Raw genomic sequence first — 121,896 nt, forward strand, 5'->3', positions numbered from 1 at the left:
GCGTTGGAAGGCAGAGACCAAGACAAGCCGTGTCTGGGTGAGGAGGCCCAGTCGGTACACAGTACATTCGGGGGGAATGCAGGCTCCCCACTTTCATCCTGCCGCCTTTCACAGGTTCCAGGGCTTTCTGAGGCTTATTTCTTTTGATCCTCTTGGCCCCAGCTGAGGTGAATGGTACCTAGCCTCCCTACCTCCATCCCCCAGGGAGGTAACAGTTTGGGGCAGAACCAGGCTTGAACCTAGATCTTTGGTCGCTAGGTGGCACCATAGTGCATAATGTCCCTCTGAAGAAGACGGTGACATCAGGCAGGGGATGTCATGACAAGCACATGGATTGGATTTGAGTGAGGGGGTGTGGGGCTAAGCGACTGGTCTCACTTTCTCCTCCAGGGTCATCTGGGTCCAGTGGTCAAATCAGGATGACTGGAGGTGGTCCTGGATGTGAGGTGATCAGGTCAAGTGACTTGTCCAAGGTCACACAGCTCATAAGTCACATTTGAACTCCTGTCTTTCCGCCTCCAAGGGAAGTGCTCTATCCCCTTCACCCCCTAGCTGCCCAGAGTGTCAGGCTTGACATCAGAAAGCCTCAACTTCCTGAGTTCAAATGTGAACTCAGATCCTTTTTAGCTGTATGACCCTGGGCAAGTCACTTAACCCTGCTTGGCTCAGTTCAGCAAATAGTGCATGGGACCCACTGCTCTAGAATTCCTCCGTTATTCCTTGCTTTTTAGTGAATCTACCCTACTCTCAGTAACTCCCTGTTCCATGTTCTGGCGGATACCTGCTTCTAGACCCCTGTGGTTGGAAGGGGAAAGCACTAGTGCACTCTTGGTGTCAGGGACTCCCTTCCCTACGGTGACCCACTGACTATGAGCAGTGCCCGCTGTGACCTCTGGCTTGTACTGGTGCCATCCAACTGCTGGACACTACCATCCCTCAAGTCTAGAAAATTCTGCCTGTATTTACTTGCTGTGTTTACTTGTCTCTTTTTAGTTTTCAACCCTGTTTGCAGTCAGGCTCCTGAGCTCCCCCTTGGATACTCTTTTCTTGGTGTTTTTGAAACACCGTTCTCTATTCCTCCTCCAGGTCTGACCATCCCTTCTCAGCCTTCTTTGGGGGATCTTCACTGTCCTGCCCCTAACTATTCATTCAGCTTTAAAAGCTTAAAACTACACTACGACTTGGGTCTATCCAGTCCCAGTCTCCGTCCCACACTAACAACTCTCTAGTGGACATTTTGTCTGGCTGTTCTGACACCATCACAAATTCAACACGTCTAACATAGAAACCACTGACCTTCTCCCCTGCTTCTCTCCTATTGTCAAGGGGATCACCATTCATCCCAGCTTCCTAAGAGCAACAACTCAGTGCTGTCGTCCATTTTACACTCTCTCAGTTCATATATCCAATCTGCTCTTCACCATTGCCATTTCTATCATTCCTGCTGTGGGAGTGGAAGGCACAGCACTAAAACTGACCCTCATCCCCTCTCACCTCGACTACTGAAATAGATTCATTGGTGGTCTCCCTGCCTCCTCTCTCTGACCCATCCATTTGAGTACCAAAGGCATTAGTTTCTGGAGAACACACCTGACTATGCCAACCTTCTATTCATTAAACTTGTGGGATCAAAAGTAAAATATTTAAGGGGTGGCTAGGTGGTGCAGTAGATAAAGCACCAGCCCTGGAGTCAGGAGTACCTGGGTTCAAATCCGGTCTCAGACACTTAATAATGACCTAGCTGTGTGGCCTTGGGCAAGCCACTTAACCCCATTGCCTTGGAAAAAAAAAAAACCTAAAAAAAAAGTAAAATATTTGGTTTGGATTTTAAATGCCTTTAAAGCCTGAGTCCAATCTTATTTTTGTTCTAGATCTGTTGCTCCCCTTATTGTATTCTATATCCTGGTTCTCCACGTGTAATAGTATATCTACCATCTTTGTGCCTTTGCATGACCTCTGCTCTCTTCTTCTCACCATTCTTTCCCTCACCAAATTCCAGAATTCATTTCCTTTTCATCTCCATCCCTTAGAATCCCCAGCTTCCTTCAAATCTTAGTGAAATCATTGCCTTCTATATGAAGGCTTTCATGATTTCAGTCCCTCAGCCTTCTTCCTCCTAAAAAAAAATGCTCTCTTTTTTGCAATTCTTTTTTCCCCAGAAACAGTGTTACCTCCTTTAGGGGATGAAAAATATAATCATTGTCTTTGATGGTAGTATAATGTCTGACATACAGTAAATGTCTGTGGATTTGCCAGTCCAAGCGTTGGCAAAAGCAACCAAGGAAGACAAAAGAGAGACTTTCAGGACCTTGGGCAGATCCTCAGGCAGATCCTCAATGGAGGTTTCATTAGAAGCAAGAACTAAGAATCACATGGAATTAGAGAATATGAAAGGATTATACTCTGAATCGGTAGAGGGAATGAGAGAATGAATGAATGATGAATGAGGCTTTTATTTAGTGCTTTGCTGGCACAAAGCATTGTGCAGAGGGCTGGGAATGCAAACAGAAAAGTCAGACAATCTCTTCTCTGGGGGGGGACCAATACTATGGAAAGTTTCAGTTACAAGTCAGATGGGAAAGGTCCTATGGGCAACATGCAAAGCAGATGATGCCTCTTGTTTGATGGCATCAACATTGATAAAATCATATCAGTTTCTGATCCCAAGACGATAGCACCAAGGACTCTGGTGGCAAAGAGTTTCTGTTCTGCTAGGAGGACACTGTGCACATTAACATTGTATAATAATAGAAATACAGTGATCCAAGATAATTCGAGAAGGTGGAAAATGCCATCTATATCTAGAGAAAAAACTGTGGAGTCTGAATGCGGACCAAAGCAGACTATTTCCCCCCTGTTAAAATTTGTGTTTTTTCTTATGGTTTTTCCTTTTTTGTTCTGATTCTTCTTTCACAACATGACTAATATGGAGAAATATATTGGAACAACTAGATGACCCAGTGGCTCTGAAGTCAGGAGGACCTGAGTTCAAATTCAGCCTCAAACCCTTACTAGCTGTGTGACTTTAGGCAAGTCACTTAACCCTGACTGCCTCACATCCAGGGCTATCTCCAGTCATCCTGATTCATATCTGATCACTGGACCCAGATGGCTCTGGAGGAGAAAGTGAGACTGGTGACTTAGCACAGTCCCCCCAACCCAAATTCAATTCACATGTAAGTCATGACATCACCTCCCTGATGTCATGGTCTTCAGAATGAAGGACAAACATCATCATCAATATAGAACTATGTTGGGGCAGGTAGGTAGTGCAGTGGATAGAGCACCAACCCTGGAGTCAGGAGTACCGGAGTACAAATCTGGCCTCAGACACTTAATAATTGCCTAGCTGTGTAACCTTGGGCAAGTCACTTAACCCCATTGCCTTAAATAATTTTTTTAAAATATGGAATTAAAGCCTGATTGATTGTACATGAGGAGGGGGGAGGTAGAAAATGTGGAGCTCAGAATCTTATAAAATCATTGTTGAAAACTATCCTTACATATAAATGGAGGATAAAATTAAATTTTAAAGAAGTTGCTGTTCTGGGTCTTTAGTGATTGTGGCTCCTGTGGGAGCAGGTCTAGGCTGCATCTCCACAAGAATTATTTTCTAGGATGATGGTTGAGGTTAATGGGCTGGAAGCCTGGCTATTCCCAAGATTCTTGGCTTTGGGGGTCTGAGGTGCTTCCATCAGGGTCTGAGGAGAGATGTGATGATGGTTCAACTTGTCTGCATCTCCTTCAGGGTGCCCCACGAATGTCGCTAGGCTGGTTCATCAGTCTCATGGGAGCAGTTGTGAGGCTAGCTCCCTTTCCTCAGGCATTGCTTCCCTGGATGAAGACAATGCCGGCTGGGCTGGAAGTTGTTGCCCCTCTTTGCTTGTTGGTAGCTGCTGGCAGCAGTTGGTACTGGTGGAGAGGAAGACGGACTCCATGTCTACATTTATTTCTTCTCTCAGTGATGGCTGGACTTGGGGGCTGATCTGGAAGCAGATTTGAGGCTATTCCCAAGGCTCTTAGCTCAGTCCTGGGCTGTTTGCATCGAGATCTGAAGGGAAAATGGCCAAGATGGTGGCCGTGGTTTGTCAGATGCCACCTCTTCCCTCAAGATGAAGTGCAAGGAGCAGTTGGAAGGGTCATCGAGCAGCTCAAGCATCATTCACCTCATCACAACAATGGCGAATACTCGGACAGTGTCAGTGTTTGCCAAACTCTACCTTCCAGGGAGGTGGGCGCTATTATTATTCTCATTTCACAGCTGAGGAATTGAGACCCAATAAGATAAAGTCTCTTGGCCTAAGGTCACTCGGCTAATAAATGTTTGAGACTGGATTTGGACTTCTCTCTTCCTGTTTTGTTTCAGCTTCTGCCCTTCTGGAGGAGGCCAGAAGTAGCATCAGGAAGACCCAAGTTTAAATTCTATTTCAGAGCTCACTAGCTTTGTGACCCTGAGCAAGTCACTTCACCCTTGAATCCTCAAATAACTTGAAGGAACTTTAGAGGCTGGCTAGTGCAATCCTTCCCTTTCATAAATGAGGAAATTGAGACCCAGGTTGGGGAAATGACTTCATCAACATTATATAAAAAAGGATGCCACAGAGTTGTGATCTGAACATGGATCCTCTAGCTCTAAATCTATTGCTCTTTCCATTATACTTTTCTGCCTCAGTTTCCTCATCTGTAAAATGAAGTTTGCCCTTCATAGGGTAAAGGCTAGTTTCATTAAGGTGAGTGGTATGGTGTAAATGAGATAGTGCCTATAGGTCCTGAAAGAGAAAACTTTACGACGTGCCAATCTTTGTCATGGGGAGGTGGGAAAGAATGAACTTATTAAACACTGGATGTTTGCTAAGTACCAGAAAGGGTTGAGTGGTAGAACATCATTGGAAAGGACCTTGGGGGTCAGCTAGTGGGAGTTCTTCTTCAACTGGGCCCTTGCAGGGACAGCACTCTTAGAGCTGGAGGGAGTTCTAGTGATCATTTAATTTAGCCATCTAAGTTTCCAGATGATTTAAAGTGGTCACTCCAGGGAGGACAGATAACAGGAAGTCAATGGCAGAACACAGGTTCGAACCTACAGCTTTTGGCTTCAAAGCTAGTGAATGTTCTGTCTTGCTATCTGCACCATGCTAGCCCCAGAAGGCTTTCTCGGGTTTCTCTCCCATCCCTCCTTTCTGGTGCACCTTGGAAAGGGAGCTGTTGTCATCTGGGCCCCACCAGGACAATGAAACATTGTGGTTCACTGTGCCACTGGAATGAGGAGGTGGTGCAGCTTGTGACACAAGATGGCACATGGTGGCACATCTTTCCAGAGACAGCAGGGGCTATTTTCATTGGGCAGGACCTCCCAGTGACTCCTCTTTACCTTAGCGCTGATTTGGAATTAGGGGTGGAAGGTCATGGTGATGTCCTGGACTCTTGAGAGTGAAAAACCAACCCATCTGTTGAGAGAGACTGGCAACAATAAATGGAGATGGAGGAGCAGCTAGGTGGTGCAGTGGATAAAGCACCATCCCTGGAGTCAGGAGGACCTGAGTTCAAATTTTGACATTTAATAATTATGTAGCTGTGTGACCTTGGGCAAGCCACTTAACCTCATTGCCTTGCAAAAAATAAAAAATGAAAATAAATTGAGATGGGAAGAAGCTCAGCAAGGCTGCTGAACACTCTATGACTTCGAATTACTTTTCTCTAGAGTTCAATCATCTCTTTGGTAATATGAATATTAGCACTTCAGGGGTCCCTTCTACCTCTGAAGGTCTCAATCTGGTTCCATGAGGATGAGCTAGAAAATATAGAGCTTCAAAATGAGGGGGAGCTTTCTTGTTACCTATGAACCCTCTGGTTTCATACTTCATGAAGTTGTTGTCCTGGTATTGGAAGAAGGGGGTATGGAGTCCTTTCTGTGGTCAGTGTTTCCAGGGGTCCATTGCCTGTTGGTTGACAACTTGAAGCCAGAAGGCAATGGGACTGGTTTGGTGAGTTCTTTCTCTGAGATCTTCCAGCTGGCTTGGTTCCGATAGCCTTCCAGTGAGGCTAGAAACCTGGATCAAGGGGAACATAGAGCCTTGACTTCTCTCCAGCTTTCTCTAGAGAGCCTCCAACTAGCCTGGAAGTAGACAGAATATCACAGCTCTTCTTCCCTTATCCCTTCTTCCTTGCAGACTCAGCAAGTGTAGCTCTAGGGGGCTGAGAACCGAGCTCATCTCCTTCCACTGGGGCTAGTTCAGTACATGATTTTTCCTTGGGCTCTCTGCTTCTATCGTCCTGCCCCTCTCTTGCATGGGATGGGAATGGGGCAAGATGGAGAGAAGGCCCAACTTAGTCTGCTAGAGATAGAGATTAGCGGCTAGGTTTTTTGATCCAGGGCAAAAGGGTCCTGAATCCACATGGTTTAGAAAGTTTAAAAAAAAGTGACATTTCTAAAAATGCAGAGCCTCTTGGTGGTCTTCAGTCACCAGGCTGGAAATGAGGCTTCCCAGTCAGCTAAATTTTGTATAAATAGTCACTGGTTTTCCCATTTAGTTATATTCTCAATAGATAAGACATTGATAAGGTGGCTAGGTGGTGCAGTGGATAGAGCACCAGCCTTGGAGTCAAGAGGACCTGGGTTCAAATACGGCCTCAGACACTTCATAATGACATAGCTGTGTGGCCTTGGGCAAGCCACGTAACCCCATTGCCTTGCAAAAACCTAAAAAAAAGAAAAGAAAAGGAAAAAAAAAGCTAAGACATTGACTCAGGATAAAGCAAAAATTCCTGTCTTTATTCAGAAAAATCATTATACAAATAACTAATAATTCAATTCTTTTTTTGTTTTTTAGGTTTTTGCAAGGTAATGGGGTTACGTGGTTTGCCCAAGGCCACACAGCTAGGTAGTTATTAAGTGTCTGAGATTGGATTTGAACCCAGGTACTCCTGACTCCAAGGCTGGTGCTCTATCCACTGCGCCACCTAGCTGCCTCTAATTCAATTCTTAATAATAAACAGTTCTTGCCCCATTCATAAAAGGAAGGAACAGAGAATGGGACAGATTCTCCTTCATTCCAATGGTTTCTCCAAATAGGCATAGGTCAATCATGCTATGCGGAATGTTTTTTAATAAACAGAGGGTAGAACCCACAAAAGGAAATGGCTCTGGTTGCCATAATCCTCAGGATAGGTTTCCCTGAAAAGCATCCTCTATTTTCTACTGCTAAGGGAACTGCTGTCTGTCTCTCTCTTCCTTGCAGACCAAACTTCCCCAACCTGATATAATTCTGCCATTTTGATTTGGTTTTTTTTGGGAGGGGTTAGGTTTTTGCAAGGCAAAGGGGGTTAAGTGGCTTGCCCAAGGCCACACAGCTAGGTAATTATGAAGTGTCTGAGGCTGGATTTGAACTCAGGTCCTCCTGACTCCAGGGCCAGTGCTCTATCCACTGTGCCACCTAGTCACCCCTTAATTCTACCATTTTGAACCTGAGGGATAATATCATAGGGTGTGCTTGGAAATGTTTAACAACCAGTTGTGAAGAAAATATTATTTACAAAATTATTCATGAATGAGTAAGTATTAATTACCTACTCTGTGTGAGAGAGAGACACTGTGCTAAATTCTGGTTATACAAAAAGGCACAAAAGACATTCCCTGCCCTCAAGGAGTTTCCAATTCAGTATGGGAGAGAATAGACACATATATGTAAAGCGAACTAAATTCAGGATAAATAGGGAATAATCAACAGAGGGAAGGACTGGAATTTAGAGGGATTGAGGAAACTGAGGCAAACAAGGTGAAGTGATTTGCCCAGGGTCACATAGCTAGTGTCTAAGGTCAGATTTTTTTGTTCTATTTATTTATTTATTTTCATCCATTTGTACATGCCTATTTCCAAGTCAAAAATGTCCCTCCACCCTCCCATCCCACCCTCCCCCTCCTCCCTCAGTAAGGAATAGACAGGTTAGCATTTGACATCCATATTTTGTTAAACATATTTACAAATTAGTCATTTTGGGTATAAGAAATTAGGATTAAGGGAAAGAGATACATGAGATCATTTCTATAAAGTGTTCATCAGATTTGGAAGGGTTGTTTTTTCCTGTGTGGTTTGTTTTGTTTTGTTTTTCTTCCTCTGGTTGGGGATAATATAGTCCATAACCAGTCAAATACAGCTGTCCTAACTCTCTGGACTGTTGAGAGGAGCTGCTTCCATCAAGGTTGCTCATCTCACAATGTTGTTGATGTGGACGTTGTTCTCTTGGCTCTACTCCTTTCACTTAGCATCAGATCCCTTAAGTTATTCTATGTTTCTCTAGAGTCTGACCATTTATGGTTTCTCTTTTTTCCTTCTAAGGCCAGATCTGAACCCAAGAAAATGAGTCTTCTTGCTTCCAAGTATAGTGTTCTATTCACAGGGTCATTTGCTGTGACCAATGTATTTACCATTAGCAGTTAGTATTTGATGATGATGTTTGTCCTTCATTCTCAAAGACCATGACATCAGGGAGGGGATGTCATGACAAGCAAGTGAATTGGATCTGAGTGGGGGGAGAGGCTGTACTAAGCCACCAGCCTCATTTTCTCCTCCAGAGTCATCTGGGTCCAGTGGCCAGATACGGATCAGGATGCTGGTGATGTCCCTGGAGGTGAGGTCATCAGGGTTAAGTGACTTGTCCAGGGTCACACAGTTAGTGATTGTCCAAGGTCAAATTTGAATTTAGATCCTGACTTCAGAGCCAGTGCTCTATCCACTGTGTCATATAGCTACCCAGCAGTTAGTATTTATTTTATTTTATTTTTTTAGGTTTTTTTGCAAGGCAGTGGGGTTAAATGGCTTGCCCAAGGCCACACAGCTAGGTAATTATTAAGTGTCTGAGGTCAGATTTGAACTCAGGTCCTCCTGAGTCCAGGGCCGGTGCTCTATCCACTGTGCCACATAGCTGCCCCTCAGCAGTTAGTATTTAAAGACTAGTGGAATCTCTTTTATAAAGACTCTCTCAGCTCTGATTTCCTTTGACGAGATACTTTGGATGCTTCTGGAAATCTTGGGATCTCATCCTGAATGAACAGATCCTTCATTAGCCTGGGTACTCTCTGACTCATTAAATATCTCCCTAAAATATGGCATCCAGAATGGATTGTTTTATTCTGGTTGTGTTCTGATCGGGACATGGCTCATGCCCCAAGACCTGGTCATGATTCGCTCTGTGTTTGTTTTTTTGTTTTGTTTTGTTTTGTTGTTGGGTTTTTTTTTAGGTTTTTGCAAGGCAATGGAGTTAAGTGGCTTGCCCAAGGCCACACAGCTAGGTAATTATTAAGTGTCTGAGACTGGATTTGAACCCAGGTACTCCTGACTCCAAGGCCAGTGCTTTATCCACTACTCCACCTAGCTGCTCCCTGTGTTTGTTTTTTTTAACAAGCTAGTGGGGTTAAAGTGACTTGCCCAGGGTCACATAGCTAAGTAATTATTTAGTGTCTGAGTCCAGATTTGAATTCAGGTCCTCCTGACTCCAAGGTCAGTGCTCTATCCACTGTGCCACCTAGCTGCCCTAATTAAAAAAAAATTTAAAGCAATTTATTTAAGGCAATGGGGTTAAGTGACTTGCCCAAGGTCACCCAGCTAGGCAATTATTAAGCATCTGAGGCTGAATTTGAACTCTGGTCCTCCTGACTCCAGGCCAGTGCTCTACCTACTATGCCACCTAGTTGCCCCATGACAGGCTCTTAACAAAGGTCTGATGTACACACATAACCATATTACAAAATTGAATGTGAGAAGTCAATCAAGAGACAGAATGAAGGGTAATTAAAAACTCATGATGAAGGGATCCCTCTTGGTTAAGGATTTGGGGAAAATGGGGCAGAATCGAGGGAGACCTCTGGAAGAGGTGGCTTTTGAGCTAGTTCTAGAAGGTACTGGTGACTGAGAAGATTAGCAGGAAAACAGGATGTGTTTAGGAAATGGTGATTTGATGGGCAGAATAGATAGAGAACTGATGTGGGGGGAACACATGGGTTTAGGTCCCATCTTTGCTCTGTGACCCTGGGAATTATCAAACTTAGTTGGCACCTTGGGTAACTCTCTGACTTTAAAGTACAGAGCAGGTACTGATCTATATTGGAAGAGGGGATTCTCGATGAAATAAACAGTCTAGGCCAAAGAAGTCTAGTGAGAATGGAGCAAAGAATCCAGTGAGAAGCAAGTTTAGAAGGGAGAATAGCACTGGAAAAGGAGGGTATCAGGTGTCAGGCAGAAATGTTTTGGTCTCTGTTGGGTCCCTTTGTGACTTGAAGACTCTTGCCACCCAAAGTCATATGATGACTCTCATAGGAACTTATATGGCTTTAAAAGAATGTCCTAAATGAGAGAGATGGTATTTGCTTTGTTCTTTGGCCTGGTTAGATCCCATTTTGAATTTTGTATTCAGTTCTGGGCACTATGTTTTTGGAGGACTTTGATAGGTCTAAAGGCATTGACAATGGCATAGAATCTTTTTTTTAAGGTTTGTTTTTGCAAGGCAATGGGCTTGCCAAGGCAAAGTGGCTTGCCCAAGGCCACACAGCTAGGTCATTATTAAGTGTCTGAGGTCGGATTTGAACTCAGGGACTCCTGACTCCAGGGCTGGTGCTCTATCCACTGCTCCACCTAGCCGCCCCCGAGAAGGAAACTTCTTGACAAGGGAAGTTGTCACACAATGGAATGAGCTGCCTCAAGAGCAAAGGTCCCAGCTCATGAGGGTCTTTAAGCAGTAATTGTATAACCATCTACTGGGTATCTTATAGAGGGGATTCTTGTTGGGTATCAGCTGGATGAGAGGATGCTGAGCAAGGTTTCCTCCAACTCTAAGAATCTGTGCTTGAGAGTTGATGGGGAGCTATTGGAGGTTGGGGAGCAGAGGATGAACATAGTCATCCATTGAGTACAAACCCCACATAAATGTGAATCCCAATCATGGCATCCTCAACGAATGGTCAGTTGCTTTCTTCTTGAAACCCTCCTGTGATGACAAACCTCCTCAAATGGCCCTTAGACTTTGGGGACAGTTCTCATGAGCAAATTTCTTCCTCCCCACAATTATCCTCCTTCACTCCAACCTCCTAGTGGCTGTCAGATCCTCCTGGAATTTTTTCTTCTCAAGACTAAACATCAGGCAGCTTTGCCATGGTGCTGATCATCAAATGGGGACAGTAGTGACCAGTCAGAAGACTGGTTTGCTGCTAGCCCCAGAGGCAAAGCTGAAGCTGAGAGAGAGAGCCCTCTTCAAAAAGAGTTAGCTGCTTTTGTGGAGGGCCTGGTCAGCTGGCACCAGGAGGAAGAAGTGGGCATGACCCTGTCCCCAAGGAGGAGGGGAGAGCAGTGCTAGTGTATGGGCACACAATCAAGTGACTTTCCTGCCACTTTGATCTATCCTCTTATGGGTTCAAGACTCTTTGATATGCTGGTGTTGCTTCTAGGGACCTTTCTAAACTGTGATGCCCATGCTTGACCTTGAAATTCCAGATTGGGCTGACCAGGGGGAGGACAGGAGGAATCCCACCTTCTTATTCTTGGAGACTTTTCCTCTTAATGTAGCTGAATATATAATCAGTTCTTTTGGCTGTACCATTATGTTGTTGCCTCATATTGAACTTGCAGTCCACTAACACTCCCAGATCTTCCTCAGTTAAACTAATATGTAACCAAACCTTCACCGCCTTGTACTTGTGAAGGTGACTCCATCCCTCCCCAGACCCTTCTCATCTCTCTTACGCGATTCAATGCCAAACAAAGTGTCTACATATTGGGGATGGGGAAGAGGGAAGAGTCGTTTGAGAACTTGGTTTATATTTTTGGTGGGTGTGAAGGCATCTGGACCTGTAGAAGAGGAAGCTGGAAATGACTGGAGAGGGAATGGAGGCATCTGTTGCCCATTACTCTCTTAAGTCAAGAGACCCATAAACAAGGCCCCGATTTTAAAGTAAATATACGCATGCTAAAAATTGAACAATCATCTCTCCCAAGCCTATTCAGCTGGCCCTCATATGAAGCTAATCTCTATTGGGTGGCTCACTAGCTGGACATTCTCTGAATTTCCTCTTTGAACCTCAGTTTTCTCATTTATTAAGTGGACATGACATAAGTCTATGAATGATCGTTGGGCCTCATTCTCCTGGGGGGCCTGAGTTGGTTGGTTCTGCTCTTTTTCCTCCCTCCATTCAATGTATATCCCTGAATCAGTTGACAATACTAGTAGATGGCTACACAACTGTGACTTAAGTGCCCCTGAAATAAAACCCTGTTTTAGAATTCTACACCAAGAGACTTAGTATCTGTAGCTGCTTCCTCCTCTTTGGTCTCCAAGATTAGGGCATGGCTTTAGCTGGACACCACCTCTAACAACTTTTTCCTGCTCTCTTTGGTTCTCTTTCCTCTCAACGCCCCACCTTGCAGCTCAGAAGCATAGTTCTGCCTATCTCTCCCTTGCTCAAAAGCCCGCTGTGGTTCCCTACTGCTCTGAGATAGAAGTTCCTTCACTTGATCGTCAAGCCCTTTTGCTATCTCACTTCATCTCTGGCATCCCCCTTTCACTGCTCCCCTTCTGCTGTTTTCCATCCCATCACTATGAGACTATTAGCTGTCCTCTCCTGTCCTGCCCTCTCCTGTTATCTTTGCATCAGAGGGCAGAGCATGAGACCTGATGCTTGGAAGACCTGGGTTCAGATCCCACTTCTCATACTCACTAGGTGAGTGATTTTGGTTAATTCACTTAATCTCTCTGAGCTTCAGTTTTCTCATCTATGAATTAATGCCTATCAGTTTTCAGCTCTTCTGTAAAATGGGAGTGAGATCAGCAGCAGTTTCCCAGACTGGTTTTGAGGTTCAGTGATTCATGTGGAACACAAGACAAGTGTGAACTGTTATGATCATTATAATGGACCTTGGTCTGAGTCAATGGAACCTAAAACTTTTCTTGGCCTTAACAGTTTATGGCTTGGAGAAACAATGGTTCCATCAGTCTGGGTTTGAATCTTGCCACTTCTCTGATCTTTGATGAACCAAAGGGAAGTCCCTTTTGACTCTGAGTTTATGGCCCTATGTCAATGTGACCTTGAGCAAGTCATTTCCCTTTGCCAGGGACCTCTCTTGTAAAATGAGATGGCCTCCAAGGGTCCTTCCAGCTCTAGACATAGAGTTTTTAGACTCTTTGGCTAAGGATAGTCTGAAGAAGTAGATCGACCCCAGTCACTTGGGGTGGGTCACTGAGGAAAGTCACAAGCCTTTTCTTCCTGGCAGAATTTGGGGAAAGCACAATCTCCCCAAAGACTGCTTGTAAGACATGGCGGTCAGAGCCTGAAGAAGGTGTGAAACTGGGGAGGGGCCTGAAAGGAAACACTCACAGAGTCTCCCACACATAGTGTACTTTATTGGTCCACACCCCCCTGCCGCAAGGGCTCATCAACCCAGCCCCTGGCTCAAGGGTCTTCCCTTCCTCTTCCTTCCCTCCTCCTCTCTTCTCTCACCCCACTTCCTTCTCAAACTTGCTTCACTTTTTTAAATCAAAATCCTTTACCACATTAAACATCCCTCCATTGCATGACCCAAATGGCTAACCCTTTCTGATCGCATATAGAAAAAGGGGCCTGGGACCTGGAGCAAGTCTCTCCCCATCTCCTGGCCTCAGTTTCTTCTCTAAAAAAAAAAAGAAGTTGAAGGAGAGTTCTTTGAGGTCTCTCCCTGCTCCAAATCTAGTTTCTGAAGACTCCTCCCACCTCTCACGTTCCTAGTTCTACCCCAGCCCCTCAGCTCTGATGTACTGTCTAAAGTTCCTACCAGCTCTAATGATCTATGAGGTTATGTTTCTACAAAGCTCCAGGCCATTGATCTTCCTTGGTATTGCTAAGTCACTAGAGGGTGAGGACTGACAGGCAAAGGATGGGGGAAGGTGGCAAAATGAAGGCTGGGCTGCCCAAGAATCTCTTTTCCCACCACTGTATAACCAATCGGCAATATTATTTCATCAGTTTAAACCATGCTGACTAGGGTGCTAAGCTTTGCGCAGGGTGACTTGGGTACTTTGGGGAAGACTTCATCCTAGGTCCTTCTAGGGTGGTTTTCCATGGGGCTGTCTTGAGTATTCACTTTCATAACAAGATTAGCCCCTGCTCTACCCAGTTTTCCTACAAGAGCTCCCTCCACCCACTCAGAGAGGGTTTCAGTGGAGAGGAGAGTATATTAAGGACAGGGGAAGCCATTTAAGTCGAAGGAAGTTTGAAGAATCAAATGTCTATTGGAGAGGACTTTCAAAGGGGGAGAGAAGGAGTCCTGGAGTGAGTGGGCATTTGATCTGTCCAGTTTAACCTCCAGAGACATCCCACAAAGTGGCGATACCCAGTATTAGATAAAAGGATAGATAGGGCATAGAATAACCCACAGTGTGGCTTAACTGATTGATATGGCCTACAGGGCACAGATAACTCAGGGAGGCAATCCAGGAAAAGTGCTTAGCCAACCAAGCTGCCAGGTTAATGGTCAGCCCACAAGGTGACTGACACTGGTATTAGCCTCTAGAGATAGCCAAGAAAACTGAGGGGAACTGGAGGGGATGATCAAGGGGAATGGCAGATGGCAATTAATTAAGGCAAATTAAAGTTGCTGAGCTGACCTATAAGAGCCTACCTCCTCCTTCTTCCAGACCAAGTATACTAATTAGAGTTGCCCCACAAAGTGAGATTAATCCGCAGATCTAATGAATAGAGTCCAAAAAGGGAAAGGATTTATGGAAATACCCCCAAAGATGAAGTTACCTCGTGACCTAGCTAAGAACGTCTATAGAGATCATCGGCAGATGATGGTTCGCCTAGAGAGCTACTCAATGGCGTCATCACCTTCTAGAGATAACCAAGAGAGTCTCTGGCAAAACTGACAGCAAGGTTTACTTGTTTCCACCCCCACCCCCCAGTCCAGTGAACCCACAGGGCTACCCAGTGCACTTCCATGGGCAGTGACTGTTTATAATTAAACAGAAGAGGTAATTGAGAGTATAATTAACTGATAGACCCCTCTCCCCCGACAAATTTAGTTAACTTATAGAGATAAATAATAGAATGTAGTGAATATGGGGGTCCTGTGAGTCATCCATTCCTCACCACTCACTTCCCTTGTTTTGACTGACCCTCCTGCCCCCCAACTCTTTATGTTTCGATGATTAGATGGGTGTGTACTCCTTGTCATACTTCTGCATTCCCTCGTCTGGGAGCAGCACCTCCACTGTGAAGCTGACCTTCTTGGTGTGAACAAAGCTGTAGGTATTGTCAAACCTCAGGACATCTATAGGGACAGAGACAGACAGGTGGGCTGACATAAACAGTTACATTCGCTCAGTGTAGAGAGTTGGGTTCTCCTCATGACTATCTTTATTGGTTTCAGTTGGACCAACATCCTCCTACCTGTGTTCTCTTCTCCTTGGAAACTGCCCTACTTTTTTTTGAGTCTGTCACCCAGCACTGATTCCCACCTGGCTTCTGCCCCAGTCTGGCTTAAGCTACCCCAATGGGAAAAGGCCACCCATGCTTGAGTCCATGTCATTGTCTTGGCACTAGGCAGCTATGTTGTAGTGTGAATTCCCACAAAAGAAATGTAACAGAAAGGACATTGAGTTGGCATCCTGCCTCTCACTAATTAGCTTTGTGTCTCTAGGTAAGTTCCCTTCCCCTCTTTGCTCCTCAGTTTCCTTCTCTGTTAAATGGAGATAAGACTCCCTTTCCTGACTTTCTCATAGAGTTATTGGGAGGGTGGAATGAGATAATGATAGTGCAAGCTTTAGAAAACTAAAAACTCAAGCTGATATTGCTAATCGCAAGGGAAAGAGCAAGGTCAGAGAATCATGGCAGTTAGAACTAGTGGAGATGCTCTGGGTCACTAATTCAACTCCACTCATAATGTAGATGAGGAAAATGAATCCCAGAGAAGTTAATGACTTCTCAAGGTTACACAGGGAGTATTTAACAGAGTTGGGATTTGAACTGAGAGAGAGATCGATCCTGAGAAGGTGGAGAAAGGAGGTAGAAAAACAGACTTACACACGCCAGGTTCAGTGCAGGTGAGACTCCCATCTTCAGGGACCATGTGTGCATTGTATCTCTGGCTGGGAACCACCTCCGTCATCTCCCCAGCTCTTTGCCGCTCCCCCATCTTGGTCTTTAGGAATACCCCAAAGCCTATATCTGCCCCATCTGACATGAACTGCCACCTGTCATGGAGCCAAGAGTCTAGTTATACAGCCAAGTCTGTGAAGTGTGCCAGGAGTCTTGGGCTGGGAGAGGCAGGCGCCTTACCTGAGAACACAGCCAGGGAAGAGGATCTCATACTCCACTTGATGAGAGGAGCCCCTGCTGATCTGCACTGAGTGCTCATATTGGGTCTTTACCTGGTCCCGCACATACATGGATTTGGGAATCTCACCTCCATAGTTGATCTGGAAGGAGAGTTTAGAGTGAACAAGGACATCGGGGCTACCCTCCTCCATTTTTCTCTGTTCTTTTCTGCCCCGGCCTAGCCCAGGGCACTCTACCTTGGTTACACACTTGGGGTTCCCATCAGGGTCTGTCAGTGTTCCTCCAAATTGTGCAGGCAGTTCCTCGGGGCTGATGAGTTTCAGCAAACCTTCCTTCCAGTTGGCTGGGGAAGGCAGAGAAGGAAAGTATAGCAGGTTATCAGGTATGAGTGAGAAGCTGTTCACACTTTGTGGGCAGTCCTGTTAGCTCTGTAGGCAAACCACTCTTTGGAGAATCTGGATAGGCTTTCTATCCTGTTTGATTGCTCCTTAGGCTGATGGTCCTGTTAGTCAACTGTAAAGGTCACTCCACCAGGTTGGGCTGCTATCCATACTCTGCTGTGTAGCTCTGTTTCTCACTCTTTGTTGGCTCCCACTAGGGAGGGTTCTGGCCATATGTACAGAAGCAGTGATCATAATATGTCACATTTACATGACATTTCCACTTAGCAACTTTGTAATGAATGGAGGAAGAAACAGAGGCTCAGATGATTGTGTGCCATGTTCACAATAAATGCCACAGCCAGAAGCAGAGGAGGAAAGATAGTCTCCTCTTTTAAAAAATTATCCTTGACTATGTGCATCCATCACTCACCAGCTGTGTGATCAGCTGTGTGTTACTTAACCTTTCTGGAATGAGAAAGTTGGACTAGACTGAGAATCTCTAGTTCTGGATCCTGGGATGCTCTGAACACTTTCTCCGCCTCTCCTTCTTCAGCCTAGTTTGTTTTTGGAAGCAGTAGGCGGCTGTTTGAGCCAGATGCATCATGGAGCTGCCTAGCAACCAAATGAAATGAGGTCAGGCCACTGAAGTAGCAGGCAGAAGGGATGGGAACTTTGTTATAAAAGGGGAAAGCCAGAGGGGAGGAATGAAGAGCTGATTTTCTCTAGATTCTCTGTGCTTAGTTCTATGGGATTAACTTTATCCTGGTGGATATTATTATTATTATTATTTTTGCAAAGCAAACGGGGTTAAGTGACTTGCCCAAGGCCACACAGCTAGGTAATTATTAAGTGTCTGAGGCTGGATTTGAACTCAAGTACTCCTGACTCCAGGGCCGGTGCACTATCCACTGTACCACCTAGTTGCCCCCCTGTTGGATATTATTAACTACTTTCTATCAATTAGCTTTATGACTGCTCTGCCTACTCAAGTGAAATTTAAAAGGGATAAAGGGGTTCCAAAAATCATTTTCATAAGAACAAGATGGGAGAGGAATGGCTAGACAGGTGTCCATTTGAAAAAGATCTGGGGGTTTCAGAGGACCACAAGTACCACACAAAATAGCACAATATGGCAGTCATAAAAGCTAAAGTACAGGAGGATATGTACCCTTCGAGTGCATGAAGGGAGTTTCAGAGGACTCAAAAGAGAGAAGAAACTAGGAAAGCGATGGTTCTTCTGTACTGTTTTGGGTAGAACCCATTTGGAATGCTAGGTTCAGTTCTGGATGCAAAATATTTAGGAGGGTCATTGACAAATTGGAGAATTCCAGAAGAGGGTAGCCAGGATGGGCCTGTGCCTTGAATCCTTGACCTTGGAATGTAGGGTGAAGGGACTGGGGAGGGCTAGCATGTGGAAGAGGGATGTCCCTTGTTCTTTTTGACCCCAGAAGACAGACCAAGGAGCCACAGATGAAATTACTCTGGGAGAAATACAGGCCTGTTGTCAGGACAAGCTTTCGAACAATGAGTGTGATCCAGAACGGGACCAGGTTTCCTTCATTGATGTTCCCCTCATGGTGGGGAGGGACATCCTCATATACCACTGGAAGGGATATTCAGGTGTGTGACTTGGATTCATTAGTCTCTAGAACCCCTTTCCACTCTGAATTCTGGGATGCTGGGATAGGGACACTTCTGCAGGGTCACTCAACCTCAAACTCTGTTGAGTCTCTCACTAGGATCACTACTCTTTTCAGGGTTTCTCTGCCTGTTCGTTGTGCCCTCTCAAGTGCTACTTAGGTTAACTCTTGGTGGGTCCATTGTAGGTTAACTATAACCTTATTTGTGTGTGTGTGTGTGTGTGTGTGTGTGTGTGTGTGTGTGTGTGTGTGTGTTTCCAGGGAATTCAACTTCTCCAACCTGACTTGTGGGCTTATAAAGGGGCTGAGATGGTGGAGATTTGCTATGGGACGTGACTGCCTCTTATGGCACCCAAAACTTAGTCCAGTTCTGACGACAGGACTTGGGGGAGGAGAAGAAGGAAGTGAAGGAATAGGAGGAAAATGAAGGAGAGGAAGAGAAGAAGGAGAATGAAAAGAGGAAAGGATAAGATTGAAGAAGGAAACAAAGGAGGAAGAAAAAAGGAGGAAGAGAAAATATAAGAGGAAAATGAGGGAGAAAGAGGAGAATAAAGAGAGGAAGGAAAAAGGGTGAAGAAGAAAAAAGGAGGAGCAAGAGAAAGAAGAGAAGGAGGAGGAGGAAGAAGATGCAGATTGATGGAAGGTAGAGCTACTCACTTCCTAGGACAACAATCTTCCTGCGAGTGTCTTCACTCAGGAAGGGTTTCATGAGATTGTAGCCCACAGGGAATAGTTTGGTGGCTAGGAAGAGAAACGTGGAGAGATTGGTTGAGAAGTTCTGTAGCTACAATCCTGAAGAAAGCTCTATGCTGATGAAAAAAGAGCAAGCTGAACAGCTCCAATCTATCAAAATGAATTAAAATGAATTTTGTGTGACCCCTGGGCTGGGCCCTGAAAGAGATACAAAGTTTTTATAAGACACCATCCATGCCCTCATGGAGCTTACAGTTCAATAGAGTTATACTCATCTTTATTGGAGCTAGTCATGAGCTAGATATTGTGGGGATTGAAGAGGAGATGACAATGCTCTCCTTCAAGTTGCTGACCTTCTGGTTGTCATGTATATTCCATGACATATGGAAAACAGGAGGAAAAAGATACAATATGGTACTAAAGAGAGTGATAGTAACCTGGAGGCAGACTGACATGGTGTAGCAAGCACAGGATTTGGAGTCAGGAAAGAATGGCCTCATACCCTTGCTCTGATACCTGCTATTTGTGTGACCCTGGATGACCCACATAACCACTCTCATTCTCAGTTACTTCATCTTTAAAAAGTTGAAAATATTAGCTCCTAATTATGTCTCAGGATTGTTGTGGGGATAAAATGAAGAATATTTGTAAAACACTTTGCAACTTTAAAATGCTATATAAATGCTACTTCGGCTATGATGAGGATGAGGATGAGGATGATGTCATACTAGCCACCTTCATATACTGGACTTCTCGATCCCCCCTGTTCTGGTCCTAATCTCTCTCTCTCTCTTTTTTAGGTTTTTGCAAGGCAAATGGGGTTAAGTGATTCACCCAAGGCCACACAGCTAGGTAATTATTAAGGCCAGATTTGAACTCAGGTCTTCCCAACTTCAGGTCCGGTGCTCTATCCACTGCATCACCTAGTCACTCCGGGTCCTAATCTCCTTCACCTTCTGGAGGTTTGTCTAGGTCATTCTGCAATAGACTTCTCCCATGTTTTCATCTTTTTTAAATGCTTCCCTTCTTTCAAGGTCTAATTTAAGTGCCACCTCCTCCACAAAGCCTTCCTTAAGACACCTGGATGACTTTTCCCTTTCCTAATATCTCATAATTTTGAGTCTTTCCTGATTCCCCTTTTGCCCAGTTCCTGGCACCTCCTTCACTAAAATTACCCTATTTGTATTTCGTGTATGCTTTTATTTATGTGTGCTATTTCTCTTAATAAACTGTAAATATTCCTATTGCAGGAATTTGCTCATTTTTGTCAGATACCCCAGTGCCTCACATAGAATCTGGACAAAGTAGGTGCTCAATTGACAAGAATTACAGAATCAGACTTTGAGAGATGGAAGGGTTCATTTTTTGATCCAATCCATCAATGAAAGGAAACCTCAATCTAGCATACCCAGTGGGTATGTGGCCTTGCCTGAGGACCTCCGAGGAAGGAGAGCTCAGCACTCTCAGGGAAGACCTTTCTCCTTTGTCATAGCTAGCAATGTTTGTAACTTTTCCTAACAAAGAGCCTAATTGTGCCTCTCTGTTGTTCCCACTCCTTGCTCCTGGTTCTGTCCTCTTGGACCAAACAGAACAAAGAATAAAGCAGAGCAGGCATGACCTAGTGTTTTTCAGAGGAGAAACTCTGTAGTAAAAGTGACTTGCCCAAGATCATCACACTAGTAACTGATGGATGCTAGACTTAAACCCCGTCTTTTGGTTCCCAGGTCCACCACGGAGAGAGTTGGTAACTGACTTGTCTGTGGTCCATGAAGTCTATCAACAAATAAATGTTTATCTAGTACTTAATTCTGTGTTGAGGCTAGAAAGACAAAAATGAAAAGATTCTTGCCAGTGACTCTTGGGCAGTAGTGTTGACCCTCAGCTCAGGACAGAGATTGGTGTGGGCACAGCTAGTGGCGTTGCCAGTCCTATGCTGTGGGCCTGTAGGGTGGAGCTCTCCAGGGCTCTGGTCCCTTGGGGTTAGGGGGTCATCAGACTTACCCTTTATAATGAGCATGAACTTGAGTCTCTCAGGATAGTTCTCTTCCAGAAGACTGAAAAACTGTGGAGTCAAGGAAGTGCTCATTAGACCCACAGAGCTGTCTTCCCTGGACTCCTGCTCATTCCATCCCTCCCAGGGCATCCTAGATGGCAAGACCTTCCTTCCCTATAATCAACCCTTTTTGGGTACAGCCCGGGGGACCCCCCTTTCAAAACCTTCTCTATCCCAGACTCATGGAGAAATCTCTCAGCCTTGTGAGATGCAGATAAGAGGTAAAATGTACTGGATTTAAACTAGAGACCCAGGACTCAAATTCTGTTCCTGCTAATAGTACTAGCTAATATTTATATAGTACCTACTTTGTGCCAGACACTGGATTATTTTCCAATTATTATGTCATTGAATCTTCACAAGAAGCCTGGGAGGTAGGTGCTCTTATTATTATCCCCATTTGACAGATGAGGAAACTGAGGCAGATAGGAGTTAAATGATTTGCCCAGGGTCACACAGCTACTATATGGCTAAGATCTGAACTTTGATCTTTCTGACCAGGTTTAAGGCTCTGGAAGCTGTGGTATCCCTCTAGCTACCTAGCAAAGACAACCTAAGTAAGTGTGGGGGTGGCGGGGATGATGCAATCACCATTAGAGGCAAAGCGATTTGAGTTTAGCGGAGGTCTTCCTACCTCCAAGGCCAATTTTTCATGTATGGTGACTCTTTCAATCTCATTTTAGGGCTAATGGAAGGACTGGTCTTGTGACTTCATTGGTCGGTCAGCACTATGATGAACTGGACAGGACATTGCACTGAAGTTGAGCTGTCCTTGGTTCAAATCTCACTTCAGATACTCATGGGACTATGAGTCTCAGTTTCTTCATTTGCAAATAAGGGTGTTTAAACTAATGCCATGACCTCTATGTTTTCTTCTGTCTTTAAATCTGTGATCACAGGACTCTTGCAGTAGCTGATAATCTTGGGGAATTGTTTACATAATGAAAAGTGAAATGATTTGTTTAGGGTTTCATGCCCAGGTGGGTTTTCCGGGTTCTGAAGTCTTCTCTCTAGTCATTCTCTTGATCTGATTTTATAAATGAGAACACTGAAGCCCAGCGAAATGAAGCGACTTCTCCAAAGTCACAGGATAAAAGATGTCAGAGGTGGGATTTGAACCCAGCTTCTCATTCAGAGCCCAGCTCTCCTACCTGACCAAACCATCTCTCCATGTAAAAAGAAAAGGGGGATATTTTTGACCCTACTATAGGTCAAACTTCACTCTCTAAAGGAAATAGCTCCCAGGGACCATGTAGTTGGTGGGTCTCACTGTTGATCTCGATGGCCACCCCAGTGCAGCCTCAGCAACCTTACCCACCTCCTGGTATGTTTCCACCAAGGGCTTCCAAAAGTGCTTCAGGCCTAGCCCCTCACAGTCAAAGATCATCACAATGGTCTCAACCTTCTTTCCAAGCTGCAGGGAGAGGAGGGAGGACCTGATGAGCTTGTACCCACCAAGGAGGGTAGGGTGGGGAAGAGAGGCAGATGAAAGGGTGTCAGTTCTTGGGAGGGCTTTTGGAAGGTAGGTTGGCAAAGCTGGGAGGAGTCTTAGAACAAGGGATGTCAGAACTGGGAGAAACTTTAAAGACAATTTAGTCTAATTCTCTTAACTTTATGGATTGAAGAAATAGGTTGATTTGTGTGTGTGTGTGTGTGTGTGTGTGTGTGTGTGTGTGTGTGTATGTGGCTGAGTCCATGCCCCAGGCTTCTTCAGCCATCACCCAGGGCCTGAGCCACTGTCCGTGTTCTTCCTCTCCCCTGCCCCCTGGCCCTCACATTCCTTTCTTTGCCTGGACAGTGTTGACCGCCATGGCCATCCCTCCCAGGTTCTGCTCCCTGGCCTCCAGCCTCCGGCCTCACCTTCTCAGTCTGCAGATCACACTCACGTAGGATGCGTTCACAGTCCCGCATTTTGGCCTTGAGAAAGTCCTGCTTGGTCACTGAGAAGAGGAGCCCCTTGGGATCCAGAGGGCCGATGATGTCATACCAGATAGGGCAGCCGTCCCGGTCGTAGCCACAGAGACCCCCAGGCATGTACTGCTGTATCACCTGGGCAAGGAGAGACACCGATTGGGGGAGGGTCCCAGTTTAGATGTGGGGGTGCTCATCAAGGGACTGCTGAGTTCTAACCCTGACCTTTCTGTGTGACCCTGATCAAATTGCTTCCCCTCTCTGAGTTTCAGTTTTCCTTTCTGTAAAATAAGGGAATGGGAATGATCTCCAAGGTCCCTTCTGTCTCTGAATCTATCCTTCTCCAGATCTGTTTCCTCCTCTGTAGAATGAGAGGATTGGCCTCAGAGACCTCTAAGGGCCTTTCCAGCCCACCTGCAGCAGACAGTGGTATGTGGCATAGATTAGGTATCACAGGGTGCTCTCCTTCACGTGGATATTCTCCCCAAGGATACAGAGCATACAACTCTGCCATGCATACAGTCAGTGCTCCATAAAAGCACCTCACATTTCTTTAGTCTGTCCAGGACTCAAAGGGTTTTCCTCAACAGGGTAAGTAGCACCAACATCCCAGTAGAGGAAAGAGGCCCAGAGATATGGAGAACTTTGCCTATTCTAACCGTGGTAGAATTCGAGCCCTGGACTTCTGCCTTTGAGCCCAAGATGCTTTTAACCCCCATTCTCTTTTTTAAGAAATACATATTTTATTTTTCCCCAAGTACATGTCAAAATAATTTTTAATTTTTTTTAAAGTTTTGAGTTCCAAATTCTATTCCTCCCTCCTTCCTTCCTTTTTCCTCTCCCTGAGATGGTAAACAATCTGATATAATTTATATACATGTGTGATCATAGAAAACATACCATTATTCTTCAGTTGACTAACAGACATTTGAGTGGATGAATGAATGCATGAATAAATTTTGCCTGATTTGGTGGTCCTGCCCCCTCCTTCCATGGGCACCTTGGGATTCAGGGGCTGCTTGGGCAGTATTGCTTGAGCCTCACCTCTGGGGGTTGCCAGTCGAGGATGTGATCAATGTCCATGTTCTTCCGGAACTCCATATACTAAATAGAGATGAGTGTCTGTGAGACAGGGTCAGGCTTAGAGGAGCTTGGGAAGGGGAAGCAGGGATTCCCCATCTATTAGTCTGAGATGCCAAGAAGGGGAAGGGCATGGGCAGGAGGGGACAGTCCAGTCTCGAAGTGAGCATGAACCAGTTGGGGAGAGGGGCAACTCACTTTGCGGACCATGGCCTCTGATTTCTGCAAGTCGAAGTTTCGAGCTGAAAGGGGGATAAGGAAAGACCAGAATGATTATAAAAAGGGAAGAAGAAAAGTCATCATCATGGTAGACAGCAGAGACAGTGTTGGTGGAGAACCAGCTTCAGGTCCAAGCAAGCTGTATTCTATCCAGGTTGTGTGACCCTGGACAAGTCACAACCTCTCACACAAGCCTCCAAGACTAAAAGACGCAGAGAAGGTCCATTGATAAAAAGGAATATCTTCACCAGGAAGATATTGAAATGATGCTAATGAAATCCTGGATCTTCCATTCCTGTCTTCTTATCCTCAAAGACGGCAACGCTATGGAGCACTTAACAATTTACTAAGCATTTTGACCATGATGTCTGGCATTTCTAGACCCTTGTAAGGGTGAGAAATCCCTTTCCTCACAACTCTGAAATCAGGGTCCAGGAATTTGATCTCATCTTTTACAGATAGGGAAATAGTCTCAGAGAAGCACAGTGACTTATTCAAGGTCACTCTAAAAAAAACTCCATGAAAACAGGGAGAACCTGTAGGGTTTTTTTAATCATTTATTTATGGCAGTGGGGGTTAAGAGACTTGCCCAAGGTCACACAGCTAGGCAATTATTAAATGCCTGAGGCTGTATTTGAATTCAGGTCCTCCTAACTCCAGGGCCAGTGCACTATTCACTGCACCACCTAGCTGCCCCTGAGAACCTGTAGTTTTAAAGGCAATAAGACATAACGGAAAGAGTCACCTATACAGAGTCAGAAGTTCTGGGTTTAAATACTGATTTTGCTGCATGCTACCTATGTGATCTGGGGCAAGACTCTTTCCCTCTCTGGGCCTCAGTTTCCCCAACTATAAAAGAAGATTGGATGAAATTCTCTCTAAAATCTCTTCTAGCTCTTAATCTATGATTCTGCTATTTCGAAGGAGCTAGAGAAACATCTAGGAGATTAGGAAAGATAATAACTTTTCTAAAAATATGATCCCTCTCCCCTAACCCCTTGTTCTTGGCCCCTTTCATCATCATCCTCATCCACATAATTGTTGTCATTGTTTTCATCCTTATCGGCATGTTGGGTCCAGGACAGGCAATGAGCACATGGTGGTAGGTGTGTTAATGTTGCCAAAGCACTGGGCTCCAGGATGCCAATATTACTCTACAGCCCGCCTGGTGGATGCACGGTAAATCCACTACTGCCTTACTGCCTTAACTTCTCACCTCGGAGCCAGCGCAGGAAAAAGTAGTCATCTGGGTTGGGGACATTGGGCAGTATGTCCTGGATGTTCTCCCGGAACTGGAGAGAGAGAGAGAGAGAGAGAGAGAGAGAGAGAGAGAGAGAGAGAGAGAGAGGAGAGAGAGATGGGTCAGGCTGTTTCCCCAAGAGCCTGGCCCTACTTGGTCCGGTCACCTCCAGTCCTGAGGCATGAAGCCCTCTCATGATGCACTGGTGGCTCTTCCCTCCTAGTCAATGATACTCCCATTGGCTGGGAAGCATTCAGAGTCCCATATGCTGGTCCCTCAAGGATGAGGGAAGTGACAGTCATGAGAGATGAGGCAGGGGCTGTGGCTGGTCTTCTGACTCCACTTCTGGTTTGCATTCTACAAAGGTCGAAGCTCTGGAGTCTTGACATGTGATTCAAGTCTTCATTTCTGCTGACATCCCCCTCCTTCCCCCAGCCCCTGGCTTCCACCAACTTATGTCTTTCTCCTCAGTGAGAAAGAGTGAGTAGGGTTGGAAGGGCAGGTAGGAATGGGTGGATCACATGAACTTTCCCCCAAATCCCACCCCTAAACTTCCCTATTCCAGTGAGGGCACCCTGTCCCAATTCTCAGCTGTTTTGTCTCCTTCTCATCCTCGACTCCTAAGTCAACTGAAGCTGCCTCCTCCAAAGGGACCTTTGGTTTCTTTTTGTTGTTCTTTTTAAAATTTTATTTTTTATTTAAGGCAATAGGGTTAAGTGACTTGCCCAAGGTCACACAGCTGGGCAATTATTAAGCCATTGGTTTCTTAATTGCCACATTCCTCATCCTTCTTGGCCTCTCTGTGGCTGTTGACACGATCTGTCGCTCACCCTCTCTCCTCTTACCTTCTCTTTCCTCTCTGAATGACTGAAAGGGATGTAGGTGAATCTCCTATTAAGAATTGTCAGATCCACACTTGGAAACATAATTTTCTAACCTGTTAAAAAAAATCTCCCAGATGAGGAATTTATTAGAAATATTAAAAAGCCAGGGCGGCTAGGTGATGCAGTGGATAGAGCACCGGCCCTGGAGTCAGGAGGACCTGAGTTCAAATCCGGGCTCAGACACTTAATAATGACCTAGCTGTGTGGCCTTGGACAAGCCACTTAACCCCATTGCCTGGCAAAAAAACCTAAAAAGCAAACCAAACCAAGACAAAACAGAAATATTAAAAAGTCTACTGCATGTCAGACATCATGCTAGGACCTTTACAAATATATTCTCTTTTAATAAAAGTATTAAGCCAAGATTTTCAAAGTAGTAGGTGGTTCAGTGGATAGAGCACCATGCTGGAATCAGGAGGATTTGAATTTAATTCTGGTCTCAGACACTTGATACTGGCTGTGTGACTTTGGGCAAGTCACTTAACCCCAACTGCCTCACAAACAAACGAGATTAAAAACCAATACTTTTCAATATATATATATATATATATATATATATATATATATACATATATATGTATTTGTATGTATATAAGACTGGGTCTCCCTATCTGGTTCCAGTTGGAAGAGCAGGGGATATCCATAAGTCTAGTACACTGTTGATCTTATTTGTATGGGAACTGACCTAAGGTTTTCTGCCCCTCTTTAGGCAGCCTGGTAGCCCTTGAGGCTGGTTCCTTACCAAATTGATGATGGATTTAGTATAGACACCCAATCAACTCAACCCACTGAAATTCAGAACTCTGGACTTCAAGAAACCCTCCTTAACCTTCCTGGCCTGTATCACCTCTTCCAATTAGTTAGTGAGAATTAATTGATTGATATCCAGGAAGAAGGGAGTGGATGGGGGTGCATTTCACCAAAAACTTTACATGATCGTGGATAGGAACTGCAAAATGAGTAACAGGATGTAGCAGACCTGGTCAACGAGACAATATTTCCATTTGGTCTACTTAGCTTTACTTATTAGTTGTTTAATAAATGTTTATTTATTTATTTAACTCAGCATCAATCAATCAATTAATTAATTATTATTTATCTATTATTAATTTATTTAATTTTGTCAATTTATTAAATTTATGTATTTAAATAAATGTTTATTAATTGACTGATTGACCTAGGCTTTGAGAAAGATTCACATCGATGATGATAGCCATTCAAACCAGATTTTGGAAGAAACAATTTAAAACCAAATGATCCTGGAATCACTGATCACAATGTGAGAATGGGGGAAGAGAACGAGCATTTATTAAATGCTGACTGTTTGTTAGACTTTATGCTAAGTGCTTTTACAAATAGCCTCTCATTAATAAAAGTATTAAGCCTATATTTTTAAAATATTGAAGGCATAGGCAATTACACTGCCGAACTAAAATTATCATTACTAATGATGATGTTTTGGGGAGAAAAAAGGGTTTTGTACCATTAGTAAATAAAATATTTCCAAAATATTGTTTCATCTTTACCTCATTCTTTTTAATTCCATTTTTTAAATTATGTTTCTTTGTCTCACTATTGTACATGACTATATATTGGAGTATAAAAAAGTTGGGGGCTTTTGTGCTATCAAAAAAGTTTGGAATCCACTGGTCCTTTGGAGGAAGTATCTGCTTCCCATCTGGAAGGTCTGTGATCAAATCTCACTCCTGATACTTCCAAGGCAAATAATTTAATGTCTCTGAGCTTCAATTGACTAATCTGGAAAATGGGATAATTCTTGAATCCTGGGGTTGTTTCCAGGCTTAGATGAGATCCTATAGGTAGGGTGCTTTGCACAGTTGTGTTTATAAGGGAAATCTCATTCAGCTCCCTTCTCAGAATGTTCCTCAGGTTTTTCTTCTGCATTAACCTCATCCATCTTATTTCTGGAGAAGAGAACTTTAGAGGTGCCCCCGGGTTACACAACCTAAAGACTCCACTCACACTATTTCTGTTTTATCTGCCCAACTAAACTGGAAGCATCCTGAGGACAGGCTCTCTGTGGTCACTATCTGTATCACTCTCCGGACATTCCCCAACATGGCCTACTCATAGCAGAGAGCTAACATCTATTGAGTGAATGTCAACTCAACTCAACTCAACACAGTTGCCCCAGGGATGGACCAGAGCCTAAACTTGGAATTACTTCTTGGTTCATTTTTCTGGGGTCTCCTACCCAGGGTGCCCAGGTGCCATCTCCTCCCCAAGACTTTTTTCCCTTCAGTCTAACTGCCTTCCCCATATTCTGTTTCCTGTGGAGTAGGAGGATGCAAAGATTACTCATTGGGTCTGGACCAGGACGGTCAAAAGTGATGGGCAAGATCAGTCACCTGCAGGGACTTTTTCATTTAAAAAAAGAGAGACCTTTTGTTTTTAGTCAGAAAACACACAAAGTTCCCAAAACACATACGACCCCCCCTCTTCTAAGATCAAGTAAAATAGTTGAAAAGCAGTTGCTATATTTATAAACTCTTACATGGCCCTGATTAGAATGTGAGCTTCCTGAGGGCAGACACTCTATTCCCTTCCTACCCCCAACAATTTTTTAAAATAATCCCAATTCTTAGCACAGTGTCTAACAAATGATGCTTCATGCGTCAGGATCCCTAGGTCTTTGTTCTGCTGAGAAGATAAACCAAGGCCTCCTCCCTGAGTTCTATCCAGCCTGAGATAATTCCTAGCCTAGTCACTTCACCTCTGCTGTCTCATTTTCCTTCTCTGTAAAATGGGGATAATAATGGCACCTACCTACCAGCATTGCTGTGAGGATAAAGTGTGCATTGTAGATGCTTAAAGAGCTAACGATCTGTTTATTATATGATTATAGAATAAATATATGCTGATTGTAATATAATTTATTATAATATATACCATATATTTTATATACCTTTAAATATGTTTAAAAATAAATACAATTCTTAAGGAGATTATATTCCAGTAGGGAAACTTTTTTCTCTGTTGGAGCCCCCATCTTTTCATCACTATGATAATAATGATGTTTCTGACCTGCTGGGATAGGAATGTGGATCCCCCTCCCCAAGTGATCTTTTTCCCATGAGGCTCTAGTGTTTTCCTTCCCCTTCTTGGGCATCTATTTCCTCAAACACAAAGTAGGATGTTTGATTTGGTGGTTATTCTAGGCCTAGAAAGTGGTCTGAGGAACTTCCAATGTAGAAAGTCCCTCCAATAAGGAACATAGAATTTGAAATTTAGAGCAGGTGGGGACCTCAGAGATTATGGAATCCAACCTCTTCATTTTAGGAACAAGGAAATGAATCCAGGGAAATGAAGTAATGGTTTCAGGACATTAGACTTCTCTAGGATGTTGAGGAGATTATGACTTGCCCAAGGGGGTAGCTGCCAAGCAGAAGGAGGATTTGAATCCAGATCTTCCCAACTCCAAGGCCAGCCCCTCCATCCCTGGGCTACCTTGCTGCTTTGGTATGGAAATCCCAAGTGGTCCTAAAGAGTCCCTTCTGTTTCCTTTTTGTTCTTCTAGTGTCATCAAAATAACCTTTTTCTCCTGGGAAGTGGTGTGTGTGTGTGTGTGTGTGTGTGTGTGTGTGTGTGTGTGTGTGTGTTGGGGAGGGTGTCAGGGCAAGGAACGGCAGCTCCAGCATGCTAGGCGGGTTCTGAATGGGGGGAGCATCCATCATGTGGGACGAGCCCATCCTAGGGTAGAAGGGGAGGGGAGGCCCATCCCATGAGGCACTTGTTGACACCCTCTCAGTTTCCTACCATGGGACAAAGCTCTGTTTGACTGCTTAGTTATGGATCTGGATGGATGCACCAAAGACCCATTTCAGTCTCTTTGAGCGGATTGTGAATATGACCCTGGGAATGAGCAACCATGGTCTGAGCCCTGCCTGCTTCTCCTGCTAATTCCTAATTCCAGAAAGACCTCCGGGGCAGTGGTTTGCGGGGTCCAAGGGACCTGGCGCAAATCCCTCTTCTGTTTCTGCTTGGGCAAGCCCTTTCTCTCTGGGCCTCATTTTCTTCACCTGTAAAATGAGGGAATTGGACTAGATCTGGGGTTCTTCACCATTTTTGTGCACTAGATCCCTGCAGCAGTAATTTGACAGAGCTTAAATTCCAACCTCTCCTAATTCAGCGGCCTTCCCTCTATCCATCATTTCCTACTCACCCTACCTAAAGCTGTCTAATGCACAATTGCTCCCTTTATTGTCTTGCCCATTAGAGTGGATGCTCCTTGAGGCCAGGAACTGGAAGACAGTAGGTGCTTCAGGAATATTTGTTGACTTTAAGGAATGGAGTAGGTTGCCTACAGTCACAAATGAAAGATTTGCTACATTTTTCTATCCAGGTCCATGGATCCTCTGAAACTTATCTATGAACTCATTGGGGATCAATAGATTTTGTGAAGAATCCCTAGGCTAGGTGCTTTTGGGGGCCCATTCTAGTTTGAAATCAGAGGGTGAGGCAGGGGTTATTGTTCCCATCTTACCGATGGGAAAACTGAGGTCTCAAGGTGGGAGATGGCCTGGCCAAGGTCACAGAGCTTTGGACATCATCCATAGATCTGGAATATTCCCCTCACCCCTACCACTGGGATCTCCTACCACTCTTCTCAGGTGGCTTTTTCAGGGAAGAGAACAGGGCCCCTGAGTAGGGAGGAGGTCTCTCTCACCTTGGCCAGGGCCTCTGCCTGCTTGGGGCTCAGGTCCCCGACTCGCCCACTCATGATGATCGGCTTTCTGTTCTCCTGTGCCTTCCAGGAGGATTCCGGGGCCCGACTTGGGCCAAGGCAGGGCAACCGACCTTTTTGCCGGGCACTTCTGGGCTAGCCTCCAAGCCCGGCCCCTCCTTGGCTCAACGCCCCCACTGCATCTTACATAATGGAGATTAAGTGTGGATCCTCCTCCCCCTCCCCCAAACCTCCCTACCACCTCCTGACTGGATCCTCAAACCAATGTGAGTCAGGAAGCTGGGGGTCAAGGCCATAGCCCAGCTGGCTGGTGCAGGAGGGCCCGGCATGGCCATCCTCTGAATGGAAAGGTGCCTGGGGAACAGGGACGCCCAAGTACCATGGGTTGGCTGAAGCCTGCCTTCTGAGCCTGGGGGAGGGAGGGGGAATCGTGCCAGCCTAGGGTCCTGGGCCAGGTCTGACTTAGGGCTGTCGGAACCATTTAGGTTCAGGCCTGAATGAAACCAGACACTAGCCTGTTAACAAAAGGAGATTTACCGAACAATACTCTGGGAAGGATACAGCCGGGTCTGAGGCTCAAAGGGAGCCAGGCCAGTTTTTAAGGGACAATAGCCAGGCCCAGGGGTCAGGGACCTTAGTTGGATTGTTCCTGCCTGATGACACTTGATCATCAGGAGGGCTGCGTGGGGATGAGACCTGGGTCTGCCACTGATTCACTCACAGGACCTTGGACAAGTCCCCTTCCCTGGGCCTCCGCTGCCTCCTCTCTGCAGGGCTGGCTTGCAGGAAGTTGTTTTTAAAGTTCTTAGCAATTCTAGAATTCTGTACTCTATCTTCTTAGGACCCTGAAGTTTGGGCTCTGACATTCTATGTTCCGAGTTATGGGCTCTTCTCACTAAAAATTCATCCATAGGTCCCTTCTAGCACATCTCCCAGCCCTGATATACCTTCTTCTCAGACCCCTCCTAGCCCTGGCAGTCTCTGTTGTAAGACCCCTCCCAGCACTAACATTCTGTGTTCTCAGATCCCTTGACATCCCCTGTTCTAAGGCCCCTCCTAGATCTGACATCCCTGGTCTAAGCACCTCTCAGTTCTGACATCCCCCGTTCTAAGACCCCTCCTACCTTTGACATTCTCTGTTCTCAGGACCCTCCCAGCTCTGACATCCCCTATTCTAAGCACCTCCTAGTTCTGACATCCCATTCTAAGCCCTTTCCTGTTTTCCCATTCCATTTCCCTATACTATCCTTTCTTATAGCTGTGCATGGTGCACTGAATAGACATCTCCCCTTGAACCCAGAAAGTCCTGGGGTCAAGTCTCCCTGGCAGGGGATCCTGGGAAGTTTCCTTAGGCAACTCTCAGGACAATAAATGAGGATGAACTCTGTGATGAGAATTTCCATACCTTTACTGATGAAATTATATACATTCCCACAAGAGAACCCCCCTACACACACACACACACACACACACACACAATCACATCCTCTCTTTTCCCAGACAGAGGGGCTGCAGTGACTGGTCCAGTGGTCCCAGGGCTCTTTGCTTTCTTCCTCTGATGCCCACCCTCATTGTGATCAATGTGAAGGGGCCGTCTGTGTGGGCATCAATCCCCTTTTCTCAGAAACTTCCTGAGAGCAGGGGCCACCACTGAGCTCTGAGAACAGCAGACTTCATAAAAGGATGCGGGAGGCCTCTGGACCTGCAGCTTTCAACCCAGGGGCAGATACCCAGCAAAAGGGAAATGCTTGATGATCACTTTGGATTGGATTGCCTTGTGTCTCATTGCAACATAATCTGTATCATGGTCTATTGGATGGCATCCTGTCCTATCCTTTCTTCTCCTTTCTGAGCTGCCCTCTCTTTCTTTTCTTCCCTTCCCTGTCCTGTTGTATTCTGTACCCCAGGCTGCCCCCAGCCCCTAAATAGCCTTAATTCTAGCCCCTTGACTTACTGCTCTCAAAAGGTTCTGGGCACCTGTCTCCCTGACCTGGTCTCCTCCATGCCCCTTGGCACCCCCTCCTCCATTTCACATTCCGACCTTCCTCCTTCCCACCCACTTCCCTGTGAAGCCTGAGCTTAGGCAATATATTGGGTTCCTTCCTTCCCTCTCCAACCCTCCTCTAATCCCCAACTGTTTTCTCACCAGTCTCTTTTCCTCTCCCTAATCCCTTTATTTGGAGGCCCCAAGTTACTTGGGGAGAAGCCAAGAAGCCAGGGGTGGCTTTTGGGTGGGGGTAGGGTGAGAAAGGGCTAAGACAATAGGGATGGACTTCTCTGAGTAGGGTAGAGGCGGGATGCTTTGAGTTGGGGTTAAGAGGCTGGAGTAAAGGGTTAAGCCAGAATCCTGGCTTTGCCTCCCACTAGTTGTATGACCTTGAACAAATAACTTCTGGACCTCTCTCTAGGTAAGTGGGGGCAGGAGGGAGGGCAGAACTAAAGACTTCAGAACCCAAGAATCTCTGGCATAGAAGAGACCTGGGAGGACCCCCAGTCCAACTCACATCTGGTCAAGAATCCTCTCCAGAACATCTCTGACAAGAGCTCATCCAACTACATTATGTGAATTTGAGTTAGTCTACAAAGACAAGTCCAAAGCTGCCCAGCCCTCAAGGAATTTACATTCTACTGAGGGGTAGTGGGAATACAGAGAAATAAGTCTGATTACTCAACCAAAAGTACCAATTAAATGCTTACTATATGACCCATCTCTTCTCAAAAGACCCCCAACCCACTCAAGTCCATTTTTTTTTTCACTCCCAGAACTCTCTGGGATAGAGAACTGAGATTTCTTCTATTTCTCATATTCAATGGGACAGGTTCCACAGAAGGGCTACTCCCTTGGGTTGTGAGACTGGAGACCCTTCCTATAAGGATGGAAAGAACTGGAAATAGCATGAAGAAGAGAAAACTTAGGAGGATGAAGAGCTACCAAATTCTCCCTTGTACCCAGAGGACAGTCCCAAGAGTCATGGGTGAAATTTTTGAGGTTACAGATTTAGACTTAGGGAAAGGAAAAGCATCCTAACAAAGTGGGACTGCCTCAGGAGCTGGGGGGGGTCCCTCACTGGAGAGACCAGTCCTGGGGGTGGGCTATGGAGGACACTTCTGGGCTGATCTCCAAGAGGACTCTAATGACTCTCATTCCTGAGCAACACTCACTGGTTTTGTAAGGTTCATAGATTTAGATCTGGGAGGGATTTTAGAAAATCATGAAGTTTAATTTCTTTATTTTACAAATGAGAAAATGGAGTTTTTTGAGTTAAGTGATTTTCTCATGGTCATACAGGAGGTAAATGACAGAGTAAGGATTAAACCTCTCTCTGTCTCTTTGTCTCTGTCTCTCTTCCCCCCCCCATCTCTCTCTGCCTCTCTGTCTCTCTCTGTCTCTCTCTGTCTGTCTCTCTGTCTCTCTGTCTCTCTCAACAATCCAGTTAAATGACTTACCCAAGGTTACACGGCTAATAAGCAGCTAGCTGCTAGCTGTGTAATTTGATTTGAATTCAGGTCCTCCTGACTCCTAGGCAGGGGCCACCTAGCTGGCCCCAACACTAGACACTCTAATCTCAGTATTCTTGGCAACACCACACTTTATCGGCCTGGCCCTTCATCCAAAGCTTTGTGGAAGACACACAACCCGGTGCCCTAAAGCTGAGTCTGCTAGAAGGGATAAAGACAAGGACACCAACAACTTAGGGCAAGGCAGAACTAGAGAAGAGCTCCTAAGTTGTATAAAACCATCAGTGGGGAAGGCACCCATGTCGGGGATTGTGTGGGTCCATGAGAACAAAGATGAGGAGCAGAAGAGCACAGAGCACATCTGGGGGATTGTGAAGAGATGCACCCGCCACCAAAGGTTCCTAAGGAGGGGAACTGAGGGGAACAGCAAATAAGCAGAGGATGGACTTGTCAGGACTCCCTGGGACCAGTCTCCAAATTAGGAAGCTGAGGCTTTGATGTAAACTGGATGATGACAGTGAATGAAACATTAGAGCTGGGAGGGTGCGTAGAACAGGGAAGGTCAGAGCTAGGAAACCTTAGAACAAAGAATATCAAAACTGGAGAGTCTTTAGAATAGAGAATGTCAAAGCTAGGAGCAAGCTTAGAACCTAGAATTTAGAATACTCTTGCTAGAAGGAACTGCAGATACCTCCTAATCCAATCCCCTATTTGTTGATGAAGAAACAAAGGGCCAAAAAGCTGGGGAAATGACTTGCCCAAGGTCACTCAGCAAGCTTGAGGCAGAGCTGGGCTTAGAACTCTAGATCCTTAAATTGGTCTCTCTCTTCATCCTGTTAAATTTTCCTTTTCTTTGAAAAAACTTAACACATTGGGGCAGCTAGGTGGTGCAGTGGATAGAGCACCAGCGGCCCTGGAGTCAGGAGGACCTGAATTCAAATACGGCCTCAGACAATAATTACCTAGCTGTGTGACCTTGGGCAAGTCATTTAACCCCACTGCCTTGAAAAAACATAAAAAATTTTTTAAAAAACCCAACACATTGCCTAGCACATAAGCATTTACCAAGCCCTTCTCCCCTGCCTTCTTCTCCCCTTGTGTCCCTGCCCAGAAAGGTGAAAATGCCACAGGTGCCTAGGAAACGACGTCAATTTTTGATAACTAGGTCCTCCTTGAGATTCTATTTTCTCCAATGAGTTTTATAAAAACACTGACTTCTTTTATGTTCCCAAGGCCTGGCTCTTACAATGCTGCCATTCCCCACCCAGTTTGAAGTGTTTATTCCCTCTTTGTTGATTCAGTACTTAGGAACTATGGCAACACCTATGACAAAAGAACCAACCCATTGGATGGAATGGCCAGTGTGTGGCCCAAATTCTGGGACCTTGTTTGGGGTTGTTACTAAGAGAGCCGGCAAAGACTGGGCCAAAGTCCTGGACAAAATCTTCCTCTACCCTGGTCATAGTTGACTCTTTCTGGGTCTTATGCCCAAGGTCAGCATGAGTCAACAGTGAGATGTGGCAATGACTAACTCTTACCTAATCTCAGGTTGCCTTAGGAGAAGTAAAAAAAGAAAAAAGGGATGGCTAGGTGGTACAGTGGATAGAGCAACAGCCCTGGAGTCAGAAGTTCAAATTTGACCTCACACATTTTATAATTACCTGTGTGTGAGACCTTGGGCAAGTCACTTAACCCCGTTGCCTTGCAAAAAAAGAGAGAGAGAGAGAGAGAGGCTTAGGGATCTCCAGAGCAGGAGAGGTGAGGGAGAGTCTAGTTAGTTGGACTTTCCTCTCCTCATGGGTCAACCTAAGGCAGAAAAAACTGCTCTGGTTTCTTGGGTTTTCTTGAAACCCTTTGGGCATCCTGAGGGCAACTTGCTTCTTTTCTTGGTATTGTTAGGGTTCTATACTCTTACCCTTTTTCTAGAAGTTTCTATACCATATTCTTGGGCCTCACTGGTCAATTCACAGTATCTTCCTACCTTTGATGTTAGGGATGGGAGGTCCATCTGACATGAGCAAAACTCTGGCCCCTCTCATTACAACCAATGTAATGGAGCTGTGCTGCAGAGAAGGTGATGGCACCTCAGCGTCCTCGGAGTTAATTAAGCACTTACTGTGTCCAAAGCATTGTGGTATGGGCTGGAGAGACATGGAGATAATGAGACAGTTCCTGCTCCCATTCCAGGAGCTCCCATGCGAATGAGGGACAGCATATGAAAGACTTCAGCTTGCACGTCAGGGGAAAGGTCCTGTGGTCCGAGAGGGCAGGGTTAAAGCAGATGGTCCTGCTTCTTCTTTCATGTCATTTCTACTGATTTCTATCTGGCAGTTGGGTGGCTAAACGGTTAGAGCACTAACCCTAGAGTCAGGAGGACCTGAATTCAAATATGCCCTCAGACACTTGACACCGACTAGCTGTGTGACCTTGGACAAGTCACTTCACCCTGATTGCCTCACATCTGGGGCCATCTCCATAGCTGGCCACTGAAGCCAGATGACTCCAAAGGAGAAAGTGAGGCTGGTGACTTAGCACAACCCCTCTCCCCCCACTCAAATCCAATTTATGTGCTTATCATGGCATCATCTCTTTGATATCAAGATCTTCTTTGAGGATGAAGGACAAAGGGCAGCTAGGTGGCACAGTGGACAGAGCACTAGCCCTGGAGTCAGGAGGACTTGAGTTCAAATTTGGCTTCAGACACTTAATATTTTCTTAGTTGTGTGACCTTGGATAAGTCACCTAACCCTATTGCTTTGCAAAAAAATGAGAGAGAGAGAGAGAGAGAGAGAGAGAGAGAGAGAGAGAGAGAGAGAGAGAGAGAGGACAAAAAACAACAGGTGATAAAATCCTGCAGCCTCTACAGGATTTCCTGTCAGGCTTTCTCTCCATGAGGGAAGAGTGAGGAATGGGCTACTTCCCAATATAGGGGTATCAGGCACTGGGCTAGAAACATGGCTTTTTCTAAGGTTCTTAGGTTTGGGGTCCTGGGATGTCTCCATTGACATCTGAGGAGAGATGGCGGTGGTTTAACTCTCCTGGCATGCCTACCTCCCATCTCTCCATCAGGGTGCTTTACTTAGGCTGGTTTGCTTGCCCGCTGGGTGGCAAATGGTTGGCAGTTGGTGGCTTGCCAGGGTCCAGGACAGTCTCTCCCCAGAGCCATTACAGGGTTTCTTCCTCTCCCTTGTTAAGGCTTGAAGTTCGGTTGTACCTGAGGTGTAGATCCTCTCCCCTCCCTATACTTATCCCTCCCCCTCCCAGGTGTCTCTTAAGCTTTCCTTTCTGGGGAGAAAACACACACACATGCGTGTGCGCGCACACACACACACACTACATTAAACACACATATGTTGTGTTATCACATAAATTTTGTTCATGTCCTCCAAATGAGACTCCTGGAGAGGCAGGAATTCTCTGAATCTTACCCCCCCCCCAAAGGGAAGCCTCAATTCTTTTTTTTTAATTTTACAATTTTTCCCCTAATCTTGCCCCCCCCCGCCAAGAAGGCCGTCTGATGGTCTTGACATTGTTTCCATGCTAAACATTGATCCACATTGAATGTGTCGAGAGAGAAATCCTAAAGGAAGGCTCAGTTCTTGCTTGGAGGGGAGTAGGAAAGTGGGGTGAGAGGCTAGACCCCGATGTTCTCTTTTCAGGGGAGGCATCAGAGTCCAGGAGCCTCTTAAGTATCACTGGCCTGGGGGAAGTGAGTTTTGGGTTTGTCCCTCTCAGGTTGCTATCCCTTGAGGCAAAAGAGAGCCCCAAGCTTAGATCTAGAGGCTCCACTCTTTCCACTAAATATTAGTTACACAAAATACCAGTACAGAGTGTAAACACATTTATCCAGAGAGCAAACAGAAATCAGAGAAGTTAGAGAGACAGACCAGAGAAAGGGAGAGGCGGGAGAGATAGGAAGAGAGAAACAGTGAGAAAGAAATTGAGAGAGGAAGGAGAGGGAGACAGAGAGACAGAGATAAGCCAAAAAAGGGAAGGAGGAGAAAGGAAGAGAAATGGAGAGAGACAGAATGAGAAAGAGAGAGAGGGAGAAGGAGGGATAGACAGACAAAGACAGAGAGAGACACACAGAAAGACAGACAGAAAAAGGGAAGGGGAAGGGGAAGAGAAATGGAGAGAATGAAAAAGAGAGAAAGAGAGAGGGAGATGGAGAAAGGGGAGGGGAGGGAGGCAGAGACACACACACACACACACACACACACAGAGAGAGAGAGAGAGAGAGAGAGAGAGAGAGAGAGAGAGAGAGAGAGAAAGAGAGGGTTGGAGGGAGGGAAAGAGAGACACAGAAAGACCTACAGAGATAAACAGAGACAAAGACAAAGACACAGAGCCAGAGCCAGACAGAGAGAGCAGCATATGAATAAGTGAAGGCATAGGATTGTGGGGGTGATCCCTTGGATCACCCCCATAAGCAATAGGATCAGCAGAGAAAGGCCTCCAGAAAAGGGGATGATATAGAGTTGAATTTAGTCTCCAGGTGGAATGAGCTGCATAGTGAGATGGTGGGGCCCCCCTTGCTGGAGGTCTCCATGAAGAGGTTGTGTGACCATTTGTCACCCACATAGATAACCATATACCATTTGTCAGTAGTCATGGAAAGTAGGAAGCAGAATGGTAGAAAGGAATGAAGGTTTTGGTTAAATTCTGCCTCTGCCTTGTGTGACCCAGAGCAAGTCACTTAATCTCTCTATACCTCAGTTTCCTCATTTGTAAAAGAGGACTCAACAATCAGACCTAAGGATTTTATTTGGGGAGGGGGATTCAGAGGAAAAGGTTGTGGAAGAAAAGTGAGGGAGCAGTGATAAAAATGTAAAAAGAAAGGGAAAAGAAAGGAGCATCAATGAAGCCGAACAGAAGGGAACTCAGAAAGGAATGCTTTGTTACTATTGCTTAAATTTAAGGCCCACTCTAAAAGTTTCAAACTGTCCATAATAGAGACCTAAGGTGTCACCTACAATCTTCTCTTTCTGTTCTTTGTAGAAGGAAATGTTCATATTTAGTAATGTCTACAAAGTTCATAGCAAAAAAGAAATTTTTGAAAATGAGATGTTTGGGGGCAGCTCGGTGGCACAGTGGATAGAGCACCAGCCCTGGAGTCAGGAGAACCTGAGTTCAAATCCAGCCTCAGACACAATAATTACCTAGCTGTGTGGCCTTGGGCAAGCCACTTAACCCCATTGCCTGGAAAAAAACTAAAAAAAATTGAGGTGGTTGGTTCTATAGATGGAATCTGAATATAGATTGAAACATTTTTAAAATTTTTTTTCTTAGTTTTTTTTGGGGGGCAACTAATGTGGAAATATGTTTTACATGATTGAACATGTGTGACCTTTACCAAACTGGATACTTTCTCAGGGAAGGAAGTGAGGAGGGAAGGAGAAAGAAATTTAAATGAAATTTTTTTTCAATATGTGTTAAAATTGTTTTTGCATATAATTAGGAAAAAAATTATTCATGACCCAAATATGAGCTGAGTAGATACTGTAATTAAAGGATCTGAGTTCAAATTTGTCCTCTGCCACTTATCACATTTGGAATATTGGGCAAGTCACGTCATCTCCTCCAGTCTCATTTTCCTCAAAGAATGGGTTGGATAAGATGGCCTCTTTTACTAGGCCCAGATCTCTGTTACCATGACCTTATCTTATAGAAGGAATTCCTTTCATGTTGGAGTTGGCTTAGAGAAGATCTTCAACAATTATATCTGGAAAATCAATCTATTCCTGCCCTTCCCATTCCCGCCACGGTCAATCTGCTCAGATCATCTCAGAATTTAACCAGGCCGGTCCTCTGATGGCAGATGCACAGTCCATCTCTGGACCTGCATTTGAAGTGGGACCTGCCCGAATTCCTGGTCCACTGGGGCAGTCCTCGAAGACCCTGAGAGCTGGAGCTAAGACAACAGAGGAAGACTCGAAAAGAGAAAGTAATCCAATGATACTAGTAGCCTATCGATGACTATTACTTGACCTAATGACCAACACCACCCCCTAGTGGAACATTCACTTCAGCACCGACGCCACCATCATAGCAACGTTTTCTGTTTTTCAAGAACTAGAGAATTTCTGTGAAGAGACAGAGGACAAGAGCTTGAGGGAGTGTCCAGATCAAGTGAAAGATGTTTTAAAAATTTATTTATTCATTTTGACTTTTACAATTTTCTCCCATTCTTGCTTCCCTCCCCCCACCCCTACAGAAGGTATTCTGTTAGTCTTTTCATTATTTCCATGGTATACATTGATCTCCATCTTAAAATCTTGAGGGGGAGATTGACTATACATTGATCTCATTTGAATGTGATGAGAGAGAAATCCTATCCTTAAGTAAAAAAAAATAAAGTATAGAGATAGCAAAATTACATAATAAGATAATGTTTTTTTTTAATTAAAGGGAATAGTCCTTGGTCTTTGTTCAAACTCCACAGTTCTTTCTCTGGATACAGATGGAATTTTCCATCACAGACAGCCCCAAATTGTCCCTGATTGTTGCCCTGATGAGATGAGCAAGTCCATCAAGGTTGATCATCATCCCCATGCTGCTGTTAGGATGTACAATGTTTGGAAGATTTTTTAAGTATGGAAAGAAGGCAGTGGATAAGCAGAGACTAGAGATTAGGAAAAGAGGAGGGGCGGCTAGGTGGTGCGGTGGATAGAGCACTGGCTTTGGAGTCAGGAGGACCTGAATTCAAATCCGACCTCAGACACTTAATAATGACCTAGCTGTGTGGCCTTGGGTAAGCCACTTAACCCCATTTGCCTTGCAAAAACTTAAAAAAAGAGAGAGAGAGAGAGAAAATGATTGAAAGACTGAGCCCACAGAAGGGAGGGATGGGCTCAAGGACACAAGAGGATTCAGAGTTGGTAAGGGGAAGGATCACCTTTCCTCTGGGACTGATGCAAGGGAGTTGAGAAAAGGGGAGATAATGTTAGTGAAGAGTAGCATCAGGGAAGAGAAGGAGCTCTCAGTGGAGGGTTGCAATTTTTTTTTCAATGAAGTATGAGGCCAGATCCTCTACTAAGAGGAAAGACAGAGGGGATAATTTGGAATAGACATTAAGAGGAGTGAGATAGAGAATTGGTCAGGAAGGAATAAGCAATGAGGACCTAACTGAGAACATGATCTAGAGACCAGTGGGTGATGACACCAATGACTTGATAGGGTGATACATTTTGAGAGTGTGACCTCAAAAGAGGAAAGGTTGTTGAAAAATAGTGGCAGAGGGAGGGTCTGAAAGTATCACTGAGGAAGGCAAGGCATATCTTTTCTTTCTTTTGGACCACTGAGTGGGGCCATTTTCTAAGATTCTCCTAATACCAACAAGGATGGTCATGGATTCAGTGTCATAGGGACAAATTCCCATGAAAGGAAGAAGATGGAGGGAGAGTAAGAGAAAAAGTTGAACATAAAAAGAAGTTTATTTTTGAAAGAATTGGATTTCCAGAAGGCACCGTGGTAAAGGAAGAAGAATAGGTTACGATCTCCTCCTTATAGAGACCTGAAGAACAGTTAGAAGGGTATTTGACATACTCACCACTGAAAGGACATGTTCAGCTTGTGAGGAAGTGCCCCAGTCCAGAAGACTGGCAGGGAGGGAGGTTGCTGATTATATTCATTACACTTTCCTCTCAGATTAATATTTTCTGTCCTTAGCAAATTAACAGGGTGCTTTTGGCATATTTGTCCATATCCCCAATTCTGGAGAGTTCTTTGGGGACTTAGGGAGGATCAAGCATCATCTTTTTGAGTATCCTTCCCAGTCCCTGTTATGAAAGGATCTCAACAAAGTCCGCATAACAAAATTATCTTTAAAAATTAGATTTTTATTAATATTTTAAAATTTTCATCAGCTAGATTTATCCCTCCCTTCTTCCCAGAGAGCCATCCCTTATAACAAAGAATTATTAAGAGAAAAAAAGAAGAGAAAAATTCCCAGCAAATGATCACTACTTTGAAGAAATTCAATTTAAATATAAGTTCCTACTTCTGCAAGTGCGTTCGTGTGTGTGTGTGTCTTTTTTTTGTCTTTTCTGTGGGACTTTTCCCTTCTCTTGTTATTTATAATTTCACAACATTCTTCTTTCATTGTCTTGTGCCTGTTATTTCCATTTTCATTGTTATTAGTGTCGTTGTTTTTCTGGCCCTGTTTAATCATACAAATAATTTCTTACAACATGGTGATATTCCAATATATTCATGTGCCACAATTGTTTAGCTTTCCCCCAATCAATGGAAATTTATTTTGTTTCCTGTCCTTCACATCAGTAGTAAAAAAAATGTTATCAATATTTTGGTGTATATGTAGTATTTCTTTTTGTTAATGATATTTTGGGGGTATATGCCTATTGGTGGAATGTTTGGGTCAAAGGATATGGTCATTTTTGCCATCTTATTTAAATAAATACAGTTTGCTTTCCATAGTGTTTGTTCTAATTCACAGCTTCACCCATTATGCATTAGAGTGTCTGTCTTTCCATACCCTTCCAACATAGTCAATGAGAGATAACTCATATTATTTTTGCCTTTATACAAGATATGAGGTGAAATCTCAAAGTTGCCCTTCTCTTTTTATTAGTGATTTGGAATATTCTTTTATGTGGTTGCTAATACTTTAAAACTTATTTTGAAGACTGCTTGTTTTTTACCCTGTGATCACTTATTTATTAAAGAATGGCTTTTTTGGTCATATATGCTTATTTTTCTATATTTCCATCTTTTTATTTCTTTAGTTGTTTATATATCTTGGATACAAACCCTTAGCAGAGATATGTTATACAAAGAATTTTTTTCCCCATTCTGCATTATCTTCTTATTGTAGATGCATTGATTTTGTTGGTGTAAAAGTTTTTCAATTTCATGGTATTTAATGTTGCTACTATCACACTAGATCAATTATGGTAAATTCTATACATTTATATAATTCTATATTTAATTATATTAAAAGGAATATTCTTTATGTAATAAGTTCTTGGATTTACTCATAGTCCCCACTTTCTGGGTTTTCTAATATAACATCATGTGTCATAATTGCTTGTGATTTTCTAGTTAGTAATAAAATAAAAAAAATTGCCTCTACCTCCTGCTCATGAATTCATGTCATTGCAATAGTTGTGAAGTACAAATGATCCTCTCTTCTACTTTAGCTCCAGTCACTGTTTTAAGACTTTAGATATATATTTCTAACTCAATTATCCTAATATTCTCCCTCAACCAAAGCTCATTTAATAAATCAGTCAATCAATAAACATTTATTAAATATCTATTAACTTGATAGGGAGCTAGATGGTACAGTGGATAGAGTGCCAGAACTGAAGTCAGGAAGATTCATCTTCCTGAGTTTAAATCTGGTCTCAAATACTTACTAGCTAGGTGACCTTGGGTGAGTCATTTCAACTGTTTGTCTCAGTTTGTTCATCTGTAAAATAAGCTGGGGAAGAAAATGGCAAAGTATTCTAGTACCTTTACCAAGAAAATCCCACATGGGGTCCCAAAGACAGCTGAAATGACTGAACAACTAATAAGGTAATAATTATAAAGTGCTTAGCATGGTGTTGATAAATATGTTAAATAATATTTGTTAGCTACTCTCACTACTACTACTACTACTACTACTACTACTACTACTACTACTACTGATGCAGGGAAGATGGACTCCATTCCAGGATGGAAGTGACCTTGGATTGTTCAACTTTCCTCCAGCTTCCCCCTTCCCGTACTCTCTAGCTACCTGTCCTTGCCCATTGACACTGGTGTAACAAGAAATGACATATTGGATTTAGAGGTTATGCTCCAGGGGAGAGAAAAGATCAATACATAGCTTGCCTACTGGAGAATACCTGAGCAAGGTGCTAGATCACTCCCCAAGTGATACCACTACAGAAGTGCATTTAGGAAGAGCTGCCCCTCCTTGGGTTCTCTCTTTTGGTGCTCTCCCACCTTCCTAGGCCACATATACCCAACTTCGGCCCTGCTGGAGCACCATGGGCCCCCATACCATGTGGCCGGACTAAGCCAGCCTTTATGGCTGTCTGTCCTTTCTCTCCTCTTTTTCTCTCTCTCTCACTCAAACTTCACCTAGCCTGTTCTCAAAGTGCTTACTGCTTTTCTAGGAGTTTTAATCTGTATACTTTGTAAGCCTTCTATAATAACTCCTGAGCAGTTGAAAATCCCAGGGCTTATGGGAATTTTTCACTATTCAAAGAAACTGTCAATCTTCATCCCTCTGTCTCTATTGGAGACCCTAATTCTCATCCACAACACTACATCCACTACTACTACTACTACTACTGTTATTACTACTACTACTACTGTTACTACTACTACTACTACTACTACTACTACTACTACTACTACTAGATACCAGAAACTGTGTGAAGTTTTGTTAATACAAAGACAGAAATACAATAGTCCTACCCTCAAGGAGCCAACATTTCAAAGGAGAAACAATACATACATACATAAGTAGGCACATACAAATCTATATTAGGCAGATCTAGGGTCATCTTTGGAGGAAAGGATCTGGCAGATGGTGGCTAGGGAGGAATAGTTTGTTTGGAAAGTTCCAAATTGAAAAGTGTGTGTATGTGTGTGTGTGTGTGTGTGATGATGGCAGAGGACACACCAGCAAGGTGGCCAGTGAGATGATAATGGGAGTAAATGGAAGCATGGCTTCAGCTGGTGGGTCAGATATAGGGGCCTCACAATGTGAGATACTTGCCTCTCAGGACCTAGATCTAAATTGTATTTTTGTCTTGTAAGGTAAAGCAAAACAAATGTTATCCCTTTTCTAATGAACAGCTGGCTCTTCAAATACTTGAAGTCAGCTTCCATGTCCCTGCTGATTTTTCCCTTCTCCGTTTGGAATATCCCCAGAACCTTTAAGTCATCTTCACATGGTATGATCTCCTAGGTTCCCAGAGATAGACTGTAAGCTCCTCGAGGGCAGACTGCTTTTGTAAATGCAAATCCATGAAAGCAAAGCATAATCTGAAAAAAACCCCGAAGTAATCATATTAAAAGAAAACATCATCTCCATGAAAGCAAAATGTATTGATCTAGAAGACAGTATGCGCAGAAGTGGCTTTAGCATTCTAGGTCTCCCAGAAGGACATAACAGACCAACACATCTGAGGGCCAAAATACAAGAAATAACACAAGGAAACTGCTCAGAACTTTTGAACACAGAAAACAAAGTGCTAATTAAAAAATCCCTAATTCCCAGATCAACTACAGAAAAAAACACACAAACTATGTGATATATTGTGATTAAATTGGACAATTCCATAGCTAAATAACAAATTCTATGAATCACCAGGAGAAAACAATGATGATGACAATCAACATTTATATGGCATCTGAGAGGCAGTAGGCACTGTACTAAGTGCCATTCTATTTGATCCTCATGAAAACTCTAGGAGAGCTGTTTCCCTCTTTTCCAATTCCTCCCTTTAACTTCTCACCCATTCTCCCAATGTTATTTTTTGTGTGGGTCTTATTACAGAATGGAAGGGCACATAAAAGGGGGAAGGGGTGGAAGAAGAAAGAGGGATCAATTCAAAGTTAATCATGATGGGAAAATAGCTCCTTTAGGCTCCCAAGGAGAAGAAGAAACCATGGGAGAATGGGTGAGAAGGTAAAGGGAGGATTTGGAAAAGGGGGAAAGAAAGAGGGAAAGCCTTGTTCCAGTTGTGGGAGAGAGTGGCACTGAGAAACTTTCCTATGGGAGAAGAAAGCTATTACATTTAGGCAGATAAGAACAGATATGATCTTGTGTTTGGAGTTCACCCACTCATCCTGCCTCAGAAGAAAGGGGAATCAGGGCTCCTGGGAACAATTGAAATCATTAGTCCAGCCTTCTCACTTTACAAACTCCACAGTTGTTTCTTTGGATACAGATGGGATTCTCCATTGCAGAAAGCCCCAGATTGTCCCTGATTGCTGCACTGATGGGATGAGCGAGTCCATCAAGGTTGATCATCGCCCCCATGTTGCTGTTAGGGTGTCCAGTGTTTTTCTGGTTCTGCTCATCTCACTCAGCAACAGTTCATGCAAATCCCTCCAGGCTTCCCTGAATTCCCGTCCCTACTTGGTTTCTAATAGAACAATAGTGTTCCATGACATACATGTACCACAGTTTGCTAAGCCATTCCCCAAATGATGTTCATTCACTTGATTTCCAATTCTTTGCTGCCACAAACAGAGCTGCTATGAATACTTTTTTGTACAAGTGATGTTTTTACCTCTTTTCATGATCTCTTCAGGGTATAGACCCAGTATAGATATTGCTAGATCAAATTGCTAGATGCACATTTTTATTGCCCTTTGGGTTATGAATTATGCATTCTTAATAGTAATGATTTCTCTTACAACTTCATTTTTATATTGAGTTTGTATTAAATCTTCCTACATGTTTCTTAGAACCTGATGAGCAGATCTAGAAGGAGGCAGATCCTTTAGAGCTGACCTAAGAACATGACTTGCTTTCAAAATATAAAATTACAGACCTTAAACTCTTTTCACATAAATCAGCAATATGAAATCCTTAATAACTGAATCCATCTAAATCTACTGATGCAGAGAATCATGGACATGGGGAATATTGAAATTCATTGGAAACAAGTTTTGTAAATCTTTTCTTTGCATTGTTAAAATTGTCTCTCTTCCTCTCTCACTCTGTTAGAACACTCTACCTTGATCTTCAGTCTGACCTTGGCCATGTTCCCATTGCTAAGGCAAGCTGATTTACTCAGGTGCTGAAATATCATCTTGAGACCATTCAGACCAGAATCAAATTTCTAGGACCTTTGACCCCTCCCCAAGGGGCAACCTCTCTAATGAGGGACTTGGACAACTCCTAAGACATCTTCTCTTCCCATGGACCCTGAGGGGGAATTTAAGGAGACTCTGGCAGATGCTGAACTCTTTTTTTTGGGGGGGGGACTTCTGCATTAATCTAGCTGCTGGAGTGGGATTAATTAGCAAAGCCACATGGTCCTTTAAATTCTCTTATTAACTCCTCTATCACTTTCTTTGTTGTATAAAAATTTCTTAATAAATCTCTATTTTCTTTGTTACACTGCATTCCTGGGTCAATTAGTGATTCATTACAAGGAACACTGAACCCCTGCAACACTACAAAGCTAAGTTTATTGAAACTTGCTGTTAGACTATATGGGACTATAATTGATACTCTTCTGAATCTGATTATAGGTATGATCCTCAAGGGATTCCAGTAGGCGAATGATCCATGATGCCAGCAATGCTACGGGGTTGACATGCATGAACTACAGGTAGAGTTCTCATGGGGAGGGCTGAGAGAATAACTTTTGGAATGGGCCAAGGTAGAATTCTCCTAATTCAATTTCCCCAGGACAAGATTTATCTATTTTTTAATCCTGGCTCAATGTAGTTCCTCATATATAAGATGAACCCCTTTTCAAAAAAATTTGGGGTCTAAAAACTGGGAACATCTTATACAGTGTTTATAGATTTTTTTACTTGCATTTCCTGCTTTTGCACGCATTGTTTCACATTTGTTACTGGTATATTAGGTGACATTTTGCCCAGAAATGGCTCAGAAAATATTTTCATCCAGTACTGAGTTCAAGTTCAAGGTGATCCAGTCTGCAAAAGTGAAGGAAATCATGCTGCTGAATGTCAGTCTGATCCTTTTCCAGCTGAGAAAACAATTCCAGCCTGGCTCCAGGAAGAAGAAAGCTACTGAAGAAGACGGCCATGAAAGGCAAAGCAGCCAAGTGGCCTGAGTTTGAGAGAGAATTGAAGAAATGGATTGAAGAGCAGAGAGTCATTGGAGTTCCCCTGTCCAAGATGGTTCAACAAGAGGCCAGAAGACCTGCTGATGAAAAATAAATGACTGATTTCTAAGGAGGATACAACTTGGTGCTTCAGGGTCATAAAATGGAATGGACTAAGCATGTGTCCATACCCCAGACTTGCCCAAAAGATGCCTGAGAGTTAGGAGCAAAAGGTTCTTGAATTTATGATGATAAAATTTGAGTTCAATAACTTGATGTAATATATTTTTTTTCAAATTTCAGACCCCAAATTAAGGTGCATCTTATTCATGGGGAAATACGGTAATTATTTATTTATATGACTCTGGCATGAGATTGACATGAAGTTGGTAAACATTTTTCTCTTACTGTATGAGAGGGATGAAGAAATTACTGAGTGAAGACTTCTCAGGGTCTTGGGGAAGTGACCTGTACTATCTCAACAAATATTGTAAAACCATCCCCTTCCAGAGGCTATTGTAAAGGTCTTATCTTCACAGAAGCAGACCCCTGTAAAAATAACCTTACTTGGTCTTGCCAAAAAAAAAACAGCTCAGATTGTCAAGAAATAATTATGTCTTGCCTTACCAACAGACATGATTTCTTGGGCAGAAAGACCCTGATGGGTGATCACAAGATTGTGAGCCCCTGACAATAGAGGGGAACAGAATGGGGGAATCAAAACTTGTTTATAGTGTATAAAAATTTGTCTTGCTTCTTTCATTTTGCCTCACTCTACCAGACCTGCTGGTGGAAGTGATGCCCTATTTCTGCAAAAATGGAATAAAACTGCTTTCTGTTTCTACCTTGAGAAGCCTCTCATTTAATTAATTAGGTTGGTAGTCATCTGTCCCACATACTGTATAATTCCTTCTATGACAAATTTCTATAATCATGGCAGATTATCACTATAATTACAATAGTAAATCCTGAAGCTATTATAATAAGATATAGGTATAAGATTTGAGTTATTTAGCCTAAAATTTTATTCCTTCCTAAAAATTAACATGAGAACAATTGGGTACTGATGGGACAGTTTATGGGACCAAACTGTTTTCTATTAATTATTAAATCTAAAACAAACATCTTCAGTTTTGGTTTGAAGAAAAGAATGACCAAAATCAGAAAAACCAATTTTCTTTGGGTTTCCCAAAGGGAAGCATGTTTTATTATAAATAACTTATTTGATATGCATTGTTCTAAAACTGACTGCTCAAATGTATTTATATATCCCATTCCTAACCTTTTTCTGATGATTACAATTATTCTGTCAACTTTTAGATTCAGTTGTGGATGAGAAGTCATCATCTTAAATCATATAAAAAAAGTGTTCTGTCAGTCGTTCCCTAGCAGAATCTCATCTTCTTAAGGGTACAGGGGAGGGAGCAGTTAAAAGAAAAGAGCTAGGAATGAAAATAATTACAATGAAAATTTTTCAATTGGTTTAAAAAAGTTATGAGATTAGATTAGGTAAATATATATGCCAAATGTAAAATTTTGGCTCAGATTTTTAAAAATGTTTCAGTTCTTATTTGAGTTTACCAACCTAAAAATATAAATTCTCTGGTCTAGTGATGTTCATAGTAGAGCTATTACTATTTGAACTAGCTCTCACTATGTGACCTGGTTATTATCATATCAAGCTGGAATTGTATTAAGATCTATTTTGTTAAATATTTTTAATGGAGAAGGAGATCTTTTTAAGTAATATGAACTGGAGAAGCAAATCCATTAGAAGCTGCTCTGAAGCCCCACTCATTCTAGTATTCCTAAGAAGAGAGATATTTAGAAGACCACAGGACTACATGAGAGGACAATTGTATGAAATGGGATGAGGCAAATTGTTTCACAACATTGATCTCCTTTGTGTAATTTGTGGTGGGTTTCCTATAGGTTATTGCTATGGGGCTCTGTTGTGATAGTTGCAGAGCTGGATGGAGAAAGCCCATTGATCACTGAGTTCAGTCTTGAAACCCTTGGACCTGCCACTTTTGGGTAAGTTCTATAAAGGTCTCATCTGAGAAAGAGACTTTTGGAAGTCCACCCCTTTGGAGAGGATGCTCTGCTGAAGGGACTTTCCTAATTAAGACCTTTAAGGCTGTGTTGTGACATCGTAGGATTTCCCCAGCCAGATTTTTAGGATTGTTGTGTAGCCGCTGGCTACTTGAGTTTGGATCTGCCCATGAGGAATCATTATTCAGACTCAGGAAAGCAAGGGTGGAAATAAAACAAAAAATTATTAAAAAGGTTACAAGATATAGGAAGGGAGAGAGAGAGAGAGAGAGGTCCATAAGAGGCAAGAATTGTACTTTATGATCCTAAGCCAGTATCAAAATATCTTTTTATAAGAACATGTGTTCCAATACAACACAGATTTGTTGATGAATGCCACATAAGTTGTAAACAAAAGCTCAAAAGTAGTATAAACAAATTACTGAAAAGGTATTTTTATTTTTTTATATATATTTTATACTTAAAGATTTTATTTTTTTTAGTTCCACAATTTTCCCCCCAATCTTACTTCCCTCCCCCATCTCCCACAGAAGGTAATCTGCCAGTCCCTACATTGTTTCCATGGTATATATTGATCCAAATTGAATGTGATGAGAGAGAAATCATATCCTTAAGGAAGAAACAAAGTATAAGAGAGAGCAAGATCAGACAATAAGATAGCAGGTTTATTTTGAAAGGATATTTTTAAAACTGAACATGTCCAAAAAGGAATTTGCAACAAAATTTTCTATTTTGCTTTGTGTTTAAAATGAACAAAAATTCCAGTTGAAGAATGGATATCTCTTCAAAGCAGTTAAAAAATATACCAATAGGCATGATCCTGATCCACTGGCTCACTCAGTATATTATGATGCGCCTGGAATGATCATGGCCATTTGCTATTACGGAGCAGAGAGGAACAGAAGGACATGTTCCTTTATGAAGTCATACAGACAATCCTTTTCAATGAGCCAGGTGAGGGGTTCCTTTAAGAGAATCCTGCTTCATTTGAGGCTAGGGTCATTCTTTTTTTTTTTTTTTTAGGTTTTTGCTAGGCAATGGAGCTAAGTGGCTTGCTCAAGGACACACAGCTAGGTCATTATTAAATGTCTGAGGTTGGATTTGTACCTGGCACTCCTGATTCCAGGGCTGGTGCTTTATCCACTGCACCACCTAGCCACCCTCTAGGGTCATTCTTTCAAAGGTCACTTACTCCATCTGCAGCATTTAACATCAAACCCCATGCTTCATTGCCATATTGTCTTTCTATTTTATCACACTGATGTCAGGCAGATCAATTATCAATATGTTGTAATATAGCAATTACCTATAACCAGAGTTTGAACACTAAGGAGGACCAAGAGTGTGCCAGGTTATAATTAGATATAAGAGATCCAGGGGAAAAATCATAATTCAATTGTTACTCATAACTAAGGACAGTGCTATAAATGAAGTAGATTGAGATGTAAGAACACAATAGTCCTAATTCATATTTTTTTTATAAAATCAACTTTTTGCAATGAACCCATTTAGTTATTGTATTTAAAATAACTAAACATTTCCTTCTGACTAGGAGGTTGCCCATCATCTCCATACTTCTCATATAACAATTGACTAGAAATTGCCACAGAGAAATCTCAAGTCATCATCATTATTTAATCTTCCTCATGTTACATAGGTGCTTTTCCCTCAAAGCAAATGCCATAGTTTAGTCCCAGTTTCCATATATATCTAGAAACTTCTATACATAAATTTAACTAGTAGCCATCTTCTCTTTGAAATACTCTCTCTCATTCTCTGGGGCCCCCACCCTCTGCAGGGGGAGAGAGAAGGAAAATCTTCCTTTTTTAGAATTTTGAAATTTAAACCTATGTCTCAGATGAAATGTATGCTTTGCTGCAGGAAGGGTAAGAACCCCCCCCCCCCCCAACTTGTTTTATAAAACAGAGGACCCCCCCATGCCTTCTTCCTGGTTTGTGGGGGGAGTTGGGCAATAACCATGTTTTCAATTGCAAGCCCCATTCCCTAAAGACTTTTTAGCTGGGCTGAGAAAGCCTCACCCTTGGGAGGGGACAGGGAAATGGGCACATTGATTGGGAAACCTCGTGGTAAATTAGTTAAGAAAAATAAGGGGAAAATTCAGATTTCATCTTTTAATTAAACCCATGCTAATAACTCATATTTCTGAAATAGAGTAACTGGATTTGAATTTTATAGTTACTTTAGAATGCATTCAATTTTAACTGTTGGTTGGCTATTTCAAAATCTTAATGAATATATGAGCTTCCTCAAGAAATTCTGTTTGATTCTAAAAAAAATTATTTTTTGACTGGTCTTAATTGGTACATTAAAAAATAATATAAATATATGTGTGTGCATGTGTATTTAAACATCAATGGGACATTTTCACATCTCTCTACTGGCCTAGAGAGGTGGGAAAATGTTTCTATATTCTGAGATCTGGTTCTAGCCAATGGTTCTATCAATGTCACCTTGGTAAATGTGATACAAAAGAATTGTGTCTATGTTTGTAAGTGGCAAAGTTTGTGAAATGATCTCAGCTGTGAGCTTTTTTGTTAACCTATTATTGATTGAAGGCTGTATTCAATTTAGGTTAATTGTAGACTGCCTGCCCTCAAGAGGCTTTGAAAAGAGGGTGGGAAGGCCTTTGACAGGAAAAAGTCACCTCCTTGTGTTTAAAGAAAAAAAGAAACTATCTGAGAACTAAATGAGAGTAATTTAGTCACCTTTGAAAGTTTTGTAATGAGTCTTGAGATTTTATATGTGGTATTAAGAAGGAAAATATAATTGGGATAAATTGTGTGTCAAGGAATTTGGAAATATTGAATCATATAATTTACTGATTTCTTTTGGGAAAGAGAAATATTGCACTAAATTTTGTAATCTGATTTGTTTTAATGCCAAATCAATATTGATAATTGTCAATAATCTCACAAGATCTTTTGTTGGTAAAGGAAGAAAGTTTGTAATCTTTGTCTCATCTATCATCACATGTTTATGGAAAAGAATATATGTATTTATCAGTTATGTGATATTCTTTTGTAGCTTCAAAGAAATTATATTGACAGTGTTTGGTTCTCTAGTAGTGAACATGTAAACTATTTGAATACTGTAATGGCAAAGCCTTGAATTAACACGTGATTGCTTTGAAGGTGGGGTAAGGGAACTGCCTTTTCTCTGATCAGTCTGTACAACAGGGCAGGCCCACACCAGCGCTACTGTAAAACACCACATGGGATCATCTTAACTAACTCTCCCAAAACTCAACCTTTTTCCATTTTCTAGAAAAAGGGAAACACAGAAGGAAGGCTAGAGGTCCAATAATTTTCCTACTTTTCTAAAAATCTAAGATCTAAAAAAAGGGGGTGAGCTTCTCACCTATGGAGCTGGATCCAATTCCCCAGGTCTGGGCAGAGAGGCTCATACCTGGCTCACCATTATGTAGCCACTTGCTGCTTGAGTTCAGTTCTACCTATGAGGAATCATTATTCAGACTCAGGAAAGCAAGGGTGGAAATAAAACAAAAAATTATTTAAAAAAAGTTACAAGACATAGGGAGGGATGGGGAGAGAGAGAGAAGAGAGAGAAGAGAAGAGAAGAGAAGAGAGGGGAGAGAGAGAGAGAGAGAGAGAGAGAGAGAGAGAGAGAAATAACAGGCAAACAACTTTGCCTAGGCCATGGTCAGAGAAGACTTTGTGGCCCTGAGCTGGAGTCCAACTCAGGTTTTTGTCTTACCTCTCATCCAGAAGGCAAAAGGTGAACTCCCTTTCTCTCACTGGACCAGGAATTAGATAGAGGGTGAAGCCAAATTTTATATTAATCAATCAATGGTACATCAAGAATGGAGATCTCCACCTAAGCAGCCTTTAAGATTACAAATTGCTTCTGTTACAGTCATAAGGTTCTACTTTTAGTCAATTCACATCTGAAGAGTAGGTGGAAGTCAATTTACATCTCCACCCAATTTCTACATTCACAGTTCTCATGTTTCCCCTGCATCAGTTGGAGCCTTCTTTATATCTTCTTTCCTTTTCTTTATCTATTTTGATGTTTTCTTTTATATATATATATATATACATATATATATGCATATAAATAATCATGTATCTCATGGGTTATAAGTATAATCTTGGGTTATAAGTATATTATCATTAATTTCTCATTTAAGATGGAGTGAGCATGTCATTGTGGGAACAGATCCAAACTGATCACTGATCAAACAAAAAAGTCTGTGCAGCCCATAACCCTTTTTGTTACCATTGTCATCAGAAACAGGGTATGTGCCACAATGCTGTTCTTTAAGAAGTCAAAGGTAGGAAAAAAGTCAGTTAAGAGAAAAGAACAAGAGATTCCCAAGGGGGGAATCTCCCCTATTTCTCATTAACAAAAGAATGGGCTAGACATACCTGCCCTTGTAAGCCTCTGTATTAAATACCCATTGAAAAAGGGAAAGAGATAAGATTAGAAGAAGCTGAGTTATTAGAGAAAATTTCAGTTAGGAGACCTGGGAGAGTGGGAAGTCTTTATCCTCCTTTGGGATAAGACAATTCATTGGGAAAGAAAAATAAATGGAGAAGAGTTCTGAGACAGGAAGGGAAAGACTTGTTTACTGCAATGCTTAGGACTGGGGTGTAGTGAATTAAGACAAAGAAAAGAATTTAGGGAATTCTCAAGTGAGGAAGCAGAGGCAAACTCCCTCTGAACCACCTCCTGGAGAGCTTTATCCTAAGTTTAAACACCTGAAGAAAGACAGGAAAAAGGCCAAGCTCCATTGCAAAAGAAAGAAATAAAGTGAAGTGATTGCAGACTACATCACTATTATTTTTTTTAGGGTTTTTTTTTTTTTTTGCAAGGCAATGGGGTTAAGTAACTTGCCCAAGGCCACATCGCTAGGTAATTATTAAGTGTCTGAGGCTGCATTTGAGCTCAGATCCTCCTGACTCCAGGGCCAGTGCTCTATCTACTGCACCACCTAGCTGCCCCTAATATTACTTTTTATTGGAAAAATGGTTCTACTACCACAGCTAAAGCATTAATTGACACTGGAGCAGAGACTCTTTTATCTATGAAACCCTAAATTTAAACAAGGGAGATCTCTGATAATCACAGGATTAGGAGGAAAAGGAAAAGGAATACTTGCTAGACAAGTAATGCTGCCAATTAAGATAGGACAGTTACTCCATAGGGGAATATACAGAAGTGATTGTACCCATCTAACAAGCTGGTTTTTTCCATGCTCTTTCTTAGGTCGTGTAGAGCAGTGAACCTTTCACCATGTGGCCAGATGAAGCCAAGCCTCATGGCTGCCTTCCCTTTTCTCTCTCCTTTTCTCTTTCTCTGTCTGTCTGTCTCTTTCTCTGTCTCTCTGTCTCTCTGTCTTTCTCTGTCTCTTTCTGTCTCTCTCTCACTCTCTCACTCAAACTTGACCCAATTGTTCCTCTCTCTCTGGCCCAGTCAGTTCTCTGACTCTTTACCCCGCACTTCTCCTTACCTCCCTCTCTCAGTCTCTGTGTACCAAACAGCTGTGCCTAGCCTTTTGTTTTTCACCCTGTCCCAAAGTGCTTGTTAACTCTTTGGGAGGAAAAGTTTTTTTTAACCAGTTTACTTTGCTATATTTTATAATAAAATCCTGAGCAGTTTTAAAATCCCAAAGAGAGCACACAAATTGCATCATTGAATGGAATAATCCTGTGTAGCCTGTAAGAAAATCTGATGGAACTTGGAGGATGACTATAGGTTACAGGCAATCAAAATAAGGTAACTGCCTTTATTTGCTGCAGTTCCTGATTCCATTAATCTGATTGAATGTATACAAAATTATTCAGGACCTTAGTATGCAGTAATAGATTTAGCAAATGCTTTCTTTACAATCCCTATAGACCCCTCCCAATGGAACCAATTTACTTTGATGTGGCAAGGAAGACAATATACACTCACCAGACTGTCACAGGGCTATATACATACAGTTTGCCATAGGATAGTGGCTGAACCTTTAGGTGAATTAAAAGTTGTTGCAGCACAAATAACTCATTACATTGATGATATTTTAAAGGAATGAATCAAGACACAATAGAAGAGCAATAACAAAGGTTAAGACACCAAATGAAAGATAAAGGATGGGGAATTAATCCAAACGAGATACAAGGCCCTGCCCAAGCAGTAAAATTTTTAGGAATATACTGGAATAAGGGATACAGAGAAATACTCCCCAAAGCCAAACAGAAAATCTTAGATTTCCTACCCCTCATTAACAAGACTGAGGCAAAAAAAAATGTATAGAGTTATTTGAGTCCTGGAGATCTCATATCCCCATTTAGGACAAATATTAAGCCCATTTTATTGAGTTACTAGAAAGAAATATGAGTTTAGTTGGGGGTAAGAGGAAGAAAAGACTTTTGAAGAATCAAAAACAGTTATGCAAACTGTCCTTGATTTATGGCCTATGTGGGGGGGGGGGGGTCCTATAGAATTGCAGGTCTCTACTCAGGAAGGTTATGAAGAATGGAGTTTGTGGCAAAAACAACAAGGGAAAAATGTGCCAAGGAAATTACCAAAGGCAGGGAAAAATTATTCTCCCTTTGAACAACCTCTCTTAGTTGCCTATTGGGCACTGGATGAAACAGGACAACGGATCATAGCACATGAACTGATCTTGTGGCCAAAAATTCCCACTATGCACTGGGTAATGAGTATACCTGCTTCATATAAAATTAAGTGTGCTCAATTAAGTGGAAGTGTTATAGTCAAAACTGGTAAGTCTGGAATTTCTACATTACATGAAAAGATTTCAGAAATGAGAATGACCCAATGAGACACCACTAATCAAAACAACTGCCAATTCATTAGTAAAATGGGGAGAAGGATATAACTGCTTGAGTAAAAAAGAAAAGAAACATGCTTGGTTTACTGATGGGTCAGCTAAGTATATAGGTCAGGTGAGGCATTGGAAACTGGTAGTGTATAAAAACCTACCACTTTAATGACTTTGGAAAATGCTGGACAGAGAAGAAGCAGTCAATTAGCAGAATTAATAATGGTCCATGAAGCTATTAAGACTGAAGAAGGGGGGGACAGCTAGGTGGCACCATGGATAGAGCACAGGCCCTAGAGTCAGGGGGACCTGAGTTCAAATCCTACCTCAGACACTTAATAATTACCTATCTGTGTGGCCTTGGGCAAGCCACTTAACCCCATTTGCCTTGCAAAAACCTAAGGGAAAAAAAAAGACTGAAGAAGGAAAAGAATGCCATATCTTTAAAGATTCATGGGCAACAGCTAATAGCTTCATTATGTGCATGTCTATATGGAAGGGAAATAATTGCAGATTCATGGGAAATATGTATGGGGAAATGAATGGTGGTAAGATATATGAAAATGGTCACATACTACTAACATCTCAGTTTTTCATGTAGATGCTCACACTACAGCAGACATACTGGAGCATGATTATAATGGCCACGTGAACCAACTTACAAAAATAGCTATACTTTAACAACAAAAGGACAGTGAAGATTATTCACTAACATAATGTGTACACAAGCAAGTGGGACACCTTGGAATCCAAGTCTGATACAGGTGGGCAGTAGTAGATCAGGGAATTTCTTTTCTGTTCTCTCTTTTGAAACAAATACAAACTGAATGCTCTATTTGTCAGATGGAAAAGAAGCCATCAATTCCCTGCATCATTAAAGGTGAACTGGCCTGAGGAACTTTCCTGCTCAGATTTGACAAATAGATTATGTACCCCTCTGATAGAGGATGCAGATATGTGTGCACCTGTGTGGACACTTACTCTGAAGTGCTAGTGGCTTGTCCCAGAAGCTCTCCCTCAGACCACTCCAAATGCCTTAAAATTATGACTCTAACCAAATGCTAGAGTGGTGGAACCTGCAGAAAGACTGAGTGAAACAATTTTCTGACCCTAGACAACTTGGAAGATCCATGGGAAGGGTCATGGGAAGAGTCTGTTTCATTGGGATTGGAAAGGGCCACAGCGCAGCCTGGGCTCAGCAGCAGGAGCAAATCAGCTCCAGCCTTCTGGGAACAGCCCTCAGGGTGCTTGCATCCCTGGGGGTGCTTGGGTCTCTGGCGTCAGGGTGGTTTCCAGACCTCTCAGCCCAGGGATTACCAAGGACAACTTGGAAGGGGTCAATGGGAACCATGCTGCACTAGAGTGAGCACAGAGCCCAGGCCAGCGTGGGCTGCAGCACAGCCCCAGTCCCAGGTACCTGCATCGCCACCCAGCAGCTGCTTCCAGAGCTCTCAGCCCATGGATGGTAAGGGGGTTGGGGGAAACTGTAGAGGTCTCTCTGCTATCCAGGTCGCAGTCTGGGTTCCATACTGTTGTAGTAGAACAGGGACCCTCCTCAAAGTTCCAGGGCAGAAGGAAGTGTTTGTCGTCATCAACAGACCAGAGCACAGACCAGGAGAGCAGTCAGAGCCTCACATAAGACTTTGAAGGAATTGAGGTCCCTGGGGAGGTGTCCCAAAAACCCTCAAAAGCTTGAGAAAGTGCATCTTCCTCCCTGAAAGTAGAGCCCTTCCTTAAAAAAAAGAGTTAAAATCACACCATAGGCTGGGGAAATAAGCAAACAACAGGAAAAAAGAATCTGACCATCAATAATTACTTTGGTCCCATGGAGGATCAAAATACACACTCAGAAGTTGACAAAATCAAAGCTTTTGTATCCAAAAACTCCAAGAAGATTAGGAATTGGTCTCAGTCTATGGAAGAGTTCAAAAAACATTTTGAAAATCAAGTAAGGAAGGTAGAGGAAAAATTGGAAAGGGAAATGACAGCAATGCAGGAAAATCATGAAAACCATGATAAAGAATGCAGTCCATCCCAGAGACAGAATTGATGGTATTTGGGCACTGAAGTACTCTTTTTTTCTCTCACTTTATTTTTCTTGAGGTTTCTCTATCTTTGTGGGGTGGAGGGGAAATTATTTTTACTTTTGCAACAAGACTATTGTAGAATTGTGAAAATAAATAAAAGTCAGCAGCTTAGTAAAGGAAATACAAAAAATACTGAAAAAAAATAGCACCTTAAAACTAGTTTAGGTCAAATGGAAAAAAGCAGTCCAAAAGGTTAAAAAGGAGAAGAATACCTTAAAAAGAAAAATTGGCCACATGGAAAAGGAGATAAAAAAGCTCCCTGGAGGGGCGGCTAGGTGGCGTTTGGGGCGGCTAGGCGGCGCAGTGGATAAAGCACCGGCCCTGGAGTTGGGAGTACCTGGGTTCAAATCCGGTCTCAGACACTTAATAATTACCTAGCTGTGTGGCCTTGGGCAAGTCACTTAACCCCGTTTGCCTTACAAAAAAACCTAAAAAACAAACAAACTAACAAAAAAAAGCTCCCTGGAGAAAATAATTCCTTTAAATGTGGAATGGAGGTAAGGGAAGCTGATGACTTTGTGAGAAATCAAGAAACACTAAAAGCAAAAACCTAGAAGAAAATGTGAAATATCTCATTGGAAAAACAACTGACCTGGAAAACAGATCTAGCAGTGATAATTTAAAAATTATTGGGCTATCTGAAAGTCATGACCAGGACAAGAGTCTAGATTTCATTTTTCAAGAAATTCTCCAGGAAAATTGCCCTGTTATCCTGGAAATAGAAGGTAAAATAGAAATTGAGGGAATCTACTTATCACCTCCTGAAAGAGATCCCCCCCAAAACCTCCCAGGAATATTATAGCCAAATTTTAGAACTCCTAAGTCAAAGAGAAAATATTACAAGCAGCCAGAAACAATTCAAATATTGTGGAGCTACAGGCAAGACTACTCAGAAAAAAAAAAGAAAAAAGACTACTCAGGATTTAGCAGCTTTTACATTAAGGACTTATTGGGCTTAGAATATGATATTCTGGAAGGCAAAGGAGCTTAAGTTACAACTGAGAATCAACTACCCAACACACTCTTTCAGGGGAAAAAATGGGCATTCAATGAAATAGGGGACTTTCAAACTTTCCTGTTGAAACACCCAGAGTTGAATAGAAAGGTTGATCTTCGAGTACAGGATTCAGATGAAGGAAAGAGAGGGTGGAGGGGAAGGGCAAATTATGAGGGATTTAATGATATTGAACTGCTTGTAATATTCCATGGGAAGATGATTCTGATAACTCCTATGAACCTTCTCATTTATTAGGGCAGTTAAAAAGAGCATATATAGACAAGGCACAAGAGGGAGCTGAAATAGAAGGTATAATTTATTATAAAGATGGAGTTAATGGACTAGAAAGGAATGTAATGGGAGAAAGAGAAAGGATAGGTAGATTGAGCTAAGATATTTCACATAAAAGAGTCAATAAAAAGTTTTTGCAATGGAGAAGAAGGTGGGAAGGTTGGGGGGAGGGGAAAATGAGTGTGCCTTCATTCTCATCAGAAGTGTCTCAGAGAGGAAATAGACACTCAATAGGGTATAGAAATCTATCTTACCTTAGAGGGGGAAAAAAAGGGAAGCAAAGGGATGAGAGAAAGGGGACTTGGGGATGGGGTGTAGGTGACAGAAGAGAGGGAAGATAGTGGGAGAAGGTAGATATAACATACTTTTGAGGAGGGATAGGGTCGAAAGGAGAGAGAAAAATTGAAACAACTTCTCTGATGGATTTATTTATTTTTTATTTTTTTGGTTTTTTGCAAGGCAATGTGGTTAAGTGACTTGCCCAAGGTCACATAGCTAGGTAATTATTTAGTGTCTAAAGCTGGATTTGAACTCAGGTTGACTCTAGGGTCAGTGCTCTACCCACTGCATCACTTAGCTGCTGTATCTCTAATGGACTTATGATAAAGAATGCAATTCATCCCAAGGACAGAATTGATGGTATCTCGATACAGACTGAAGTAAACTTCTTTTTCTCTCACTTTATTTTTCTTGGGATTTCTCTATCTTTGTGGGTGTTGAGGGCCAGCCCCTAAGGTCGCCAGAGATATGCATATCATAAATTTAACCAGGGTAGCTATGCAACTGGGTTCCATCTAATTTGTAATGTCTGAGATAAATTTTGTTATAAAAGTCTGAATAGTCAACAATAAAATTAAGAGATGGTTTTCACAACATTAAGTATTGGTGGCTTTCATGACATTTAAGTGTTGGTGGCCCCTCTTCAACCGGGCTCTCAATCAATGTTCAGACACACACCTGCATTGTGGCAGGTGATAACTGGTGCCCAAACAGGGTATGACTTGGAGGGGAATTAGTCTTGAAAGGAAAGACATGTCTGTATATCCTGTGGGTCAGAGTGTGCAGCAAGACAGCAGATATAGGGAATATATATATATATATTTTAAAATTTTTTCACCAGGTTTAAAACAGAAAGCATTAATACGAGACAGGGACAATCTAAGGATAGAGGACATTATTTTAGACTGTTAAAGCAGATAGTCAAAGAAAGAAGCTTTTTAATAATAACAAAACAACTGGAAGAATTTATTGAATGTGTACAAAAATGTTGTCCAAGGTTTCCAGAAGAAGTGGTAAATGTTGAAAAATGGGAGACTGTGGGAAGACAGATCAGTGAACATTTTAGACAGGAAGATGGGATTAAAAAGGAAAAGGAGGAATAAGAATGGTGGCCTTTACCTCCAATGCCACCTCCTCCTAACCATAACAATCTACCTTCTGCAGAAGAAAACACTAATAAAGATAAGGGGCATATGAATGTTGTTCAAAAGGCTGCTCAAAAAGCAGTGGATAAAGGAGAGAAGAATCCATAGGACATGAAAGAGTAATTGTTCTCCTTTCCCATATTTGAGAGGCCTGATCCAAAGAATCCAGGGAATGTTTTGAGAGATACCATAATCTAGATTTTAAAACATTTAAGGAATTAAAATCATCAACAGGTACATATGGCAATATTAGCCCATATCCTTTAACTATGATAGAAACATTAGCCAGACAAATATTAGCCCCAGAAAATTGAACTATAATAGGAAAAACAGGCATGGCTGAAATTGCCTGAAAAAGAAGGAAACAATAATTCATTTACAAAAATAAAACAAGGAACTAATGAAAATTTTGCTCAATTTTTCATTTTTCATTAGGTTGCAAAAGGCAGTTCAAAGGAGTGTGAGAGACCAGACAGCTTGCTTGTTCATGGCTCATTTATCTCGACCTTGAAGTTAGCAGAAAGAGAATTGTTTCAGAAAGATTTGATAAAAAAATAAATAAAATAAAATAAAAACAAACGTTAAAAAGGGAATTTATTTGAAGTTACAGAAACAGAGAAAGTGACAGTGAGTATTTGCAGATGAGAAAGGTATGTGTTAAATAAATAATCACAAAAGAAATGCTATTTGACATTGAGAAAGCTATGAGGAAGTAAATTCCAGAAATACGAGATTCAGATCCATTCTAAAGTACATAATTTGATTATTACAGAAAATAATGGGACAATTGAGCATTTAAAAACAGAAGATCCCTCCCCCAGAAAGGATTTAGGACTGTCTTCTTAAAAAGAAGTTATTTGGGTATAACAAAACTTTACAAATGTGATGAATGACACTCAAGTCACTCATTGTTTGTTATTGTAACACAAGGGGACAGAGGATATTCCATTTAGGCTGAGGGATCTTTGAGTGATTGCCTTCTCAAAAGTTTACTAGTTAAAATCAAGAAGTGTTAAATATTAAAACCTTTGAATGGAAAAATGTATTGTGAAAAATGGAATGTTTTCTGTATTTTTCCTCTGATTTGTTGGAGATTTGTCACCTTTGGTGGTGTTTGTTTTGGTTTTCCAAGTTGGGGTGAGTGCTGAAGATTTGTCTATCTGGCACCCTGTTGTCTTTGTGTAGTATTTAGAAGACCCTCTAGTGTGAGAGAAAAGTGGGATTTCCTTGGAGTTCCGAGCCCTCTGTTTCAAAGTGTTCTGACTCCATTTGTGTTTGTTTTAAATTACAGGCAGAGGGAAACTCTCAGCTGTCTCTGCACAGTCAGGTCTGCTGTCATGTCTCTGTGTTCTATTTGACCAATCTTCTTTCCATTCTCTCCTTTCAAAATTAGATCGTTTTCTTTTCCAAAAACTCATGATTTGGCGTCACGGGAGACTTTCCTGAAAATTATGCTGTTTTGGGGGAGAAGGGGTTCTATTATTTTCTCTTATTTTCTATTGTTTCTTTTCTGGTCTGATTGAATACTAACCTGGCAAATTATACTTATAAGGGACCTAGAAGAAATTGAAATTTTCTCTAAAATTATTTTTTGACTGGTCTTAATTAGCATTTTAAAAAAGAGGGGTTTTTTTATTATAATGTTTTACAGCTCCTCCGGAGTCATAGGAAGAAAAAGAATTAATGGATATGCTAAAATAGATAGGCACAGAATGGCCTTGATAGAGGCTGGGAGTCTGCCAAAACCATTGTCAGCACAGACTTCTAAGTTAAGTGCTCTTAATCAGGCTTTAAAATTACTAAGAAGGGGAGGAGATAATATTTACACAGATTCAAAATATGCTTGGGGTGTAGTTCATGTATTTAGAAAAATTAGGGGTGAGTGAGGAATGTTAAACAATAAAGATAAAGAATTAGTACATACTATCTTGATATCTCAAAATGTGGGGAATCTTCAATTCCCAAATAAAATTTTGTCAGTGAGGATATAAGTTAGAGCACTGAGAAGTTAGAATTGCACTGATACAGATAAGAAGAATTTGCAAAATTTTATATTTTGAAAAGGAAAACAATTTAAGGTTATTCTGAATATGAGTTTTAGAATTTATATGATTAATAAGAGAACTATAAAAATCTTATAATCATAAAAAGAAATTTTTAGAAACATCTGATCTTAAGAATTTTTTTGGTATTGCAAAGTTCTAGGGAGTAAAGGGAATATACATTAGATAGAAATGTGTTGTGTATAATTAGTAAACTTTGTATCAGAACAGATTCAAACAATTTTTTCTGACAATTTAAAATTGTGTTACAATAACAAACAATGAGTGAATTGAATGTCATCCATCACATTTGTAAAAATTTGTTTTAAGAAAATTAGAGAATACCTTGCTTTGTTTTGTTTTTTTAGGTTTTTGCAAGGCAAATGGGGTTAAGTGGCTTGCCCAAGGCCACACAGCTAGGTAATTATTATTAAGTGTCTGAGGCTGGATTTGAACCCAGGTACTCCTGACTCCAGGGCCGGTGCTCTATCCACTGTGCCACTTCCCGGCCCCATACAATGAGTTTTTTAAGTTATTATATACATAAATCTAAATTCTTGGAAAATCTTCTTTTCTTTTTGAAAATAGAGGTGTATTTGAATAAGAGAAAATAAGCTTATAAAACATAGATGTGAAAGGAATGTGTGTAACAGATATTCAGTTATAAGGTTAACTTTAAGAGAATGAGATGTCAGCATGGAAATCTCATGTTTCATGTGGGTCAAGAATTTAATGTTCAATTTTAAAAAGGCAAAATGATAAACTCAGAAGAGTGTATAAGAGATTGGGAAGTATTTCTTAACTGCAATTATTTCCAATAATGGTGAATAAATGTGAGAGGCTTTGAAAAACAATTGGGAAATTGAAAATTATGTAACCCATAGTTAGGTAACTTACTGATGATGAGTAAGATGTTGAAAAGTTATGTGATCTAGTTTTGTCTATATAAGCTATTTTACTGCAATGATTCAAAGCCTGGAATTAATGATCGACTGATTGCTTTATAGAGGTAATGAGGGAAAATATCAGAAGTTATGATCCTCTGCATTCCCTGAAATTTAAAAAAAATGTGAGAGACCTTATTCTAGACCTATAGGTCCAAGCATAAATGCAATAATAGGAAAGAAATTACAAACTCCTTTCACATCAACACAAAAGAATGAAGTATATGCTATATCAATAGTATTAAAAGAATAGCCACAACCCTTAACATTTTTACAAATGGCAAGTATAGTTATCATGTGGTCAGACACATAGAAACAGCCTTTATTAAACATAGCACTGATGAAGAATTATATCAACTTTTTTTAAAAGAATTATAAGAAGTTATAAGAAATGGATACAATCCCTTTTTTATTGGTCATATAAATTCCCACACTGGATTGCCTGGGCCTATATCTGAAGGTAATCATAGGGCTGATCAATTAACCCTGCCACTCCTTATAAACATAGTAGAAGAGCAAGCCAGGCTGTCTCACAAAAAATTTCACCTGAATGCCTCTTTACTGAGGAAAGAATTTAACATCACCAGGGAGCCAGCAAAGAATATAGTAAAATCCTGTCAACAATGCATTCCATATTTATCTACCCCTCCAATTTGTTCTAAGAGTCCTAGAGGCCAAGCTCCTAATGAGTTGGGGCAGATCATGTGATACATTAGGCACCTTTTGGAAAAATGAAATTTATTCATGTTACTGTAGATACATTTAATTCATATACAATGGCGGCAGCATAAAGCTCAGAGGCTACTCAAGGTGTGATTGATCATTTACTCCCTTGTTTTGCTATTGCAGGAATACCAAAATCCATAAAAACATAATGACCCTGGATATACTTCTATGGAATTTAAATTCTGCCTATATTACAATATAAAACATATTACAGGCATTCCCTATAACCCCATTGGTCAAGATTTAATAGAAAGGAAACATAAAGATCTTAAGAGGTTTCTGGAAGTGCAAAAGAAGGGGGAATATATAGGGACAAAAGGGAAACAAAAGAGAATGAATCTTGCCTTATATACCATGAATTTAACATTGAATGATAAACAATTAACACCTGCAGAAAGATTTTTTAATAAGGATATGCAACATGAAGAGAAGGGCATGGTCATGTGGAAGGACCCTAAGGATGGACAATGGAAAGGACTTGATCAATTACTAACATGGGGTCAAGGGTAAGCTTCTGTTTTGTCCGCAGACGGAGTAACTGTCTGGATGCCAGAAAGGAACATCAGACTGTGCAAACCAGATGAATCAAGTAATACAGAAAATGAATAATTTACTCTTAGGAAATAGAAGAAGATGCAGTGGCTAGGTGGCATAGTGGATAAAGCACCAGCCCTGGAGTCAGGAGTTACCTGGGTTCAAATCCGTTCTCAGACACTTAATAATTACCTAGCTGTGTGGCCCTGGGCAAGCCACTTAATCCCATTTGCCTTGCAAAAAAAAAAAACCTAAAAAAAAAGAAATAGAAGAAGAAAGGATAAGAGAAGGAAGGACAGACCATGCAAAAGGAGAGCACATCATGGACTTATAGGATAATTTGTGATGATGCTTATGTTAATCATGAACAATTTAGGGACAGTAAAAAGAACTGAATATTGGACTTATGTTCAAACCCCTCCATGGGTAACTACTCTACAATGGAGAAAGTATGGTTGAAGTTGTATTGATAGAGGAAGCTGCAAATTATTTGGGATATAACAAAGTTACTATTGGAAATATCAAAGAAGAGATGTTGAGAAGAGAAGTTAGGTATAATTTTTTTGGCTTAAATAGTATGACACCTGTATGTTTTTGTAAAAAGTATACTGTTGAACCATGTATTAAATTAAGTAAAGCATTTATTAAACTCATCCAAATATATATAGCTTGGGAGAATTTAGGACCTTAGAAATGTTAGGAGTTCCTTTTGTAGAAAGTACTGAAAATAGAAAAAGATTTCCTACAGAATTTACATGCTTGGGATTTTAAACATGAATATTTTCCACCCTAAGTCGCCTGTCACACCCCATATAGAGGAATTTATGATCATTCTATTTTGTTACAAGTGTGGAAATTTCATAATAGAATTATTTCATGGGGTATTTCAGGCTATATTAAACCAATTATATATCCAGAAATAGGGTTAGCCAATTCAGAGATATGGAAGGCTATGGCAGCAATAGATGAGATAAGATTTATACAGTGGAATCTGAGGTTGGGCAAAATATCTTATGAAGAAAAAAAATTGTCTATGACTGCATGCACAGGACCAAATATTGCTTTCATGATAGGATCTTCCAAAAATGACAATATTACTAGAGAAAAAGAGGGGTATAATACTGACTGTTACAATTGCATTATTCGATCATGTGTAGGTAAAGAAGTGCTGAATGATGAAAGTGATTTTATAAGACAAACAAAATTTGCCATAATACCCACTAAAGTAGAAGGCTGGTATATGTTTCCTGCTGATGAGTTTTTAGAAAAGGTATTAAAAAGAATTAGGCAAAAGAGATGTGTGAGTTGCATTGTGTTTGGAATATTAAGTGTTATAGCAGCAAGTGCAGCTGCTGCATCCACAACTATATCCATACAAGTGATGAATGAGGAAAAAATAGAAGCAAAATATATTCAAAAATTGTCAGAAAAATGTTACTAGAGTATTAAAGACTCAGGAGAGAATTAATGAAGATCTTTGTCATTTGATTAATGCTTTACAAACATCTGTAATCAACATAGGGGAATCATGTGGATGCAATAGAGACGAGATTACAATTGCAATATAATTATACTCTGCTATTTGTGAAACTCCTTTAAAATATAATACTTCACTTATTTCTTGGGACAATATAAAAATCATTTGAATGGAAAATGGTAAAATGATTCTGTAACTATGGATATGAATCAATTGCATAAAATTGTTAATGACATTGCATTGGCACCTAGAATGGAAATGGACTCAGATATTGATAATTTGTTTAATTATGTTAATAGGTTTAATCCTTTTCAGTTAGTGAGAATGCTTCCTGGTATTTTTGCATTATTATTGATATTATATTTTATTCCCATTTGTTTCAAAAGTCTTTTTTCTCTGAGACAATATTTGGGTACCCAAATAACCTCTTAAAGCTTCAGCATAAGGGGGAGAAGGGGGAGCTGTTGAGGACCAGCCCCTAGGAGTAATTTACAGATGTCTCTGGTGACCTTTGTCACCAGAGATATGCATGTATTCTTGATCATTAAATGGATTGGTTGGCTCACCAGTGAACCCTGACCATGCAGCTGGATTCCGTTTGACTTGTCATGTCTGAGATAAATTTTGTTATAAAAGTCTGGATGTTCAACAAAAAATTAAGTGATGGTTTTCACAACATTAAGTGTTGGTGGCTTCTCTTCAACCTGGTTTTCAATCAATGTTCAGACTCACACCTGAGTTGTTTTAGATGCTATGTGGGGGGAATGGGATTATGTTTACTTTTACAAAAAGACTATTGTAGTAATGTGAAAATAAATCAATTAAATGTAAAAAATGTTCAAGAATATGAAAGAAAAGTTATTTACAATTTGTGTTGGGCAATGTCGGATGTTATGAAATAAAAAATAGAATACTAGTAGATCTATAAATATTATTATCTTGTACTTTTGATCCCCTTCATAGATTTAAAGTGATAATGGTACACATTTTAAGGGTCAAGAGATTGAGCAATATTGTACTTACCATAATATAGAATAGATTATATCATATAACTTACTACCCTCAGGCAGCAGGTTTAATAGAAAGAATGAATGGGTTATTGAAGGAAAAGCTTAGAAATTCATGTGCTGTTTTGTTTTGTTTTTTTAGTTTTTGCAAGGCAATGGGGTTAAGTGGCTTGCCCAAGTCTACACAGCTAGGTAATTATTAAGTGTCTGAGGCCAGATTTGAATTCAGGGATTCCTGACTCCAGGGCTGGTGCTCTATTCGCTGCACCACCTAGCCACCCCATTCATGTGCTTTTTGACAATTTTTTGGTGACAATTTATTTGAGACCCTTCAACAAATCAATAACTGACCTCTCAAAGGATTGACCCCCTTAGGGGTCACCCATTTGGAGAGAATGCTCTACGGAAAGGACTTTCTCAATTGAGAAACTGAAAGCTGTGTTTTGACATCATGGGACTTCCCCAGTCAGATTTTTAGGATTGTTAGAGTCTCCTCAGATGGGTAACTCTTTCTCTTCTTTATCTCTTCTCCTTTTTTTAAAATCTATTTTGAGGTTTTCCTTTATTTATATGCATATAAGTAATCGTGTATCTCATGGTTTCTAAGTATATAATCTTGGGTTATGCTTGGGTTATAAGTGTATTATTTAATTCTCATTTAAAGATTTAAGAGAGTGAGCATGTCATTGTGGGGCCAGATCCTAACCAATCAAACAAAAAGTCTCCACAGCTTGTAATCCTTCCCGCTATAGTTACCTATAGAGATCTGCTCTCCATGCATTTAGATGGTAAAGATCCAAAGAAAGACTAAGGTCTTTTTCTGGATTGAAAGGGCAGAAGGGGGAATGTGAGAAATAATTCAAGGGATCCCTACTCTATGTTAATCAATATCAATCAATTTGGGATGATTACATAGAGATAGTGATTATAAATTCTGTATATTAGGCCTTAAAGCTATGAGCTACAGATTGAAAGTTCACTCATCTAATCATAAGAGAAGCTAGAGGCCCTTCATTCATAGTTTTCCTTGTCATGGTCCAGTGTGGCAGAGGTGACTCAATTACATGGAAAATCTCCCAATTTATTTTTGTGCCTCTGAATCTCTCTCTTGTCTAACATGAGCAAGTGATCATCTTGTGACCATTTAGTTAGTGGAGCTGACCCATGTTTTTACCAACCTTTGACCACCCTGCTGATATGTCATTTTTGGCCTCAAGAACAGAATCAATGAGATTCTAAATTTCTTCACACCTCTTTTGCATGTTTGGGAATCAAACCCCATAAAAACAAGGTTCTGGAAGAAGGGAGCGTCTCAAATGGTGATGAAGCTCATTAGAGGAGACCATGGCCTCTTTAATAAAGTGCCATTGACTCAAAGCTCTGTCTCAGTCTCTTTTACTGTAAGATCAGACAATTTTAATCCCCACAGTAAATATAATTAATTAAAAAAATTTCTTTGGAATACAGATCTATGAGTAATATGGGACTGTTGGGTCAAAGGATATGTATGCACAATTTTATAGCTCTCTGTAAATAGCTCCAAATTGCATTCTAGGAGATAATTGAATAGCAAAGCAATGTCCAGAATAGGAATTTCTTTGTCTGAGGAGTCACAGGGATAATGAGTATAGCTGTAAGGCAGTGGATTATCACAATCTTCCTAGAAAATAAAGGCAATATTGATTTGTTTATTATTTTCAGGGCAAAATGGCAAAATTTTCACGGGGAAAGTAGAGGCAGAGGAAAACTAATAATATGCCTCAATATGTCCAAGAAGGTCAGAAGTTGGGTCAAATTCTTCTTCTGACACTTACTCGTTACATGATTTTAAATAAGACACTTTGCTCCTCTGACCTCAGTTTTTGCATTATTCCAATGTAATATTGGCATAAGAATACCTGTAGTACCTACCTCAGAAGGGCTGTTGTGAGCCTCAAGTAAAAGAATGCATATAAAGCACAACCCCAAAACATTTCAATAATGACTTTAGTTGATAGTGTTCATTTTTACATCAGTAAAAAGTATTTTTCTTTCATTCCAGAAAGTAAAATATTTTTAAAGAAAAAAAGAAAAGAATAAAAAGAGAATCTACCCTACCCTACCCTTCAGCAAAACTGTTCACCACATTGAAGAAATCTGAAAATACTCTCAATGTCCCACACATGTGGACAAGAATATGCAGGAACCAGCTCTCATCAACTTGCAAGAGCAATTTATTATATTTTCAGAGTGACCATTTTGTACCACAGAAATCAGCAGATGCTATCAGTTGAGGCCTGATTATAGTTTCATTGATTACCCAAGCTTAAGAACAAGTTAATAATGCAGATTAAACTTGTGTGTGTAGATTTTTTTTTTAGGGTTTTTTTTTTTGGCAAGGCAATGGGGTTAAGTGGCTTGCCCAAGGCCATGCAGCTAGGTAAAGTGTCTGAGGTCAGATTTGAACTCAGGTACTCCTGACTCCAGGGCCGCTGCTCTATCTACTGCGCCACCTAGCCGCCCCTGTATATATTTTTTAATAGTCTAATTGTTAAATATATATCTGTATATTATTCTAGATAGATAGATGATAGACAGACAGACAGATAGATGATAGATGATAGATGATAGATGATAGATGATAGATAGATGATAGATAGGTAGATAGATAGATGGATAGACAGATGTAAATCTATAAATATATTTTAATAGTGATGTTTATTATAAAGAAGTTTCCCATTTAACTGCTTCTCATCTAATTCTAGTTATACTGATAATTGTACAAAAACTTATCAATGTTGTGTCATTCAAATTGACGTTTCTCTTATGTGATCATTTCGGTCTCTTGTTTAGTTAATAATTCTTCCTTCAGCCATGTATGGGTGTGTAAACAGCCCCATTCCATTCTCTTCAAACATTTGTAGGCTGTGCCCATCAGCAATGATGGCATATCTCTCTTTGCAGAACTTACTGTAGTATTTGACTGTTGAATCTCTTTAGTCCTCAAACTGAACTATTATATCATCTCTGATTAGAGTTAAATTTGTCTTGTCTTCTTTCTTTGCTTTCTTTTTTTTATCTTTTGAGGTAACATTTATAGAACTTATTTAATAATAGGGTGACCTTGGAAATCTTTGTTTTGCACCTAATCTTATTTGGAAAGTTTTGTGGTTTGTCTCTATTATAAATAATATCTTTTGGTTAGCTCTTACTTTACAGAAGAGGAAGGGAAAGGACTTACCCAAGGTCACATATGATGAGAAAAAAATGATTATACCTTTCTCACCAAAAGGTCTCATCATTTTCTCTTTCCCAACAGGATCCCCCCACCAAGCCGCTGTTCCTTTTCACCCACCTCATCTACCAACATTCCCAAAGGTTCCTGCTGGCCAAAGTTAGACATTGTATTCATGAAGACCCACAAGACAGCCAGCAGCACCCTGCTCAACATCCTCTTCCGCTTTGGCCAGAAGCACAAGCTCAAGTTTGCCTTCCCCAGTGGCTACAACGATTTCAACTACCCATCTCTCTTCAGGTGCAGCCTGGTGCACAACTACCAGCCTGAGGCCTGCTTCAACATCATCTGCAACCACATGCATTTTGACTACTCTGAAGTGCATAGCCTGGTGCCTCCCAATGCTACTTTCATCACAGTGCTGCGGGATCCAGCCCATCTCTTTGAGTCGTCCTTCCACTATTTTGGATTGGTGGTGCCCTTCACATGGAAGCTCACAGGCCAGAACAAACTGGCCAAGTTCCTCCAGGACCCCACTCAATATTACAACCCTCAAGGCTTCAATGCTCATTATCTTCACAACCTGCTCTTCTTTGACCTGGGCTACAATAATGAACTGGACCCCCGCAACCCCCAGGTGAAGGTGCACATCTTGGAGGTGGAGCAGAGGTTCCATCTGGTCATGCTGCAAGAGTACTTTGATGAGTCCCTGGTGCTGCTCAAGGACCTCATGTGCTGGGAGCTGGAGGACATCCTCTACTTCAAGCTCAATGCTCGTCAGACCTCCTCTGTCCCCCAACTGAAGGGAGAGCTCTATCAGCGGGCCACCAACTGGAATCAGTTGGATTCTCTTCTCTACCGCCACTTCAATGCCAGTTTCTGGTGCAAGGTGGAGGCCTTTGGGTGGAAGCGCATGACCCAAGAGGTGGCCTCCCTGAGGCGGAGGAATAAGCGAATGGAAAAGATCTGTATTAATGGTGAGCATACAGTGGATGCCACGGAAATTGAGAAATCATCACTGCAGCCCTGGCAGGCAATGGGGGCAAAGACAATCCTTGGTTACAACCTAAAGAAGAATATCAGTCATCAGTTTGGCCAGCTGTGTTGGAAAATGGTGACTCCTGAAATCCAGTACATGACTGAACTTGGGGTCAACCTGTGGGCCACTAAATTATGGGGGTCCATCAGGAAACTGCTGCAAATTTGATAACTGCCAAACCCTGGCCAGTTCTCTCTGCTATTTCTGGCTCAAAAAGCCAGCACAAGAGGTATCATTTACTCAGGACAGAGGAGATGACCTTTGGGTTAACCACTCAGGGCAGTGGATAAGGAGATAAAAGTCTAACCTCTATCTTCCAAACTAGGTCAACCTCTTTCCATCTTTATCCTAACTTTGGGCAAGACATGCAATAAAATGGGCCAAGATCTGACCTTTACCTTACAAGGTCCACTGAATGAGCTTACAGATGATCTAGTGAGAATAAGTTGGTTATGAATTACCTTCAGTCAAGAGCAGCACTTGAGTAATTATATATTTTTAATGGATGTTCTCCTTATATGGAGCCACCTCTGAAGTAAAACAATTTGCTCTTTCATTTTTATAGATATAAAAGATTGAGGAGGAAAGTTCCTAGGAGATCATTCCCCATGATGTATTGTGCCTAAATTATTGATATAAATTTCCTGGACTCCATTTCCTATGATACTTTATGTAAGGGTATAGAGGATGGACATTTCTGGGTGAAGACTTGAAGTGGGGTAATCTTTTGGGACAAAGAACATTTAAAAAGTGAGGCTACAAGAGGGGGTTCTGAAGAGTTTAAGCCCAAGACTAGGGAAGATAATACCAGCAAAACCCTGATGACAGATGGCCAAGTCAAATTAAGTTGGAAATGAGTTACCTTCTCTTAAGAGCAGCATTTGAATAATTACATATAGTTAAAACATTTTAACCTTATTTCATTTTTATATGTGTCGTAAGGATTATAGTAAAAGATTAAGGAAAAAAATTCTCAGGAGATCATTCCACATGATGCATTGGGCCCAAATTATCGACATAAATTCCTTGGACTCCATTTCCCATGAAGATTTATGTCTGGGCACTGAGGCTGGACATTTCTAGATGAAGGCTTGAATGAGTAGTCTTCTGGGAGGGCAGGACATTTAAAAGTGAGTCTACAAGAGGCAGTCCTGAGTAGAAATAGGGAGATGCCAGGATTGGGGAAGATAACAGTACCAGCAGTATCCTGATGACCTCAGAGCAAAAGTAGGAGGTTTCCTTAGATCCCCAGCCTTCTTCAAGTGACTCTGTAGATCCCAAGCCTATCCTGAGAAGCTTGTCCATGAGGGAGAGATTCAGAGATGGGCAAGGTCTCACCCATAGCCTTGTCATAGAGATGGCATTGGAAACTACTGGTCAGTCACTTTCAGGGAATGGACCCAAATTCTTAAGGTTTTTAGTATGGGGTCATGAGTTTGGAGGTGACTCTCCCTCAGATTCTCAGGTAATTAATGGTTATATTGGAGTCTGTAAGAAGCTTCACCCATTTGCATTTGGGGCCCAAGAATGGCTAAATTAGTTCATAGCTTTTATGTCTAAATTAATTTGATGAGCTTTCCCATGAGATTGCAGAAGACCCAACACTAGAAGGTATAGCTAACATATTGGATAACGACACAGTCAAGAGCCAAAAAGGTTATGAAAAACCAGACTAGAATTTTGAATTGAACAGAAGATGATGAATTTCAAAGGAAATGAATGTAAAGTCTTACGTTAGATTCAAAAGATCAACATAAGGACAAAAATGAGGGGGTCTGAGAGTTTGAGTGAACTGCAGACCTAAAATGTGTCAGTGGTGTGAGATGCCAGTTAAGAAGGCAGATGCCATCTTGGCCTGAATGAATAGGAGCGTAATTGTCCCTCCATGTCCTCCAACATCTCAAGCATTGGGTACACTTATGGGTAGGAAGGTCTTTGATAAGATGGAGCATAACTCAGAGAGTTAAGGATCTTAGGCCCATGTCATATGGAAACTAGGTGAAGCAATTGCTGATTAGCCCAAAGAGAAGACTTAAGAGGGATATTAATCGGGGCCATCAAGTAGTATTTGGAGGACTGTCAGATATGCTCCCTTCGACCAGAAGCAACACATGGGAGCTGCAAAGAGGCAAACGAGGGGAAACTTTCTGACCATTAGAGCTATCCATAAGTGGAGTGGTTGATATAGGGAGGTAGTGGTTTCTGCTATTCGCAGAGTTTTGCAATCAAAAGTTGGATGACCAGTTGCCCAATGTGTTATAGTGGGAGATCATTTTCAATTGCAGGTTGGAATAGATGACTGTTGAAGTCTAAACTTCTCTGCTTTTTTGAAATGATTTGCTATTAGATTTATGGCTTACACCATCTACTGAGTAGAAAGCACTCTACTTGAGTGGGGAGAGGAAGGGGGACCTACAGTCTCATGATCTTCATACTTGATGACACAAAATACTCCCATCTGGGTGTTTTAAAATTTTAAATTAGCAAAGGGTCCTAAAGCTAGGGTTTGGGGGTACATTTGCCAGGTAGCACAATAGAAAGTATCTGACACCCTGGACCTGGTGTCAGGAAGACCTGAGTCCAAATTCAGTCTTTTGATACTTCCTGGCTGTGTGACCCTAGGCAAGTCACTTAATCTATAATTGCTTTAGTTTTGTTCTATAAAATGAAGATAACAACAGCACCTATTTTCTCGGATTGTTGTGAGGATAAAATGAGACTGTTTGTAGAATGCCTAGCACAATACCTGTACACAGTAGGTGTTTAATAAATGCTTGTGCCCTTCCTTCCCCCTATTTGGGATTTTTACAGATTTTATTTTTATCATGTTGTTTCAGTCCTGTCTGGTTCTTCATGACCCCATTTAGGGTTTTCTTGGCAAGGGACTGGAGTGGTTTGTCATTTCCTTCTCCAGTCCATTTTACAGGCATTTACAGGGCAAATTACAAGGCAAATGATATTTAAAGACAATGAGTCAAGTTAAAGCTCCCTACTCTGGCCTTGCACAGATCCATTGAAAAATTTTGGAAAGGGGCAGCTAGGTGGTGCAGTGGATAAAGCATCAGCCCTGGAGTCAGGAGTACCTGGGTACAAATCTAATCTCAGACACTTAATAATTACCTAGCTGTGTGACCTTGGGCAAGTCACTTAACCCCATTGCCTTGAAAAATCTAAAAAAAACCCCAAATGTTGTATACAGACCTCTGTTCTATTCCTAGCATTTTTCCTGGAGTTATCAGGCAGCACAGCAAACACCATAATGCCTGTTCCTTGACCCTTTCTGAAGCCACACTGGCTCTCAGAGAGGTGATTATCTTTCAGGCGAAGGATCAGTCTATTGAGAAGTACTCTGGCAAGAATCTTACCAGCAATGACTGAAAGAGAACTACCCCATGATTGTCACAGGACAATCTATTCCCTTTACCTTTATAGAAGGTAAGATGATGGAAGCACCCTTGAATTCTTGGGGGATAACCTCTTCATGCCATATAATCTGGAAAATTTCAATTTTTGGATGAGCAATGGACCCCCCTCCCCAATCTTGTAAATCACAGCTGGAATAGAATCAGAACCAGGTGCTTTGCCACTTGAAAGGAGACCAATAACATTCAAAACCTCTTCTTCAATTGGAATTTCAGCTAGGGACTGATTGATTTCACCTTGAGGCAAACTATCACTGGCTTCTGCATTGATTGATGATGGTCTGTTAAGATCACTATGGAAGTGTTCAGCCCATCTCTAGGATCATGTCCCTATCATTTATCAATGTGGATCCATCAGCACTGAGTAGTTGAGATGCAGTATAGGTCTTTGGCCCATAAATAGCTTTCAGGACATCATAAAAGCATTTTGGTTTGTTATTGTCTGCATAAAACTGAATTTCATCTGCCTTCTTACTGAGTCAAGAGTTCTGCTGCGCTTGAACTTTATTTTTCATGGAATTAAATGTTGCCTTCTTAGAAATGAATGAACTATCCTGCTGGTAAACCCTGTGGAGTTCTCTTTTTTCATCTAGCAGCTTCTGTATTTCCCCATCACTTTCATCAAACCAGTCTTGGTGGCCTGACCCAGATGAGAAAATGCAGTGATGTACACCAGATGTCTGAAAGTTGCCCACTCTTTTTCTGTTCCATTTTTGCCAATTGTGTTTTGGCCCATTTTTCCTCCAAGTTAGCAACAAACTTCCCATTCAGAGAGACACCCTCTTGACATTGATTCTTTTAGTATCCATTTTGATTTTGGGCAGCCACTTTGTCTGAATATGAATATTTAGCTTAGAGAGGATGAGGTTGTGATCAGTCCAGCACTCTGCACCACACATTGCCTTTGTCACTCACATCCTGTCTATCTCTTCTCTTACAATCAGATAGTCTAATAGATGCCAATGTTTGCTACAAGGGTGCATCCAGGAAGTTTTACTGCATTTAGGTAAATGGAAGACAGTGTTTGTGATGAGGTCATGAGATGCACGTCTCCAGTAGGTGACCATTGCTATTGTTGTTTCCAACTCCATTCCTCCCAAGGACTCCCTGTCATCTGGTAATCTGAGCCTACTCTAGTCACCCAGAATTTTAAGCTTGTCCTCTTTTAGTACATTGATGATAAGGTTCTCCAGGTCTTCATAAGATTTTTTTCTTTAAGCATAGGCACTGATGATGGTGGCATGGAGTTTTCCTGGAAGTGATAATTGCATTGTCATGAGCATGTCATTCACTCCTTTTGGTAGGCATTCAAGAATGCTGACTAGATTAGTTCTGATTGCAAAATCTACCCCATCTTCATGGCGTTCCCTTTCACTGTGACCACTCCAGAAAAATGTGTCTCCAGCTCCTATTTCAGTAAACTGTCCTTCATTTGCCAGTCTTGTTTCACTCAGGGATGCTATGCTGTCCCTGCTGAGTTCTCTTGCAACAAGAGCTGTTCGTTTTTCAGGTCTATTGGATCTTGTGTTGTCTATGAGTGTGCACACCTGCATGCATCAATGAGGAGTGGACTCTTTTTTGAAGAAGTTTTTGTAGATTTTTTTTGTGTGTCTCAACCACACTGTGGGATCCCTGCCTGCCATGATAATCAGGCCAGGATTGGGTAAGCAGACAATTTTTAGGGCACCTTTTCTAGTCCCTTCCTCACATCAGGAGGTGAGCAGTGAGATCCTTAAAAGGACTGCTCAGTCACCTAGGGGACTGCCAAATTCCACTGCTGTTTCTAGTGGAAAAATGGCCCTGTGACCTGGGCTGCCTGTATGCAAGATTGTGACTACAGCTCCTAGTGGATTCGTACCTGCTGCTTCATTACTTGACTGTCACCATAGGATTTTTTTTATTCTGTATTTTATATCTTAGTTATATTTGAAAATGTTTTGATTTTTGGAAACAAACAAACATCAAACTAAAATAATGGCATTTGTTGTATCTAGTGTGACCACATAGTCAATGGAATGTCCAAAAAGAGATTAGGAAATAAATTTGAGGGCCAAAGAGGCAAAAGCTGTGAAGATTACCACACGGTCTGCTTGAAGACACTGTACTTATTTCTCATGTAGACTCAATTCATCTTTATCTTAGTCTTAACCACAAGGCCGCTGGGCATTATCACTTGATGGGGATAGCGGTATTAATGCCCTTTGAGAATCCTAAGAGTTGTTTACATAATTACCAGCTTGGAATGAGCCAATCACCCCTCCCCATTTACCCTTGGCCTTGAAAGATACTACATTCTTCATCACCTTTATTAATTCAATTATGCAAAAAGTTATTTTGTTTCTGTTCCTCTTTTGAAGCGCTTGGGTTTTCAGTGATGGTTCTTGAACTTCTTCATTGAAGCAGACTTCTTTGTCCTCTTGGTGCACATTAGCCTGTCCACCTCCAGCTTCTCTCCTCTATTCATGCCATTCTCTCCTGAAGGTTGTGTATTATTGTCTTCAGTGTCTGTTAAGTAGTTCCTTATGACATCTCCATTCTCACCTGGGTTCTTTTCAATGAACAGTTCAGGTGGGTATAAGTCAGTCATGCTGTCATCACTCTGGTCTTCTTCATCACTGGACTCAGGCTTCCAGAAATTCTCCTTTTTTCGGGGCTGCTGGTCACTATCAATCAAGTCTTCCCATCTTCTCCTCTTTTGCAGCAAACAAGCAGGAACATACTCCACACCCTGCTTCTAACATTCCTCATATTTGTGCAGAGCCTTTTGGTAGCACTGGCCCTGGACATGACGTACAATGTGTTCTGGAAGTCTATTGATATGCCAAAGGGTGAGTTTGCAGAACATTTGATTCAGATTTTTGGTGCTGGGAACGATGTGTGGCTCAAAGTCTTCATAGTTGAAAGTCTGGGTAGTGCACATCAGCCGCTGATACTTCTTGCCACTGGTATAGGCTTAGAGGTCTGACAGGGAGCTGGGCAATTCATGACCTGTCAATTTGCACCTTACCTTGGTGCCACCAGGGCACAGCTGCAGCCTGGGGTGGCCCAGGAGAAACGCCTGCACCTCCGGCAGTGCCCTGGCATTGAGGCCGCTCATGGCTCTGGGGCCAGGGGAGGAAGCAGCAGCCTGACCCGTAGGACTTTTTTTTTTTAAGAAAGATTTTATTTATTTTGAGTTTAACAATTTTCCCCCAATCTTGCTTCCCTCCCCCCACCCCCCACAGGAGGCATTCTGTTAGTCTTTACACTGGTTCCATGTTATACATTGATCTCAGTTGAATGCCACCACAGGACTTTGAAGAATGGTTATGAGTGTTGTCTTTTGATGCATGTGTAAATTGGATTTAAGTGAGGTAAAGCTGCAGGAAATCAACCACCTGACTCTCTTCCAAAGTCATCATGATGCAATATGGAAAGACAAAGTTAAGACAACTGATGATGGCTCCAGATGCAATGACTGACCTTGGCATCTTCAATATCTAACCAGGCTCTAAGCCCTCCACAGTACCTGCTTTAGCTGCCTTCATGGTCGTTGGAATAAATTGTTCTTCTCTTCCCATGTCACCCATAGAAGACTTCTATGCTTGGGGTAGGCAACCCCACTAGTCACTAAAGAGTTTGAGACTCCCTTGGTTACTCTCAACTTGGTTTAGCCCATCTGCCAAAACAGTTTACCTGGGTGTGGCCACTGTGCATGCTACAGCTTCGTGGAGCCATAGGTGAGAGTTAGGTGGTTCAGGGGAACATCAAAGGTGAAAAGCAGCCCTCATACCAAAGTACTTCCTTGAACACACCCTACACCCCACAGTGCCACCTAACTATACCTGTACTACTTAACTTTAACAAGGCAGGAAAAAAAATCTTTGACAATGACATAACATTCATTTATGTTCCAAACTCAACAAATTATAGGCATGGAGGTACCTTTAAAAATCACATGTCTTTAAAACAAAATGCAATTATAGGCAATGGGGATATACAAGAAGCTTTCCAAGTAAATTCAAAAGTAAAGCAAGGATAAGGATGCCCATTCCCCTTGGCATATTTAATAACTGCAATAGCATTAAGACAAGAAAAAAATTAAATGGATAAAAATCGAGAAAGAGGAGAGAAAACTATTCTTATTTGTTGGCAACTTGATGTCTTACTCAGAAAATCCTAGGGAACTAGCAAAGATATTAATTGAAACAATAGCTTCAGCAAAGTTGTAGGCTAAAAAAATGGTCCCACAAAAGGCGATAGTATTTCTATATGAATATAACAATCCAAAATGCAGTAATATAAAGGGAAATTCTATAAAGAACAACAAAATGAATAAAGATATTAGTGGCTCAATCTACCAAATCACTCAAAATAAATATATGGAGTCAATTACAAATCTTAAAAACAACGAACAGTTGAAATTACTGGAGGACTATTCAATATTCATTGCTGGGCAGTGCCAATATGATGAAATGACAATGATATCAAAATTAATATATACTTTTAATGTTGTACCAATTTATCAAAGGGATATATTATAGAAGTTAATAAAATAATAAAATTATTATGGAGAAATGTAATACCAAGGAAATTAATGAAAAAGTAGGAAAAAGAGTAAATAATTCTTCCAGATGTCAAGCTATATTATAAAAGCAATAGTCATCAAAATAATTTGTTATTGGTTAAAAATTAGAGAATTAAGTTGATGGAAAAGCCTTGACAAGGGAAGAGAACCAGAAACAATGAAGCTCAACAACTCAGCATTTGGTAACCTTAAAAATATAAATTACTTAGGAAAGAGCTTACCATTTGATTTTTTTTTATTTTTTAGGCTTTTTGCAGGTCAGTGGGCTTAAATGACTTGCCCAAGGCCACACAGCTAGGCCATTATGAAGTGTCTGAGGCTGGATTTGAACTTAGCTACTCCTGACTCCAGGGCCGGTGCTCTAGCCACTGCGCCACCTAGCCACCCCAATTTGATTTTTTTAATGGCTCATAAAGCAGAATAGAAATTAGTTTTGTACCGTCATTTTATATCCTATTCTACAAGAAATTTAAAATAGAACATGAGCTTAATACTAAATTCAATACCATTGAAAAAGTAGGGGGTGGCTAGGTGGCGCATTGGATAGAGCACCCACCCTGGAGGCAGGAGGACCTGAGTTCAAATGTGACCTCAGACACTTCATAATTATCTAGCTGTGTGGACTTGGCCAAGTCACTTAACCCCATTGTCTTGCAAAAACCTAAAAAAAAAAATGTAGAAGACAGTTAGATTAGATCCCTTTTACAGCTATGAGTGAGAAATGAAGTCTTAACCAAACAAAGGACAGAGGAAATTACCAAAAAAATTACAAAATTTTGATTGCATAAAACTAAAACTTCTGTTCAAACAATATTAATGAATCCAGCATAAGAATGAAAATAGATCACTTTTATAAGCAAGATTGTAGACAACTAAAGATAGATATAGATGATGTAGAGATATAGATATAAAAAATCAAGTCATTGCTCAATAGATAAGTGATCAAAAGATATGAACCAACAGTTCTAAAAAAGATTTATAAACTATTAACAACCATATGAAAGAATGCCCCAAGTCACTAATGTTAGAAAATTAAAATTAAAATTACTCAATCACGTCACAATCAGCAAATTGGCAAAAAGGACAAAAGATGGGAATAATCAGTCTTTGAGAAGATAGTCACACTACTGCATTATTGGTGGAGCTGTGAATTAGTAAAGCATTTTTGAAAAGCACTTGGTTTAATGTAAATAGTGTCTAAATTCTCCATACCTTTGACCCAAAGGAAGTCATTGATAAGAAAGTCCCCATATAAACAAACATTTATAGTGGCATCTTTTGTGGTATCCAAGAATAGGAAAAATGAAGACAATGCATTGGGGGACTTTGTGGCACATGAATATAAAGGAATATCATTTTGCTGCAAGAAATTATAAATATGATGACTACAGAGAAGTATGCAAAGAGCTACATGAGCTGATGCAGAGTGAAACAATTGAAACATTTATTAAGAGTATAATGTGTGAGCTTGACTAATGTAGAAATATGTTAAACACGATTTTACATGTATAACTTATATCAGACTATGTGTTGCCATGGAGGAAATGGGTGAGAAAGGAGGGAAGTGGAAAAATGTGGAAATCAAAAGTTTGCAGAAGGATAAATGTTGAAAACTATCTTTGCCTGCAATTGGAAAGAATATAAATAAATGGGGTATGGGGTGGTTGGGAAGCATCTACTGTGGACCTGGAATTGTGCTAAGCACTGGAGATTCAGATTTAATAAGAAAGATACCCTCTACCTTCAAGGCCCTTTTAAGTTTGCTGGGAAAACACAAAAAGAAGCTGAGAGGGCTGATCTGGGGCCTTCTTTAAGTGGAGACTTTGTGAGGACTCCTTTGCTCTGCCCTTCAATCATCCAGTGAAAGAGGCAGGGTGTCCTGAAGATGCTGAGGATATTGATAAGTTGTGAAAACTAAAACTGCTACCATTTTGGCAGAATAATGTTTTTTTTCTGATGATGACATTTCTTAGGAGCTCAGTGAAAACCATATTCACAATGACCTCAAACAATGTATATAGAAAAAACAACCCCCATCAATCAAAAGTGGGTGTATGGGGTGGCTAGGTGGAGCAGTGGATAGAGCACTGGCCCTGGAGTCAGGAGTACCTGGGTTCAAATCCAACCTCAGACACTTAATAATTACCTAGCCATGTGACCTTGGGCAAGCCACTTAAGCCCATTGCCTTGCAAAATCTAAAACAAAAGAAAAGTGGGTGTTGCAAAATTTCAAGGGCAAAGGCAAAGATCACCCCAATAAAGAGAAGGAGAAAACATGTCCCATCCTTTGCAGAAGTGAGAGGACCTTAGGAAGGAATGAGCTAATAGATATAAAGCACATTGCAAATATAAATGTTATCATTTCCTGAAGTTTCTACTTTCCTTCTGTTACACTCAAGTACTGTTCATATTAACAGTGAAGGGGGGGGCTGGTATATATTTAACAATCAGGCTTCCAATAAAAAAAATGCACACATGCTTTTAAATTTAATCTGTATTATTAGCATGTTCTTAAGCCTAGACAATCAAGAAAACTATAAGACCCTGATTGGTAGCAATTGCTGGTTTCTGTGGTGTAAATGGTTACTCTGAAAATTCAGTAAGCTACTTTTGCAGACTATTGAGAACTGGTTCTTGAATTTTCTTATGAACAAATATAGAATACTGCAAATACAGACTTTTTTCATTATAGTAATGTTTTGCTGGATTTTCTCCTTTTACTTTTTTTCCTTTAAAAATATTATTTGTTGGGGGTAGAGCCAAGATGGCAGAGAAAAGAGAAGGATTTGACTTAGTTCTCCAAAATTCCCCTCCAAAGAACTTTAAAATAACTCATCAAAATGAATTTTGGAGTGCAGAACCCCCAAAAGAATGGGGTGAAGCAATTTTCCAAGTCAACCTAGAAGGAAAGGTTTGTCAAACCATGGTGAGGGTGTCTTGGGGGCAAATAAATTGGCAATGGCACTTACAGATGGTAGGGGGACCAGATGACTGAAAAAGATTACAGGGGTTCCTTTGTTGGCCCTGGGTGCAGAATCATATCACAGTTCTGGGTGGGATGCAGTTCCAGGGAGAAAATGAACATGGTCTTAGGTTACAGTTCCAGGGAGAGAATGAATAGCAGTATATCAGATCTTGTAGTCACAGGAAAACTTTGTTCACAGTTCCAGGACAAAAAAGAATATTCATGGTTACTCACAGACCAGGGTTCAGAGTAGGTGAACAATGATCACATCTCTCTTTCGATCATACCACCTTGGGAGAACTAAAAACTTACAGATCTTCAAAACTAGCTCTGAAAACAGTTGCACAAAAAATCTGAAGCTTGAAATTGGCCACATGTCCAAAAAGAGTTCCTGGAAGAACTCAAAAAGATTTGAAAAATCAAGTAAAGAGAGGTAGATGAAAAATTAGGGAAAGAAATGAGTGATACAAGAAAATCATGAAAAAAATCAACAGCTCAATAAAGAAGGCATAAAAATATTGAAGAAAATAACACCTTAAAAACAGAATAGGCCAATTAAATGGAAAAAGATAAATAAAAATTCACTGAAGAGAACTCTTTGAAAAAATAGATTTCACCAAAAGGAAAAGGAAGTATAAAAGTAAACTGAAGAACATAATTCCTTAAACATTATTTGTTAAATGAAATGGTTTTCCTGGAAGGGGGAAGAAATTTTAGCAAGGCATAAAAACAAACAATATCAGTTAATATATATATATATATATATATATATATATATATATATATATATATTAGGTTTTTTGCAAGGCAAATGGAGTTAAGTGGCTTGCCCAAGGCCACACAGCTAGGTAATTATTAAATGTCTGAGACCGGATTTGAACCCAGGTACTCCTGATTCCAAGGCTGGTGCTTTATCCACTATGCCACCTAGCCACCCCTAAAATATATTTTTAAAATAAAAAGTAATAATTTTCCAAACTGTACTTCATATAAATTTTCTTATCTGAACCTTACAACATCCCTGTGAGGTAGATACTATATGGTCATTCTTATCCCCATGTTACAAATGAAAAAAACTGAGGATGAGAGGAGCAAAGTACTTTGTTCCAGGTCACATAACAAGTAAGTGTCAGAAGAAGAATTTGAATTGAGATCCAACCTTTCTAGACATCTTGAGAATCTTGTTATCATCATTCCATTTTCTCCAATTCATGTGTTTTGCCCTAGAAATGATAAGCAAATCAAAAGTTTATTTCTAGAAAGATTATGACAATCCATTGCCTTATGGCTACACTCACTATCCCTGTTATTCCTCAGACAAAGAAAAAAATTTTGTGGACACTGCTCCCCTCTTCAATTATCTCCCATGTGCAAACATTATTTTGCTTTTGTATTTGTAAACTCTGTATCTTAACACAGTGCCAGGGATATAGTAGATGTTAAATAAATTTATTCATTCATTTATCCATCTGTTATGGTTCATTCACCAAACCAAATTTGATTATCAACTTGAGGTATCTCTCTCCTCCCACCCCCAAACAGTATCTAGGTCAAAGATAGACCCCATGCCATGCCTCCTTGGTGAAGAAAACAGACCAGAGGACAAAAGGGGTCTCAAGTGGATTCAGTGAGACGTAAGAACCAAACAATGGACAGAAGATTGGGAATAATGGTGGCTATGGTCAGACTTACCCTAAAGTTTTTGAATCTTCTCTTCAAAGCCTTTGTCTGGGAGTAAAACTTCCACTGTGTAGCTGACATTCTTGGAGTAGATCAAGCTGTAGGTGTTGTCAAACCTTAAGACATCTGCAAGAGACAGACAGACAGACATGTAGAAAATTATATCTTCTGTAGTTCCCCATTGTCTACCGATCAGACCTAAGCTCCTGAATCTGGCATTCAAGGACTGGTTCAATCTGCCTTCAACCTATCTACCAAATTTTATTTCATAGTACTGCCTTTGAAGCATATTATATAGAAGGGGTTGATTAGGGGGACCCCTCACCAGTTGAGTTTTCCCAAATCCATCTGAGGAAATTACAATGAAAAGGGCAGATAATAGAGACAATGAAATGTTAAGATTTTGCTGTTTTTAGATGCTGAATTGTTGCATTCATAGCATTCAAATTGCATAAAACCTTAAGTATGGTGAGTATAGTGATCTATTCACAAATTTTTATTTGTGGCAATGACCTATGTGCACCTCGTAAAGGTTGTGTGAAGAATGTCCTTTAGCAAGCTGATTGATGAATTAGAGGGTCACTAGTCAATTAGATGACTGAAAGATCAGCCATACCAGTGATATGGCCTTACAAAAGCACAAACTAGTGTTGAGAAAGTTATTTCCAGTAGGTGAAAAGAAAAATAGCTATAGAGGAAGTTTCTGCTTCTCTTTTCTTTTTTCCACAGTCCATTTTTAAGAGTGAAATTTCTTTCTTTTCCTCTCCCATGCCCATTAATATTGAGATCTCATAGTATAACAACAAAAAAACCTCAAATATTTATTAAACATCTACCATGTGTCAGAATTCTAAAAAATATTTCATTTAATCTTCAAAACAAGCGATATACTATTATAATCTATATTCTGGGACCAATATACTATTATAATCTACATTTTCCAGTTGAAGAAACTAAGGCAAATAGAGTTGAAGTGACTTGCCAAAGGTCACATAGCTAGGAATTCTCCCCAAGAGAAAACAAACCAGAGAAGATAGCCTCAGAATGCAAAGAAGATCAAGTGCCGAGTGTCGAGAAGAAAAGAAAAGGAGCTTGACATTGGAAAGTCTTCAGGGCAGGTGATGTGAGTTACCTTGACCTCATGCATTTCCATCGTGTGCGCCTCGACCATGCACCATATATGTGATTACTCTTTATATTGACCCTGTGTGTATTTGTGGAAGAGAGCATCTTCACTTTATGGGAGGGGAGGGGGGAAATACAATTCACGTCATGCCATTTCAATAAATGTTTTTGCTTTGAGTTCATTTTCTCAACTATCTGACTATGGAAGATAAATACATACCAGTGGGGGCTCATGAGTTATAGTTTAGTAATGTGAACTTACCTAATATCTTGAACCTGGATTAGTCATCACTGGGGTAACCCAGACTACAAGTACAATTTGGTGGGAGGGGAAGTAGCCTAGAAGGGCCACTACATCTATACCCCAACTAGACTAAACTAGGCACTAATTCTTGGTCTTATTTGAGTCCTTCTTCACCTGTGTCTTTGTTTATTCTGACCTCTTTATCTGGAATGATGGAGAAATCCTCCCCACCACTCATCTCTATGTGGTAAAGTCTCCCTCTTTCTTCAAGGTTGAACACAGGTTCTTATCAGAGTTAGAAATCTCTGTCTGAGTTGGAAGAAAGGGAAGGTGCACTGAAGATCAGACATGGATTTGTGGACATAGAAGACATTAAAGAATTCCCCTATTAAAGCTTGAGAGTGGGGGAAAGCGTATTAAAGGAAAAGTAGAGATGAGAGAGAAAACAACAGAGATGGTCCCAGGGCAGAGCCCCAGATCAAATCTGGCCCTCAACTAACCTGGGGAACATTAATTTACAGTAGAACAAGGTAGAGACAAACCATGGAATCATAGAACTTAAAAGAGTCCAAGAAGAAACCCTAGGGCCATGTAGTCCAATCCATATACAAAAGAGCTCTTCCATAACATACCCAACAAGTAGCTATTTAACCTCAACCTGAAGACCTCCTAGTGAGGGAGAGCCACCACATCCCATGGGAGTCCATTCCATGTCGGCAGGAAGTACGTCCTGACTCCAAGTTCCAATTGGGCTCCTTGTCCCTGATTCTGCTTCCTGGGGCCACCTAGAACAGTCTTAATTCTTCTCCCATATGACAATTCTTTAAACCCTTGACCAGTTGTCATGTTCCCCGTCCCCAATCCTGATCTCTTCACCTGACTAACTATGCCCAGTTCCTTCAACTGATCTTTATGCGGCATAGAGATAAGACCTTGTTCATCCTGGCTGCCTTCTCTGAATGCTCTCCAGATGATCAATCTCCATCTTAGATTATGGTATCCAGGACAAAATCCAGTACCTTAGATGAAGCATAAGGACAAAGAAGGGTGGGGCTATCACTTCTTTATTACTTTATGCTGTGTCTCTCCATAATGCAGTCCAAGGTAGCCATCAGTATTTTGACTGTTGTATCACTCTGCTGATTCCTATCAAACTGGCAGTCCATTAAGACCCCTCAAGATCTTTTCAGAACAACCTCTAGCTATCCAGGCCTCTTCCAGTTTTTGCTTTGGAAGTAGATACTTTATATTCAGGTATAAGACTTTGTATTTGTTCCTGGGTTTTTTATTTTTTTGAAAATTTTTTTTTGCAAGGCAATGGGGTTAAGTGACTTGCCCAAGGTCACACAGCTAAGTAAGTATTTAGTGTCTGAGGTCCAATTTGAACTCAAGTTCTCCTGACTCCAGGGCTGGTGCTCTAATATTTATTCCTGTTAACTTGCATCTTATTAGATTCAGATCAATGTTCTAGCCTGTCAGAACTCTTAAATTCTTTTTTTTTTAGGTTTTTTTTTTTTTTGCAAGGCAAATGGAGCTAAGTGACTTGCCCAAGGCCACACAGCTAGGTAATTATTAAGTGTCTGAGACCCGATTTGAACCAAGGTACCCCTGACTCCAGGGCCGGTGCTTTATCCACTGAGCCACCTAGCTGCCCCACAGAACTCTTAAATTCTAACTCTATGTATTAGCTATCCTTCCTTGTTTCAAATCATTTGTAAAACTGATGGATTTGTTTTTAATTTTTCATGGTCAACAATTAAAAAAAAAATACTGAATACCTTACACAGCACATTTCCTGGGGCATACCACTGGAGACCTCCTTCCAATGTTGATAGGGTATCGTTAACACTTTGAGTTCAGTCATTCAATCAGTTCTGGACATTCCCCAAACCCCCACCGGGATTGTCCCCTAAGGCTACATTCCTCTATGCAAGGGATTATTGGAATAGCCTATCAGTCTGTCTACATCAAATCTCTCCCTACTCTGGTCCATCCTCTGTTTAACTGCCAAAATAAATCTTATAAAGTACTGGTTGGACCACGCTATCCTATCCCCCCCCCCCCCCAATAAACTTCAGTAGTATCTGTATTTTAGGAGCAAAATAAAAATTCTTTGAAATTCAAAACCCTTCACAACCTAGTTCTTTCCAATTTTTTCAGTCTTTTTACACTTTACCTCCTCTCTCCCCTCTATACTTTTCTACCTAGTAACACTGGCATCCTGGTTATTCCATCTCCCTTTCCAGATATTCACCAGCAGGAATTTTTCCAGGAATTGAAGCCAAGCTCACTGCTTATGGTTTGCAGGAACAAATCAGGACATTTTCCCTCCTTCTTTCCTCATAGTACCTCTCCCATTTTCATACATGTCACTCACAGACACCGGGTTCCGAGCAGGTGAGAGTACCATCCTCAGGGACCAGGTGAGAGCTGTACTTCTGGGTGGGTATCACCTCAATCATGTCCTTTGCTCTCTGTCGCTCACCCATCTTTGTCTTTAGGAAGACCCCAACACCAATGTCTGATCCATCCAATAGGAACTGCCACCTGAAGCAGGAGAGATGTGGTTTCCTCTTGCCAAGTGTTTTTCCCTCCCCAAGATTCTGTCCCCCAGGCTCCTGCTGACATACACTCCACAGATCCCTTCTGGGAAAGGGGAGGTCAGACAGTCCCCTACCTCAAGACACAGCCAGGGAAGAGAATTTCAGACTCCACCTGGTGAGAGGAGCCCCGACTGACAGACACTGTGTGCTCATATTGAATTTTCATCTGATTTTGTAGGAAGTATTTCTTGGGGACTATACCTCCATATTTAATCTGCCAGAAAGAGACATGGTGACCTTTAGTCTGATAGATCTGTTCTCAGTTTTTTCTCTACTTCCAGTCCCTAGAGGTTCCTTACCTTGGTCAGGTACTTGGGGTTCCCATCAGGATCTGTTAGGGTTCCTCCGTACTCTACAGGCAACTGGTCAGGGTCTATAAATTTCTGCAAATCCTGCTTCCAGTTTGCTGATGTGAGAAAAAAAGGAGATCCTTGGGTGAAAGGAGGAATATATTCCAAGAAGAGAGGTGTAACAGAGAAACTGGTTAGAGAGCTCACTTCTTATGAGTATGCATTTGCAAAGTCAAGGACTACCTAAGGACAACTGAGCTCCATTGGAGAGAACATGCTTCCAGGTGCTGGGGGAATGTGGCTTCTTGGGTTTGTATAGCTTCTCAATAAATGACCCTTTGAAAAAGTGAATTGGATTTAATTGGCTAAATAATCTTGGTGTGATCATTCCTGGTGAGTATAAATGAAATAAGAGAGAGTCTAAGTATTGATGATGTTTTATTCTTTTAGTCATATCCTTTTTTTTTTTTTTTTTAGGTTTTTGCAAGGCAAACGGGTTTAAGTGGCTCGCCCAAGGCCACACAGCTAGGTCATTATTAAGCGTCTGAGACCGGATTTGAACCCAGGTACTCCTGACTCCAGGGCCCGTGCTTTATCCACTACAACACCTAGCTGCCCCTAGTCATATCCTTTTTGACCCCATTTAGACTTGGCAAAGATGCTGGAGTGGTTGGCCACTGCCTGGAATGCTCTCCCTTCTCATCTCCACTTCTGGACTTCCCTGGTGTTCTCCAAGTTGTTTTAAATCTCACCTTTTACGGGAAGCCTTTCTTAATCTCTCTTTATTCTAGTACCTTTCTTCTGAGGATTATTTCCTAGTTAACCAATATATAACTTTTTTTTTTGTCCATAGCTGTTTTGCATGTTTTCTCTCTTAATAGACCGAGATCTCCTTGAGGGCAGGGACTTTTTTGCTTTTCCCTTTATCCTGAGTACTAAGCATGGTGTGTGGCACATCATTGACACTATTGACACTTAAAAAATGTTTGTTGACTGAAAAATGTATATGCAGAAATAATATATTGGGCAACAAAGTTACCTGCTTCATGAGATCATAGAACTATAGCTGTTAAAGAGACTTTAGAGACCATCATTCACAAATAAACCACTTCCAGGTTTCAAGAATTAGAAAATTCTCTTATCTAATCAAATCTGTTAGTAATTGTAGTTCCAATTCCATTTCATTCCACCTCTTTTTTCTTTTTTTATTAAAGATTTTATTTGGGGCAGCTAGGTGGCGTAGTGGATAAAGCACCGGCCCTGGAGTCAGGAGTACCTGGGTTCAAATCCGGTCTCAGACGCTTAATAATGACCTAGCTGTGTGGCCTTGGGCGAGCCACTTAACCCCGTTTGCCTTGCAAAAACCTAATAAACAAATTAAAGATTTTATTTGAGTTTATTTGAGTTTACAGTTTTTCCCCCAATTCCCCCCGCCACAGTAAGCGATGTCATTCTTTACTTTGTTTCCATGTTGTACCTTGATCCAAATTGAGTGTAATGAGAGAGAAATCATATCAATAAGGAAGAGACAAAAGGTATAAGAGATAACAAGAACAGACAATAAGATAGCAGTTTTTTTCTTAAATTAAAGGGAATAATCTTTGGTCTTTGTTCAAACTCCACAGTTCTTTCTCTGGATACAGATGGTATTCTCCATCACAGACAGCCCCAAATTGTCCCTGATTGTTGCACTGTGATGGAATGAGCGAGTCCATCAAGGTTGAACATCACCCCCATGTGGCTGTTAGGGTGCGCATGTTTTTCTGGTTCTGCTCATTTCCACCTCTTTTTTTTTTAAGGTTTTTGCAAGGCAAACGGGGTTAAGTGGCTCGCCCAAGGCCACACAGCTAGGTCATTATTAAGTGTCTGAGACCGGATTTGAACCCAGGTACTCCTGACTCCAGGGCCGGTGCTTTATCCACTACGCCACCTAGCCACCCCATCCACCTCTTTTTTTTTTTTTAAATCATTTATTTAAGGCAATGGGGTTAAGTGATTTGCCCAAGGTCACACAGGTAATTATTAAGTGTCTGAAGTCAAATTTGAACTCAGGTCCTCCTGATTCCAAAACCAGTGCTCTATCCACTGCGCCACCTAGCTGCCCCCTCATTCTACCTCTTACTCTGACATGCCCTTACCTTAGTCTCCAATTCCCCCACTGATCAGCTTTTTCCCAAGTCATCACTCCTCCCTTCTCCAGCTTGACCCTTGGGTGAACCAATTCAAGTCTATACTATTTTCTTCTCTTGAGTCTCTTGCTCTCTTACCTTATCACTGATCTGGTCCTACCAAGCTTCAGCTTTAGATAATTTTCACTATCTTCTGCTAAACAAAGCTGGAGGAAAAAAAATCTTGAAATTGTGCTAAATGGTCCACAACAAATTTATGTCTCATAACCTCAATTGAGCTTTCACTGCTAAAAAGAAATCTTTTTATACCTTTTAATTAACTTACTATGCAATTCATGAAAGTGACTCAAATATCTCCATCCCTCCTCAAATGTTCTATAGCTCCCTATCCACCAATCCTCTCAAATGAGAATTTTGCTATTTTACTAAAAATTGAAGCTATTCACTGAAAGTTCCCTCATCTCACTTCCTCCTCAACTCACATGACCCAAGTGCTTTCCCCCACTATCTTCTCCACCATTCCTGTCTCACACAAAGAGGTGACTCTTCTTGCCAAGGCAAATCCTTCCATATGTACAAGGGATCCCATTCCATCCCATCTTTTCCACCCTTCTGTCACCTTCCTTCCTCACTGATCTTCAGTCTCTCTTTCTTCACTGCCTGCTTCCTTACTGCTCACAAACATGCCATGTGTCTCCCATCCTCCAAAAAACCCCAAATCCTCACTTGCCAGTTCTCATCCTACATATTTCCTCCTATCAGGATGATTTGAGGTCATCTACAATAGGTACCTCCACTTCCTTATTTCTTTCTCTCTTCTTAACTTTCTACAGTCTGGCTTCTGACCTCATCAGTCAATCTAAAATGCTCTCCTCAAAGTTACCAATGATGTCTCAATTACCAAATACAATGACCTTTGCTTAATCATCATTCTTTGTAACTTCTCTTCAGTCTCTTACACTGTCTGCAACACTCATAACACTCCATAATATTCTCTTTGCTCTGTTTTTTTTGAGATATTTCTCTCTTGTGATTCTCCTCCAACTTGTGTGTCCATTCTTTCTCACCTTCTTTCTGGATCTTCATCTAGGTCATGTTCCCTTGATCATGTTCCACTTCCCTTCTCCCTCTATACTGCTTCACTTGGTGATCTTACAAGCTTCCATGGCATGGATTCAATTATTATCTTTATACTGCTCATTCTCAGATCCACTTACTGAGCTAGGCAGATCACTGTCTCACATCTCCACTTGGCCATTGGATAGCTCAAACTTCATGTCCTATAGATGTAACTTCAACATGACCATGCACTTTCCCTCATTGCTTCTTTCCAATTTATCTTATCTCTAGCTTGTATGTTCTTAGTTGTTTGCATATTATCTGCCCTATTAGACAGTGAGTTGCTTGAGGGTAGAGAATAGCTTTTGTCTTTATCTCCTCTTTGTTTATCACAGTTCTTGTAGATGCTTGATAAAAAATGATTATCTGATTATCTGGTCATCAGGCACACAAGCTTGTTAGTAGATTCTTAAGATTTTATACTTTGGATGATATTATGATTAAGGAAACATGGAAAAATGTGCCTGTCACATATATGAATAAGGAAAGAATTATAACAAAAAAAAGATTATCGAAGGAAGTAAAATGGATAATTTCGATTATATGAGATTGAAAATTTTTCACACAAACAAAACCAATGCAGCCAAGATGAGAAGAAAAGTGGAACACTGGGGAAGTTTTTCTGATAAAGGATTTATCTTTCAGATATTTAGGGAATTTTAGTCAAATTTATAAAAATAAAAACCACTCATCAATTAATAAATGGTCAAAGGACATGAATAGATTTCAAAAAAAGTTAAATGTCACATAAAAAAATGTTCTAAATCATATTGATTAAAGAAAGGAAAATTAATATAACTCTGAGACATCATCTCATATCTATCAGATTGGCTAACATGACTGAAAAGAAAAATGACAAATGCTGGAGGGAATGTGGAAAAACAGGGACACTAATGCAATGTTTAATGAAATAAAATCTATGGTTTTTTAAAGATTTTACACTGGCTGGGAAGTTGCCAGAATAGAGTATATGAAAGAAGATGAGTGTGTGGATAAGTTGCAGACTCCATTGGGCCAGTTGATGTCCCCTTGGAACTGTGATAATTGGTACAGAAAGAGCTATTTGGAATACTTGCTCACACTGAAAATGCCTCAACTTGTTTGTTTTTTTAGATAAGCCAACTTGATTTATAATGGAGTACAGAGATACAATTGTATGAAGATCCCCTGGTACTGGTTTTTAAAGGTTTTGGAAATTGGAAAATCTTAAGTTTTATCATTGTGGGGGAGTCATGAAAGTTAGATTTCTGGGGATGGGGTCACAAATAAGCATAAGATAAAGCCACCCAGGTCCACTAAGTGACACCTAAGCTTTTTCCTAAACTAAACTTTTCCAAGTCTGACTTGACCTATTGGAATTTAATCTAGCCAAAAAACAGTCTAAATGGTGAGCTCCAATTTATATTCTTCCTTTTTCTAAAGATTTGGATTTTTTAAAAAAAAATATTATCTACCTATTATCTACCTACCTGCCTGGGACTTCTTGACCACTAGTTTCATATTTCTTTTCTTTAGATAGATGTATTGTGTCCTCTTCTCATAAGACCCCAAAGCAGTCTCAAGAACTACTCATCAAGAATAGGGGCTCACATTCATTCATATGCTTTTTTGGGACCTGTTTTTAAAAATGATCGTATTCTTGTTCTGTGTAATTTAAGAACAATTTTGGAAAAATTATCCCATGGTATGTTAAAGACATCAGCTTATAGCAAGATTCTCCCAAATGAGTTCTCCAGGTTCTGTATTTGTCTATGATGGGAAGTCCATTTTGTCCCAAGCTTTACTTACAATCTGTATTTTAACTACTCTGGTGGCATCACACCCAGAAGACCACCCATTCCAACTCCATTCTCCTGTATATTCTGTTCCTTTGTCATTACATTTCAGCTCAACACTGGCATCTCTTTACAGATTACACTACAGGGAAAACCATCTCCTACAAAATATCAAGGAAGCCCAAACAATGTTCTTGACACTAACTTTCTTTTTTTGTGAAGCAAATAGATAAACTGATTTTATAAAAGACCAAATCTTAGCCTTTGTTTATATTGGGTAGAAAATCCTCATTACAGCAATAACATCGGTAGTCACTGACTGTGACGTTGCCAGAATAGAGTATATGAAAGAAGATGAGTGTGTGGATAGGTTGCAGACTTCATTGGGTCAATTGATGTCCCCTTGGAACTGTGATGATTAGTATAGAAAGAGTTACTTGGAATATTTGCTCACATTAAAAATGCCTCAACTTTTTTGTTTTTTTAAATAAACCAACTTAATTATAATGGAATACAGAGATACAGTTGTATGAAGATTCCCTGGTACTGGTTTTAAAGGTTCTGGAAACCGGGCATTCTGTAACACCCATTGAGCTTGGTAACCTGTGAAAGTTGGTTATTTCCTGGATAGATTTTTTTTTTTAGATTTTCTAAGGCAATGGGGTTAAGTGGCTTGCCCAAGGCCACACAGCTAGGTAATTATTAAGTGTCTGAGACTGGATTTGAACCCAGGTACTCCTGACTCCAAGACTGGTGCTTTATCCACTGCGCCATCTAGCCACCCATGGATAGATATCTTATACAGAACTGTCTTAAATCAGGTCATCTCTTCTATGTTGAAAGCATAATTTATGTTTTCAATTTAAAAATTAATGTTTTCATATGGACATTGTGCCATAAAAGCTGAAGTAGGATGTGCAATTTTTGCAAATGCTTTAAAAGCTGATAAAATTTTATATTTGTAAAAATTGATATATCGTACTGGTACAAAATCATTTTAAATTTTATTTTTAAAAGCTCCAAAAATATTTATAATCATCACCCCTCCCCCCCTGAAGAGAAACTAGCAAGGTCAGGTCTCACTCACCTCCCAGAACCAAAATCTTTTTGCGAGTTTCCTCTGAAATGAAGGGTTTGAGCAAGTTGTAGACCACAGGGAACAGTTTAGGAGCTGAAAGCGATAGAACTAGCTTGAGATTACGGCCAGAATTAGAAAATTGTTCTAGATAAGGCCAGGGTAGCCCTGATCCAGTATAAAGCCAGCTGGCACCAACTATGGCACAAGTGACTCCTTGGGAATTTAACCATACTGATCTTGGTATCTTGAGCTCTCTTGAAGAGGGTGAGTCTAAAATAAAATCTTTTTTTTTGTATGTTTTTGCAAGGCAATGGGGTTAAGTGACTTGCCCAAGGCCACACAGCTAGGTCATTATTAAGTGTCTGAGGCCAGATTTGAACTCAGGTACTCCTAACTCCAGGGCCCATGCTCTATCCCCTGTGCTACCTAGCTGCCCCTAAAATAAAATCCTTTAGGGGATTTGATTCCAAGCTCTAATGGAGGAGATCATTCCCTGGCAAAGTCTATTAGGTGTCACCATGCCCTTCTTTCTGTCTTACTCATACCATTCCAACCCTGTGATTGCTGACTTACCTTTCACAACAATAAGATACTTGACGGTCTCAGGAAAATTGTTCTCAAGTATAGAGAAAAACTGAAAAGCCAAGATAAAGTTAGTAATGGCCTTCTTCATGTCAACAAATGCCCACCTCCCTGAGACCTCTGAGAGACAGTCCCAGGCTACCTCCTAAGGACTCCTCTCTCTCCAGGGCTCTTCAGAGCTCCCACTGAGGACCCACACTTCTCAATGTTTGGGCTGTGACTGGTCTGCCCCAGAGCCACGGGGATGAGAATAGGAATTAGAGCTGGAAAGGTCCTAGAAGGTCAAGACCATATTTTTATAGATCACCAGAAATGTTAAAGAGCTTGGCCGAGTTCATTCAGAATCAGAGACTTGTTTGGTAGTGAGTTTCCCAACCTGTGCCCAAACAAGAATCCCCTCTTTAATATCCTGACAAGTGATCTGATTCAGCCTCTGCTGGATGGGGAACTCACTACTTGCCAAAGCATCCTTCACCTTTGGACAGCTCTCATTGTTAAGATGTTTCCTCTGACATCATGCCTAAGTTATGGTTTTTGGTAATTTTTTTTTTAGGTTTTTGCAAGGCAAATGGGGTTAAGTGGCTTGCCCAAGGCCACACAGCTAAGGTCATTATTAAGTGTTTGAGACTAGATTTGAACCCAGGTACTCCTGACTCCAGGGCTGGTGCTTTATCCACTACGCCACCTAGCTGCCCTGGTTTTTGGCAATTTTCAATAATGAAAAGCAAAAGTAGATTTAGAATATTTGATTTCCATCACCAACCAGCATTCTTTCTTCCACATCTTGTGAGAGATTATTAGATCCCCAAAGAAGGACCCCTAGAGACTGAGAATGCAGAATTTACAACCGGAAGGGACAATTCCCTTCATTTTACAGATCAGGAAACTGAAGTCTTGAGAGGCTGGGTAGACGATTTCCTCAAGGTCACACAGTGCTGGGCTTTGGACTAGATCTTCTGGCCCCCAATTTGATATTCTTTCTGTGAAATTAGAGTATCTCTGCCCCACCCAGGTATCCTCTACCCCCCAAACTTCAATCAGATGCAGAATTTTTTTGAATCAAAGATTTCACTCTGCTTTAGGTTCAGAGCCCCAGTCCCCATTTTTACCCCAAGTGTAAAGAGAAAGACCTAGTTCTGGTTGCTCCCAGATGAGCCAAGCTGACAACCAAGTCTCTCCCTCCCTTGCCTCCTCACCTCCTGGTAGAGTTCTGTAGCTGGCTTCCACAAGTGTCTCAGGCCCATATGCTCCAGGTCTAATATCAAAATGAAAGTTTCAATCTTTTTTCCTAGCTGTATCAACAAAAGGAAAAAGTTACATCCATTAATCTGCCAGGGGTAAGCGACCGGCTGCTTATCATCGGTCCCTCCATTCATGAACTTCAGATCTGAAAGGGACTATGGAGGCTCTCCATAGAAGTTAACACTGAAAGGCGCCTCAGAGATCATCTTATTCAGGTTCTCATTTGGGGACAAGACATCTGAGACTTCAATAGAATCAGGTGACTTCATTCTCTGGGTCTCATGAAGCAGTAGGACTCAAAGATACTTTTCACATCTAAGCGCTAAGTGACTTGTCTGATAAGCAGATGACCAAGAATGGCAATTATCTAGTCCTTTGAGTTTGGGAGCCATTGATTGAGGCGTTAAAGCCTGGATTCAGTCTTTTCAGTGGTGTCCAACTCTTCAAGACCCCATTTGGGGATTTTCTTGGCAGAGACACTGGAGAGGTTTGTCGTACCTTTCCATTTTATAGTTGGGGAAACCGAGACAAACAGTGTAAAGTGACTTGCCCAGGGTCACACAGTTAGCGAGTGCCTGCGACCAGATCTGAATTTAGGAAGATGAGCCTTCTTGATTCCCAACCCAATGCTCCATCCAATGCAGCACCATCCATCTAGCCTGTGATGAAACTAGCTCTTGGGAAGTGGGGGCTGGAGCTAGCTAATGAGGGACACTGTATTTCGTTTTTATCTGTTTGAGCACATAACAAATCATGTCTTCTAAAGTTTATTAAACCTGGGGGTCAGTTCTGTCTCTAGTGGGACAAGGAATTGGAGCCAGTGAGAGCAGTAGGTCAACTGTAGGTAGCTGAAGTGCCATCTGGTGGCCTAGCTGTGTATTACACCCCCCCTCAGTTGGCTAGGTGATGCACGCTCTGGAATAGCAGAGAACAAGGGAAGGGATTGGGATAGTCACAGTTGCACCTTTAACACCGTTGCCTTAATCAGAAAAAAAAATATATTTATAAAGCAATACTATGCATGAGTCAGTGCTAGGAGCTGTAGGGGATGCATGCACAAATCCTGCTTTACTGGGGATTAGACTGTCACTGTCCTGCTCAATAACCCTCTGGAGCTCCCTGCTGCCTCTTTGATTAAAAAACAAAAATCAGTCTGGGATTTGAAATCTTCTCTTTCCAGCCTTAAGCTCATACTGTTCTGTTCCATCCAACCAGATCACCCTATTTACATCTACTGTCCTAAATAAGCTCTCGTCCATCTCTGGGACTTTGCTCGAGGCACTCCCATGCCTACAATGTTTTCTTCCCTCAGTTTCCATCTCTTGAAAATCCCTCTCTTCCTCCAAGGTTGAGGTCAGGGTCCAAGTCCTCCATGGAAGGAAGTCCTTCTTCCTCAAATGCCCAGGGACTATATGGCACACTCCTTGGGTAACACTAGTAATCTATCAAACAGTCACTCTCTAGGCACAGTGTTTTCTCAAATGCCCATGTCATTGGTCTCTCCCACAGAGCTCTCATTTTTACAACCCTCTCCTCCAGGGATATTCTCTTCTTTCTGGAACTTTCTAGATTCTTCTACCTGTCTTATTGCTCCTTTTCAATCTCCTGCAAGAGATAATCATCCATGTCCCACTTTCTGTGGGTTGAAGGACCCAGGGCTAGATTTTAAGTCTTCTCTGCCTGTGTTCTTTCTCTAGTGACCTCATCAACTCCAATGGGCTCAGCTGTCATCTCTAACCAATAGAATGTAAGTTCCTTAGGAAGAGACTGTTATAACTGTGTAGTGGAATTGCCAGTCATTAACTGGATCTTGTCCTTTATTATTGATATCAGAGACAAGTTAGAGGGTGTTTGTGGCTGATCAGACCAATATGAGCTCAGATGCTCTACCACAAGTCAGGCACCAATAATCCATGGGAACACCTGGGGTGGGCAATGATTAAGCACAGTGTCCAGAAAAGAGTAAACATTTAATAAATGTTCATTGAATGATTAACTGACTTCTAATCTCCCAAATTTGTTTGCTCAGGATCACATAACCTGAATACTGAAATAATCTCTTGATTGTGTTGGGTTTTTTCAATTGAGCTTATTTATAATGAATTAATCATGTCTAACTTCCTAAGAGTCATTCATTTTGTCCCATAGTTGTCCAAGTCTCTGACCTTAATTTAGAAATTGAGCTGCTCATAATGAATTAACTTTAGAAATCCAGTTCTCCAATTAATCACTGCCCTATTCTTGTGGCAAGGAAAGGTTATCCTTGAAGGATGCAGGTGAGCATCAGGGAACTGGTCTAGTCCTGTTCTCTGACCTTGCAGATGCAGCCAGACTCGAACATTTCTTAGATACAGGAGGGAAGAAAGGGCTTGTTGCTTGTCCTCATTCCCAATCCATCCAATCACATTTTCTTCCATCTGTGATGCTAGCCTTCCCGTTTTCTATATTCCACCAGACTATAAAAAGAGCTGGTAGCGCCATAATTGGGTCAGTACTGTGCTGGCAAGCTCAGACTCTATTCACTAATAAATTGATTGTGTTTGGAATTTTGTGTCTCAGTCTACTTTTATTTTTTATTTTTTTAGGTTTTTGCAAGGCAAATGGGGTTAAGTGGCTTGCCCAAGGCCACACAGCTAGGTCATTAGCAAGTGTCTTAGACCAGATTTGAACTCAGGTACTCCTGACTCCAGGGCCAGTGCTCTGTCCAATGCAGCAGCTAGCTGCCCTTCAATCTACTTTTAAAACTTGCTTCCACACCTAGGCTTCTTTTCAGCTGATGCCTTCCCTACCATACCAGGGCCATAGAAGGAAAAAAATCCATTCAAAGAAATGTTCCTTTGAATCCTCTGAGATCTTCTATGTGGCTCAAGAGGGGTATATTGATGGGGTCACAGCCCCAGGATCAGTGGGTTGAAGATCTTGCCTTCTCCACCTCAACTTTTCACCTCAACTTTCCTCTCTCTCACCTTTTCACTCTGTAGTTCACATTCCCGAAGGATGATCGCCAAGATCTGGGTGCGTTTCTTGACTACCTTTGATTTTGAACTGGAAAGAAGTAGCCCTTTGGGATCCAAGAAGCCAGTGGCATCAAGCCACACAGGGCAGCCCTCTCGGTCATAACCACACAAGCCACCAGTGTCATATAACTTGAGGACCTGCACACAGAGGAAGGAATGACCTTCAGAGGTAAGGATTGTTCATGGGATAGCCCAGGTAAGCAGAACCCAGAGGAGAACCAGGAAGGGTTGGAGACTGGGGTTCTGGGCATGGGATCATCCAGGCTCACCTCAGGAGGCTCCCAGTTCAAGATGTTGTCCAGATCCTCTTGCTTCCGGAACACCATGAACTACCAAGAGAAAAGAGATGATACCGAACCAAAGCTTCCTCAGGCCCAAGCAGCCTCAAGGACATATAGAAAGGGTCAGAAAGTCAGAATTGGGAGACCTTGAAGCAAATAATGTCTGAGCTGGGAGAATTCTTGGAACCTAGAACATCACAGCTAGAACAGATCTTAGAACAGAGAATGTCTGAGAGAGGCTTTAGAACAGGGAATCTCAGGGCTAGGAAAGACTATAGAAGAGGGCCATGGAACATAAGATTATATAATTTATAAATATGCATATGCATGTGGATGAATGTTGAAAAACTTTCATAACAAGTAATTGGAAAAATGAAATAAAATCTCATTTGAGGGGAAAAAAGAACATAAAATGTAAATTCCAAAGGACTCATGATGAAAAATGGTGTCCACCTCCTGATAGAGAACTGATAAATCTGGGTGAAAATTGAAGCAGACTTTTTTATTTTTCCTCCTTTTTTTTTTCTTTTGGTAGTATGACTAATATGGAAATATGTTTTGCATGACTTCACTTGTATTATTGATATCATATTGCTCGCCTTCTTAATGAGGGAAGGAGGGACAAAGGGAGAGAATTTGGAATTCACAATTTTAAAAATGAATATTAGAAATAGTGAATTTTTTTTCAGAGAATATAAGATGTCAAAGTGAAGAGAAACCTTTGAACCTAGAATATCAGAACTCCCTCTTGGTACAGTTGGGAAAACTGAGGTTCTTGGAGAAGAGGTGACTTTTCCAGAGTTACATAGCTAAGAAACAGCAGAGCAATGCTTCCACCAGATTTGTTACCAAATTTCATGCTTTTTTCAACATCTGTGGATCATGTAATCCAACTATCTGATATTACAAATAGGGCACATGGCAAGGATAGGCAGCAGATTTGAAGCTGGGGTTCTAGACTTCCATATTCCTTGCCTCCCTCCCTTTCAGGCTACCATCCTGAGCAAAGCCAACTATTGTTTGGGTCTCACCCACCATGATAAGAGGACTGGGAGTAGGAGGAAAGATTTGAGAGCCTTTGGGAGGTCACTAGTGGGATGGGAATTTCAGCTGAGGCTGGAAGGGAAGGAGAGGTGAAGGAAAAGGAAAAACTCCATGAGAGTCATAGGAGGTACAGGATCTGGTGTTCTGACCTGTTGGCCAAGGGAGTAAAGGGTTGGGGGCTCACCTTCCGGATCATGGCCTCAGATTTCTGTAGGTCAAAACTTCGGGCTGCAAAAGATGAAGGATCAGACTGTGGTCTCGGGTAGGGTCCTTCCCTCCCCCTGCCCAGGACCACCTAACTCCTCCACCAATACTTCAGTATAGCCCCTTCCTCACCTTATGAAGCTGGAAGGGAATGCTGAGAGCCCTAAGGCATGGGAAACTCAGGGCATAACTCCAGCACCTCTATTTATACATGAGTAATATGTTTAGTGAGGCCAAATGTCATCTTCAAAATATAGAGGAACCAACAATTCTGATGTTCAGCAAGTACAACAATCTGAGTTCTAGCATGGAATTATGGGGGGCACACTCAGTTGGTGAGAGGGCAAGGAAGGGCAGGCATGCCCAGTCTAATCTATAGCCTCTATCCAGGGAGGTCATTTTTCTAAGTTTTCAGAGGAGAAGAATGAGGAACCTCTGGGGAACACTCACTGAGAAGGGCTGAGGAGTTTTGAGGAATTCAATGGAAAGAAATAAAGAAATAATTCCGATGAGGAAGAAAGAGGTGCCATTTTTATATAAAGGGATGAAGTTCCTTACAGAGGAGATTCATTAGCCCACTGAATTTTCTAAAAGGCCTGGGCAAGAGCAGATAACAGAAGGCAAATACAGAAATTGTGGCAATAGGTGAATATTATCAGTAGTGCTAAAAAATCAGAATAATTTTAGGCTGGTAAGAAATGCTGAGGACAGGGGAGGCTAGGTGGTGCAGTGGAAAGAGCACTGGCCCTGGAGTCAGAAGTACCTGAGTTCAAATCCTGCCTCAGACACTTCATAATGACCTAGCTGTGTGGCCTTGGGCAAGCCGCTTAACCCCATTTGCCTTGCAAAAGCCTAAAAAAAGAAATGCTGAGGACAAAGAAGATTCTTTAAAAAACAATATTTGGTTTAACTGTGTGACCTTGAGCAAGTCATTTAACCTCATTGTCTTGCAAAATAAAAAAAAAAAAGATAAAAAAACAGTACTTAGGGGAAGAGAGGTTCAAAAAAGTGATAGATCTGCTGCTTGGGGGGATAGGCCCAGGATAACTAACAACAGAGAGAGCAAGCATCTTTTATCTTGTTTTCCTTCTATTTTCTCTTCCTTACATTGAAAAGGACAAAGGGGAGGAGATGATAGAAAATTGAAGAGAATTGTTGGGGAGCCCAGATGAGAAGTTAGCTCCTAATGACTTTGTATTTCCTGGCACAGATAGCCGCTATTCTTAGATGCTGAAAGAATGGGCATCTGAGGTTGTTGGGCCATTGTCAGCAACTTCAATGAGCATTTAAGCTCATAGGAGTCTAAGGGCAGCCAAAAAAAGCTGGCTCAGTTTGGGGTATTCCAGGAAGAAGTTGCAACACTTCCTCCATAGTCTGTGTAGTTGACGATGATGTTTGTCCTTTGTTCTCGTGGCATCAGAGAAGGTGATGCCATGACAGGCACATGAATTGGATTTGAGGGGTGCTGTGCTAAGTCACCAGCCTCACTTTCTCCTCCAGAACCTCCTGGGTCCAGTGGCCAGATATGGATTAGGATGACTGGAGATGGTCCTGGATGAGAGACAGTCAGGGTGAAGTGACTTGCCCAAAGCCACACAGCTAGTAGTGTCCAATGTCTGAGGCCAGATTTGAGTTCCCATCTTCCTAACTCCAAGGCCATGATGCTATCCTCTGCACCACCTAGCTGTCCTTTCTGGGTAGTAGACATATTCTGGATAGTGCTGCTTGGGAAAGACATCAGTAAGCTAGAGTGAAGAGGTCCACAGGAGAACCACCAGCATGGGGAAAGACCTTGAGTCTGGCTTATGAGGGTTATTTGAAGGATCTAGCAATAGGAAAAGAGAAAATTTGGTGGGGGTTATGAATACTGAGCTTAAATATGTAAAGGACTGTTGTGTGACAGATTAGATTTGTTTTGTTTGGTCCTAAAGAACAGAAGTAGATGTTGTCAGTCAGTCAATATATATTATATTTAATATAAACTATTATTAAACACCTATATGTGCCAAGGCTACAAAGAAAGGCAAAAAAGACAACCCCTGCCTTCAATGAGCTCCCAGTCAAATAGGGGAGACAATGGCTAGAGACATCAACAGAGGGAGAGACCTAGAATTAAGGGGGATCAGGAAAAACTGCTTCCCATAAAAGATGGACTTTTAGCAAGAGGGGGTCATTGCAAAAAGACCAATCAAAACTGATGTCAGGAAGACAACCTAACCATGAGCACTGTGCCAGAGTGAGGCATGAGCTTCCCAGGGGGATCCCTCTCACTAGAGAGAGCCCCTTTCAGGTACATTGAAGGGAACATTCTTGCTTGGGTCTGAGTCAGACTAGACGGCTCCCAAGAGTTCACTCCACCCTGAAATACTAAGATTCTGTGGTCTGCAGATGGCTTTTGCCATAGTTTCCTTTCCCCCCCATACCAAACTTGTGAGGTAGATACTACCAATGTTAGAGAGTTGTCTGGGGCATTAATGTAATATATAATAAGAATAGCAAGCATTTATATTTTTTATATATAATATAGTATTTTACAAATATGATCTCATTTGACCCGCATAGCCTCCTTGGGAGGTAGTACCTTTATATTTCCCATTTTATGACTCCTCCTATGCACAACTACTGGCTATTACTCCTACTACTATTACTACTTCCACTGACTATTCCTACCGCTCTCTACTACTGACTGCTATTCCTACTACTGTTACATAATACTCCTGACTACTATTACTCCTGATTATTACTACCTCTTAACGATTTACACCATATGTACTAGGTGCCAAGCACTTTATAATTTTTAGCTCATTCGATTCTCAAAACACCCTTCATAAATAGGCACGTGCTATTATTGTTATTTCTATTTTGCAGATTAACAATTTTAGCGAGCATGTATTATATTTTAATATAAACTATTATATATAGCATGGATATATGCACACAAACATGCACACAAACATATATGTGTGTGTATATTCACACATTCCTAAAATATAGCTACTATTACTTCCATTTCACAGATGAGGAAATTGAGGCCAGAAATGATTAAAGCACTTTCCTAGGCTCACATAGCCAGTAAGTATCTGAGACTGGGTTTGAACTCGTCTCTCTGTCTCCAGGTCGAGTGCCCTTTTCATGGTTCTAGCTGCCTCTTCAAGAGTCTATAGCATTCATTTGCACAGGATCACATAACCAGTACGTATCAGGGACGGGACACGAACCCTATTTTCCTGACTTCAAAGCTAGTTCTCTAACTATAACTCCATGATCATCCTCTATCTTTATTTTACAGATGAGAAAACTGAAGCCAAGAAAGGCACAGCAAATTGTCCAAGGTCACACAGATCTCAGGCAAGATCTGAACCCGGGTCTTGCTAACTTCAAGGCCAATTCTCTCTCCACAGCTTTGCCAGGCTGCGGCCTCTCATCTCATATTTATGGTGTCGCTCCCTAGAGAAAATATTTTCTCTAGCTTCAACTGTGAGCAAAACACTTGGAAACCACAAAAAAGTAAACTGCTGTTAATGTTGTAGGCTACCCAGTCATCTCCTTCATCCCCTTCTCTGTCCAAGGCACTGTGGAGGATATATTTGTTTATTTATTTGTTTATTTATGAGGTGGTTCTCACAGTTCTATTGAAAAGATCAGGTATAGACAGATGAACCTATTGAAAATCAATGCCAGGGGCGGCTAGGTGGCATAGTGGATAAAGCACCGGCCTTGGAGTCAGGAGTACCTGAGTTCAAATCCAGTCTCAGACACTTAATAATGACCTAGCTGTGTGGCCTTGGGCAAGCCACTTAACCCCGTTTGCCTTGCAAAAAAAAACCCTAAAAAAAAAATCAATGCCAGCCATGAATAGCTAAGAGTCCAGATAAAACTGGTGAATTCAGACAGCAAATGATCTCCTCAAAGGTCTTGGTCTGCCTCCTACCCTCCTGTCCTCAACCCAAGTATCCTTTTCTTCAAGGGGAATTTCCTGATTCCTTTAGTGATTAGTAGCACCCCCCCACACACACACACCAATAACTTTGTGTATATGTAGGTCTGGTATAGATCTAATTTTTTAATATATGTTTCAGTGGCTTGCCCAGGATCTGAGGTTGGAATTGAGCTCAGTTCCTGCCAAGCTCTCTCCTACCTCCATCCCCCACCAGCCTCACCCCAACATGCTTCCTCATTTCTTCAGGATACTTCATTAGCCAGATATAGTTATATGAGAAGCAATATCCTCATGTTACAGATAAGGAAACTTGTTAAGAAAGAAGAAATTATTGTTCCCCCTGGAAACAATGGGGTCAGAACTCAGTTTCAGGCAGATATGTTGCCTCTTTCCCTTGACCTTGGCTGACCATCCCTGTCCTGGGCATCCCTAGGAGTCTAGTCCTCATGTGTGATACAGGCTACCCCAAATGGTAGGACAAATACCCAGATGACTAAGTGCCTCTTGCATCAACCATATCCAGTCTCACCTGACACCTTTCTGTCATTAACTGGGTCAGTAATCCTCCAGTTGGATTTAATCTTGATAAATAGAGTTAATCTTGTTTTAACTTGCACAGTGTTCAGTTTCCGACACCAAAGCCAAAAGAACAAGGAAGAGATAGGGTTGAGCCCATGGCTCTCTCCCAGCCTTACTTTCACAGAGTCAGGAACTTCAGAACCTTCCCTTCAATAATTGGTCACCCAGCCTGCACTCAGAGACTTCCAATGAAGCACAAGCTATGACCACCCATTCCATTGTGAACAACTTTCATTATAGTGAAATTCTGCTTCTAACGTCAAGTCTCAATTACTTCTTGGCAGCTTCCTTTGTTGTTCTTAGGACTCTTGATGCCAAGCAGAACAATATTTGTGCCTGGTAACCCTTCTGAGTTCTGAAGCCATTAATCTTATCTCCCCATCCCAAGCCTTCTCCTCTCCAGGCCTACCTTCTCTTCTCATGACATAGAATCAATGCCCTTCTCTATCCCCACTCTTGGATGCTCCTTTAATTGGTCAATGACTTTCCTAAACCAGAACTGAACCAACCTTTTAAATTGAGACCCTTCAGAGCAGGGACAATCATTTGCTTTTCTGTGTCTCCAGAGCTTACTTAGCACATTGTGCTGAGTGACACCTTGTAGGTGCTTAATGTTCACTGAATAAATGAAGAATTAATCTCCCCCTTTTTTCTGAATAATAGATCTTTCTTATTAGAGCCCCAAAACATATTCTCTTTCCTGACTAGCCAGTTGATTTCCCCATCTTGTACTTCAGTCTTTGACTTTTTGAACCCAGCTGTAAGACTTTACATTTATCCACAGTAAACGTCATCTGATTAGATTCAGTCCATGCTTTAGTCTAGTCTACCAAGATCTATTTGGATCCTGACTCTCCTATACCGTGTGATAATGATCCTTCTGCACACAGAGCACTTTTAATTTTCATCTGCAATATTAGCATTTTCTCCATCTCTTTCTTAGGTCTTAAATCAAACAAAAAATCAAATCCTGATGCGTGGCATTTGAACTGAAAATTGAGCAATTCTTTCTCAGGGCTCACAAATTATAACTTGTTTGTACTAACATTCTGAGTACCGATTTCCTGTACATTCCTATATATTTCCATATACATTCCTGAGCCACCCCCTTGAAGACAAATAATAGCACTCATGCTCCATTTTAAGTTAATCCCAGATTGTTGGATAGCCACTGCTTTGTAATTCATGTATTACATTTCCCCCTTATAACTATCATTTCCTTGATAGTTAAATTCTTTTGTTTCTCCAAATGGATTTTGCTATTCTTTTATTTTATCTTATCATTTCCTTTCGAGAGTTTGATTGGCACAGCATTTGATCAAAATGAAGAGAAACTAAGTGTATTATTAGTATAGTATTGATATTGTAAATTAACTTTGTTATTATTGTCATGATCCCCAAATACACTTTATAGCATTTTTATGTGATTTTCCTTTTTATGATCATCATATTTAAAAAGCTGTTGATTTTTATTGGCTTATTTTGAACCCTGCAAATTTGCCAATACTGTTCTTTATCTCAGTGTCTTTGTGGATGCTCTAGATTTTTCTAAATAAACCATCATGTTATCAGCAAATTAGGATAGTTTTATATGTGTATGTCTTTGCTTTTTTTAGATAATCTCTTATAAGTATCTGATTAGGAAGTTTTGTTCATATAATTTCTTCCAATTTATTAGATTGTTTAATCCTTTCACACTTAAGGTTATGAGAACTAGGTTTATATTTTCTTCCTTTTTTATTTTTAGGATTTAAGATTTATTTCTATTCTTCTTTAAAGACATTGCTTATCATTTCAGGGAAAGAACACTAGATTCAAAGTGAGATGATCAAAGGTTCAGCCACAGCTCAGACACTTGGATGACCTAGACCAAGTCATAAATTCAAAATATTAAGAGGTAGAAAAGACCCTGGAAACTCAATTTCCCGAACTGCAAAATAGGTATAATTCTGTTGACTCTTCCCCCTCCACCTACCTCTCAGGGTGGCAGTAAAGATCAAAGGGGATGATTTCCGTCACAAAAAATAATCACAATGGCTTCCGTTGCTGCTATATTTTAATATTTAGAAGACACTTTCTCCACAAGCCCACTGGGAGGTAGGTGAATAGGGGATAATTCAGATCACATCATTGTTACTCTACCCCCATCCCACCTCCCACCTCTCTTCCCCTCACCTCGGAGAAAGCGCAGAAGGAGGTAGTCATCAGCGTTGGGCAGGTCAGCCAGCACATCTTGGATATTTTTTCGGAACTGTGGAGAAGAACCTGGGTCAAGATCACTGCCCCCTCAGGGAGGCTAGGTGGTGTAGTGGATAAAGCACTGGCCCTGGAGTCAGGAGTACCTGGGTTCAAATCCGGTCTCAGACACTTAATAATGACCTAGCTGTGTGGCCTTGGGCAAGCCACTTAACCCCGTTTGCCTTGCAAAAAAAAAAAAAAAACCTAAAAAAAAAAAAAAGATCACTGCCCCCAACCCTGGGCTTGAACTCCTTCCTGCCAAGCTTGGGACCATCAGTCAACTCACTTCAATTCAATTCAATGATGAAGGTCTTGAATCCTTGCCATAAGAGCAACAGTGAAGGAACTGGGGTATTTTACCCAGAGAAGGGGAGATTGGGAGATAGGGAGTGGGCAGGGGAGAATGATGGCTGTCTACTGTTTGAAAAGCTCTATCTTATGGGAGAGGGAATGGATCAGCCTGATTCTGCTCAGTCTTAAAAGGCAGGAGGACCAGGAGCAATAAGAGAAGGTTCCAAGAGACCAATTTTGACTCTGTACCTTTAAGCTAAACTGGGTAACCACAGGGATGACCTTATTTGTACACATTAAAAAAATGTGATCCATAGTCATACCCCAGATTTAGAGCTGGAGGGACCTTATAGGCATCATCAAGGCTACCCCTTCTTTTTACAGATGAGGAAACTGAGGTAAACACAGATTAAATGTCTCTCCCAGGACCTCACAGCTAGGAAGTATCTGAAGCAGAATCCAAACCCCATACTCAAGAATCTAAATTGTTCACGCACTCTATTGAGTCTGGCTTGAAGGCAGAAACAGAGTCATTTCTGGCTTTGTATTCCTAGCACCAAACCCTGCCAGAGATGCTTAATAAAGGTTGCTAGCTAATTGGTTGAGAGATGTCAAAGAGGGAATTCTTATGGAGAGCTCTGGTCCCCTCTAACTTTAAAATTCTGTGATTTGCCCAAGACCACTCAGCAAAGCTGGGGATCTTTACTGACACACTCAGCTAGCTTCTGGTTCTCTAGACTTCCATTAATTGATTCAAAACTACAGGCTAGGACACATAACATCAAGTGATCCTTAGAGAGGGGGTGTGACACTGCTCTTAGTCACTTGGTTCTTTGGGCTCCACTTGGCCTACTCCCCTGGGCTCCAGAACAGAGGGCTAAACCAAGAACCTCAGGGGTAGGAAGAGAGGCTAGGGACTCCTGAGGATCAAGGTCAAGCTTACATCTCAGGCTCCTGGTCCTTCCCCACCTCCCTGCCTGGGAAGTTCATCACTAATAGCCTTCGTAGATAATCAGTATGACCTTAGGGACCACTGAAGTCAGAGCCACCATTTTACAGACTGAAAGCCAAGGCTGTGCAAGCGGAGCCAGGTTCATTGCGTTCCTTAAAGTCATACAGACAATATATAGCTGATCAGGGGTGCCCATTGGATCCCTCTCTCCCCACATCCCAGAGTTCTCTCCACCAGGTCATATCGATTGCAAAACCCCAGGTGAGAGGTGCTGAACAGGAGCCTAAGAAGGAAGGTGAGGAATGAATGTTGTAAGTGGGAGAAGGTTCATCAGGCCTCTTGGGGCGCCCTTGATATCTGTACTCTAGAGACAGTACGGTGCTGTCTGTGAGGCTGAGCATGGGGCTCAAGCCCTAACTTGGAGGGAGCACTCGCACTCCGAGCAGCCTATGCCCCAAGCTTCCACATCCAACAGGACCTCTCGGAGCAGGGGTTCTACCAGCAGGGGTTTGAGAGGAGACCATTGACTAAAACCAGATTCACTTAGACTAACTTTCCTTTTGCCCTGGGACCACTGAGGATGGACAACCTGTGGACTCCAACGGTATCTATGCCAAGTTGGCCTTCTTGTGGATCGACTCCTGGGGAAGTTTTCAGTGAATCTAAGCTCCTCCTCTTCCCCTCGGGACCCCTCCCAGGTTACTGTTATGGGCTATGGGAAAATGGTGTCTGCCCATGGAAGGATATAATATACCCTACGTCACACTGCCCCCGGGATTAAGAGATCTGGGTCAATTCAAAAGGCCCATGGAAAAAGCAATGGTTGGGGAGTCAGTGGACTGCACCTGACTCCACCTGAGGGACTTTAAGGAAATCTCTTACTTTCTCTGAGCCTCAGTTTCCTCAATAGAAAACTAAGTGGACTCTGGAGTCCCTTCTAAGTCTATGAGGCTCCGAGCAAAGGGGAAGAGCAGGAGCAGCAAATTCTAGCTGAAATGGGCCTTAGAACACATCTAGACCACCCTCCCCCCCTTTAACTGAAGGGGAAACAGACCCAGAGAAGGCAGGGGCTTCACAAAAACTCCTCTGCCTCTAGCTTCAGGACTGTCTGCCCTGAAGTCAGGGAGGGGAGGACAGGGGGTAGAGAAAGGATGGGTTGGAGCCTCTCCTTGTCAGACAGGAGAGTGGGAATGGGGGAGGGGGCTCACCTGAGCCAGTGCCGCTTCCTGCTGAGGGCTCAGGTCCCCAACTGTACCACTCATGATGCTTGCAGGTCGATGCCTCTCCCCTGTGTGGCCAGGACTGCCTTTTCTCTGGGTTGGAAGTGGGGGATTATTGCCCTCCTCCCCTGGCCTGGAGCCCAGCAGAATTGGGCTTGGAGGCAGGGTGTGGCCCAAGGGATGCCAGGAAGCCCTGGGGCCAGCCTGAACTGGCACCTACTGCCAACTGAGCTGCCTTTGTTCCTGTCCAACTCCTTAGCACCTCCACCTTACTCAGCCAGGGTGCATACTCAAGGGTCTTTAATTATTTACAGATTTTGGAACTTCTTTACCTCAGATCAAAAGCTCTGCAGCCTCAGTTTCCTCATCTGTCAACTAGAGATTGATAATAGCAAATCCAAAAATACCTATTATCATAACTATAGTAGACAAGAGTCCTGAACACAGAACCTGGGTTGGAATCTTGACTTATATAATCAGTGGTCCTGGGTAAGTCACTGATCCTCGCCGACTGTTTCCTCATCTGTAAAATGGGAATATTGCTAGCACTTCCCTCCAGGGTTGGGAGAATCGAATGAAATAATTTATTGAAGTGTTTTGCAGACTTTCAGAGGCTATATAAAGTTTACTAGATAATTAAATTTAAATTTGCAGTAAGGTCCTTCAGGACCAAAACTAGGTGACCTCTCTGGTCCAACTTAAAATCGAATATCCTATGGCTATAAGTCCCTCCATGGAACTACAGGGCTGGGAGGGATTTTAACCGTCACTAATCCAACTAAGACCTGAACAAGAATCCCCAGTAGAAGACACCCCGCGTACTCCAGCCCATGACAGCTACAATTTTTCCCATCTATAAAGTGGCATCTTATCATTGCATTGCTTACTTGCTGGGATGGTTGCGAAGAAAATCCTTTGTAAAATGGAAAGTATTCTTGGGGTATAAATCGCCATTATTCTTATTGAGATATGGTCCTGATCCATGATATAATTGAAATGGGGAGGTCCTAGGTAAGTACCCCCCCCCGGATATTTTTTAGGTCACTGCTTAGCACTCTACAAATATTATCGCATTTGATCCTTTCCACAAACCATGGGAAGTGATTGCTATTATTTTCTGCGTTTTACAGTTGAGGAACCTGAGGCAGAGATTAAATGACTTGCCCAGGGTCCCACAACTAGTAGATATGTGAACCTGGGTCTGAATTCAGGTCATCCTCCAACCTAGCTGCCAAATAAGAGTTTTGTATTTGATGGAGGGAACTAGGGAGCTATTGAGTATATGATCAGTCCTGTGGCAACTGAGTGAAGGATACGGGGACTTGAGGCAGGGAGTTTCAATAAGGAGGAAAGGACAGCGGTTACAAGAGTGGACACAAAAGCTATGGAGGCCGAGATGATAAGGCTCCACAATCGTGTGGGGGTGTGGGGGCCAAGAATGAGGCTGAGATTGTGAACGTGGGTGACTGAGAGGATGTAGGTGCTTTCAATAACAATAGGGAATGTAGGAAAATGGGGGGGGAGATAATTGCTTTTGTTTTGCTTGCACTGAGGTCAAATCATCCAATCCAAAATATCCATTAGACAGTTAGTAATGAAGTATTGTGGATTATAAAAAAGGAGGTTTTTAAGGGAAAACTGATGAGTTCTGTTTTGGATGTGTTGAGTTCAGGGTGTCTAAGGACAGTCCATTCAAAAATGTTCACTACGCCATTGGAGAGAATGGGGCTGGAACACAAGGGAGAGACTTGGACTGGATATGAGATGCTGCAGTCATCTACCGAAAGATTATAGTTAAATGGAGGGATGCTGAAGTCACCAGATGGAGAATAGAGCTAGGGGGCTTGTCAAAAATGATGATCTAGCAAAGGAGAAGTCAGACAGAATCAGGTGAAAACAATGTCCCAAAAATCCAGAGAGAGAGAGAGAAAAAATGGAGAGCCATCCAAGAGAAGACGATCCAAATAACACCATCATATGGTCATAGCACAGAGGAATTTTGTCCTCACGATGCTGACCATGGCAGGGAGGGAGGGATGGCAATTCATTGAAAGATGAATAAAATTTAGAGAGATTATCTATCAAGCAAGGTCTCAGGACAGACATTTGGTCAAAACAAACAGTGGAAGGATGCTTAGGTTCATTGTCAGAATCTTCCACAAAGGAATGGATTTCTCCCAAGAAATCTTGGTGTGCAAGAAGCACACAAGATGGGGGAAACATTGAAAAGCTATTTTATACCAAAGGGTGGAAAATTAGAGTCTCAGAAGATCCCTCATTCCCCTTCCAGCTTGGAGAATAACCATATATCAAAGTTGGAAAGACCAACCCCTAGACACCTGGGGTATTTATTCAAATGTAGTAATAATATTTGTCCTTCATTTTTGAAGACCATGACAGCAGGGAGGTGATGACATGACTAGCACATGAATTGGATTTGAGTAAGGGGGTGCTGTGCTAAATCCCCAGCCTCACTTTCTCCTCCAGAGTCATCTGGATTCAATGGCCAGATGTGGGTCAGGATGACTGGAGGTGGCTCTGGATGCAGGGCAATCAGGTTTAAGTGACATGTCCAAGGTCATACAGCTTGTAAGTGGCAAGTGTCTGAGGCCAGTTTCGAGTTCTCACCTTCCTGAATCCAAGGCCAGTGCTCTATGCTTCACAACAGCCTTTCCATGGCAGCCCATTCCACTGGTGGATAGCTCTTCCAAGTAGGAAGCTTTGATGGACCTGGAATCAAGAATACTCATCTTCCTAAGATCAAATCTGGCCTCAGATACTTACTAGCTATGTGACCCTAAGCAAGTCACTTAATCCCGTCTGTCTCCGTTTCCTAATCTGTAAAATGAGCTCGAGAAGGAAACAGTAAACCATCAGTATCTCTGCCAAGAAAAAATCTAAATGGGGTCATGGAGAGTTGGAAACGACTGAGAAACTACAGGACAACAACCATAATACTCTACCCCAGCGTTCCTAGTTCTAACTTCTGGGGACAAACAAAATACAACTAATCCCTCTTCTAAGACATGAAGACAACATTCCCACCCCTTCTCCTCTCCAGGCTGAACATCTCTAGTTTCTTCCCTTCAATCTTTCTCTAACATGAACTGAATCAAGGCCCTTTCTCACCATGGCTGCCCTCCATTGGATGCTGGCTATGTTGTCTACACAATGCGGTAGAGTCAGGGAAGCAAAGAGGGAGGTTATCTCCTCCTCCCCAGGCTTGACCGTGGCCTCCCTCCTTGTACCTCTCGGACATCCTTCATGCCCTTACCAGCCATGTACTGCTTCCAACTGACCATGTAGACCCCTGAAAAATCTATTTTATCTTTAGAGGAGTCATTCCACAGTCCTGGCAAAACTAGGGCCAGATCTCCCACCTACAGTTTCTGACCCAGGACTGAGGCCTTCCTCTTGGGTGAGGGCCCTCCTCAGAGGGCAGGATGAAGAAACAACCTAAATGAAAGATTTTCACTTGCCCTGAGGGTGGGACACTCCTCCACAGCCAAAATAGGTTAGGGCAGGAATCTCTCTCCTGACTGACCAGCTATGGTCCGTAGATCATCGAGAACATTGAGTTGTTTCGGTCACCCGAAACATCTCATAGCTAGAAAGACAAAATGTCAGAAGGGGTCTTAGAATATGGAATATCTGAATTGGGGGGGACCTTAGAGGAAGAAGTATGAGAGCTGGGAGGGACCTTAGAATAAGGGGATGTTTTGGCTAAAGGGAGCCTCAGAACAGGGGATGTCAGAGCTGGGAGGGCTCTTAGAATATGAAATGTCATAATAAAAGAAAAAATGCATGATTTTGATTATATTAAATTGAAAATTTTTTGCACAAATAAAACCAATGTAACCAAGTTTTTTTTTGGCAAGGCATTGGGGTTTAGTGACTTGCCCAAGGTCATTCAACTAGATAATAAGAGGCTGATGTTGAATTTGAACTCAGGTCCTCCTGACTCCAGCTCTATCCACTATGCCATCTAGCTGCCCCTGAATGTAAACAAGATTAAAAGGAATGTAGTAAGCTGGGAAATATTTTTGATAACCAATATTTTCAACAAAGGATTAATTTCTAAAATATAGAGATAAGTGAGTCAAATTTATAAGAAAACAAGGTATTCCCCAAATGATAAATGGTCAAAGAATGGAAAGATAATTCTCAGATAAGAAATTAAAACTATGCATAGTCATATAAAATTGTTCTAAATCATTTTTGATTAGAAAAATGCAAATTAAAATAGGTCAACTGAGCTGCCTTTGTTCCTATCCAACTCCTTAGCACCTCCACCTTACTCTTGGGTCAGCCAAGGTGCATACTCAAGTGTCTTTAATTATTTACAGATTTTGGAACTTCTTCATACTACCTTCAAACTACCTCATACCTATCAGATTGAATATGACGAAATAGGAAAATGATCAAAAATTGGAGGGGATGTCAAAGACTGGGAATTTAATGCATTTTTGGAGTTATGAACTGATCCAACCTTTCCAGAGAGCAATTTGGAAAGATGCCCAAAGGGCAATGAAACCGTGCATCCCCTTGGAAGCAGCAATAGCACTACTGGGGTCCATATCCCAAAGAGAGCATGAAAAAGGACAAAAAACTCACATGTACAAAAATATTCATAGCATCTCTTTTCATAGTGGCAAAGAATATGAAATTGAGGGGATAACCATCAATTGGAGAATGGCTGAACAAATTATGGTTTATGAATGTAATGGAACACTATTGTTCTATAAGAAATAAGGGATGGGATTTCAGAAAAGCCTGGAAAGACTTACATGAACTGATGCTGAGTAAAATGAGCAGAACCAGAAGAACATTATACACAGCAACAACCACGTGGGGTGATGATCAACTATGATGGACTTCTTCATTTCAGTGGCAGCACAATAATTAGAGTCAATTCTAAAAGACTTGTGATGGAAAATACCAACCATAACAACTGTGAAGCTTAAACGCAGACCAAAGCTTACTATTTTCAATTCTTTAAAGCTATCTTATGTATTATGTCATCTCTTTCTCTCTATTTTTTCTCCTTCTGTTTGGATTTGAATCTTCTTTCACAACATGATTAATATGGATCTGTGTTTAACACGGAGTCCATATTAGATTGCTTTTTTTTAGGGTTTTTTTTTTTGCAAGGCAAACGGGATTAAGTGGTTTGCCCAAGGCCACACAGCTACGTAATTATTAAGTGTCTGAGACCGGATTTGAACCCAGGTACTCCTGACTCCAGGGCCAGTGCTTTATCCACTATGCCACCTAGCTGCCCCGCCCCCCCCAGATTGCTTTTGATAGGGAGAAGGGGAAGGAAAGGGAAGGGAAGGAGGGAGAAAAATGTAAAACTCAAAACTGCAAAAAATGATTGTTGAAAACTACTGTTGCAGGTAGTTGGAAATAAAATTTAAAAATGTCAGAGGTGGGAGGGACCTTAGAACGTGGAATATCAGAGAAATTTGAAAAAAATTTTTGAAAAAAATGTTAGCTTGCCAATCCCTTTATCCATACCCTCCTCATTCTCTCTCTTCACATCTGTGAGTGATAAAGAACTTTTGTTCTAATCAGTTTGATTATAGTCAGATAACATGGAATGTTAGAACATAGGACACAGAATACCAGAACTGAAAGGTCCCATGTTTGTAAGTCTTAGAACTAACCTAACATCCTTATTCTCTTTCATCACATGCAAGTTTCGTAAATCTACCTCCACCTATTTCTTGCCTGTATGCCTTCTCTTTTCTTACACAGTCATAGTCTAGGTCTAGGTTCATGTCCTCCTCCTCTTACATGTGGATGGCTACAATAATATCTAATTGTTCTCTCTATAACCTTTCCCCTCTCTCATTCACCTTCCCACACAGCTGTCAAAATCATTTCCAGAGATCAAGACAGGCCACATAAGAGAACGACCAAAGTTTCAATCCTGATAGATGAACCTGGGAAAGTTTCCTAAACTACCAATAGGATGACAATGACAAAAAGAAAGGTCCTACATACATTTCAGTCTTTTTAATGGTAGCAAAGTAGATGTCCACTGATTTCGGTTTGTAAATAAATGGTGGTGCATCAATGCAAAAAAAAAAAAAAAAAGAAGTGTCCAACTTATAGCACTACTGTAGCCAAATAAAATATGGTTGGGAAAATTTAACAAAATAAATACAAATACAATATAGCCTAGATAATGTTATTTTGTGGTTTTCTAAGTCAATGTGACTGGGATCTATTTCTGTCTGAGCTTGACATTACTGAAATAAGTCATTCCCTGATGTCAAAATTGATGACTAATGAATACAGAGTAGCAGAGGAAATTTGGTATGAATTGATGCAAAATGAAACTAGCAAAACCAGGAAAACAATACAAGTAATTATGTCAATGATGTAAATGGAAAGACTACAAAACATTTAATAGCAAGGTTTCAAAAGAAAACACAACTTGGACACAAATTCAACTAGAATTCTTTGTTGAAAAGATAAACTATTTTTTAAGAATTTAAAATGGAGGGGCAGCTAGGTGGTGCAGTGGATAGAGCATCAGCCCTGGAGTCAGGAGTACCTGGCTTCAAATCCGACCTCAGACATTTAATTACCTAGCTGTGTGGCCTTGGGCAAATCACTCAACCCCATTGCCTTGCAAAAAGCTAAAAAAAAAAAAAAAAAAAACGAGTAACTTATTCAGCAAAACCAGATATAATTCTACAGAGGAAATAATGAATTAGAGGTCTTGCAAACTCTCCTAATGAAAAACTCAGAGCTGGGTGGAAACTTTGAAGTTCAAAGACAGGAGTTAAGAGAAACATATAAAGGAAACAAACAATTCTAATGGGCTAAACATGGATGAATTGCTTGTATTTTTAATTGGAGGGGGGTGACCCATGTGCCCCTCAGATTCTATCATCATTGGGGTCATAGGGGAAGTCTAGATAAAAGGTTAACTTGCAGTTCTGTTATGTCTTGATTGTCTTAAAACAAGATTGGAAAAACACTGACTGGGGGTGGAGGGAGAAAAGAAAAGAAGGCTAGAAAAAAATGACTTTACATAATCAGAGTATACAAGAAGGAGGAAGGCATGAGGGTGGGGAGTGGCTGACATTTGAACCTAATTTTCATGTGAATGGTCAAAGAAGGGCAGACTATAAACGCAGAATAGGGGACAGAAATAGATTTCACTCGATATGGGAATAGGAGAGAAGGGGAGAAGGGGAAAAGGGAGGCTAAAAAGAAGAGTAGATTAGGGGAATAATTAGTCTTAAGTAAAATAAATTCTAAGGATTTATAAAAACATTTATAGAAGCTCTTTTTGTGGTGGCAAAGAATTGGAATTTGATGGAGTCACCATCACTTGGAGAATGACTAAACAAACTATAGTATAGGAAAGTGATAGAATATCCTTGTGCTATAAGAAATCACAATTACAGTCAAACTTTACATAGCATTTTACGAGCTACAAAGCATTTTACAGATATTATCTTATTTGAGCCTCATAACAACCCTGGAGGTGGGTGTTATTATTTATCATAACCATACTACAGATGAGGAAAATGAGGTAGAGAGAGGTTAAATGAATTGTCCAGGATCAAACTGTTAGTAAGCGCCTTGGGTCAGATTTTAACTCAAGTCTTCCTGATTCCAGTACTGAATCCATCTTATCATAAGAAGTGGATGGTAAGGGTGGCTAGGTGATGCAGTGGATAGAGCACCGGCCCTGGAGTCAGGAGGACCTGGGTTCAAATCCGGTCTCAGACACTTCATAATGACCCAGCTGTGCGGCCTTGGGCAAGCCACTTAACCCCATTGCCTGGCCAAAAAACTAAAACAAAAGTGGATGGTTTCAGAGAACCCTAGGAAAACTTGGATGAAGTGAAAAAGAGCAAAGTGAGTAGAACAGGGAGAAGTTTATAGAACAACATTATAAAGATCAACAATTTTGAAAGACTTGGGAACTCTGATCAGTGCAATGACCAGAGAATTATGATGAAACTTTTCTCACCTCTTTATAGACAGGAGGAAAAATGAATGAGACTTTTTGTTTTGGATCTTGCCAATGCAGAAAAATGATCTGCTTGATTAAAACATTTGTTTGGGGTGGCTAGGTGGCGTAGTGGATAAAGCACCGGTCCTGGAGTCAGGAGTACCTGGGTTCAAATCCGGTCTCAGACACCTAGCTGTGTGGCCTTGGGCAAGCCACTTAACCCCATTTGCCTTGCAAAAACCTAAAAAAAAACAAAAACATTTGTTTAATGAGGAGGAAGAAAGGGCATATTTTGGCTGATCAGAAATAATAAAATATATTTTAAATGTATTTAACTTTATAAATTTATAAAATATATTTAAATTTAAATAAAACATAATTACAAGCTGAGTCTTTATTTCAAGGAGAAAGTCGGGGGTCACAAAAAAGAATACTGCAGTTTCTTAAAGGTCATCCTCCCTCTCTTTCCTGTTGAACTCTAGTCCTTTTTCTTTGTCCGCCTGTGGACAGGTGTCCATACACCTGCTAGCCTCCTACTCCTGCAGTGGCAGTGATAGAGTAAAATAAAAGGGGGTGCAGGTCTGGAAGAGTCACAGTTTTAAGATTGTCTGTAAACACTGACTTGGCAGCTGGTGTCCAAATATGAGCCCCAGGGACCAATGACTGATGAGCAAACATGCTTAACATTCTTCCCATAAGGCAAACAGAAAAGAGAAGAAAAGTACGACTAAATAGGTCTCCTTGGAAAGACAAGTAAAGGAATTCATAGATGAGTATGTACAAAGAAAACAAGAAACATCATTTCACAGTCCAAGTGGTCATCTTGCATTTCAGTGTTTATGCTAAAAACTATTTTAATATCTAACATAGGTAAAGCATTCATAAAATCAGAAAGAGAGAGAGAGAGACATGCAGAGGCAGAGACAGAGGCAATTATTTTTCTTCAGAGAAATGATTTCAGAGCCTGGAAGGCATGAGTTCAAATTCCACCTCTCACACATCTTGGCTACCTCATCGTAGACAGATCATTTAACCTCTGATCTCTGGAAAATTCTCTAAGATTGTAAATCAGCCAATCTGAATTGATGGAAGGAATTCACTTCCATGGGAGTTCTTTATTCCAATGAAGTCACAGATCTCATGCCTATTCCAGATAATCCAAAAGACCCCCATAAGAATAATTGCTCCAGTGGATCAATGGAGCTTATGGGGGATGAAGGGATAAGAAAATTCTATGAAAAACTCCAAATGAAATCTACATATACATTTATACTTGGTGACTTCACTGCAAAGATGAGAATAGAAAGAGATCAATGGAGGGCAGCTAGGTGGCACAGTGGCTAGAGCACTGGCCCCGGAGTCAGGAGGACCTGGGTTCAAATCCGGTCTCAGAAACTTAATAATTACCTAGCTGTGTGGCCTTGGGCAAGCCACTTAATCCCCTTTGCCTTGCAAAAACCTAAGAGAGAGAGAGAGAGAGAGAGAGAGAGAGAGAGAGAGAGAGAGATCAATGAAAAATATGCTGGAACATATGGACCTGGAATAAGGAATGACAGGCGCCCCAAACTTGTAAAACTACTGAGGAGTCTCACAGCTATAAATTATTAATGTTTTCTTTGAGAAAAGAACAAAAAATTTTGAACACAGGGATCCCACAAGCAACATTACAAAAACAAAAATCAAGAATTCAATTCTATTTTAACCTACAAGACATGGCTCATTACTGAGACAGCAGTCATTCCTAAATCAACTGAGTGCAATGAGACCATGAATTGGTTAGAGCGAAGGTCCTTCTTCTTTTTGGAGTCATAGACCCCCCCTTGGTAGTCCAGTAAAGCCTGTAGATCCCTTTTAAGAATCATGTTTCTCTACGCCCAAAGCGCAACAAAAATGTGCATCCCCTTTGACCCAGCAATACCACTACTGGGTCTATACCCTGAAGAGATGATAAAAAAGGGTAAAAAGAGCATTAGTACAAAAATATTCATAGCAGCCCTGTTTGTGGTGGCAATGAATTGGAAATCAAGTGAATGTCCTTCAGTTGGGGAATGGCTTAGCAAACTGTGGTATATGTATGTCATAGAACACTAATTGTTCTATTAGAAACCAGGAGGGACAGGATTTCAGGGAAGCCTGGAGGGATTTGCATGAACTGATGCTGAGTGAGATGAGCAGAACCAGAAAAATACTAACAGCAACATCCTAACAGCAACATGGGGGCAATGATCAACCTTGATGGACTTGGTCAATCTATCAGTGCAACAATCAGGGACAATTTGGGGCTGTCTGCAATGGAGGATACCATGTGTATCCAGAGAAAGAATTGTGGAGTTTGAACAAACACCAAAGACTATTA

At 41.3% G+C, this 121,896-nt stretch overlaps 3 protein-coding genes and 1 pseudogene across 3 annotated transcripts; 1 reads left to right on the top strand and 3 right to left on the bottom strand.

Moving 5' to 3' along the window:
* Positions 1 to 13,368: 13,368 nt before the first annotated feature.
* On the bottom strand, positions 13,369 to 31,205 carry LOC141498099 (SEC14-like protein 3). Its single transcript, XM_074201050.1, has 12 exons — positions 31,085 to 31,205; positions 25,490 to 25,565; positions 24,253 to 24,296; positions 24,019 to 24,078; positions 22,924 to 23,112; positions 22,382 to 22,477; positions 21,012 to 21,072; positions 18,975 to 19,058; positions 16,531 to 16,637; positions 16,295 to 16,434; positions 16,040 to 16,209; positions 13,369 to 15,287 (listed from the first exon to the last, which is right to left on the bottom strand). Exons 1-12 carry the CDS (start codon positions 31,136 to 31,138, stop codon positions 15,166 to 15,168), a joined length of 1,203 nt encoding a protein of 400 aa, XP_074057151.1. The 5' UTR covers positions 31,139 to 31,205; the 3' UTR covers positions 13,369 to 15,165.
* A 3,655-nt stretch (positions 31,206 to 34,860) lies between these two features.
* LOC141499600 (galactosylceramide sulfotransferase-like) lies at positions 34,861 to 73,143 on the top strand. The gene is made up of 2 exons (XM_074202261.1): positions 34,861 to 34,958; positions 72,021 to 73,143. Exons 1-2 carry the CDS (start codon positions 34,861 to 34,863, stop codon positions 73,141 to 73,143), a joined length of 1,221 nt encoding a protein of 406 aa, XP_074058362.1.
* A 5,480-nt stretch (positions 73,144 to 78,623) lies between these two features.
* Positions 78,624 to 79,494, bottom strand: LOC141498100 (surfeit locus protein 2 pseudogene; annotated as a pseudogene).
* A 5,365-nt stretch (positions 79,495 to 84,859) lies between these two features.
* Positions 84,860 to 111,630, bottom strand: LOC141498101 (SEC14-like protein 4). Its single transcript, XM_074201052.1, has 13 exons — positions 111,551 to 111,630; positions 109,037 to 109,112; positions 102,323 to 102,366; positions 101,083 to 101,142; positions 100,763 to 100,951; positions 97,751 to 97,846; positions 96,546 to 96,606; positions 95,982 to 96,065; positions 89,881 to 89,987; positions 89,656 to 89,795; positions 89,356 to 89,525; positions 85,622 to 85,735; positions 84,860 to 85,152 (listed from the first exon to the last, which is right to left on the bottom strand). The coding sequence occupies exons 1-12, from the start codon at positions 111,602 to 111,604 to the stop codon at positions 85,623 to 85,625; spliced, it is 1,194 nt and encodes a 397-aa protein (XP_074057153.1). The 5' UTR covers positions 111,605 to 111,630; the 3' UTR covers positions 84,860 to 85,152; position 85,622.
* Between the last annotated feature and the right edge of the window lie 10,266 nt (positions 111,631 to 121,896).

This window comes from Macrotis lagotis, chromosome X, assembly GCF_037893015.1.
Source record: "Macrotis lagotis isolate mMagLag1 chromosome X, bilby.v1.9.chrom.fasta, whole genome shotgun sequence".
Classification (NCBI taxonomy): Eukaryota; Metazoa; Chordata; class Mammalia; order Peramelemorphia; family Peramelidae; genus Macrotis; species Macrotis lagotis.

Excerpts from the sequence above, each read along its gene's own strand:
- LOC141499600 (XM_074202261.1), top strand. The coding sequence starts at position 34,861 with ATGTCGGGGATTGTGTGGGTCCATGAGAACAAAGATGAGGAGCAGAAG. Across the intron at positions 34,959-72,020 it reads AGATGCACCCGCCACCAAAG|GATCCCCCCACCAAGCCGCT; the intron begins GTTCCTAAGGAG and ends CTTTCCCAACAG.
- LOC141498101 (XM_074201052.1), bottom strand. The coding sequence starts at position 111,604 with ATGAGTGGTACAGTTGGGGACCTGAGCCCTCAGCAGGAAGCGGCACTG. Across the intron at positions 102,367-109,036 it reads CCTTCTGCGCTTTCTCCGAG|CCCGAAGTTTTGACCTACAG; the intron begins GTGAGGGGAAGA and ends CATCTTTTGCAG. Across the intron at positions 96,607-97,750 it reads CTACAGAACTCTACCAGGAG|TTTTTCTCTATACTTGAGAA; the intron begins GTGAGGAGGCAA and ends TTGGCTTTTCAG.
- LOC141498099 (XM_074201050.1), bottom strand. The coding sequence starts at position 31,138 with ATGAGTGGGCGAGTCGGGGACCTGAGCCCCAAGCAGGCAGAGGCCCTG. Across the intron at positions 19,059-21,011 it reads GTTCATGCTCATTATAAAGG|CCACCAAACTATTCCCTGTG; the intron begins GTAAGTCTGATG and ends TTCTCTTCCTAG. Across the intron at positions 15,288-16,039 it reads CTGCACTGAACCTGGCGTGT|ATGTCCTGAGGTTTGACAAT; the intron begins GTAAGTCTGTTT and ends CTGTCCCTATAG.